The following is a 144,179-nucleotide window of genomic DNA, read 5'->3' on the forward strand; positions in this document are numbered from 1 at the left end:
TCTGTTGAGTCGCACTTCTCAGAAACAGTCATCGGATGTCCACCAAGAAAAGATCCCTCTGCTTCTTACAAAACCACGTCAAATTTACATCGAATGTGAAACAAGTTCTAAGAACTTAATCACGCTCGACGGCTACTTTCTGAATTTCATACCAGTACTAGCGCCAATTTAGGAAAAGAGAAGCAGTGGTAGGAAGTTCGCTTCTGGGGAATCGAAATCATAACTACTGGGTCCTATAACTGTGCTTTCAACCTAGACCATATCACCTCTAAATAATACATAAATGATATAGACGTAACGTCAAAAGTTGCGACCCATGCAAAAAATCTTTGAAGTGATATAAATAAATGTAAAGTTTTTAATGACTATTCATCCTATTTTCTTGAAAAACGTATCAAAATATACAGCAATAAATAGGCTGTAGTAAAGCATTAAAAAAGTTATCGTTTAATTACAGTTATATGAAAAAACAACACCAATTGCGTGAAACAATTGACGAAAAAGTGTACGTAATTTGTAACATTTTTTTAAAACAAACAGTATCTTTAAGGAAATTATTCTTTTTTAAGTGACTGAAATTGCGGGAAATTTTGCATGCTTTGTCATTGAACGTGATAACGTTTGTGAAGTAATTTTGACGGTTGTGAATACGTTAAAAAACAAGATGGATGTGTTTTCCGCGGCCGTTGAGTTATGTAATTTTCACTTAAAATATACAAAATTAAGACATGTTGAGCTATAAAATGCTGAGAAAAAATTATTATCTGATAAAATCTAACTATTTTCAGATTATTTTACTTCGCTGTTTTCACAGTATCTGTATAAGCAACGCTAAAGCTAAAAATTAGCCTTTTCTTTGTTTGTAGTTACAGGAATACAAGTTCTTAAATTGTCACGTTTTCAATTATTAAAACATATAAAAAAATAACCATGTTTTGTAAATTGCGATAACAAAAAAAACTGTTTTCTTTTTTGTATTTTAACAAGTTTGATCAATTTCGCTTACTTTTCTCTGTAAAATGAAAGTCTAATTTTGAAAATGCTTTCAAAGATGATATTTTTATTTACAGATGAATGAGTTCTTAAAATTGTCACACTTTAAAAAAACTAACGTCAAAAGAAAATAACGTCAAGATATGTTTTATTCTGTCTTCTTTTTTGTTCAATAACGGCAAAATACAATGAATATACCTACAATGATAGATAGGTCTGCCTTTTGTTTAAAAAAAAGTGGATTTTCAAAGAGAACCATAAAAATTGATATGTATATTTCAGATTTTTTTACCGCGGTCTTTACTATCCGAAAACAGGATCTCCGTCATACAAGATGATAATGAAAAAAGAAAAAGAAAAAAAAAACGCGCACTAATTCAAGTTTAATAATGCTGTTAAGGAAATTGATTGCAAACACTATTTCTTTACCAGTTTATTTACACGAAACCATTCTTGACATTGTGGAAGAAATCTCACAGTTATAAAGAAACACAAACTTACGAGACAGAAAACTGTTCTTTAACATTCAGATGTTATAAAAGGTATTCTGTACTGTTAAAATGTTTTTATTACATTTAAATGTACGCTTTAATATAAATATGCATTGTTTTTTATAATATAACATAAAACAAAAATATGCCTGAAATGAAATAATAGCATTTAGACGTCCCGTTTTTATCATGTGTAAACTACTGATTTTTCATGATTTTGACGTCGTTTTTACGTTACACTAATGGGTTGCAACCTTTGACGTTACGTCATAGACGTCACGATACAATAATCTTTAATCTCATTAAAATTTTACAGTGTGTTACTTAAAAACACACAATTTTATCAAAGGACTAAATTAAAAAACTCGTTTGATAGGGACGGTAGCGGATAATGCATTGCCAGTTAGCAGGAGTTAAACGTTATTATTAGTTATTTGTGATATAACCTTGTTAAATATATTAAAACATACACATGTACATCTTTTCATGTCGTTTCAGTACACAACTTTAAGAAAGCAGGTTTACAAATATGACTGGGCATCACTTCCTCACAGACACCAAAAAGGGATGTTCAATGACACTGAAGATTCTCAGTTTGAGGATAACGCCTCATGCAATTGAAGGTATGCATGTATTTTTTATCTATTTATTTTGATGACATCAGCATCATCGTAAAAAGCATATTGTTTTAATGCACAGTTACGTATATTGTCAGCGATACATACCGCCACTTGTGTGCAATACCAACTTACATTAATTTCATCCATATGATAAGAACAGGTTATTATGTAATTATGTAATTATTTTATAACATGTAATTTTTCTTTTTTTTTTCTTACCTGGAAAGTCAGCAATGTTCACATATTCCTACCTGTATTCTACTAGTATGCCAAGGTTGTGTGGTTCATATGTATGCCACAAAGCTTGTAGTTGAGGAGTTTATGTATGGTGTTCAGGAATTGAATTTCAGATGGTCATCACATGTAGAAAGTATGTAACTCACTTTTTGTGCCTGGCACAAAATTATTGCAATACATATAGTACACAACTCACTTTGTGCCTGACACAAAACAAGTGGACTGTGCACAAAGCATATAACTCACTTTGTGCCTGGCACAAGGTTATTGCAATACATGTATAGTATGCAACTCACTTTGTGCCTGGCACAAAGCATGTAACTCACTTTGTGCCTGGCACAAAGTTAGTGGACCAGGCAAAAGTATGTAACACACTTTGTGCCTGGCACGAAGTCAGTGGACTGTGTACAAAAGTATGTAACTCACGTTATGCTGGCACAAAGTAAGTTGTGCCTGGCCACAAGTAAGTGGACAATACATATAGTATGCAAGTCACTGTGCAAAGTCAGACTGTGTACAACGTATGTAACTCACTTTGTGCTGCCTGGCACAAACCGAGTTACATCCACTTATCTTGTGCCAGGCACAAACTGAGTTACCTACTTTTTCTCACTTATGGGATTAAAACTAAGCGGAACTTTGTTATTGTGTGTCATTAAAATGTCATGACTTCACTTTGCTTACGGACGTTTAATTTCCCGCGTTTTAGATAGTTTCATATTTTCGTGCTCGTTTTTATTGTTTCTGTTGTGGGTAAGTGAGAAATAGAATCCATCATTGGTGTTCAGTGAAGATTGGAAATCCCAACCCTCGGGCGCACCGCTCAAGTCTTAAATCGGCACAGCCTCGTTTAAGACTCGAGCGGTGCGCCCGAGGGTTGGGATTTTTGATCTTAACCCAAGACAATGATAGATTCTCTATGTACACAGTCAGTTCACTTTGTAGATAATGTAAAAGTATTTTGTGCTTGGTTCAAAGTTTGTAGACTATACTGAGAGTATATATTAAACTCACTTTGTGCCCAGAACAAAGTTAATGGACTATGCTCTAGTAAGTTACTCATTATGTGTCTGACACAAAGATAGCAGATTATGCTAAAGGTAGGGACTTTGTGCTTGAAAAAAATTTTTTTTGGTTTTTCTCAGGGTATATGACTCATTTTTGTTTTTTCCCTACCTAGTGGGGAAATTTAAAATTTTTTTTGGGTTTTTTAAACAATTTTTTCCCAAAATTTTTACATACATATAGTTCACGAAGTTAATACTTTTAAACTACGAGGGGAAAAATTAAACCCGGGAAGAAAAATTGCTTTTTTTGAAATTTTTGGGTTCGTGGAAAAAATTTTTTTAATCCGAGCAGGGCCCCGGGGGTTTGAATTCTGTTTTTTCCCTGGGGAAAAAACCCCTTGTCAAAAAAGCGTGAAACTAAGTCCCCCTTTCACATATTTTACTGCTACCTTTGGGACTTTCATAAACGTTATAAATACTGTCGGGAAAATTTTCCCCAAACCTTTTTGTGCCCCAGGGATCTTTTTTTGAACATGATAGGAAAGGGAAAATGTTTAAACATGCCCTGCCTGTGAAAGACGCTGTTTTCCCAACCCCAGGACACCCATGGTTTAAAAAGCCTCGTTAATGTTTGGTTTTTTCCATTCCACAGGCCCCTCGGGTGGGGAAAGGGGGTTTTACACAGGCAGGCATTTTAAAGATCCTTATTTTTTTGGCCCAAGCCCGGGGGATTACATGCTCAGGGGGGTGACTTAAAGCGGGCAAAAAATATGGATGGATATTATGCTCAGGTTTGCAAAAGATATAAAATGACAGACAAAAGATTGATCACAAAACCCCCAAATTGACCACACAGTATCATTCTTTCTGAAGTCAGCTGTTTTCAACTGCCATCACAAAATGAACAATATTTTGGTAATAGGGTACAGATTTTCAGCTGTTGTTTTTTTTGCACTACGGCAGAATGTTTTCTTTGGAAAGGGAAAAAGGGCAAAAAAACAAAAAAAATTTACCCTAAAAAATGATTTTTTTAAAAACCCCAGATTAAAGGGAATTTGAAGTTTCAAAAGAGTTAACTTTACAAAACTGATTTTTTGTAATTAATTTAAAACAATTTAAGGGGTATTGCCATGCAATACAAATTCCCCACGGGAAGGGCCCCCAAATTTTTTCCTTTACTGCAGTATAAACATAATAACTGATATCTGTCAATGATGTATAAAAAATATTGTACTATATAAACAATATGTCAAAAACAAAAACTTGTTTTTAAAATTTATTTATAAAAAACCCTACAGTTTTTTTTCATTTGAATTTTTTGGTGATTAAAAAATTTTATCTTTTAAAAGGTATTTAAGTAAAAAAAAAAGGGGAAAATTTAATTTTTAAAAAAAAAAAAAAAAAAAAAATTTTTAAATTTTAAAAGCCCCCAAAAAAATTTTTTTAAACCGGGTTTAAGAAAAGGAAAAAATTTCCCCTAAAAATTGGATGAAAACATGTAGCGGGTACCACAGAAAAATTTGGTCTCGATTTTTCTCTACCGCCATAAAAAAAAAGTTCCCAAAAAAAAACTATTTATATTTAACAAAAAAGGGGGACGTAATTTTAAAAAACAAGGGGGCCCTCAAGGTGGGGGGAACATTTGGTCCAAGTTACTTTCAAAATCCCCATGCTTGAAGAAAAAAATTTGTTCTGTACAAAAGTCATTCTTAAATTTTGCCCTTTGACCTCAAAATATCCCGGGCCCTTTAAAACTAGGGCCCCTGGTTCTTGGCTGATTTTTGTTGTCTCCCCCGGGGGAATTTAATTTTTTCCCAAAACTGTATCAAAAACCCTGCTTTGCATGCCCAAAGTTATAGCCCAAAGGACGGGAAAAAAAAATCCTCTTGCCCTTTGATCTAAAAGTGTAAACCCTTGACCTTTAAGCTAGGGTCCTGGGTGTTTGGCGTTTTTCGGGGCTGGCGTTCATCTTTGGGAAACATTTATCCCAAAGAAATTTTTGTAATCCCCTTGTTGGATGACGGGTTTTGGGGTTTGGACGGGGAAAAAAACCCTTATTGACCTTTGACCTCCAATTGGGGGCCCCTTTGGCCCTTTTAGCTAAGGGAGGGGCTTTGCGCGGGGCCCAATGTTGTTTTCACCCTTTGGGGAAACCCTTTGTGAAAAGTAATAAAAAAAAATCCCTTCATGGTTGGCGACTTAGGGACGGGACGGGAAAAAAAAAACTCTGTTGCCCCTTTGCCCCCCCAACGTGACCTTTAAACCTTTGAGCTAGGGGGCCGGATTGCGCATGACACGTCGTCTCATCAGGGGAAACACTTGGGTTAAGTGTTATTAAAATCTTTTAAAAGAATGTCAGATTTTAGGGGACCGGCCCACGAAAACAGCCCCTGTTCATAAACTCTGTTAAAAATTGCTGTTTAAGTATGCCCTTTTGACCTTTGAGCTGGGGGTCTGGGGGAAGTTGTGCTTGACCATCGTCTTTTTAAAGAGTACATTTATGCCAAGTAATTTTAAAATCCCTTCAAAAAATGGGGGGATTTTAGGGAAACCGGACAGGAAAAAAAGCCTTGTTAAACCTTTTGGACCCCCAAATTTTGTGCCCTTGCCCTTTAAAGCTAGGGGCCCAAAGGTTTTGCACATGAACTCTTTCTCCTCTTGGGGAAAACCCTTTTGGGGCCAAGTTTTATTAAAACCCTCTTCATGGATGGGGGGAAGTTATGGACCGGGGACGGGAAAAAAAGCCCTTTTGGGACCTTTTGCCCCCAAATTTGTGCCCCTTGCCCTTTTTGGTGGGGGCCCGGGTTTTGGCATGACACATCACCTTTTTAATTGGGGAACATTTGGGCCAAAGTAATACAAAAAAATTCCCTTCAAGGTTGGAAGAGTTGTGGACCGGACAGGAAAAAAAAAGCCTGTTAAACCTTTGCCCTTTCCAATTGGACCTTGAATTTTGGGGCCCTAGGGGTCAAAAATTTTTTGCGCAGGGACCATCGTTCATCATGGGGAACATTTGTCCCAAAGAAAATTAAAACCCCCTTCGGGATGTTAGAGTTATGGCCCGGGACCAAAAAATTGCGGACGGAGGGAAGAGGGAAAAAAGGGGTTTCCCAATAGTCCCCGAAACGGGTTTTTTCAACCAGTGGGGGGACTAAAAAAGGGTACTTGGCATTGATAAGAAAAGTTTTTTTTTCTGCTAGGGGACATAGTTATAGAAACATCTAAAAATGTATGTTAATTCTTGATTTTGCAGTTTTTTCAGAATTTTTATCTTTAACTTGTATATACACACCCAAAAGTTTTATACAGTTTTTAAAACAATTAAAATTTACTTCTACTGAAAACATGTATATCTGTTTTTTTTTAAAAGGGAAACTAAAATTGCTTGTGCATAAAGGGTATCCTGGAATTAAAATACTTTTTGGGGGGGAAATTAGGAAGGAAAAAGAAGGGCAATGTTTTTAGTTTAGAAATAGCTCCCCCATTTTGTTTACAATTTTACTTTGTGTATTTTTAAAAAAACACTTCTTGATTTTTCCTTTGTAGAAATAATCTTTTGAAAAGATTTAGATGATTTTTTGGTTTTTTTTTGGGGGAAAATATGGAATAAATCTAAATGAGAATTTGGAACATTTCAAATTTTTTCATAAGCTTTAGCCAAGTGAAAAAAATCCGGATATTCTATTTTCGCGAAAAGTGCGACTCCCCAATTTCGGCCTTTTTTTAAGCTAATGTTTGAAATTTAAACACAATGTTCAAGCAGTTGGGGCCAAAGCTATATCATTTACAGTGAGTGTTTATGGATTATATTCACGGGATAGAATACATTATTTTTCAACTTTAAAATTTTACACACTGTTTTGGGATCTTTTGCAAACATCTTTTAAACAGGACAGGGGCTCAAAAACCAAAACGTAACTGGGGCCAAAAAGGAAAAAAACCAGGGCCAAAACAAAATTTTCAAGCTTTTTGATTGGTTAAAAAAAGGAGGTCCAATACGGAGAATCCACTTCGTTAGTTTTTTAAAAATGAGCCATTTTTTTCACTTTTTTGAAAAAAAAATTATCCAACATGTTTCATTTAAAAATAAGTAGGGACAAGCGGATGTTGTTTTTTGGAGACTAAAATTTGTTATTTAAACTTTTTCGTATGGTGTAAAATGCGTTTTTTCTTGCCCAAAAAATTCTGACGGTTGTCAAGGAAAATAATAAAAAAAAAGGAAAACCAAATTAAAAAAAACGATGAGATTTTCTCTTTAACAGACTTTTTTGTAGGTGGGACATTAGTACAATGAAAAATTACCCTATTCAAATGCGGGAAAGGGGATGAAAAAATTTGGGGGAACAAGTTTGGTCAGTTTTTAAAACTGCAAACCCATTTCGGAAAACATGGGACTAAAAATTTGCGTTTGGGTTTTAAATTATTTTTATCAACACATATGTAAATGATTTTGTGTCTCCTTGCTTGCGGGCCAAAAGGGAAATAAATTTTAAAGAAAATTTTTATCACATTTCAAATGATAAAAAAAACTCGCTGAACAAAAAAAAAATGGGAAATTCCCAAAAAAAAAGGGGTTTCATGGATGCCCCTGGATCGTCACCTAAGAATAAAAGTAAAATTGTTTCAAATGTAAAAAGATGATAAAATATTAAAAAGTCATAGGTTGCTTTTCAGGTCTTGAAATTCATTTTTTAAAAAACGATCGGGAAAAAAATTTGTGTATGTATCAAAATTTTTCAAGGCTGTATCTTAAAAAACAAAAGTGGGTCAGTGGGTAAAGGGTCACATTTAAGGGAAAATCATATTACTTGGGATCATCAGGAAATTGTAACTAAACAGTCTTAAAAAATTGGAAATCAGGGGATTTTTTAAGTATAATTTTTTCCCTATATAACCACAAATAACAAGGGGCCCTTTTGGGCGGGGGCCACTTTTTAACCCCAGGGGGCAAAATTTTTAAAAAAATTTTGGGAAAGGGGAAGATACTAGACAATGCCCCATCCCAAAATATCAAAACCCTGGGTCGTAGGGTTTTTTTAACAAGAAGAATTTTAAATTTTTTTTTCCTTTTTACAAGTCTAAAAAAACTTAAGCCCCCCAGACGGGGGGTCTTTTCCCCCCAAGGGGGTAAAATTTTGAAAAATTTTGGTTGGGGGCCATAAGACAATGTACAAAAAAAATTTATAAAAGGGGTTTCTAAGTTTTTTTTGGGGGTTTTTCAGACAAAAAGTTTTTTAAAACTTTTTTTCCTAAAATAATTTCCTATGTAAAACTTGGGACATTGGGGGGGGGCCCCCATTTTTGCCCGGGGGGTTTAATTTTAAATTTTTTTTTGGGTTTAGAGGACCACTAGATGATGCTACAAAACCAAAATATCAAAGCCCTGGGCCCCTGTGTTTTTGGGACAAAAATTTTTTTTTAAAAGTTAGCATTTGGCTAAAAATTTTGGGTTCCAGAAATTTTGAATGTTTCCCCTTTAAAAAGACTTTTTCGGGAAAAGGCTGCACTTACGAGAAAAAAATTTTTGGGCAAATTTGCACTACAATTCATTTTAAAAAAAGTTGCACTTACAAGACATTTCTGCCCTTCCCTTGGACTTGCATAGTTTTTCTCAAAATATCTAAATTTTTCTTGTTCTTTTAAATGCTTAATCCCTTTTTCCAGTCTAGCATGCTGAGACACTTGTCGGGTTCTTGTTAAAGGGGTAGTTGTGAATACTACAAATATCCCCTCACGCACAAAAATACAAATTATTTTCAGATAAAAAAAACTCTACATTCAAAGCAAAAAATTTTCTGTTATTGTAAATTTTTTCGGGGGGGTTTTTAAAGGGAGAAAACGTGTGTTAACAGAGAGATTATCGCGTTCACGTGCTGTTAAAAAAACCTTTTCACATATGCGGGGTTCGGGGCCCCAAAGCAAAAACTTCACGGGGGGGCCCCAAAACAGTAATTCAAAAAAAAAAATGATGCCAACAAAAACAAGGGGGACCCTTGAGGTCCGGGAAATCGTTCCCATTGTTCCCACATAAAATGAGTTTGATGTCGTTTTTTTTTCTTTAAAAATTTAAATTAGTGACCTATTTTTTTGAGGTCATGTGCCCTAGTTCTGAACTTTATCTAGATATCAAGTTTAAAAATTATGACCAATTTCATAAAGGGTTTCCATTGAAAAAAAAATGGCCTCTAGAGAGGTACAATGTTTTTTTTTTATTTGCCCTAATGACCTAGTTTTTAAAGGGCACACCCCCAAATTTTTGTACTTGACCTAGAATCATCAAGGTGAACATTCTCACCAATTTTTGGTAAAGGGTTTCCCCCCCCATTGAAAAATATAGCCCCAAGAGGTCACAAGGTTTTTCTATTTTTTAAAAACGTACTGACCTATTTTTTTGGACCGCGCCTAAACCCGGGTTTTGAACTTGACATAGATATCACAAGACAAAATTCTGACAAATTTTTTTCATGCAGCCCCATGAAAAATTTTGCCTCTACGAGGTCCCCGGGTTTTTTTCTATTATATGACCTTCTGACCAAATTTTTGCCCGGACGTGCCCCAGTTTGGGAACTTGACATAAATATCTTCAAGATGAACATTTTTCCCTTTTTTCCCATCCCCCTGAAAAATGTGACCTCTAGAGGGGTTAAACAAGGATTTTCATTATTTGCCCTACTGCCCTTTGTTTTTGACCGCATTTCACCCATTTCCCCAAACTTGACCTAGATATCACCAGATGAACATTCAGACCAACTTTCATACAGTTTCCCATGAAAAATATGGCCTCTCAAAAGGGCCCCAAAATTTTTTTTTCTATTTTTTTGCCCTACGGACCTATTTTTTGAGGGCCCACGTGCCCCAGTTTAAATTTGGCCTAATACACCCAGTTGAACTTTTCCCCAACAAATTTTTCCCATGAAAAGCCATTAAAAAAGTAGGGCCTCTAAAGAGGTCAAAAGGTTTTTATTTTTTTAGCCCTTACTGACGTATTTTTTTGACCGAAAGCGGGCCCCAGTTTAAAACCCTTTACCTGATTTCATTAAGAAGAAAAATTAAAACCCATTTTGTTATCCAGACCCCATAAAAATTTAGGGTTTTTAGGGGAGTCCCAGGTTTTTCTATTTTTTGACCTACGGGCCTAGTTTCCAAACCGCACTGCCCCATTTCAAACTTGACAAGATATCATAAAGATAAAAATTCTAAACCAAACTATCATGAAGATCCAATGAAAAAATGTGACCCCCTAGAGTGGGCACAAGCAAAAGTTTACGCACGTACGGAAAAGCAGTTTGGGCGGAAGGAGCACGTGATCACAAAATCACCTTTGTCATTTGGACAGGTGAGCTTAAAACAAATCATACATTCCCCCCACAATTTTTTGGAAAATTTTAAAGGGCGTTTAGGGGGAGGGATGCATTTATTTGTATTTTTTCCGCGTTTTATGCTGAAAAAGGCCCCCAAATGGGATGTTCATTTCGTGTTATTACATTGCAGAATCCCCCGGGGTAGTAAAGGGCCCCTCGCTTATGGCTTGGCACCAAAAAAATACCTCGGAAATTTTTCAGACTTATAACAAAGAAAAAACTTTCGTTATCTCTTTTATTATAGCATAAAAACCCGCTGTTATTGTACTTTTTTTTTGGGGGTTTTTTTTAAAAAGGAGAGGAAACGTATGTTAAAAAGAGATTCTCGCGTCCCAAAAAGCGTTTTTAAAACCCCTTTTTTTATTTGGGACTTTCCGTGCAGAGCGTAAACCTTTATGGCCCCAAAAAAATAATTCAAAAAAAATGACGTCAACGTGCCAAAACGACGTAGACTTACCCCGGCATTTCATGGGAAAAATTTAAAAGATGTTGGGAGTATATATTTATTTACCAGATTTTTGTTTTTTAAATTTTTAGAAAAGTGTTAGCTCTGTTCTTTTCGTTTTTGGGAACATCTTCAAATCCCTTTGGGAAATGTTGGTACCATCGCCCCACGGGCCGGGCACCCCAAAACAATCCCCTCCCGGGGTTTGCAGGACGTTATAACACCAAAAAAAAAGCGTTATCCCTACATTGGAAAGTTCCTCCTCATTAAATGAACATTAAATAAAAACTATGCATTTTTAAACTATTTGCATTAGCAGTTTAACAGGGAAAATTAGGGTTACCTTTCAAGGGGTGTTTTGGGCCCTTTAAGGGAACCTTTGGGAAAAACTCAAACCCGCATTTGCTCTTGTGCTAAAAGGGCCCCTCCGGGGGCAAATATCCCTCAAGTAAAACCCGTAAATTTCCTTGGGGGCCCCCAAAAGCCATGTATTTTAAAACCCCTAAAATTTAAATACAGAATGAAAATATGAATGGATTTTGAATACAAAATTTGAGATGCTTTTTTAGAAAAGGGGCATTTTCCCACAACTGCCCCTAGAAAATTGTTTGTTTTTCTAAAGTTTTTTGCTTGGGATTCAATTTTTGATGGGTTTGGAAAGAGTGGGTCCAACAGTAAAATTTAAGGGCCATAAATTCAAAATTGCCGGGGGGATTTGGTATTATCAAAAATTGGATAAGGTCTTTGGACAAACCCTTTTGTTTAAGTTTGGTGGAAGATCGGGGTGAGAAAATTTTTCGACTTAGAGAGGGGGGACAAGAGTAAACAGACAGATTTTTTCGGTAATTCAAGGGCCATAATTTTAAAATTTCCCAGACCGATTTGGCTAGTTATCGAAATTTTTTCCGAGGTCCAGGGCCCCAAAAACATTTTTTTTCAAGTTTGGTGAAAAATCGGAAAGAAAAAAAAGTTTGACCCTTTTAAAATGGGACAAGAGTAAAAGGGCCCTTTTTTTTAATAATTTTAAGGGGCCCTAACTCCCCAAAAAGCCTTGAACCCGGTTTGGCTAGTTTTTCGAACCTGGGGAGGTCTCATAGTCAAAAAACATTTTTGTTTTAAGTTTGGGGGAAGGGTTGGATGAAAAATATTCGAATTTTGAGTGGGAGACAAGAGTAAGAAGAAACCCAATTTTTTTGGGAATTCAAAAAAGCCATAATCCAAGCTGCCTGGCCAAATTTTGGTAGTTATCGAACTTTGGCCCCAGGGCTTAGGGGCAAACACATTTTGTTTTAAGTTTGGGGGAAAATTTGGATAGAAATGTTTTTGGAAAATTAGAATGTGGACAAGCTTTTTTACAGCACACAGACCCACCCCAAACACACCCACCCGGACTTGGGGTAAAGCCCAAAAGGGCTCGCACACCACTGATGGTGGGAAAACATATTATGGTTTGTCGTTCATAAAACGCCATCCCCGAAACAATCCCTTTTCATTTTGAACTCTTCTGCTTTTAAAAATCTTTTTGGGATTTAATGGACTCTCTAGTCCCGCTTTTTCAAATATCCCCTTTTCTGTTAAAATTTTTAAACCCCCTAGCCAAATAGAAAATCCGTGGAATTCTTCCCCAAAACGTTTTTTTTGCCTTTTGTTTTTCCCCTTTTTTGGTACTGAAAAAAGGGTCCATATTCCAGTTGTTTCACCCTTTTTACCATTTCATCCGGGCGGTATTTTTAATACTGACACCACATTTCCTACTTGGGGGCCACCCCTTTCCCAAATATTTTGGTTAGGTTTGTTAAAGCCATATTCCCTCTTTCAACTGAAAAGACATCATTCCCTTTTCTTGGGTCTTTTTCCAATAATTTAGCTGAACCTGGAAAGCAAAAGTGTCCTTAATTTTCTTTTATTCTCAATTTGGGGAAATTTAACCTACCCCAACTCCATGGCGCGGGAATAAAATTATGTTAACACTTAGCCTGCTGACGGGGGAAGTGATTCTGCCTTTGCGACCCAGTGCAACCAAGACAGCCTTTCACATCCCTTTCAGTCTAAACATGTTTTTGCACTGTTCGCCCCTTCAGGGGAGAAACTTTAAGTGAAAACCCCTTCAAAGATAAGTGGGATTGCCCGAAAAGAACGATGGGCCCAGTCCCTTTTAGAAAATTTTTGCAGGGAAAAGGGTTTAAATTTTAAATTAATTTTTCCAATTTAGTTTTACAGCCTTTTCCCTAAAGTGCCAAACTTAGTATGTTTTTTAATGAACCCCCTGGGAAAATCATGATGTGTGTAAAAAAAACTATAAACATAAAAGGTTTTATAAAGACAATTCAGGAAATTTATTACTGACAATATTTTAAAATTAATTGCAAAAAAATTTTTGCATGATTTAAAAGTTTATATTGCCCCAGCTATTAAACATTGCTGTTCAGGGGTTTAATATATTTATGGAAAAGTTTGGGTCTCGGGCTGTTCGTAAGATTTTTTCTCTGGGCAACAAATGTTTTTGGGGAAAAACTTTTTTTAACAAAACATGTGAAGTCCCACTGGTTATTTTGAAAACAAACCCTTAAATTTTTAAAAAAATGAAACATTGGTTTTTTTTAGGAAAACAGTTTGTAAAAAAACACACCTTTTTTTCATGGTTTTTAAACAATAATTTGGTTTCTTTGAACATTATTTAAAAAAAAAGCCAAACACGCAAAGGTATAATAAATTTAGGTTTTTGTCAACAACTATACTTGCACTTTATGTCCCCTTTGCCTTTTTTGGCCTTTATTTTTTACAAAATTCTGAAAACCTATGGAATCAGTGAGGTTTTTCATAATATTATGTGTATGCTTTTCTATTTCTTGGCTTCTACTTCTATGCCATCTGTAACCCAAATTTTCCCGACATCAGGGCCCTGTTTTCCTACAGGAAAAAGTTAAAAAGAAAATGTTCCTTTTTATATTTTTGGGTTTAATTTATTTTAAAATGCATAAAAAAAAATTGGGATTGGGTTTAAAAACCAAGGCTGGGTTTAAAAAATTATTTTCAAAATTGGAAATAGCAACCTTATTCTGTATTGTAAATTTTAAACATTATTCCCTTTTTTCCCGGGACTTAGTAAAAAAAAATTGAAATCCATTAAAAAAGGGCAGTCTGAAAAACTGCTAAAAACTCCTGTCTTTAATGGATTTTGAAAAAAACGAGCTTTTGAGTTTCGCCCCAACCTGACCCTGGCTGATTCTGTTTTTGCATTGGGCTTGTTTTAGTTTAAAAATTACAAAAATTTCATGGGAAAACCTTGGGAAGGGGGTTTAAAGGGCCTACAGAGCTCAAACCTTTTATTTGAGTTATACTTGACCTTTCGTTTTACAGGGCTTAAAAGATTTTTTGATTGTTGATATTTTACCCAGTTGATTTTAAAATTTTCCCTTTAAGCAGTTTTTTGAGCTATAAAGTGGACACAAATGGAAGGCTCAAAACCTTTGACCCTAATTTTTGACCTTAAACCCTTTTGGGTGGCATGGCGACTCATGCATTTGCAAAATCATTTGATGAGGTGATCAATTCACTCCCGGGTTTCCCCAAAATACTTTTGATGGGATTATGAAAAATTTTAGAGCGGACACAAAAATTTCAGACTCAAAAACCCTTTTTCACTGAATTGTGACCCTTTCCCTTTTCTGGGGGCTTTTGCTGGGCTCATTTAAAATTTTGCAAAGTGTCTTGAAGGGGGTGAAACATTTTACCCAAGTTTCTGAAAATCCCCAAGGGGTTTTTGGTTTTACAGTGCTGAAAAAAAATGGAAAGGGTTTAAATCTTTTGGGCCCTTAGTTGTGACCTTTTACCTTTCGCCTGCAAAGGGCTCGGTCCCAAGTTCTGGGTTTCTTTTTGATGAGGGTGATCATTTTTTCAGATTTTAATGGGAAACAGTAATTTTCTTACGTTTTGCCTCAATTTTTAAAAAAATTAAAGATTTTATTATATAAAATTTCACTCATTGAAATGGGGGCATTACTTGTCCCAAATTTAAATTTTGGTCCTAGGGAATTCCCTTATTAGTACATTTTATGGTCAATACTGGTCAAAATTTAATTTCTGTGATTTGGTTTTTTTTTTTAAAAAAAGAGAAGAATTGGTTAGTTTCCGTAGATGAGAAAGTATTCTGGGGAGGTGGGGAGGTTATCGGGTGGGCCCCAAGGCGAACCTTAATTTAAATCCGGAGCCCCAGCCAGATAAACTTTTCCATTTTAAGGCCCCTAACCTATTTTTCTATTTATGTGTCATTACTTCATTTTTCCCATATTTGGGAATTTATTTTACAAAAAAAAAAGTGTGCACAAAACCCTTTTAATTTAATCATATTCGTGATTTATTCACCCTTTTATAATTTTTTTAATCCCCCGACCAGTAATGTGGTTTTTTAAATTAAAAAAAATCGCAATAACTTCTTCGGTTTTTGGGAAAAAAAACTCATTATTTGACCCCTCATTTTCTTTTTGGCATTTCCCAAAACCCCAAAGGTGAGGGTTTTTAATTGGGAAAATTTCTTATGGGCAAAAAATATCGATCAAAGGGGCCCCATGGAAACAAAAATGACCGTATATCAATGGTCCCCGTGTCAAGTGGGCGGTTTTTTTTTAATTAAAAAGATATATGGCACCCTGATATCGGGGCGAAAGTAAATGCAAGTGAAAAGGTTTAAAAAAAGTTAAACCCTGGTTTTTAAACATTGAATGGGACGTGGGATTATTAAACATACAAATAATTAGTGACCAGATTCAAAATTTTTTTATTTTTGCCATGGGGTCCAAATTAAAGGCCCAAACGAAAAATTGCTTTTCAAAACACAAACCCTTTCAGAAAGGTTTAGATGTTTTTTAAAATTTTTTGCCCTTGAATTTTTTATACAAAAAAAATTAATTGATTTTTTTTACTTTTCAGTGAAACGCTTTTAGGGTATAGTTTTTTTGAAATACATGTACTTTTTACAAATTTTTGTTTAGTTTAAAAATTTGCAGTTTTTTTTTCCAAATTTCTGTGTTTTTTTTGTAGAAACATAAAAATCTTTGCAAACTAATCTAAAATTGAATTTTTTTAAAAAGACCATAAAAAATTTTTAAAATTATTTAATCCCAACCCCCTACTTTGACCAAAATTTGGGGGTACTTTAGATTGTTCTTACCAAATACTAATGCATACATTCACCATAATCAAATTCCCAAAAGCTCTAAAACAGTATAATTAAATTTTTCATAAAGTAAACAAAGTATCTTAAAACAGTATTGACTAATTGACAAATATTACCAAACGAACCGTATTGACCCAAATTCAGGGGGGGTATTGACCCGGGGGAGTGTTTCCGGTTAAAGCCGCTGGGTTTAAAAAAAAGGGGGGGTTTTAAAAAGCCCCCCAAAAATTTTCCGGGAAAAGAAATAAAAATTTAAAAAAATACCCTTTTTCTTTGCTTTGCTGTTATTTTATCAAACTAGCATCCCCTTTCCCCCGATTTTTTCATTGGGTTCCCAACTCGGTTTTCATTGTTTTCCCGAAATGTTTTCCTCAATGCAATTTTTAGGGATGAAAATTGCTTGAGCAAAATAACTTTGAAAACTAAAATATAAATTACGTGCCTAAAAAATAGTCCATTTTCGGAAATGGGTATGAATGCAAAACCCAAAGCAAAAAAATAAAGAATTCCCTTATAAATTTAAAAAATGTTTAAGGTAAATTTGGGCCCCTAACAAATAATGTTAAAAAAGAGCTGCTCCATAGGATGACACTGCCCCCGATGGCATTTGAATTTAATGTTTTTGGCCGATGTTAGGGGTTTAGGGCCTTTTACCCATGGAGCGGGTCTTTTCCCGCGACACGTTTGTTTTTACTGTGCCACACATTCATGCGTAGTTTTTTTTAAAAAAACCCTGCAAAGAATGACAAAAAATTTTGGACCGGAACGCCCATTTTAAAGCACTATCATGAAAAAAGACCCAAATGTGACCTTTACCTTTGAGTACGGACTGGGTCTTGGGCGCGACACGTTTGTCCCTTTTTGTGGTTTCCAAATTTTTCCAAGTTATTTGAAAAAACCCCTCCATGGATGGGCAAAGAATGGTAACCGGGGCAAAGCCCCTCAATGCATTCCCTTTTCCCTCTAAGTGTTTTACCTTGACCTTTGAGCTACGGGCCTGGGTCTTGCGCGCGACCCCGTCGTCTTACTGTGGTACAAAATTGATTTCCAAATTATTTGAAAAAACCATCCATGGATGACAAAGTTTTGGGGGCCGGGGCACGCCCTTTAATGCACTATCCTTTAAAGGGCTATGTGTGACCTTTACCCCTTTTAGCTAGGGGCCTGGGGCTTGGGGCGGGGACACGTGTCTTAAATGTGGTAAAACCCTTCATGCCAAGTTAAATTTGAAAATCCATCCATCGATGACAAAGATATGGACCGGACACGAAAATTGCGGACAGACTGACAGACCGACAGACGGACAGACGGTTCAAAAACTATATGCCTCCCTTCGGGGGCATAAAAATGGCATTTGCTTTGTATATTATTAAAACTGGCCATGTTACAAATTTTAAACAACTTTTAACGTGCCTTTTTTTTTGTAAATTTTATATAATATATGGAATTTCCTCAAGTTCAAGTAGAGACAAATTTCAATGTGATGGCCACTATTTTAAACCGCTTGCAGACAATTCATTACAGCATTAATTTTGATAAAAGCAACATTAAACTATTATTAAACAATTATAAAACAAATTAAAACTGTAAATATCATTTTTTTTCTAGGATGCCTCAAGTGAACAGATTTAATGGGACAGAATTTTAACTTCAACACTGAAAAATTAAGGTCTAATCCTGTGAGGCTGTTTTGAATTTTGCTCACTTCATTCTTAAATAACTTTTAATGGAAGTAGGTTTTTAATGTTAGGAAAAGGTAATATGATTGAGATAAACAGAACATTACATTTTAGACTTTCCACATTGAATTCATTAAATTTGTTGAATGAAATTGATAAAATGGTTAGCATTGCCTCACATTTTATCATTGTATTCAACTTACAGACATTGTAAATGGTATATGTAACAAGAGGGCCATGATGGCCCTATATCGCCCACCTGTTATCATTGCACTTGAGGACAAGAAGGTCCTCAAAAAAAAAATCTAAGTCCTGTGAGTCCAAGTTTAGTTAAAATAAAATCATAAATGAAGCTGCTATTGTGCAGACAAGGTCAAAATAGCTAATTCTGGCCCTTTCAGGGGCCATAACTCTGGAACCCATAACGGAATCTGTCCAGTTCAAGAAAGGAACCAAGATCTTATGGTGATACAAGTTGTGTGCCAGTTTGGTAAAAATTAAATCATAAATAAAGCTGCTATTGTGCAGATAAGGTCAAAATAGCTAATTTTGGCCGTTTCAGGGGCCATAACTCTGGAACCCATAATCGGATCTGGCCAGTTCAAGAAAGGAACCGTGATCTTATGGTGATAAAGTTGTGTGCAAGTTTGGTTAAAATAAAATCATAAATGAAACCACTATCGTGTAGACAAGATATTGTTGACGGTCGCACGGACGGACTGACGACAGACGAAGGGTGATCACAAAAGCTCACCTTGTCACTATGTGACAGGTGAGCTAAAAACCTTTCTTAATTGAGGTAATAGGACTCTTTATAATTTAAATTGTACCAATTTTTTCAAAGAAGCTGGTCCACCATTGTCTTTCTTCTGGTTTTGGAAAGAATGGTGCAGCCTTTTCTATATCTCTTTTCAGCACTTCTACATCAATTTTCTCAAATGATTCTTGAAGGCAGTTCGGAGATCCGTCAGGTATTGCCTTCAGTAAGTGTGGCAGATCTCCTATACTTTTATTGTATTCCTAACATAAAAACATAAATATATCTCAATAAATTTAAATTACTGTTAATATATTTGGCTACTGACCACATGCCCCAAATTAAGTTTATCTTTCAAAAGTCAGTTAATCAGTTAACTGGAAATATATATTTTGCATTGTTTCACCAACCTCTCTATAAAATACCTGTTCTAGGTCAATTAAAATAGCTCACTTAGTCAGGTCCTGTAACTTTGACATTCTGGCCAAAATTATGCCCCATTTTGGTCAAAGAAAAATCTGGTTTAAGTTGTCCATGCATGTTACTAACTTGAAAATTTATGCAGATTTTTAACCTAAACTTAACATGTGTCTTAGCGTTCTTAATCTAGGTGATAGCATCAAGTGACATAACTGTTAATATGTATAGTTGCCAAATTATGCTCTTTTATGGTTGAAATTCAGGTTGAAATTTGGTATGCAAGTACATACATTGCTGCCAACCTCCATGAGTCAAGTCCCATAACTTTGGTTCTTATTTTGGACTTATTATGCCTACTTATCCTGGTACAAGTATTGCTTCAAAATTACTATATCAAAAATTAATAAATAATCTCCAAACTGGACAAATATCTTTATACCTAAATTAAGCTCCTCCCATATTAACATACTAGTTTTACATCAGTTTAGTTTTGCATGATTGTTTTACCAAACTCATTATTTAATCTAAACTAAAATAATGTACAATTTACTTTGTCAGTTGTCCAATTTTTCCAGCAAATTTCTGCTTTTCCAGTTTCACCTTTCGTTATTCTGAACACATGTGGTCTGGACTGTCCGCTGATCGGATTCAAATATTCCTGTGGATATACATTAATGTTTACATCATTGATCGTTTATTTTCATTTTAAAAAAATGTGGAAATTGAATGCACCAATCACAAGCTGGCATTGTTCTATTTTCAAAATTTAGACAAATTAATGTAAGAACACAAGTTTGTAATATTTGAAATGTTTTTTAAATGTGTTGTCCTAGTTGAATTTTCCATTTTTTTATTTATATTACTAGTATATGCATTATTCTTTTATTTAGTCAATGATTGGATGTACCTGCAACCATTCTGTGACATTATATACATTGTCGCATTCCACACTTAATGGTTTTGGTGTAGTGCATTTCTCAAAGATGCTCATGAGTTTGTCCAGTGTCATAGCTGGTGTTCGCCTCAATCTCACTGAGAAACTGTAAAACAAACCAGTATGTTAATAACAGTTTAATAAATCTCCTGGTATTGTTTTTTTCTAAATGATTAAAAAGAAATGATTAAAAAGTCGCATATACTTATTTTTGTTGTTTCTCATGTTGAATTATATATTAATATGTAATAGGATGCTTAGTAATGGCTTGCATTTAACAGGCATTATAGATTGTCTTAATTTAAAATTTAAAATTTATTTCGGATAAATTTAACTGTCTACAACCTATGAAATGTAGGACTCCTTAACAGTTATAAACCTATCATATTATAAGACTTAACAAAAACATACCGAGAAAACATCTGATCTATATCCTCATGTGTATGTCCTACCATTAAAAATGACAGTTTAACCTTTTTGAAAATGTCTTTTTCCACCAGCAAACAAAGGAATCCCAATATGTATCTGTAATATAGGAGAAAATAGTTACTACAATTTTAAATTTTTATTAACATCAATTAATGTGTTGTTGACAACATTAGGTTAATCCTGTCTTGGTTTTTGCTTCTGTTAAACAAGAGGGCCATGAAGGCACTATATGGCGCACCTGAGTAAAATTCTTGCTTGAACTAATTTCTTTGCTAAAGCTTTAAAAACAAGAAAATTAGGAGTGAGGGTCAAGGTAACAAGTATGCAAGATTACTTTTGAAATCTGTAAAGACAAAATTACAGGTGATCCAAATACTGTATCGGTAGTTTACAAAACAAGACAGTAGGTCAATACATCACATTGATGGTCACTGAAAGTCTGTTTAAAAGTCGGCATGCAAAACTATACATGTCAACCAAATTTCAAATTTCAAATTCAAAGCAGTATCTTAAACAAGAGGGTCGTGATGACCCTGAATCGCTCAACTGAGTAGTGTCATTGAAATTGGCCTGTTGGTTTAGGTTTAGATATTGTTTAAAGGAAAATGTTGACAGATAAACAACGGACGGATGGACAACGGACGGAGTGATCACAACAGCTCACCCTGAGCCTGCGGCTCATGTGAGCTACAAAGGTAAATACTAATAAAATAGAAACCACATGAGACCTCATCTATCATCCAAGAGTTAACAGTTTCTTATGGAAGTAATATTTTACTGAAAATGTGAAAAAACAAGAGCTGTCTGATGACAGCGCGCTCAAGTATTCGAATAATTGATTGAAGAATGGGGTCAAAATATTTCCACGGATATTCAGACAAAAGAAATAAATAGATTAGACAAACAATGTTCCTGTATTACTTTGATTTCGATAAGTCTTACACTAAATGGCAATATATGAGCCAATTTCAAAGTCCCAAAAGGGCAATAATTCAGTCAAAATAGTTATGTACTCTTGCCCACAGATGGAAATCATAATGATAAACAAGTGTTCAAAGTTTAAAAGCCGTATGTCAAATAGTTTTGACAAAACATGGACTTGTATGAAAACAGAACCAATTTCAAAGTCCAAAAAGGACCATAATTCAGCCAAAATAAATGACATAGTTATGTTCTCTTTCCTACAGATAGAGACTATTATACTAAACAAGTGATAAAAGTTTCAAAGCCATATGTCGAACACTTTACCAAAAATATGAACTGGTACGAAAAACTTAACAAAGATTTCTAAGTCAAAAGGGGCCATAATTCAGCCAAAATCCTTGATGGAGTTATGTACTCTTGCCTATATTACTGGACAAGGTGATGGTAAACTGGTGTTGAAAGTTTCAAAGCTTTATCTCAAAAGACTTTGTCAAAATATGAACTGGTACAAAATATTAACCCAGATTTCTAAGTCAAAACGGGCCATATTTCAGCCAAAATCCTTGATGGAGTTATGTGCTCTTGCCTATAACTGGACATGGTGATGGTAAAGAAGTGTTGAAAGTTTCAAAGCTTTATCTCAAAAGACTGTCAAAATATGAACTGGTACAAAAAACTTAACCATGATTTCTAAGTCAAAAGGGGCCATAATTCAGCCAAAATCCTTGATTGAGTTACCGGGTATGTGCTCTTGCCTATAACTGGCCATGATGATGGTAAACAAGTGTTGAAAGTTTCAAAGCTTTATCTCAAAAGACTTTGTCAAAATGTGGACTGGTACGAAAAACTTAACCCAAAGTGTGACGCCGACGCCGACGCCGTGGTGAGTAGGATAGCTGTACTTATTCTTCGAATAGTCGAGCTAAAAATGAAAATAAAAATTTACCTGTTCTTATTTTCTCTGGCACAGTTATCCATTTGAAGGTATAAGGTATCTGGTAATGAGTCTTTCTGCATGTACAAAGTTGATAGAAGGCAGTGGATCGTCAAGTTGCTCCCATGCGGATACTGATAATAATCGAAAAATCCGTAATTTCCGATTCCGTGCACTATGACACCAACCAAGTGTGTTTTTAGTTTCCAAAGACTGGAGACAAATGAGCTTAGGTATAAATAATGCGGTAATTCAGTTTTCTTTTGATCCATCCCATCCAAAATTATTGACAGGTATTTGTCTGGTTCTGTTCGCCCTTTCATAGAATGTTTATAGTATTTTCTCCTCTCAATGCTGAATTGAAAATAAAAAAAAAATTCTTATTTTAACTTTTAATGCAGTCCTATTGAATGATAAAGACGGACAATAAATTTTATAACAATGTTCATTTCAATTTTAAAGAATGACCAAGTAGCAATGTCATTTACATGATATTCAGTATAGCTGTTGGAATTATTACTAATGTTCAAAACTTTTCTTATAATGTACATAATTCAGACAGTTACACATCTCATAATATTTCATTATCAATTTTTGAATCTGTTGTTGCCAGTTTATCACACAAATGCACTTTTTTTCATTTTTGCAATATACCTACAACTTATTAGTGATGCTTTTGCATTTATATGATATCACATGTAAAAGGTATTAATACATGAGTTGCACCATGAGAAAACCAACATAGTGGCCTTGCGACCAGCATCTGCACAGCTTGGTCAGGATCCATGCTGTTCGCCTACAGTTTCTCTAATTCCAAAAGGGTTTGAAAGTGAACAGCATGGATCCTGACCAGACTACACAGTTACACAGGCCGGTCTGGATCCATGCTGGTCGCAAAGCCACTATATTGGTTTTCTCATGGCACGGCTCAATAATTGTCAAGTCAATATATATAGTACATGTATAGTATTATAAAAGTTAAGTTGTTAATATGTTTTTTCCAAAAACGGGATATAAGTAAAAATCTGACCACCTAGCCCTTACAGAAGAAAAAGGCCTGCTGCGTACTCTTGCTGTGTACATACAGCGTATATGATGCGTACATGATGTGTACTGAAATCAATAGTACGCAGGATATACACCGCACATACACCGATAGTACGTTTGTAGTACACTTTTGACATGCAAATGAGCTCTGCCGCGTACTACTTGCTGCGTACATGCTGTGGACTACATAGTACACAGGATGTACGCTGGAGGAATTTAGTATGCGGGAAATAGTACGCAGCATGTACGCGGCACATACACTTTTCACATGCAAATGAGCCTGCGGTGTACATGCTGTGTACTCCTGCGGCGTACATGCTGTGTACTCCTGGCCCGAGTCCTGCGGCGTACATGCTGTGTACTCCTGCTGCATACATGCTGTGTACTCTTGTGGCGAAACTGCTGTGATAATGTAAATTCCTTACCCACCAACTTTCGTATGCAAATGCTGATCATTTGGACAGAAAAAAACAGAAAAAAAGATAAGTGACATGCATCAATAAGTACTTACCCTTACCAAAATAATGTAGATTGATGTTTATCAAATAAATTAGTATGCTTTCCTCCATCCACTTTTCAATGAAATAAATCAAATTTTGTAGCATGTAATTTGGTAAACATTTGAAGAAAATGGCGTAACTGCATCAAGGGGAAACAACTTTAATGCAACTAAATATAAGTATTATGATTTATTATAGACGATGTGTGGGTAGTATGTATTTATTTTATTTAAAATCCATCTGAGAAAATCTAGACTGGAATTATATAAGCATTTATACACTTTTAACGTCCGTAAAAAGTAGCGCACCAAAAAACTTTGGATTGATTTTTTCCAATGGGGGGAGCGCAAATAGCCAAAAACGTTCTGAAAATACGAGTGGCAAATCCGATGAACAACTTTTTAATTAGTGAGGCCTTAATGAGTTAACATAATGAGCATTAAAGCCTTTATAAAACATGATAGAATGGTGTTTTGCTTAAGAGTATTCAAATAACAGTGAGAGCTATTAATTCTTCTCTGATTCGGGCACTGTTGAGGCATTTTCTTGGTAATTATTTCATGTATTACAAAATGTAATGCAACGAAGTTCAAATAAGGCTTTTCAATTACCAAGTTAGAAAGCTCCAGGATTAATTCAAAATGAAAAAGAATATATTTTTACACTGCATGCAAGGTGCAGCTCAGAAATCACTAAGATGTAAGCTTCACAAATGAACATTGCAAATAGTTCGGCAAATTTTCATTGTTCAGAATCCCGGGTAATCTGAACTATTCTATGCTATTAAGATAAAGTTACACAGAAATCAAGTTCTTGCTTCCAAAAAAAAAAATGTACAAATCCTTCCTGCATGAAGTGTACTTCAGACTTTACCTAAAAAAATTCAAAGTATAAACACCAAAAGAAAATGAACAAGTTCCTCCCGCATATATGAAGTTTACTTCAGACTTTAACTTATAAAAAAAAAAAACTAAGTATAAATCCCAAAGAAATTGTACAAGTCTTTCCTGCGAAATATGAAGTGTACTGCACAAATTTCAAAGTATCTGCGGTGTACATGCAGTGTACTATTTCTTGTACAAGTCCCTCCTGCGTACATGCAGTGTACTCCTTAAATTTTCAGAGTCTGTGCTGCGTACTTGAAGTGTACTAGTGACCTCCTGCGTACATGCTGTGTACTCCTCGAAATAGTACGCGGCATGTACGCGGCATGCGGTGTATGTAAAATGTACTCCTCTGGCGTACTACTGTGTTCGCGGCATATACACAGCAAATACGCAGCATGTACGCCACAGAGGCTTGCTTCTGTAAGGGAGGGGTCATGGTTCCTTGTCACTGTATTTTCTCTTGATGAGCTGGTGTCACTGTAAAAAACTGAGTGTAACTCTGCAACAGGTGACAAGCAAAAAAATTACTTGTGCTTAATTTTTGTTTAAATTGAAATTTTGCAAACTAGTTACATGTACCTCTTCAAAACGAGGCGCAGACTGCCGGTTCAGAACTAAGTGATAATGATAATGCAGCGATAGGATGTTGCTTGACAAAATAATTTACCATTCCTACAGAAAACTCATTGTTATTGAGTTCCTTAAGAGTCAATAAAAAGAAATCTTAAATGTTAATTTTTAATTTGGTCAAAATTGATAGATCTAAATTACATAAGGGCGACACAGTGCTCTGACATTCAAATCACTGCTATTTTTCAAAATAGGTAGTTGATATTCAAAATTTTAATCCCTCTGTTCTTTAGACTAATTTAAATACTAATAAGATTTTACGAGGAAAAGGCCCTGAAATGCGTTCACGGCCTTTTCAGTTGCTATAAAGTGTCTATTAGTAATAGTTATTAGATATTTTGTACAACGCTTTTTTCTTTTTTTTTTTATTATTTTTAACACTTATGCTCAATTTTGTATATACCAGATTTCGCAGTAAATTACTATTGTTCTAGTTATCCACTAATTTTGGAACCAGGTTTCGGGTTTCTGACATTTGATTTTAACTCAGTGACTGGAATTTGAATTAAACTGAAATATCACTTTTCAATAAATGCAAAGATATCGGATTATAACTAGCATGTAGTAGCTTGTCAACCGACATGTCCATTTTATTCACAAGGCCTAACCCTAACCCTAACCCTAACCCTAACCCTAACCCTAACCCTAACCCTAACCCTAACCCTAACCCTAACCCCATTTCCTATACAAAGGCCCTTGTTCACAACAAAACAACAACAACTCAAATTCTACCCCTTTCCCGTACAAAGGCCCTTCAATTATTGGACTTGGACATGTATTAGACATGTATTAGACATACATATACGGGACCGTTTACTCCCTTATGTACGCACATATTTTTCGCAGTGTCAGGGTTGGTAAAAGAGAGTGGGGTGAAAACAGTTTGAGACCCTAACTCTACTTTTCAACAACAGGTCGAATTATATCAAATGTATCATTTCCTGTACAAAGGCCCTTCAGGACTTGGAATTTTTTTACTTACAAAACTAAAAATCATTAGCAGCCCGAACACTACCATGAACCTGACCTTGACCCCGACCACGACCCCGACCACGACCCCGACCCCAACCACGACCCCGACCACGACCCCAACCCCGACCCCAACCCCGACTAACCAAGTTTGTTATCTCCCACGAGTAATTGGGCCTTTGTATAGGACATACCTACCCCAGAGGTTTGCAAGGGCGATAATCAAAGAGAAATAATTTTTGAGGGCTTTTGTATAGGAGGTAATTCTACCCCGACGGCAACTAAGGGGAACAATTTGAAGGGAGACAATTTAATACGAAGGCCTTTGTATAGGAAATAATTCTACCCCATTTCAATCAAGGGGAACAATTCGAAGGGAGACAACTTAGTAGAAAGCCTTTGTATAGGACGGGCCTCCAAGCCGTTATATAGTAACAACGGGTTAGAAAAATCTGGTCATATTTGGCAACTTTTTTGTTTCTACCCCAATCCCAAAAAGGACACCCACCCTTGAAAGAGCACGTCCAAAACTGTCCAGAAATTAAGGACGAGGACATCCCCAAGGTCAAGGTCAACCGCTATGCCTACATGTCACCTGGGGCCTTTGAATAGGAACACCAAGCCACTATATAGGAGCGGGCCTTTGTGTGCAAGCCACTATATGGGACCGCAAGCCACTATATGGGATTTTACGTTAAAGGCCTGGCCTTTGTATAGGAAACTCGAGGGCCTCTATACGGGATAACGCGGACCCTAACCCTAACCCTAACCCTAACCCTAACCCTAACCCTAACCCTAACCCTAACCCTAACCCTAACCCTAACCCTAACCCTAACCCTAACCCTAACCCTAACCCTAACCCTAACCCTAACCCTAACCCTAACCCTAACCCTAACCCTAACCCTAACCCTAACCCTAACCCTAACCCTAACCCTAACCCTAACCCTAACCCTAACCCTAACCTAACCCTAACCCTAACCCTAACCCTAACCCTAACCCTAACCCTAACCCTTAGGCTTAATGTTAAGCCTAAGTTCAAAGGCCTTTGTATAGTAAGTGTTAAGCCTAAGTTAAAGGGCCTTTGTATAGTGAAAACGGCAATGAGGCTATACAAAGGCCCTTGAAGGCCTTCACACAGTATTAGGCCTAAGGGAAAGGCCTTTGTATAGTGGTAAACGGCAATAAGGCTCACAAGGCCTTTACACGTTACTTACAACAAAGGCCTCCTGTACAAAGGCTCTAGTATCACTGTACTTTCCTATACAAAGGCCTACTGTACAAGGGCCTTGCATTTGTTGTAATTAGAAAGGTTTACCAAGGCCTTTGTACAGTACATATATCCTTACCGTGCTAAGGCCTCCACGTTACCGCACTTAGGCGTTTTCAGCCCCCGTTGTTTCCAAGGTTTGACAGCATTTTCTGAGACCCTGACCTCAAGTTATATGTCTGATCTTAACACAAGCGTGCCAGTACGGTTTGGGCTTTGCACCCATGGTTTCGGGTTAGGGTTGCGGTCATTCTCTTTACGGCAGCATCGTCTCAAACATGGTCCTATATTTATGGTTAAAACGACTAAAAAAGGCCAATAACTCACGAACAGTTTGACGCATTTTGCTCAAACTCCCGCCGATTGGTGCCTGGACTGAGGCAGATCGAAAGAGACTGAAACGAACCGGATCGGCTACCCTGGTTGTCGGGCCTCAAAGTTCGAATCTCAAATTACGTCATATATAGAGGCTGTTGAAAGCAAATACCTCTAACCCGGATTTTTTTCCTATATAAGTGCTATGAGGTATAGGGTTAGAGTAAGGGTTGGGGTTAGTTTACTGCGCACAGGCCCGGACATTAACATTTTGCTGTGTAAAGGCTCTGGACAACAGGGCCCATAACTTAGGATGAAGCAAGTTATGGGCCCTTACTGTTACTGTATAAAGGCCTGCTATATAAAGGCCTTTATTATTTATAACTTGGGATGAAACGAGGTATGGGCCCTAACCCTTACTGTATAAAGGCTTGCTATATAAAGGCCTTGATCATTTACATCTGTCTTACTGTGTAAAGGCTCTGGACAACAGGGCCCATAGGATGAAACGAGGTATGGGCCCTAACCCTTACTGTATAAAGGCTTGCTATATAAAGGCCTTGATAGTTTACATCTGTCTTACTGTATAAAAGCTCTGGACAACAGGGCACATAACTTAGGATGAAACGAGTTATAGGCCCTTACTGTATAAAGGCCTACTATATAAAGGCCTTGATCATTTACATCTGTCTTACTGTAAATAAGGCTCCGGTCAACAGGGCCCATAACTTCGGATGAAACGAGTTATGGTTCCTTACTGTATAAAGGCCTGCTATATAAAGGCTGTGGACAACAGGGCCCATTATTTAGGATGAAACGAGTTATGGGCCATGAAAACAGTGTCCAGTATAAAGACTTCTATCATTTACATCTGTCTTACAGTATAAAGGCTCTGGACAAGAGGGCCCATAACTTAGGATGACACGAATAAAACAGTGTCCTGTATAAACACCTTTATCATTTAAATCTGTCTTACTGTATAGACGCTCTGGACAACAGGGCCCATAACTTAGGATGAATCTCATCTGTATAAAATTCCTAAGTAAAAAGCACTTTCAGGGCCTTTGTACGGGAAGCTTGTCCGGAGCCTTTACATAGTTTGTTTCCTTAAGGCCTTTATACAGTAACTTTCAGGGTCATTGCACGGGAGCGTGCCCGGAGCCTTTACATAGTATGTTACAGGCTAATTCCTGTGCAAAGGCCCTGACATCTGTTGCACTTAGCATTTTGTACGGCAGGCTCCAGGCTGTTCCCGTGTAAAGGCCCTGAATTTCGCAAATTACCTGAAGGCCTTTATACGGGAACAACAAGGGACATAACTTTGTATGTACGAGTTTTTCCCCCTTGTTTTCGCACAGGGCCTTTATATAGTAACACCTTCACATTATCCGGGGGCCTTTATATAGTAAAGGGTTAAGTAAACCCGGAGCCTTTATATAATAAGCCATTAAGTACACCATGAGTTGTCCCCCTTATAATACGCTCAGGGCCTTTATCGTAGGGGCAGGGCCTTTAAGATATGCTCCAGGCAAACTGAAGATTTAAACATACCCCGATCACGACCAACTCCACTGATTCGAACCTCTGACCGGTGGCAAGCATTATGCACAACTCGAACATGATCCAAAGTTCAAGGTCACCTCAAGGCCACCGGAGCCACCATATGGTCAAAAGTCAAGGCCTTTGTACAGTCAGGGCCTTCAAGGAAGCCACAATATGGGAATTCAGAGCCACTATATAGGTCGGGGGCCTTTATATGGAGGGCCTTTGGAAATTTTCAGGGCCTTTGCCCGGTAAAGGCCACGGCCTTTATACGGATTATCACTGACCCTAACCCTAACCCTAACCCTAACCCTAACCCTAACCCTAAACCCTAGCAAAAAAAAAAGCTCTTTCTGTTCCACAATGATCAGTATAAATGACGATACGTATATTTTTGACGAGTTTAACAATTGCTCGTCCTTGTTCGTCCATATTTTGGGATGCAAAGATTCTTAATATTGTTGATAAGCGATACATTCTCTCCGACTGACCGGAACTTGGATATGTACATTTTATGTACTTTATATGCAAAATGTGTATTCTATACATGAAATGAGCCCTAGACATATCAGAACGTACAACAGTTTTTTTTCTCTTTGGAATGGTGTATCATGGACAAAAATCCAACGTCATTTGCCTTCAAAATCATCGTTTCAAATATCGAACCGATGCGCGATGTTGCCAACCTGGATCTCACCTGCATATATATTTTATTGATAGAGCTTCAAACACATGTGATTAAAACTATCAAAAACGAATGAAGAATGGAGTCCGTATTTTGTGTCAAATTTTCAGCACCATCTGCCTAGTAGAAATTATTGTCCTCAGTGTGCGTAAAAAATCAGGTATCCCAATTCTACACCATAGCCCAGTACATGTTGTTGTGTGTGCATGTGTGTGTTTGTGTGTGTGCACGCGCACGCTCGAGCGTGTGTGTGTGTGTTAGCGTAACGTTTGTCCCATTTTAAATACAATTCTGATGTTTTGTACATTCAATTTACTAACACAATTTGCACTATTGGAAACGTACCTTTTGTATATAGCTTAAATAGTGAGATGCTTCGATAAAAGGTAATGCAATGCCTAGATCGAACATTTAGTGTTAAAATTGTGTTTTGCTAAAATAATAATATGTTATATTTCAAACACAATTCTTACAATCGTTTTTTTTTTCTGCTACAGAAAAATAATATTTACAATTGTTTAAAATTTAATCAATATTTCGGAAATGGCGTATTTCCGATGAATAGAATAACTGATTTCGCGCCAATGTAATTCTATTTTCGCCACACAGTACCATGTAAATATCTCAGGTTAAAATATTGTTTTGTCAATTACAATTGTAATCGTCAGAAGAAATTATTACAGCCCTACAAGTAGATCCGAAAGATTTGATGGTTCTTTAACTCTAAATAATTTTGAGAGAACTTTTTTTAAATCCATGGGTCTTGATGAAGAATATTTAAACCATGTCTGGTTTGTCTAAATATTTCAGGGTTAAGTAAGGCTAAATGTCTAACGTATGGTATGGTATATTTCTTCACGTTTTAGTTCTTCTGCTTTTTGAATTCCGGCTGTAATCAAAATGTCTGAATATTTCTGGATATGTAGGTATTTTTCAGTTCCTCGAATCTTTTCATAAGTGTTGATTCATCGGATATTATGAGTTTTAGACGTCTCGCTAGTGAGAATGGTATATTGACTTTGGTGTGATTCAGATGGCATGACTGGAACAGTACGTATGTTTTGCTGTCAGTAGGTTTGTAATATATGTCAGTTTCTATATGTTCACCATGTTTAATACCATGCGATCCAAAAATGGCAGACGTTCATTACTGTACTCTATTATACATTTTATATGTTCATTCAGGCTGTTTAATATTTGAACAAGATGCTCTAGCTCTAATTTTGTTTTATTCAAAAGGATGAAACAGTCATCTAAAAATCTTTTATACTCACTTTTGAACATTTTTGTATTCTGTTTGTATATTTTTGTTCTAAATATCCTATTACGAGTGTATGATGTGTGGGTGCGAATCTGGTCCCCATTTCAGTTCCTTTGATTAGTTTGTAATATCTGTCATTGAAGGTAAATATGTATTTTTTCAAAATAAAGGTCACTGATTCTATAATGGATTCTTTTGTAAATCGTCGTAAACAGCTCAAATTGTTGCCTGTGCTCATACACATTTAGATGCGGAAAGACACTTGAGGCGAGCCAATCAATATCCCGGGATGTGAAAAACGTAATATATGTCATTCAGTGCCAGAGATGTCAACAAGAATATATTGGTGAAACTTCAAATCTCCGAAAAAGGGTGTCCTTACACAATCAACACATCCGTGACGCCGCAAAAAGTTTACTTTACATAAGCGAACATATTGACGTTTGTGCGGGACTTAAGTTCCCGAAACATAAAATATTTCCATTTTTTTAAATGTTCACGGACAGTATAGTGAGTAGAAAACAACGAAAAATAATATTTAGCTTGAACCATCACTAAATAGAGACACATAAAAATCATACCTCACAGAGGTGTTTTACAATGACGTCACGTCAATTTTATTCGTTAGTGAATTAGACGTCATTTATTTAACAGTGACGGCCCTTGTTTCTATTGACGATGTCAAAGGACACCATATTGTTTGTAACCCTCCTGATGATAATTTTTGAAACCGGTTGAGGAATAAATCAAATGTACAAGCTCAAAAGGATTTGGCTATTTTCTTAAAACCGTAACCGTAACCCTAACCGTGGTCTTTTTCATGAACTATATATTATATATATATCGGGAAACAGATTGAAGGAGATGCCATTTTGATACCAAAATCATGAATGTTATAACATTCTCCTGAAGATCCATATTAATGTTGAAACCGGTTGAAATGTATATGCAACTGAAAAAAACAAAAACATTTTAAACAGTAAGGAAGTGTAAATGCCGTCAAGTGTGGATGGCAAATAAACATAAACAATCCTAAAGCCAATACAGAACGCGACGAAAGACGTCACCGTGACACCGGGTTTCCTGTAAATTTTGTAAAGTATGATATTCACTGTAACAGGTATTTGGACACTATATGCAAACTTTATTGTTTCAAGTGAATAGGCTCTCGTGTAGTTTCACTTTCTTTTTAGTAGTACAAAGTTTCTTTGCAAGCGGATAAATGGATATATAAACGATAAATTCCGATTCAAGGCGGTGCCTTAATTCATATTATTACATAGTGAAATTGAATAAAGTTACAACTTAAAAACTCTCAATCGTTTTCACTATTAATATGGATCTTCAGGAGAATGTTTATGACGTTGGCGTCAGGAAACGACGTTATAAATAATGACGTCGCTTACGTAAATAATAAATATTGTAAAATTATCGTTTGCATCACTGAAAAAAATGAAACAATGAATAAATTCCGTAATTGTAGATTCTGCAAATATTAATATAAGTAATAATTATTATTTAGCATTCAGAGACGCCTTAATATTAGTTTTATTTAATTTGTCTGTTTCTTCTTCCGAAGGGTATCATTATTTTCTTTCTGGTTATAAAATGGAAATATGTTGAATATCGGTGTACAGTTTTCTTGAACATCTTGCTATATGTCTGCTTACTGGAAGTATTGTCGCGTCTGCTTGTCTTATTATGTTGATGTTGTAGTGTTACTCTGTTTCTTAGATTGATGGTTTCTTCTATATAATCTTCTTTACAATCAAATAACATTTATAATTTCGCAGATCGCGTTTCTAAATGTATATGTATTCCCTTCTAGAAGATAATTGCATAATCCACATTTCCCTCTGCCACATTTCGTAATTCTGTATTCTTGTTTTTGGTCGTCAAATTTTGCGCGTGTTAATAATTACCTATGATTACCTGGTTGTCTTTTACTCTTGATTAAATTGCGTTTTTCACATGAGGTGTTGCACATTTCATTACCTCTCATGAACAGACTCAATCAAACCAAGTCTGCTATTATTCTTCTTGGTTGCTTTCTTTGCTTCCAAAGGATCTTGTTTTTTATTAACTATCACAACAGCAATCTATAAGTGCCGTGTGGCGGCTGTAAAAAGTCTTCCCGTACTTGGATTCAGTGTTGTTATATTTTCTAGTCCTTTGGGATCATGGAGTCCATTCAACATATGTATAATAGAGTTCCGCTTAAGCCGGTGCTAGTGGGCGTGAGAGGTGTTGCACATTTCATTACCTCTCATGAACAGACTCAATCTAACCGAGTCTGCTATTATTCTTTTTGGTTGCATTTTTTGCTTCCAAAGGATCTTTTTACAGATATTATTTTATCAATAATTTCTCTCATAATATATGTAATAAATACAACTTAAAAAACTCATGTTCAAAAAACATAATCAGTGACTCTTATGTAAATGTCACTCACACTATGTTTTATCGGGGCATTGATTTGTTGGTTTCATGGTGAAATAATGTTTTGATATGGGAAATATGCAGCAGTAATGAAACTATAGTTCATTGATTACAAATAGCTATTCCTTGTTAGAATCCTTTCAGAATTTAGTAATATAAAAATGATGTAATTATCGTTGATGAAAGCTTCAACGTTCCGTTTAGTATTATTTGTGCTTTCAGCATGAGATTATTTTGTAAATGTGTTAAAGTTTTAGCAGGATTATACTTGATACTTGCAATGGTAAGTGATATTTTTATTGTCTGGAGTGTTAAATGTAAGTGTCATAACTTGATGAAGTTAACAGGTTGTTGCAAATTATGTTTCAGTCAGAATGTGTAGGTATTAGTAGTGATGGGCCGACAATCGGCGACAATCGGATAATCGTCGGCGTGGCATTCATGATCGCGATCGCCGACTTCATTTTTCCTGACCGATTAATTACTTGCCCACCCTAAATGGATAGTTTAGTTATTTCTGACCTTTTTCTTTCTGGTATTTACGGTTCTTTGGGGTAATTATGCCAGGGGAAACTACCCTTATGGATAAAATGGCTACCTCCAACATCTCGAAAGAACTCGCGGTCATCTACTGATGGACAAACTCTGGACATTAGTTTGCCAGTATGCATAGCATGCCGTAAGACTTATGCAAGCAAAAGTATTTTCAATTTTTGATTTTGTGGGATTGAAAACATACCAGTCGTTATCTAAGATTTAATAAATCGTGAGTACTTGTTTTTGCTCGGGAGCGACACCTTATATACTAGTCACTTTATGCACCAGGTCTTTTACGTACCACATTCTTTTTGCTCCAAATAATTTTAACTTTAAACACAATATCACTGGATTAATACCATCTGTCTGCATCCTGGTGGAATTTAGACGAGTACCTGATTTGAAGTTTACTATCTTCACAAATATTTTACTTTAACACTGTTAACTTACTCGTGTTAATGATGGGATACAATAGAAATAGGGTATTTAATCTATGTGTGGTTCATTTGTTAAGTAATGATATAAAACATACACTGTGAAGTGAACTTACAGATATGCAGCTAAAATAACCGATTATCCGATTATATCCGATTAATCGAATCGATTGCCTTGTCCGATTATGCCAATTAATCGGTTGGTAAATCTAACCGATTTGCCCATCACTAGGTATTAGCAGTACAGATTATGGTCTTTCAAGCAAAAAAGCTTTTATCAAAAATACATGTTTACTTTCTACATTGATAAAAAATGATTAAACTACAATTCGTAGAGACATTTGCTGCATAGCACTTTTAAAATCATATATACTTGAAAACCGTAGGGAAAAAGTATCTGCAAAGTGTTTGCCACGAAGACAAAATTTAGTCTATTAAAAAATAAAACTGGGGAATCTATTTGAAAAGAATACTACCTGAAAATGTACGAATGCATGAATAAAAAGTATTTTATAATAAACTTTCAAAGCATTTTTAAATAAAAATCAAATAAATATGGATCTCGCACTTGTTGAAAGAAAGGCAGTAGCGATACAGAGAATTAATAGTAATCTTATAAGAATTGTGTGGAAATACTTTACAGCAAAAAAGAATTTTTTTTATAATTTTGTAGAACATTTAGAGTAAATGCTAAATAATAATAATAAAAAACAAACAAATACAAAACATCTAGTGTAAAATGGCACCAACTAAAGCTAGTAGATTTAGATAGTGAATTATTTAAACGCGCATTTTACGAACAAGAACTGCTAAGAAAAATGTATATGTTTAAAATAGAAAAAAAAACGAGACTATAAGGAAAATCAGGCCTTAGTAAATTGAGAAGGTCACATAGACAAATTTAATAGCTTAGTTTCGTTAAGTACCCTTGAACACACTTTAACTATTTGTAAAGATATAAAAAAGATAATAGAGAGTTTGAGATTTCAACCTTCGCCTTCCCCTTCAACGTCTCTCATATATATTAGGGGTAAAACGTCACCGATATGTGTGTATTTTATTTATATCAGACGTTGCTACTAAAGTTTGCCATGTAATTTCAAGTAAGCCTAAGACTTCGCTTTATTACTATGTGAAATAAAAAGCTTAGTTTCAGTATTTCTGCTTATTATGTTATTCGATTATCCATATGTATAATTGGACTAAATTTGATGCGAAACGATGTCAATAAGTATAAGAATATTGAAGTTTTGTTTGGCTAATGATTTTAACTAAATACATTAAACTGAACCTGGAAGTATGAAGTTATCAACTGATTTTGAGAAACTTTGAGATTTTGTTCAAACTTTGACTTCTACGGCATATTTGTGTCCTCAGGCGGTATTGATTATACCAGATGGGCCTTTTTGTCGTAAGAAGTGAAGTTTTGAACGTCCGAAGATGTGATATCACGAAAGTCAAAACTTCAGTCTTTGTACATCTACTCTGTCCACATACTCGGCATCAAAGACTGAAATCTGGATGGAGGCTCATGGCATGACAGTCATTTTACTTGAAAAATGAATGATAACGCGCGATTATCATTTGGTGGAACATTTTATTTTAGCTTCCAAATAGAATCAATCCGTTTCTGCCGGACACTTAATAAGACAATTGCGTTTTAATTATAAACATAAAATGTTACTAGTAAGACGTATTTTTTTTTTGAAGTATCAGACAATTTTAATTCTATGATATCATGATGCGAGAGGTTTCCTGTTAGCCGTATGGGATAGCTCCATTCTTTACATGCACGGACCCAGAGCATGGCAGAGGAGCATTGTTTGTCAACCCCCGCTTTGATTCTTACATTTTACAAAGAAAATCGGTCTTGAAACTCGGTGTGACTAGCCCCCCCCCCCCCCCCCACACCCCTGAATGGGTGACCCCCCTCTTTAAAGTTGGTGTCCCTCTAACCAAAATTCCTTGATCTGCACATGCTATGAAATAGTATATTCAAACAAACACGTGTATATGCCCACATGTTATTTTGTGCGACAATTTTCGTCTCCACCTAACAGTTCTTGACTGTTTCGCTAGACACATGGTGACTTGGCACGATTATATTGTGCTGTCTGATAGTTTGACATTATACAGAGTCAAAGTGAGTGTCATGATGCCAAATCGTATGATATCACGAGAGTATCTTACATTTGTTTCAAATCGCTTGTTAAATGTATTCATAAATTGTGTATATTGGCTCATGTTATCAACATATCTTTTAAAAGGTTAGATTTTCAACAGGAACAGTCTACAAGTAAAACGCGTCTTTTAAGGAATTCGATGTACAAAGTACCAATTCAAAGTAAAAGAAAAACTTTAAGAAAACCTATAAAATACTAGTCAACAGCCTTTTGTGTTTGCTTTATCTCATATATTTAACTTAACTTCAAAGTATATCGAGAAATGCATTTGTTGTAGTTGATGTCTCATGTTTTTGTTTAAAAAAATATTAACTGTAATATCTTTCAAGAAGACCATCAACAATAGAATATGTTGATATGATTATCATTTTTATTTCCTCTCATGTATGATTTACAATCGTGCATTTTATACTGACATCATTTTATTATATAAAATTTTTTTTTTTTTTTTTTTTTTCTTTTGTAATCGCACTAATATCCATGCGATGATCACTGCGAAAAAAGAGTTAATATACGGGAGTGTACGGGATCCCGTATATTACCCGTATACGGGAAGAAATACGGGAAAACTAAAATACGGGCGTGTACGGGGCTTGCATATTTAAAAGTCCGTATACTAATAAAATACGGACTTCCGTATACTATGGAATACGGAATTCTTAGTATACGATACCCCGTATATTATTGAAATACGGGAAATTCTAAAAAGGGTTATTCTGATCGTATACAACACCGTATATGTCGGGTGTACGGGAATACATAAATCCGTATATTACGAAAATACGGGACGTATATTTCCCGTATATGTTTCATATACAACCCCGTATATTTCCCGTATATTCTGGATATACGGGATATGTATAGTTTGTATATTTCGAAAATACAGGGATTAAATTTCCCATATATTCTTCGTATACAACTCCGTATATTTCCCGTATATGCTGGAAATACGGGATTTAAATAATTTGTATATTTCGAAAATACGGGACGTATATGTCCCGTATATGCTTCGTATACAACTCCGTATTATTCCCGTATATGCCAGAAATACGGGTTCTAAATAATTTGTATATTTTGAAAATACGGGACTTATATTTCCCGTATATTCTTTGTATACAACTCCGTATATTTCCCGTATATTCTGGATATACGGGATATGTATAGTTTGTATATTTCGAAAATACAGGGATTAAATTTCCCGTATATTCTTCGTATACAACTCCGTATATTTTCTGTATATGCCGGAAATACGAGATTTAAATAATTTGTATATTTCGAAAATACGGGACGTATATGTCCCGTATATGCTTGGTATACAACTCCGTATATTTCCCGTATATGCCGGAAATACGGGATTTAAATAATTTATATATATAAAAAATACGGGATGCAATCAATATGTGTAGTGAAAATTATATTCTCCGGCCATTTCAAAGGTCAAACGTTTTGCATGTTTTGCACGTATAAAAATCAACGACATTGATTAATTCATCCTTCCTTCCATGTTTCGAACTTTCTACAATGTACAATATATATTCCTTCGTGTTTTCATAATTTCTACATTCAGTGTATACAGACAAAGAATCCAGTCCCGATATTCACTAAAGTTTTCATTCATAATCTATATTAGACTGAAAACGTTTGTCACGGGGTACCGAAGAATTATTTGAGGTCTTTGATTTTATATTCGCGATGGTCCGCGAATGTTTATTTTTCAATTTTGGACGCACAAGAACAAAAATGAATTATTCCATGCCTTGATTCATCCTTTCTTCTTGTATCTTGCATGTTTTTCTTCTTCTTCTTTTTCAATACAAGCAATTAGGATTGATTAAGCTATCAATTTCTTTCCTTGTCGATACTAATGAAAAATCATTATGAATGATAAGCCATGCAATCAGTATATTTAGTGAAAATTATATTCTCCGGCAATTTCAAAGGCCAAACGTTTTGCATGTACACGTTAAAAAACATAATTTGGCTAAAACAGGTATAAAATCAAAGACATGAATAAATCCATCATTTCTTCTTGCGCGTTTCCGAATTACTTTTACATTCAATCTAAATATCCGATTGAGAAAAAAATTCATTCATCCTTATTTATTTGTAGTGATAAACACATTCGTGTATCATCGCCGTTGTAAAAATCAAATGCATGCATTAATTACTCTTTCTGCTGCACATTTCCAACGCTCGTGATACAGTGCAAATAATTACTAGTATAGAAAAAATACAGTAATAATATAAGACGTGTGTTGATACTTTACTTATGAAATTGATTCTAAAATTTAAAAAATAACAACAAGATATAATAAATCAACTACCTCAAAGGAGTTTGTTCTAAGAGAATAGGACAGTTTGAGCGAATTATTATTATTATACCAGATTTATATAGCGCCCTTTTCATGATAAACACGTTCAAAGGCGCTTTACAGCAACTGCAGCCACACAGGGCGCGAAATCATCCTCTACTAGTACAGACACAGAGCGATCTGACCAGAGGGACAGAGTGAGATAAAGCCCCCACAGAGAGATCAGAAATCAGATACAGGCTTGTCCGGCTAACTTAGCCTAGCTCGTTGCGAATAGACAGCCTGGTTCTTTAACGTGCCCAGTGTATAGCACTGATACACGCAAGGATTGCCTGGGTTCCTGACCAGTACACCTCTAGCTGGGTGGGAAACACTGAAAAGCGTTCCTGAAAATTCCTGAGTAGCTGCCGGGGATCGAACCCCCGACCTCAGGATTGGAAGGCCAGTGTGCAAACCACTGAGCTATCCGTCCACCATCGATTTTTAAGCGTGATCGCGAAAATATTCTAGTGCCATGACTTCCTACTCGCATTTTTTATTCTTACTCGAATTTCGCAAGATCCTGGTCTTCTACCGTCCGGGTAGGTCGTTTTTGTGATTAAGTTGGATTTAATGTAACATCGATACAATTATTGATCCTATAACGACTTGCCAGCTTTTTTGGTGAAGGAATACAACAGGTGCCCTCCGTGCAATATTTTATCACGAGCTGGCATCTGGGTAGCCCCACCGACCTTCTGTAAGCCAGCTTGATGGCTTCCTCACATGGAGAATTCAACACCCCGAATGAGGCTCGGACCCATATCGGTGAGGGGCAAGTTGTTTGAAGTCAGCGATCTAAACCACTCGGCCACTGAGGCCCCATTCGGCTAGGTCGGACCTAGTGTCCGTGTAGATAACATGGCATTTTGATTATTAAGAAAGCACATAATTAACCGTAGTCATTCAGTTTAGTTCAATTCAGAGAGCTATAAAATGTATTTTATACTTCTTTGTTTAATTTTAGCTGTTACTTATGAACTATTAAGTGAAATATGTGTTCGTATTTTAAAAATAATTCCGCGGATGCTTCTATGTATACTACGGTTGCATAGCGGGGACATAGGAAACATTTTATTTATCACGTGCACGCGTGTTAGTTACCACGTGCGAACGTGTTAGCTAACACAAGCGAACGTGATAGCAAACAAGTGCGAACATGTCCCCTCTATGCTACCGTAGTATACACTGTTCCAAGTTATTTCTCGTGGTTGTAGTTTCCGTTCATGAATATTTCGTATATTTCCGTAAATTGATTTTCAGTGTTCGATCACAAATAGCAATATAAATATTACATATATAACTCTTAATTGATATACTTTTGCATGTGCAGGTAACTGAGTGGACAAGCGGTGTTGCTGCCGATATCAGGGTCGTGGGTTCGAATCCTACCTCTGACCATACCTTTTCCCCCAAATTTTATATGCAAACTTACCAATACCACTTATTTGATCAAACGTATCGTGATATTTATGGTCTATTTACTAAAAGTTATCACATTTACTCGTTGTAACAAAGTAGAATAATTTGTTTAAAGTATTTTAGATAAAAAGGCATGTTACCCGTCATAAGCGTACTAGAATATAAATACTACAAGAGAAAACAATAATTTTGTTTAAAAAAGTATGATACATAAATTTATGTAAAAATAAAACAGGTATCGTTAACATTACATTTTTAAAAAATGATACCCGTGGTAACGTGCCTGGAAATCAAACCCACCGTGACATTGGTTAGCTGTAAAATATGGTTATTTTCAGGATACAAATATTAGGTAAATTAACGAAAACGCCCGAAAATATTTGCAAAGATTAATGAGTGCTAGGTCAATACTTACGGACATTAAGAAAATAAACACAATCGTCTAACATAGACTTCATCAAAATGCTATATAAGTTTGCACTCATTCATCCATCTCTTCGTAAATAAATTGTACATATAGGTTCTGCGGCACAGTTTTACTGCAACATTAATTGATACTAATTTTATGCATATTAATTAAATTTATGAGATAATCGGCATGGCCTAATTTAACCAATCAGCGCGCATTCATCTAGCCCGAGGCAATAACATCTGGTTGAAGTGACCGCACGCACTAATCTGTATATTGCAAAAATGTCTTGACATTAGCGTTATTCTGCAGAGGAAGACGAAGGCTCGGGTAAGTACTTATTTGATTTAATTTTTGATTAACTGAATTAGACAGGGTTTTTTCTCAATATGAATTCTTTTTGTAACAAGGCAGATCATGAAATACTTAAATTCATGACGTTGTTTATTTCATATCATATTTGTTGACTTCCTGATGAAGACTTAATAAATAGTCGAAAGGTTGTATGAAAATGGAGTTAGCCTTGTAATTCTCCTGTTCTCTGTTGTTGTTTTTTTTTAATTAATCGGGAACACGAGTTGCTGCGATTTAAAGGAAAATATTTAATGTACAATTATGTAGATTAAACAATACACTTCAAACGAAATACTCTTTTTATTGCTAGCGTCAGTAAAAATTGTCTATTTATTATATAATTATAATATGAAAAAGGAAATTCAGAATACACGTTAAGTAGTTTCATTCATTCGTGAAATCTTTCATTCATTCAGTCATTCAAGCACAATTAATTCAACAGTTATTTCATTCATTCTTTCATTCATTAGTAGACAAAAATTCCAGTCACCAAAAGCTAATGTTGCAAGTGTTTGAAATAAAAGAAAATATCGTGCAAAAATATTTCATGAATACCATTGTGGTTAAACGAGAAAAAAATTGTAAAGAAAAAAATATATTTCGCAGAAGCAAAGTAGCCACGGCTAACTTCTTTACGAATGAATTACGCGGCACGTACATTCATTCATTCGATCAAAACTGGAATCTCATGAAAGCGTTCATGAAGTTAGTATTTACGATCTTTTATCTTTAGAAAATGGGTAATCTAACTGACAAAATAATGCTTTTCTAGACTAAAATGTAAGCGGTTGTGATGTGTATTATTGTTTCATAGTATCATATCAAAAAAAGGTTGGTTATATTAAAATTTCAGAATTTTTGAAAGTTTTATTCTCTTTCAATATGGAAAAAATACACACCTACTCTAGATCTTTTGTTTGCCTAGGGTTTATATATTTTGAAACAACTGTAAGAACATTAAAAATCTCGCGGGAAGGTCAATCTGTGCATGTAAACGTGTTTTTACTCTAACCAGACCTGTTCACGTGCACAGATAGACCTGCGCACGTACATATTCAATCATCCTGAAAACAAAAAAGTCATTTGTTAGAAAAAAAATCGAGTATGTCTGTAATTTCGATCTTAAAACATATGAAATATTTAGAAATCGTTAGATATTATACATCTAACACATAAGTTTACTTTCTTGTAAATATATGAAACATGATATTAAACATATGAGCCGCGCCTTGAGAAAACCAACATAGCGGCTTTGCGACCTGCATGGATCCGGATGCGCAGGCTGGTCAGGATCCATGTTGTTCGCTAACAGTTTCTCTAATTGCAATAAGGTTCGAAGGCGAACAACAAAGATCCTGGATGCGCGGGCTGGTCTGGATCCAGGCTGGCCGCAAACGCACTATGTTGGTTTTCCCATGGCCCCGCTCATATTAATATATATATGTACACAATATAAGTAATTGCGTAGCTAAGTCTTTTATTTCAAATATACACCACCTACCGATTTTCAACGGACTATTTCGAAATTTTCATAATTTACATATGTATTTCCGAAAGATTGGTATATTTTCAGTTTTCTGTTATTACCTATTTTGCAGCCATGACCACAAACGTCTTTTTTTTTTGAGCAGAGCGCAAAATGACGTACTTTAAAAGTTTTCTAAGTAGCGTTTTTATATACAACAAAAATACAGCAAAAAGTCTTTTATTTTCTAGTTTGTGTTAAAATTTTCTCTCCAATGATATAAAATTTGTCAAGTGAAATAACTGTAAAAATCATAAAAACTAAATTCCCGAGAAAAAAAGAAGATACAAAGACAGAATAAGGTGATACATAAATACAACGTAAAAACCATAAAAATACCTATAAGTGTATTAACATATTTTATGACCCACCTTGAAACAACACTGGTCGGGTAATGCTTATCCCTAGGCAATGTTGTAATACATAATGAAATTTAAAGTGTGATTAAATATTTGGCACAGTTAGATTATTTTATGTTAAATGTATCTGTGTGCAATCTTGGGGGAAAAAAATGATAACGCAATTTTCAAACTAAAAAATTAAAAGAATACCAAATACAGGCATTAAAGGCAAAGTTCGACAATTTTTATTTAACTCTCTGGAAATTAATGCTATATTTCTTAATTACTGACAGACTATATGTTACAGAAAATGAGAATTAATTGTTTTAACTACTTTTTATGATGAAAATTGAAAAGCGTTTGTAAATTTAACGCGCATTGAACATCAAACCCTCCTCAGCGTTAATGATAACGACAGCGGAAAACTTCTTTATTGCCGCGACAGTCCGGGTTCGATTCCTGACGCTGCCATCTTTTATTTTCTCTTGATATGGTCTTTTTAAATAGTTGAGAAACAAAAATTCCTATTCTGTTGTTCGTAATATGACCAAACTTCAATTTGAAAGATAGCCTTTATGATCTGATAGTATCGAATACTAGTATTCGGTAACACTTATACGAAATAATGTAAATTATATTGATACTCTGATATCTTTTAATATTTCATTTAGGTTAATCTATAAGATTTGGATACATGTGTCAAACAATTATACATTTTTTGTACTTGTTTTCTATTTCATACTTGAATATGAGGAGATAAGACGTTTTTGGTGAATCATTTTACTTGTCTAAAATAAATCTTAGTGAGAATATTATACTGAGCGCAAGACTGGAAATTCTTGAAAACTCTCCAGATCATTTAATCAAAAAAAAAAAAAAAAAAACAAATATCGCACAGAATTTGCTCATTTACAAAGTTTTAAGAAATGTTTGAAGTAAAATGAATCGCGTAATGGCGGACAGGTTATAGAACACTAATATAGCATAATAACGACGAACAGATTATGTGACTATTTTTTGCTACAATAAATGGGTACGAATGTTTCTGTTTAAGCTAGCTTTCGTTTAAATAGTGGATGTATTTTTTACATTTTAGTAGAAATAGAATGGAAAAGTGTTATTTAGATCACATCACTGCACTTAATATGCTTTTGAAGTAAACAATTGTTGCAGATAAAATCTCTCTTAAAAATATCTTCCCTACTTTTGTCGTGACTTTGTCAGTTTGAAGACAATTCTTCAAAATGAGGCGGCTGCGTGTGTCGGCACTATGAACACCATGCATTATGTATAAAATATAATGTTGGGGATAGATTTTAACGTAATATAACTATTAAACGCAAATGAAACACTTTAAATAAATTGACTGTATATCTAGTTTCTTTGCGCGAAATGAGCACTTAAATGATGTCATCCCTGCCCACACGTCATTTCATTTTTCAAATTTTTCACATCATTTATAGCGTTAAAAGATATCATTCTCTATATCTGTTAACTACAAGAGTCAATTTATATAACCTTTAATGCGTGCAAATTCTATTTCAGGTTGACACAAGAGATTTTTCAATTAACTCCAACTGGACGACGATTTGTTTTCATGATAGAGAATACGCTTATGTGAGAAGTTTGGTCAATAGATGCTGACAGACAGCCCGGATGAGCCATCGTACTCAGCGACATTCGTACCTCAACAGATAAAAGCTTACATTTATTGAGATCATGAAACTGAATATTTCCATGGGGTGCATCATTAGTAACCTGCTTACATATTGAATTCCAACACAGAATGCATCATGCATCTTTTCAAAGCGCTAAATTTGAATACATCTTCAGACATTAGAAAGGATGTACTGCTCTTTTAGCAGACGGCAAATCGAAAAAGCCTGTAGTGGGAATCAACATTCACTGGAATAACGAAAAAATTATAAACAGTAATAAAGAAGTGTTACTATACTGATTTGTTGCGTAAACGGTGCGGCACATATTTAAATGTGCGAATTGTTAGTTTTTTTCAATTAGAAACGAACATCTAAAATGCATAATGTTATTGATTGCTATAAGATTCTTTCACTGGTTGTAGGTGCAGATGGGAATTTCCGGCTTCGAGGGTAACTGTTTAGCCGAGAGCCGGATATTCCCATCTGCACCTATAACCAGTGACAGAATCTTTTTCTTGCATACCGACATCAAGAAATAATAATAATAATAAAATCAATCGAATGGCTTCTTTATAGAACTATTTCTTATAGCAGCGTAATTAAACAAAGCGCGGGAAAGCAACGTCCGTAAACAGGAAAGATGTCATGACGTTTCATAGACAAATAACAATGTTTAGTTCCGATTTTGTTTTATCAGTTGCAGCGTAACGTTATGAATTTTTGATAAAATAACGTCCTTTGAATCGAGAAATATATTATCAGGAACCAAGAGGAACTGTCAAGGTATTGGATTTTTATTTCGTTTTTGAAAGAAAATAAAACTACATGAATCATCTCCATATATGTAGTTCGTATACGTCATTTAAAGCACGAGAGTCATCTTCCGGGGTACACCCCGGGGTGTAAGATGGATTTTTCCAGCACCGGTAAAAATACCGGAAATCCCCGTCTGGTATGCAAGAATTACATTTTCTGCTTATTTCATTTGGACAAAAAATAAGAATAACGCATAATCGTACGAGAAAAAAACAACTGTTTTTTTTTTTTTTAAGTATTTATGTTATATATAATGTTAATTTAATCTGACTTGTCTCCATTGATGATAATGTTTTTCTCATACCCTGTCTTTGTCTTGATTTTTCCTAACATACCGTATTCTGCTAAAGGTTTGTTTAACCTTCATTCTATGTCATCTTTCAGTGTGTGCCCCATATACCAGATTAGTTCTAATAAAATAAAAATACGGGATAGTGCATATACGGGAAAAATCTGGCCAACGTATATTTTAACAATACTGTTCCGTGTATTTCCCGTATACGAAAAGCAATTCAGTCTGTATGTGACACAAATACGGGATCTGTATCCTACGTATATCTTGCATATACGGGAAAAAACCCCGGCCCGTATATCAACAAAATACAGTTCCGTATATCCCCGTATATCAGATGCAAATAAATTCCGTATATGCCACATGTACGGGATCCGTATATTACGTATACCTTGCATATACGGGACAAGTCCGTAGCCCGTATATCAAAAAATACAGTTCCGTATATGCCCCGTATATGTCAAAAGTACGGGATCTGTATACTTAGTATATCATGCGTATACGGAAAAAAATCCGATGCCCGTATATTTGAAAAACCAGGTCCGTATATGTCCCGTATATTAGATGCAGTTGCAGTCCGTATATGTCAAAAATACGGGCTCCGTATACTACGTATATCCGGAATATACAGGCTCGTATACGTGTTCCGTATATTCTAAAATACGACAAGTATACGGGATAAATTTCAAAGACCCTTCTAATACATGGAAATAAAATCTATGTTAAAGCAGAACACTAATAAACACCATTTCTAATTGATTTTTTTTTTGTTGAAAACTCGTATATTTAATATATACGGGAAATATACATGTATGTATATTCGGCGTATACGGGATGACAAATATACGGACTTCCCGTATACTAGATGTTCCGAATACGGGATTGTATACTAGGTCCGTATATTTGTAATATACACCCCGTATACTCCCGTATTTTCGAAATATACGGGACCGTACACTCCCGTATATTGACCCTTTTTTCGCAGTGTGATTATGTTAATTGAAATATTTTTATTTAATTTTCATTTCTAAAACCTCTTGTAAAAGTCCTGCACTTTCGGACAACTGATATCAAAATGCACGAGAAAAACGATCATAATTACAGATTAATTGAATGGGCGGATTAAAAGAAGTAAGGTTCATTCTAAAGTTTGAAATCTCAAGGAATTTTAATCGAACTTCAACTTCATACGTCAACTTCGCAAAAGACGTTGAAGGGGAAGGCGAAGGTTGAAATCTCAAACTCTCTATCATCATCAAAAGTGATTAACAGCAACTAAATAGAAACGACTGGTCAACTAATTACACACTTAACTATACTTGCAGCTAATTACCGAAAAATAATATATACAATTGAAGAGTAAATACTGCATATAATTCACATTTAGGTCCTTTGTCTGCTTCAACTTTTGTCCCTGCTTCCCTGTATTTGTTGCATTTGATCCATCAGTAATCACTATTGTTCTTAAGTGGAAGCTGGAGATATGGAAACCATTTAAAAATTACATCATCACAAAATAAAACAACCAGAACTCAAGCACATAATGGACGTGTAAAACAAGAAGTAAAATTCTTGACGAAATGTTACACTACTTTTAGAAATTCAGAAAAAAACAACTTTTCAATACCTCTTGAAATGCATATGAAATAATTTAAATTGAACGGATATCTTGAGAGTCAAAGTGAATCCTTAGAGTAAAAAAAAGAAAAAACAAAAACATTTCAAAACAGGTTAAATGCGTTTTAAGAAATATTATATTTTTTAAGGGCAGTGTGAATGTTATTAACTAATGTTTGTTTGTTTTGGGTTTAACGCCGTTTTTCAACAGTATTTCTGTCATGCGGGAAGTTAACCTAACCAGGGTTCCTGGATTCTGTACCAGTACAAACTGTTTTCCGCAACTAAATACAAACTTTCCCACATGAATCGGAGGTGGAGGACTAATGATTTCAGACACAATGTCGTTTATTAAATAGTTACAGAAAACATGCACCCCGCCCGAGGATCGAACACACGCCCCTACGATCCGTAGACCAATGTTCTACCTACTGAGCTAAGCAGGCGGGCTAATATTAACTAATGAATATGAATGAATGAAGAAACATATTGAACGAAAATAACTGAAGACAAGTTTAATAAAGAACTAACATTTTACATACGAGGTTTAATTAAAACAGGCAAAAATCTTATCCGTTTTGTGGTGAAAGGTGTACGAAAAATGGCGAAAATTAAGAGAGCATTGTCATATGAAATAGAGAAAAGTGGAAACTTCACAGGTCGCTCAACACGACAAAAACGAAAATGTTGCAGGCTCGGTTTGATTGAGCCTGTTCGTGGACGGTAGTCGAAATGCATGCTACCGTCCACGCCCTCTAGCCCCGGGTTGAGCAGAACTCAACATTTACACATGCTAAAAGTACAAAAGGCAATTTAGAGACATCCGCAGATGTATTCAAACGGCGGTGAGCATGGAACCTTCAATGATACACGTGTTGAGGCGTGTAATTCCACGAAGAGCGGCGTTTGGTCTCCAGATAAAATAATGGGTTTACCCCAAACGAGAAAACAATGGGCAGAACTAAACAAACTGAAATTTAGGAAGGGGATCTGAGGTTATGGAGCCTGCGTATCACAGGAACTGTCAAAAGACAAAATTAAAAAGCAGGCACCATATCCAAGGGGTGATTATACAATACCCAAGGCTATGAAAGCGGGAGTATTGGAACCACACAGGCCAAAATGGTCATGTTGAGAAACTAAACAGTACCAATAACACGACATAAAAGTCGTGCTGAACGATCTGAGAAGATCGAAATATAACAGCCCTGATTGAATGTACGGGGAGACTTTTTACGGCCGCCACACGGCACAAACAACGCTGCTGTGATAATAAAATAGAGAAAAGTGGAAACTTCACAGGTCGCTCAACACGACAAAAACGAAAATGTTGCAGGCTCGGTTTGATTGAGCCTGTTCATGGACGGTAGTGGAAATGCATGCTACCGTCCACGCCCTCTAGCCCCGGGTTGAGCAGAACTCAACATTTACACATGCTAAAAGTACAAAAGACATTTTAGAGACATCCGCAGATGTATTCAAACGGCGGTGAGCATGGAACCTTCAATGATACACGTGTTGAGGCGTGTAATTCCACGAAGAGCGGCGTTTGGTCCCCAGATAAAATAATGGGTTTACCCCTAGGGTTAGGGTTAGGGTTAGGGTTAGGACACGAACATTAAGAGGAAGGGCTCATTAAAAATAAAAGATGAATTTCAGAATATGAAATAAAATTCCGCCGTAAATATGAAGCCAACCAATTTGACCGTTAGTATGAACATGCTAAAACACTAGGAATATGTAAATAGAAAAACAATGACAGAATATAAAATCTATATCGAAAAACGATATCTGAATTTTAGGTAATGTTTTCTCTTTCTTTTTGTTATTGAAAATTTAAGAAAACTACGAATACTATGAATTTGGACCTTGCATTTACTTTACTAGTCCTAGGCTGGTTTCGGATGTAATATTGGAATAAGTGTAGACTTAATATCGGATATTGACATGTATCTGTTTCATTGAAAGAAAACAATTGAGAGAAAATAATTGTTATATACATGTAGTTAACCGTCACAGCAAAGCAAACAAATCAATATACAAAAGTCTATAATCCTAAATTAAAACGTAAATACCTTATGTACGGGAATAACCGGTATGGATTGGCCTTAAATCGGCCTTCGTCTTCTGGAAACTTTAAATAGAGCATCGAAAAGCAATATCGTCGTTTTTTGAAAACATATTAGACAAACTGTATAGATAAATGTAATTTTGAATATTCAATCCAGCTTCAATGATCATCATGGAGCTCATTAAAAGTATTTTTCCAGATAAATGGCTTTCAAAGTACTGCAAAATTATAAAAAAAAAATAGTTTGAAGTAGAAAAATTCAACGTTCGCAAAATTTAAACTTTAATGGAAGAAACAAAACAAAGTCATGCTTTTCATCACGGAAATCTTCAACTTTATCAGAAAGTAAGCTTGACAGTGAAACAATTTATTTATTATTTTGATTGGTTAAACGTCGCACCGACACAATTATAGGCCATATGGCTACTTTTCAGCCTTTTTGGTAGAGGGAGACCCAAGGTGCCCCTCAGTGCATTATTTCATCACGAGCGGGCACCTAGGTAGAACCACCGAGCTTCCATTAGCCAACTGGATGGATTCCTCACATGACGAATTCATCGCTCCGAATGAGGCTCGAACCAACATCGATGAGGGGCAAGTGATTTGATGTTAGCAACCTTAACCACTCGGCCACGGATGTCCCGAGCTTGAACAACAACAACAACAAAAAAGAAAAAAAAAAAAGAACAAAAAAAAAAAACAAAAACAACACTGATATTAAACTAACACCTGACAAAAAGGTTTTACTGAAGCCTGTAATCAAACTTATTTGTTTCCAGTACAATGATTTATTTGTGTTTTCTTCGTATTGATAAATTTAAAAAAATGTTTCTATGTCAGAATGTTTTCTGGATTGATCAAAATAAGGGTAGATTTCTTGGAAGCATAGAGCACTAAAACACAGCTTCAGAGCCACGCATTTGTAAAGTAGGCCCGCAACAAAAATAATCTGTAATGAAAAATAATACAAACGGGTTGCTTTAAAAATCCAAGAAGTACATTTGAATTTTATGCAAAATATAAATAGAGTAGGAGGAAGGGGTAAGGGGTAGAAAGGGGTCGGGTGGGGAAAGTAGAACAAGGATGGATATATAAAGGAAATGCTACATTCCTTAGTCACAGTTACACAACAACGTAAACCACAAGCTTAGAGCATGCTAACCTCGCACTCATGGAGTCTTACACTTTATTTGTCGTCGCACCCTCAAATAGGAAAGCGTATTGATTAAATGTAGAGGGGTCAATCACTAAACATGTACTGTGCTTCCTCTTCTTTTGATAAACACATTTTTAACACATTTTACAAATACCTGGTTAAAATAAGGACTATGTTTAATTTTCCGAATACATTCCCCTAGTATTCCGGGTGTGTAAGTCCAAGTTCAAAAGTAATTTTAGGTTAAGGTTAGGGTTAAAAACCTGGCATTTTTTATTATTGACACTGATAGTGTTCGTTATGAATAAGCATAAAAGATGCATATAATGACTTATAAGATGACATAGATTTATTTGATAACACTGATTCAAGTCATTTTATTTCGAAAGTGTTCAAAAGGTGATCGGCAAATTCAAAGATAGGGCTGCAGACATTCCCACTGTTGATTTTTTTTTGGATTCAGAAGTAAAGTATAGTCAAATGTATTAGCAAATGAAGTAACTGTAAGAAACTGTCAAGATATAAAAAAAAATCAGTGGTGAAGGAAAACAATTACAAAAGAAAAAATAAAACAGAATATAAAAGCCAAAGTAGCAATAACTTTAAGGTTATTCGTTCAGAAAAGTACGATATTTTTAATGATGTTGTTAATAAAACGTCTAAGTCAAGTATGATAGTAGAAGATGTGTAGTGTGGTACGGGATGTTCGGTCCAAATGCGATGCTGTCGAAATGAGATTTTTTTATAGGAATTTTAGCTCATTTGACAAACTGGCATGTTCTGAGTAACAATTGACAATTCGAAAGTACAATCAGCTGTTGTCTTGGAAACATTATCACTTTTCCGACACCATGTTTTACTCTAGCTGTACTATAATAAAGACAGAATGTCTCAATGAAGAATCCTTGTAAGAATAATAACAAGAGGAAAAACATGATGAAATTTAAAAAAATATTATGCTATAATCTACTTCTGTCTCCTTCTGTCCTTCTTTTTTTTCAATTTAGTACCTATTTTTCCAGATCTATGATTTTCAAAGTACAGAAAAACTATTAAAAGCAGGCTGGCTTATAGCGGGTCTTTTGTTATTTCCAGGAGCCTGCTCATAATGAAATAATGCACGGAGGTGCATCTGGGACCTTTCTCCACCATCAAAGCTGGAAAGTTGCTATATGGCCTTTAATTGTATCTGTGCGACTTTTAAACACAACAAGATAAATAAATAAAATAAAACCGTGAAAAGAGTTTATTGCGCCTGCGCAGCGGGACAGAAAACGATAACCATGAAAAAATCTGTATCTTTTCATTCAATAACAAAGTTTTTATAAACCGTAAAGTTCCGCAAATACATTTATAAACGCATAAGAATATATTATTTAAGTTTTAATTTGCAATTTACTTTGATGTATATGCTTATAATCAAGGGAGAGCAGGTTTTATTTAAATGATCTGCTGTACACATACTTTAAAGATATTTTGCTTTGCCTTTAGCGTAAAGTGTCCTATCATAAATGATCAGTGGTGTGTAAGTTGAATTTGCGGTGTTTAACGGGATCAAAAATAAATAATTGTGTAATGTATTCAAGTCATACTGACGCAAATTAGTTAATTAATCTGCATTGGAAGAACATTTGGATTTATACAGTAGTTTGCCGTCTGTCAAGGACATTCAAACTGTTACAATGATAAACTTGTTCACGTGTCCAATTAAGGCACCATTGTAAAAGGCTCGCGAATGCAAGATTGAATTCAATTTAGTATTAAGCCAATTATGTTTTTATAATGCATATAATTAATATCAAACTACATGTATAATAATTCGATTTTTAGAATCTTTGTTCAAAGGATTCAAGAACACACTTCTGTAGCATTTGTGTCACCGTGCTTTGAATTAACATACTATTTTCCTGAAATGTAAATTCGTATTTTTGAATAGAAGAAATAAAACTTTTCGCACTACACTGTACATGAAGTCGTATAAAATTCAACAGATTATGCGACCGCTGCCGGCGCCGCCATCTCACAAACCCCCACACACCTCCTACCCTTGTACCACCTGTTTAACTATAAATTCCCACTCCCAGTTCCCTTGGCGTTTTCTGCTAATTTGTCAATGTTTTTCTAATGATTTTAAATTCAGTATGATTACAAATGTCTTCAAAAAACTTATTATTTTACATCTTTGATGATATTTTCTAGATCTACTTTTCGTTATAATTAAATGCGGGGTGGAGCAGTCAAACTATTAAGAGTTTTAACTACCGCCTATTTGTGAAGGATCTCGAAATTCAAAGCTATTGCATTGCATTGCATTGCAAATTAAAAGAACAGAAAATCATGAAAAAAAAAAAAAAATGATCACATATAAAGGATTCCACAGACGGTAGGTTTTAGTTGTACAACACCAATAATCTCAAAGATGTACAATTTTCACATTCAGACAGTATTCCACTCAAATATCAATCACGGAGTTTACCTCCAAAGAAATTCGCTCTTAGATTTCACGCAGGAGACAGAACAGGGCTTACCATGTGCTAATGTAGGAACTAACCCAGGAAGACCCAAGGTCATACAAGAATTTTATTAAAATGGATAAACATGCTTTAGTTGATCTGTTAGAACTGGTGACACCATTTATCTAATCTATTAAGTTTTCAATGTCATCCTTTTTTCCATCGTGCATTGGAAGCCATTCTCTTTCAGATTTATGTTTATATTTGGACAATTATTTCTGGAATTTAATTCACTCGCCTCATTATCAGCTGATAATTTACCAATTTGTTGCTTGTCAACGTGGGTGGTACGTAAGGCAAAACTTACGAAATAGAACATGTTGTAACTTGTAAGTCAAGACTTAAGATTTACGAAATCAAGGAATTGCATTGTACACATGATACTATTTGGCTGTACATCTTACATTTAATTGGTGTTGTGCAACTAAATCCTACCGTCTGTTGCGGTCTTAAAGAAATTACGAATGAAAAGATATATGTAGTACACTAAAGAAAACACACAAAAAAGTGAAAAACAGCAATAAAGATATTCACATAAAAGAACATAGCCTTCCTTCACGTTTTGTTGAATTTCGAATAGGCGTCATTTAGATACAGTTGAATATCGTTACCTCGATATCGGTTAGCTCGATACTCCGGTTAGCACGATGTGTTTTAGTCGGTCCCGATTTTTCCCTATATATTTCAACGTAATTATTTATCATTACCTCGATATGATTAGCTCGATATTTTGTTTAGCTCGATGAGATTTTCAGTCCCGTCAACTTACCTGTACTGTTTTTACACCTGGTTTCATCGATATCACAGCTTGTCAAAAATATCCATGTTATATGTAAGGTGTGAAAATCAACCTATTGTTGTCTGGCGATGTATTAATCATAATCAAGTTAGTTTGTGTGTTTGTTATTCAATTTTTAAATCCAATATAAATGTCAGGAAGTTTGCATTTAATTCCCAATAATTAGTCTTATAAAACAGCGTGCAAGCGGGCAAGCTGTTTTCCAATATACATGTAACAACTAATTTGGATGAAATATTTTTTCTGTCTGACGGAGTAAAAATCTGCTATTTAGGGTTGAGTGATAATATGCGTATTTAACTGGCAAATTTTCGTTATCGAAGCACAGTCAAAATGGCTACTCATCTAGGAACTTTACCGCTACATGCAGACTTATTTAGGGAAGGAATAAAAATGCGAATGTCTACACGTATTTTTTGAAAAATTAAAAAGTTGTATGTATGTATGTACTTTTTAAATAGGGTGTTTTATTTGTCAATAAAATTACAATCGTATTTACGTTTTATATTATTTCTTTCCCCTTTCAAACCCTTTGAAAATGCATTGGATATTATGACAATATAGACGACACAAGTACAAAGTAGTCCCAGATAGTCGATATCGTTACGTCGAACTTCGGATACGTCGATGTAATTTTTACAGTCCCTTGAATATCGAGGTAACGGTATTCGACTGTATATTACACTGGTTGACACGTGTCCTATATCCGGCCCAAAGAAGTGCTGTACGTTATGCGGTTTTTGTGATCTATGTATAAACAGAATTAAGAGAGCCGTCTTATCTTTCATACCGGTGTCGGTGTTGTTAAGCAAGTTATACATGCTCTATAGCTTTTATATATTAAATTAAAACATTGTCATGACGTCACTCTTTTGTACTCGCTGTACTGTATTTTTAATATTGGACTGCTTTCAATGGGACTTAGTACAGTATTTTCCACGTGGAGGCCAATACTATTTTAATATTGGACTGTGTATTTAATATTGGTCTGCAAGAGGAAAACGATTTATTTACAGAATCAATATCCTCGAGTAGTCAAATATTTATCATTAGTGATTACCGAGAGAGGCTGACATGATGGGTATTTAACAAGCCATATATCATCGCTTAAGCCTATGTGTTCAATACCATGCAGTAACTAGATTAAAAAACTGAACCTGCAGTAATCCTGACAACAATTCAGAAACACCTTTGATAGATACTATTTTTGTAATATTATATAAATTAAGTTAAAACATAAATACATAATTTTCATCTTATAAAATACAATTATATTTTCATCTACAACACAATACTTTCATTTTGTTTATTTGTAGTGCACCGTATCTATGCATGTGCTCCTTGTTATCTCCCTTTAGGCCAAATTAGTCCACTGCAATATGTATGACATCATCATAGCTAATTATGACACCATATTTCAAAGGAAATGTTATCACTAGAGTATAGGATGACACTAATTGGCTGCTTATTTGAACAACAAGCTGCATTTAGAACAGTTACGCAGTAAAATGTTCATTCAAAATAACCGAATAAATGATTGTGAAACTGTTCTATTATGAAAAGGAAAAATATAATTTAATGAAAATATGTAACAAAATAAGTCTTATGCTTTTTATTTGTATGAAAATTTAGATAATAATAAAATAATGATCTTATTCACAAAGAACATTTTCCTTGGAATAAATTATCTTTTGCTGACTTGGAAACTATTCTATGTGCAGGCATTGACTTGGAACAGTTTCGCGGGAAATTAACTTGCTTTCCCAGAAAGAACAAAATGACACATTTTGAATAAAATAGAAATATATACAGTTATGAGTCTAATAATTTTCCAGTATATGTATTGGGACAAGTAGTACATATTTATGTAAAAAGGTGATTTTGTGAAAAACTGTCACTTTGAACAGTTTCGTGTTGAGCCCATGATATGTTGTCTGAAAAATTGATTAAGTTTGGTCATAACATGTATCCAAGTTAAATTAATAAAATATCGTTCATATATTCTCATATAAACATCGACCTAGTAGATAGAGTAGCTTGAGAGGCTATAACATGTCGTACATGGAAAATATTAAGTGTGTTACATTTTCACCCTTCAGGGTATTATCTATGGATGTGAAGGTTGATTTTATTACTTTTCTTCAGGGCTCAGGGGTGAAAGAAAGTAAACCATAACAAACATATTGATTACCATTTTTGACCCTTAACTGACGGACTGACGTTATAATTTTGCATTCCTTACAATAATGTGTTTTCCTTAGGGTAGAATTAGCTATTACAAACTAATTTGTACATTTGCAGTCTTAGTTGTAAAATGCATTTTAGGAAATGAATCAATTATTTTGAATAATTTATTGTTAGGATGACCCCTCAAAATACAAGATTTTCTAAATCTTACTAATATTTTTAATTCTCTATTCTAATAAATATTGTAATGTAATAGAAAATGTATTAATGTTAAATCATTATTATTCAAGGGAGACTAATTTTCGTGGATTTCGTGGCGGAGTAAATTCACGAAATTTAATCCCAACGAAAAAGTAAACATAACATTCATTGTATGTTCCACGAATTCATATTCTCACGAAATAGTCGTTTTGACCAAAACCACAAAATTTCACGATAATGCTATTGTACTATGAAAGTGAAAGTTGATCAGACTACGTCTATTTTAATTGAACGTACTGCACCATTAAACAGAAATTTGCACATTTAATATCGTTATTTAGCCATTTGCGTCATTTTCTGACATTTCGCGTTCCCGGAAAGAGATACATGGGAAGTTACGATAACTCACTTCAATCTACAATGTGGTATATGTCTCTATTTGTCTCAATATTTTTCTCACGGCGGCCAATATCTCCATAAATCGCCATGTACCGCATATCTTGTTTAAATAAATTAAAACATCAAAGTAGGTATATATTGTTTACGTTTGTTGTAATCTTCAGTAAGAGTATACTCTCTTGCAAACCATTAACGTTACGCTGTATTTTTACATAAGATGTTTCACAGGGTACACTTCTTGTCATAACTGTTTCTATAGATGATTCTGTGATATGTACTATACTGAAGGTAGAAAGTGCCATAATCGTTTCTTTGATCGAAGCCGATGCGCATAAATATTATTCAATAAATGGGAGAACCGATCCATATTTATACTGTCATCATAATTGCGTGATGCAAGAAGAACGTTTGCATGCATATCCGACAAAATATCAACAGAACTTTCTTTCATGTAATTGCAACGCAAGTCTGATAAGTTAAACATAATTTCCTTTTACGGGAAGTATTATCGAAAGACCTTATTCCCAAACCTGACATAACATTTACCTCATAACCATCTTGGGTTAATGACTTTCTACTATCAAACTAATAGTAAACTCATCATTGTCTTTTTTTACTTTCATCATAAACGTTAATATCTAAATATATAACTGTATTTGCACCAGAAGAATCTACATATCTTTTAATAATTTACCGCTTTATACAAGTTATTACAATCATAGACAGTTTTACCATTTTAGTCATGACAACTTAATTATTAAAGCAATCTGATCTGCTAGCATAACCATTCCGTTAGCAAGCGTATTGACCTTTAAAATGACAAATAATCTAGCGTAAATATAAACCTCTTTCATTTATTGTAATGTTTGTTCATATCTTTCTCAATTTTATTTTATCTAAACATGTATGTATAGTTATATTGCAAAATATCTTATTTATTATATCTTTTTTTATTTTTGATTGTTGCGGTTGATCTCAGTCAATACCAACTAACTAACAATATTTTTTTTTATAAATATCATCATCAGTATCTTCATAATTTAATATAATATCATAATTATGACGGTTTGACTTCTATGGCAAACTACCCACTACCAGGCATTTATTTTTCATTAAAATTTAACATGTTCATTAATACATTTTACAATCAATTCATCGGAGTGTTTGTTAGGTGTAATAGTTTTGTTTTTATCTGCAGCAAATTTTCGAAGTTCTGTTTCAAATTGTTGTTCCAGTTTCAGTAACAGTAACATGCTTTTTTTTTAAAGTAGTCTTTCTATCTGCAACAAAATTTCGAAGTACTGTTTCAAATTTTTGTTCAAGTTTCAAGTGCTTGTTTTCATGCAGTCCCCATTGCATTTTTGTAAATCTTTTTAATAAATTTCTATTATTTTTAAAATAGAAAAAGTGGAAACTTCACAGGTCTGAAGTCTAGCTGCTTCAGAACTGAAAAATATGTTTCTGTTCCATTGAAAACATCATTTACCGAAAACGGTCACGTTCTCTTTATATATATAATGTCTTTTTATCATAAAGAAAAAAAAAACAATTAAAGAATAAAACTATTGGGACGTATTAGGTAGGAATACTTTACAAGAAACACGATATGAATTAAAAAAGTAGGTGTGGAATAATCAATTTCGATGTCTCTATTTTACCTGAAATCCATTAAGTGTGTTATGTTGATTACATAAATATTGATCCATTAGCAATATCTCCTTCCAAGGCGTTAATGAAACATATAATCAATCGGGCAACAGGAATATATTACTACAACATACAATATCAAGACAGAACAAGTGTTTTTTAAAGTGACTATTTTTTTTTGTTGTTGTTGTTGTTTCTTCTACAAATGTTACCAGAAGGTAACTACAATGTATAATTTATTGTTCAAAGTGTTAAATGTCAATAAGTGAAGGCACACTGAACATACTGTCACTTCCTATTTCAAATTCGAAAACATAGTTTTCCGAAGAAACACATGTTCTCAATCTCATTAAATATTAGCTTTATGTTTCATTTCTTTTTGTTTTTCTTTTATAAATTGTAATTTATCAAAACTTTATTCATTGTTTCTATTTTCTTATGAGCTACATCGTAAATACTGCCAAAAAGACAACATAAACACGATTAAACAAAAGCTTTACTCCGTCAGATTGGTCGATATTTTGGTAATGCTAGTTTTCCAGTAAACTTACATTTTGAGATCCAGGTCTATTTGTATCGTTTTCCAATAACGCTGTGTTTATTGTCTGCGCACAGAAACCAATATCTTAATTTCTCAAACAGATTGTTAACATTAAGTTTAAACTAATTACGATTTCAAAAGTGGCCAGGAACCTTCATACTACTGGTGACAAATCTATTGGTATATTGCTTATAACTTTTGTTTGAAATATTGTTTCTGCATTTCAGGCATTACAGCTCAGGTTTTTTCAAAAAGAAGAAACGGCAAGGCTCAAAAAAGAAAAGTCACAAAGAAGTAAATTTTTCGTTAAAGTTCCGGAACAAGGTACTTTTTTGTACTCTGCCTTTGTTGACAACGAATCCTGTGCAGATAACGAAAAGGACTCTCATCTCCTTAAAAGCAGGAAATTGACAATTATAGCATGGCAAAATGAAACTTCTGTTAACCAAACATTTTGTTGCTGTATATCGACATTAAATAAAAGAACAATACAAATGAAAGTTATAAAGTTTGATCAAAGCCCTCCTTCTCAACTTATTGCAATGCGCTTAGAGTGTATTTTAAGTGAAGATAGCGACAGTATTATAGGCGCGTCACTAACTACTCAAAGCATTCCTTGCTCTGAAAACAACAAGCATTATATTAAACCTACCATTCGTAATTCATGTCTACTTAGAGATAAAATTGCAGTGTGTAACAGATTAATGTATGGTACCGTTAATCCCAAATTAATCATAGAATGGTTTGAAGTTCATCGTTTCCTTGGAGTGGATCATTTCATTATGCACCCAGAACGGGGATTGAATTTACAGGCGCGGAATGTTTTAAAATATTATGCGAAGAAAGGATTAATGGAAGTAATAGATTTTGAATTTCCCCTGAAAGGTGAGTTATTCAAAGACTATAAAATATGCATTGGCAAAGAGTTGTATTTCACAATAGTAAATGCATTAACTAGGAGATATTGTATTTATGTGTTACGAAAACACATATTCTATATCTACTTGGTTTCAGCATTCAGCAGTTTTGTTCTTATTTTTATTACAGTGATAAAGACAATCCTGGAAAAAATAGTAAAGCATTTTGCACGATCAAACTGTACATTATTTCTTTAAAAATAAAAGCGTAATTGCAACAAACTTCATAAAAACCTTATACAACAAGCACAAGCACTATATATGTCCCTTTAAAAGGTTGGGACCGGAGAAACTATATATTTTCCCTCTGAATATATACAGAGGAGAAAAGCTTCTCTGGTCACAATCAGTTAAATAAAAATATCACTACTGATTTGTGAGACAATATAACAGAGATTTGTACTTTGCCGTAATTGGTCTGGCATATTGTGGTTGTTATTTGTTCGTATAAACACTTTATTCCTGTTACAATTTATTTAATGTACACAATGGGTCCGTCTTATCAAAATACTGACGAGAATAGTTTTCTCGTATCTTTCTCGTAACTCTTCCATCGTAAAAATGAAAGGAGTTTTATGAAAATTATTGTAGCTACGATATAGTAAGTGTCCTTTAACTTCTAGTTAATTTATGATAGTGTCAGGGATTTCGTACGTAAGTATTTACGATATAGTAAGTAACATTTGCGGCACCCATATGAGCAACCACGACGAAGCTTTTTTTCCAAACATCCGGCGGATCTTTCTGCAGAATAATTTAATTTTCCTTGTACACATTGCATCACAGTGAATGAAATGTCGATTTTTGTCTACATCATTAAACAACAGCACGCACTAGTCAGTGCGACAAAAAGCAGAAGCTATTGCAATAAAAATATTGAGTTCAAATCTTTGTCATTGCTGATTCCTGTGTTGACAGATCATTATAATTGAAGTGATATGCTGGTAAAGCTTCAATTCAATGAATTATTGTAAAAATATTTAGTTCTTTTGTTAGTATTATGGCATTACCTTCTCTCGTACCCTAATAACTTGGAATCAGTGTGTGCTTTTTCATCTATACTATTTCAATCATCGAATCATTAAATGTCCTATCAGAAATACTGATCATATTACTCTTGAATAAATCATCGGTCCAAAGATAATGACTGGTCTACATCCAACAGAGGTTTACAGGAATATTTCGTAGTTTGTTCGCTTTTTTACAGATAATATTCCGTTTTCTTTATAAAAACAAACACACATTATTCCAGAATGGAATTGCATTATAAGAAATGTTGATGAATAAAAATGAATCGTCGGCAAATCTACTAGCACTGCTTCTAGTTCAATAAATTGCATAATTTGTCTCACTCTCATTTCTACTCACTGGAATACAGTTATAAAATACAGCTTAGCATCTGGTAAAAATTGAAGTCTTTGGCTGAAAATATAAATCTAGTTACTTCCTTATTCTATTCATGAACGAGAAAACACCATACGGAACCAATGCAGGCTCTAAAGCATCCCGTTCCTGGAAAGCTGAAATGCATGCTAGGCGTTCAGTTAACAGGACAGATAGATACTTCAATAGGTAAAATATGTTACATTGTAGTTCAGTATTTGTTTAAAACATTCAGGAATATCATAAGTATTATGAGTCAACTTATACCTAAGTTAGCCATACATATATAAAGAAACTGGTCAACTTGGTCAATATTGCACTTTGTTAGTTGGTAAAATCTCACTTTTCTACTTGATTATTTTTTTGCTTGACCTTTTCACTAGTGTTAGACAATTAATATCAATATTTATTCAGTTCACTATAAAAATAATCTTCATGATTTACATATTGATTTTATGTTTGATTGGTAAACTCATACCTGCCCTAAAACTATGTAACACTCAGAGTGATTTTAAACCAAACTCGAGCCAATTTGACTAACTCATACATAATAATAAATCCTAAAATGTTTCCTGTCACTTACCCGTCTCTTCTGCAGTTCCGCAGGGGTCCATGGTTGGGCCTCTGCTCTAATTTGGATACATATGGGAACTTCCACAGGGCCTCTGCTCTAATATGGATATATATGAAAACCCTCCGTGTATTATTTAATCACGATTGAGCACCTGGGAAGAACCATCGACCTTCCGTAAGCCAGCAAATTGTTTTTTTTTTTTTTCATTCTTTTATGATACATTGTTTTTATTTTGATAGAGGCAACTTGGAATTATGTATTTCAACTTTATTATCCAATACAGAACTTTCTTTTTCCAAATCAGATCTTAATTTTAATTGTTTTAATTGTTTCTTGAAATGTTTGTTAGTCGGCATTTCTTTCTAAATATTTCATATTTCAGATATAGAACTTATTCAGTAACATTACAAAGTTATCTCTTTCTTCTTTAATGTGCATTTGCTTTGCTAGAGTTTAAAAACGTCTGCAAGAAAGTCAGCTTAAGCGTACCATTTTCGTTATTTAATATTAGAGTTGTTTTCCTTTCTATTTTTTTTCTCGTTTGTATCCCATATAAAACAACAAAAACGATTTCTTAATTATCGTTTATTTTGTTCGTAGTTGGATTATGTTCAGCTGTAAATGCATATACTAGATTTGGTAAAGACATTAATTCACCAATACTCTATTTCTCGTTTTTTGAGAATGTCAATTTGCAGGTGCTGTCATATTTTGTTGTAATATTTCAGTCTTTTCAGTTTGAATTTATATTTATATTAATATCATTAATATCATTACAAAATCAATAACTTCGAACAAATGACGAACATTCTTGGCCTATGCCTCAACCATTTATGAATCCAGTTTGTTTTGGGTTTTTTTCATCGCTAATTTTCGGCAATACGATTTTTTTTTAAAATCTTGTTTGATATGGTTTGGGACGATATTTTGTAGTTAAAGTCTTATCGGACGCCAAATACTCAAAATGTACCCACAACTTGTCTGAAGTCAGAGCACCAAGAGCCTAACTATTAAGTATGGTGGCCGGTTGCGGTCATTTTAAACCTGCGAGAAATTTTATCGTTTGTGCATAAAATGTCGCGGGCAACTTACAAATCCGCGAGATTTTCTGTCGAGATCGTACAAATTGTCGAGAGGAACGTATAAACCGCGATATTTTATAATAGTTGTTGGAAACAGCAAGGAACATTTTGACACCGGTGGCCGGTAGCGTCCATGGTTTGACTCTACATTTTATCCCTCGTTTGTCTATAAAAAGTCGAGGAACAGAAAAGAATCCGCGACATTTTTTTTTGCAATTGTAGAAATTCTACAAAAAGTCGAGAGTAAAAATTAAAAGCCGCGACTTTTTGTTCCTCAACAACGGTCTCATAAAATGTCGCGGCGAGTAATAGCGATTTTTATAGCCGCGACATTTTATGCAGACGGAGTGATTTGAATACACCTGTCCTTTTACATTAAAAATTGATATGACGTCGGCTGTAGCAGTAGCAAAAACGTGAAATAGGCAGTAGCAGCAGTAGCAGTGACAGCAGCAGTAGCAGTAGCAGCAGTAGCAGCAGCAGCAGCAGCAGCAGAAGCAGGAGTAGATGCAGTAGCAGTAGCAGTAGTAGCGGCAGTAGCAGTAGCAGCAGTAGCAGAAATAACAGGAGCAGTAGCAGTAGCAGTAGCAGCAGTAGCAATAGTAGAAGAAACAGCAGTAGGATAAGCAGTAGTAGCAGTAGCAGTAGTAGCAGAAGCAGCAGTAGGATTAGCAGTAGTAGCAGCAGCTGCAGCAGTAGCAGTAACAACAGTAGCAGTTAAAGCAGTAGTAGTAAATGCAGAAGTAGAAGTAGCTGTATTATCAGTAGCAGCAGTAGCAATAGCAGAAAAGCAGTAGCAGGGTAGCAATAGCAGCAGTAGCAGAAGTAGTAGCAGCAGTAGTAGCGGAAGCAGGAGTAGCAGCAGCAGTAGCCGTAGTATCAGTGTAACAGTAGCAGTACCGGCAGTATCAGAAGCAGCAGTAGCAGTAGTAGCAGTGTAGCAGTAGTAGTAGCAGCAGTATCAGAAGCAGCAGTAGCAGTAGCAGCAGTGTAGCAGTAGTAGTATCAGCAGTATCAGAAGCAGCAGTAGCAGTAGTAGTAGAAGTAGCAGCAGTAGCAGTAGCAAATACATGAAATCGGCAGTAGCAATAGCAGCAGTAGCTGTAGTAATAAAACGTGTGCTATTGCTTCTGCTACTACTGCTATTACCATTACTGCTACCGCTGCTGCTACTGCTGCTGATACTGCTGCTACTGCAACTGCTACTACTGCTACTGCTGCTACTTTACTGTTGCTTCTGCTACTGATACTACTGTCACTGCTGCTACAGCGACTGCTGTTACTGCCGATTTCAAGTTTTTGTTACTGCTACTGCTACTACTGCCAATTTCACGTTTTTTGCTACTTTTATTGCTACTGCTACTGCCAATTTCACGTTTTTGCTACTGCTCTTGCTGCTACTGCCGATTACACTTTTTTTCTTCTGCTTCTGCTGCTACTCTTACTGCAAGTTTCACATTTTCTACCTTTGATACTGCTATTGCTACTGCTCACTGCTATGTTTACTTCCTATACATCTTTTAAAACCCGTTTTAGTTCCGGGTGAATCACGCTGTGCATTTGCATTTTCATAAAAAGTCGCTGGTAGGAAATCCGAGACATTTTTTTAAAGAAGACACGGTTTTTTATGAGACGTTTCTTGGCATAAAAACTCGAGGTTTAAACTCGACTTTTTATAAGGTACGCATCAAACAAAAATCGCGGATTAAAATGGCCGCAATCGGCTACCTAAATTAAGAATATGTTTGCGTGCTTATTCTACTATGTAGACAGAATCCACGACATTTTACGACATGAGTGTGACAGAAAAATTCGAGAATGTTTCTTGGCCGCGAAATTTTATACAATTTCGACATAAAATCTCGCGGATCTGGAAGTTGCCCGCGACATTTTATAGACTGACGGTAAAATTTCTCGCGGCTTTAAAATGGACGCTACCGGCCACCATAATTAAGGGCACGACTAAGAAAGCCGCAAGACAAAATTCAAGTCCCTCCGACCGTTTTATGTAGGATACAGGAGAAAAGCATAATGGAGTCTTACACTTTATTATTCATCGCACCATCAAATTGGAAAGTGTATCGATTAACTATAGAGGGATCAATCACTAAACATGCACTGTGCTTTACGATTTTTGAATCGTATCCTATTTTGATTAACTTTTTAACCCATTTTACAAATATTTGATTAAAATAAGGACTATGTTTAATTTATCGAATTTTATAAACTACATCTCCATAGTATTCCAAGTATGTAAGTCCAAGTGTTAAAAGTGTTTTAGGTTAGTATTGCATTTTTCTAAGAGTTCCGACGATCTATAGTAAAATTTACTGAAAGCTTTCCGTAACGTTATATAACGGTAACCCTGTTGTAATAATTTCTTGGTGATACGAAGATTTCATTAAAACCCACTGTCTTTCAGCAAGCTCTTGCAAAACGAATAGGTTGTGAAATATAGACACCGTATGATGTTGCTCGAGGAACATTCCAATCAAGGTTGGGAAAGCTGACAGTTTCAAATTAAAAACGTCCCTTTAATCCTATAATTTCGTTTCCAGATTATTATTTAGAATTGTTAAATCTACATCCAAAGATGACGCTCCAAATGTGAAGTATTAACCTTGTTAAGCTGTAGAAGTATTTTCTTTTCAATTGTTTATTACAGTTACCGCTTCGTTTAATATTTCTTGCTGACCGGTTATCAAATTATTTCCAGTTTTTAGTGTTAATATTCTCTTTTGTAGCGTGTCCTTTCTCAAACTTTGCAACGTATTTGGTAAAATTATGGATTTAGTTCCTACATTTGTTTTCATACAAGTTACTTAGCCCTTCTGTTATGTTAAGTATTGAGTCAACATTTTCATATAGAACAAAAAATCAAAAAATTGTTTCAATATTTTTTCCAGCAGTTACCTTTCTGTCTCAACATTCGTAAAAATCTTGGTTCGGAAATGTCAAGGTTGTTGTAACACTGTTTTTCAATTGTGTTTGTATAAAACACTAGTACTAACAGTTGTACGTTAATACATGTATTTCAGACACATTAACGAGATTAAAGAAAGCAGAAACAATATCAACAAAATCTGAGCGTAGAAGAGAGAGTCAACCTTTGTGGAACGCCGAACAAATTGCACTGTATGATTGCAGAGAGCGACATAAATACTATGAATTTGCGATCGATATTGACCTTGATGAAATTTTAGTGACAGAGGCAGTAGACATTAATGCTCTTAAAACACACTTGGTAAGTTGCATTTTAAATGTTAGACACAGCGTTTGTTTGGCGCACTCAAAAGTAAAGAAACATTTCAGATATTTGTTCTGTTATTTATACGTTTTACACTAGATATCTGAGCATTTATTTTATGAAAGAAACGAGGTCAAAGATGCTTTATAGTCTGCTGTTACGTTGCTTAGTTTCGTTCAATATGCTTCTAAAGGATAGTATTACATTATGAGTCTTTAAATGCCGCGTGGTGGTTTTTAAAGTCTTAGACTAAGTCATATTTTCTGATTTATTGAAACTATGGATACCGTTCGTCTCGACTTTAAAGCGACTAACCCACACATTGTAAATTGTAATTTTTTTAAATATCACCGAAAGTCAAAATGACACCACTATTTTATATATGTGCATGATACTAAATGGTTAATAAGTTTCTAGTTTCAACTTTTACCGGAACATTCGAGTTTTTGCAGTATTTCTCACGCATTATTATAAACCGTTACAACGCTTTATTTTGTAAACATCGGCTTTATTGTACCCCCCGACAACAAAGTTGTAAGGGGGGGGGGGGTATACTGGTTTCAGGTTGTCTGTCTGTCTGTCTGTCCGTCTGTCTGTCTGTCCGTAGACGCAATCTTGTGCGCACCATCTCTCCTTATCCCCTTGACAGAATTTAATGAAACTTCACACAAGTGATCAGTACCAACAGTAGTTGTGCATGGGGCATGTTAGGTTTTTTTAGAAAAGAAAATTGCAGAGTTATGGGACTTTGTTTTGTTTGTTACTATACTATATACATAGACACAATCTTGTGCTCACCATCTCTCCTCATCCCCTTGACACAATTTAATGAAACTTCACACAAGTGATCAGTAACAACAGTTGTTGTGCATGGGGCATGTAAGGTTCTTTCAGAAATTTTTTTTGCAGAGCTATGGGACTTTGTTTTTTTTTTGTTACTATACTATATACATAGACACAATCTTGTGCTCACCATCTCTCCTCATCCCCTTGACACAATTTAATGAAACTTCACACAAGTGGTCAGTAACAACAGTAGTTGTGCATGGGGCATGTTAGGTTCTTTCAGCGACAAAAAATGCAGAGTTATGGGACTTTGTTTCTTGTTAACATACTATGTACATACAGTCTGCATATGCAATCTTGTGCGTGCCTAATCTACCAAACCCTTGCACACAATTTAATGAAACTTCACACAAGTGATCAGTACCAACCCTAGTTGTGCATGGTGCATGTTACATTCTTTTAGATAAATATTCTGCATAGTTATGGGACTTTGTTTTTTGTTACTATACTGTATACATACAGTCTATATACATACAGTCCACATAATTATGCAATCTTGTGTGCGTCAAATTGCAATGTACTGTGTCAGTGCATGCGGGGGGTACATTCATCACCTTTAGTGATAGCTCTAGTTTTGTAAGTATTGATGTAAATATAGAATGAGACACGAAAATATTGTATGACACTTTAATCATGTGGGCAGTAAACGAGCCGCGCCATGAGAAAACCAATATATTCGCTTTGCGACCAGCTTCGATCCAGACCAACCTGTGCATCTGCGCAGTCTGGTCAGGATCCATGCTGTTCGCTTATGGTTTCTCTAAATGCAATAGGCTTTGAAAGCGAACAGCATGGATCCTGACCAAACTGTGCGGATGCGCAGGCTGGTCTGAATCCGTGATGGTCGCAAAGCCACTATGTTGGTTTTCTCATGGCGCGGCTCATACACTTTGCACGCGTTTATTTTGCTTCTAATTATAGAGCAGATAAGTATTTATAGGTATCGCACACTATTGTGTCGTTTTTGATTTAAAAATAAAACAACAAAACAATAAGTAGCACTCTCGTTTAATGAGAAGATATACGCTGGATTTCAATAGATGGCTTGACGGTGCTGTAGATTGAGTGGATGAATACATATCCATTTTAGAGCGTAAGCTTTGACGATTCAAACCTTGTATTCGGTCGACATTTTGTTGCATTACGTACTTTGTGCTGTGATAAATTGTGTTTCCCTGGTTTCGAATTCATTCTTTTGTTTCCTACTTTCGTATAAAATCGGTAGTTTCTTTAACTAAGTCGATACTGAAATCGTGACCGGGCAATGCTTTTATTAAATGGAAATGTAAGCTTGTAAATTTATCAAAACTAACCCGTATAGGTTAAAATAGCACAGGAAAACTTGAAAAACATAAGACCATATCAAAGGCGGGGTGTTTATGTATAACAGACTTACGTGTCAATAGTCATATATGTATAAGTTAGTGAACAAGTTAGAACTAGATTAACTAACTCGTTTTGTTTTGTTGATTCGTGTTGAAGAAAAAAATAAATACATTTTTAAAAACAATATTTTAACAGGTCTGGAAATTGAACTCCCAACGAAATATTATGCTACGAATACCGTAACCGCCCGATCAACAAGAAATCACTGACTGCATCGTATTGTTTGCAAGTATTGGCCTGGCACTCATTAACCTTCGCCAATGATTTCGGGGATTTTCGTTAGTTTACGCAAAATTTATATCCTTAAAATATCTGTACATGTGTTTCTGGAATAACCTATATAAAAAAACAGACACGATGACGTGATGAAAAGGTGTCTGACTTCCATGCTACGAGTTCAAAAACATCTCAGACCACTTTCTTTAAAAGTTTTACTGTAATTCTATGTTATCGATATTTCTTTAAAATTATTTTTTACAATATTTACAAAACAAATTTCACAAATTCTATCTGTTATTCGTATTATTGATTTTCTTGAAACCTTGTTGACAAGTGCTTTTTCTTTTTTACCTGAGAAACTTTTACATTTGTCTTATCCATTTTGTACCACAACGGTTAACTAGACTACACGTGTATATCTTTCAAGAAATTGACCATAAAGTTTAATAGTTTAATCAGGTAAGTGTGGCATTTTCTCTACTTGTAAACTTTGCAGATAATTTTTTTTAAAAAAGGTCAGATGCAGTCTACTCGAACAATCAACAGCGAGACTGGCAGGTTAACGATTTGTCCACGCAGCTACTTGCACATGCGATATATAATAAATTATAGAGTAGTTTATCATGCAACTACTAAACTACTATGCAAACTGCAAGGTGTCTGATATCACTTGCCTGATATTTTGTTTTGATATCAGGTCATTGACCTGATATCAAAATTAAGCACCTCCCATATTGATGGACTAATTTTTACATCAGTTTCCTTCCACATCGAATTTTACTACAGAATCCAGTTTCGATGTTGCATGCCTTTTTTCAAAAAAAAGAACAAAAAATTATGTAATCTCAACTCGACTCCTTAAAGATGGTTGTCTCCACATTTATCACACAGACAATATTACTAAGTGATGTCACTGCGGAACGTTCATCGTGACATCACAATGTTTACATGCCATTAGATCAATTTTTGGAAAGGTTTACAATGCACTTGACAATTTACTTGTTCTTGATTTATGCCTATATAGGAAGTATTTTCAGATGGGGCACACATTATGAAAATCAACTAAAACTGACTCGCTGTCAAAAAATTGCAAAGAGAATTACCATAATTGGTCAAATTATTGGGGATTGGGGGGCGCCCCCCCCCCCCTGCCCCCCCCCCCCCCCCACCACACACACACACTGTTCCTACGGCTCTGTTTATTAATTAGTAGCTAATTGTTTTGTTATTATTTCTTGGACCAGTGTAAATTTAGTGATTAAACTCAAAGATTGAAGTATCTCTGACTGAGTCTGAAACTGGAAGTGAAATTTTAAGGGCTTTGGACATGTAGTTGTCTGAGTCAAATGTTTAATAAAGTGGAAAAAGCATGTTTTGATTTACTCAAGAGGATGATTTGTAGGCAAATAAGAGTTAATTTCATTGATATTATATTTTTATAAGAATATCAAAGTCAATAAACACTGTCGGAGTTGAAATCAGTATGGCTGCCGTATTGTTCCGTTCCCTCACCCCTTCCAGCCCATATCAACCTCGACCTGATAACATTGATATCAAAAGACAATAGCCTGTTTAATATTTTCTATTTTTATGTTATATCTATATCGCTACATCGCTATTAAGCAATAATTTACGCAACAATATGGAATACTCATAAATGCAAGGTCTATACTAAGGACTATAGTGTGCTGACTTCATTTTATATTATTGTTTGATTTAATTACATTTTTAAAACGCCATTACACTACGCGATATCTATACTTGCACGCTCTAGTGATTATCATGTTCTCAATGTCACCTGATGTTTGCAGGTGCTCGCTGCTGAAGGTCGGGAATTCCGTTTTATTATAAACCGGAAAACCCTTATCAGTTATGGTAGACGAATGTTTTTATTTTTGATTTATTAGGAAAACATCAATTTTGGACAGATTTCGATGAAAAATACATTGTTAGAACATTAAATATGCCACAAAAAGGTCAATATAGGTAGAAATTTGATTTTATAAATTCTCACACCACGGTGTGCGGGTTAGTCGCTTTAAAACATGTTTATTCTCCAGTCAGTATCAAGGGGCGAGATGGGAGTCGTCTGTTTTACTACTCCTCATGAATGGACTATACAATACCGAGCTTGTTGTTAAATAACTAATGTTTTATTTTTATATATTTTATTAACTATCACAATAGCAGTACTAATTTTAGTGCCGTTTAGTGGCTAAAAATGTCTCCAATACTTGGATTTAGTATTGTTATATTTTCTACTATTATTAGATCATGGAGAACATTCATTTAGAATACTACTTTAGCAGGTGGTAAGAAGCTAGAGGGGTGTTGCACATTTTTATTACGCCTCATGAGCAGACTCTGTCAAACCAAGTCTGCTATAACTCTGCCTAGCTGCGTTCTATGTTTCAAAAGTATCTAATCACAGATTTGCTTCTACCAATACAGCCAATTTCATCTTCTTCTAGTACATGCACAAAGCGATCTTAACAGACGGACATTCCGAGACAAAGACCCAATAACAGAGAGAGAGAGAGAGAGAGAGAGAGAGAGAGAGAAAGAGAAAGAGAGGGAGAATGTATAATTCAGGTATTATGGATCAGTCTAACCAGAAACCTGGTTCTTTAACGTGTTTGGTGTATTATCATGATCAGTAAGCCAATAGATAAAATACCTAATGCAATGTTAAAATAAGTAAGGTTATATTTTGGAAACACATATCTATGAAATGTAAGTACATGTGTTCTGCATAACAATCAAATAATTGTGATTTCATTATTCTCTAAAATAGGATCCGTAAACACTGTCTTCAAAACGTATGTTGTTGTGTGAAAAGATGTCAAATGTAGTATCAGTACACATTTATGACATACTAATTTATGTGAAATTATGTACGACCTTTCATTATATATGTACAATACCCGTTTTGAATGTAGGCAGATTTTCGTAAAGTTTTGATATTCTTACGTGTATTTATAAATATTATGTCATTGCTCATAGGGTATACAAACAAAATTGCTCAATTCTGCGAAGTTTATAGATTCTCAGAAGGGATAGGGCAAATTGGCATAAGCTATCAAGTTATGAGATCTACTTATGTAGGCTTACGCCAGACATGACTTTGTGTTTTCTTAACTATTCCATAGTCATTCTACGTGATATTCAAACATTAATAGCTGATTTCTATTCCCGAAAATATTTCAACTGGTCGTATAATGATACAGATTTGGTCATAAACACATGAAAGTAATAAAGCAATTATGGTATGTAATAAGGGACAAGTCTCTTTAAACTGAGTGAAATGTGTATAGCGTGAATTCTCTGATATTTTTAAAAGGCCATAATGTGGACTGCCTTGCATAAGAAATTAAGGTCAGGTTTATGCAAGTATGCTGGTAATGTTAACGTTAACATTATTTCATGACAATTTTTATCTCTGTCAGTTCCATCTGTAGGCCTTTTTTATTTTTATTTTATGTCGTCTGTTTGTTAACAACGAATTACTCGAAAGTAACAAGCAGATAAACTATCTTAAAGGCAACATCTCTCAGTGGTACTACATTTTTAAACTTTCTATGTTACTACATAGATTCGATATTATATTAATACACTGTTAAATATTTACTTATAAAGACTGAAATATTCCGAAGGAGCAAAGTTGCAGTATTATCCTTTTATGTAAATCTGCATTTTACATCTGAAAACCCGAGGCACGAAACACATCCGTTGCTAATAAAGAGATACCAAGATGCAACGCAACCAGTCGATAACAGAGTAAAAAATATGTTTATGCCATCAAGGGTGGATGCTGGTAATGGGTCGTCACATAAACTTTATCCCCTGGATGGGTTTTCAAGGTAAATAAAAATATATCATTAAAGATATTTTCATAGAAAAGCATAGATACTGACCTACATATATCTACAAAAAAGGTAGACTACGACATTTCGCAAGACATTTATAGACTCTCTTTTGTCACATTAATTGAGATTATATGTATTCAGATATTTATATGTTTTTATCTAGTCTAGAAACTAAAGCGGTGGCCAATAAAATAAATAAAACTACACATTATTTATTTTCTTTGGAATTCTCATTCAGTGCAATCTATACGTTCGGTGAAGCCTATGTTGGAGCTAGGTGACTTGATGCAAGTTTTTATATTGTATTAATATCTGCGTTCCTTGTTTCCAAAGAATCATTGTGTAGAACGGTTTGACTAGAGGAACAAATAGAATAAAATGTTGTACACTCAGGCAGTTCCGACTATCTTCACTTCGCTCAAATACACAGCTTGATGTTGCAAGCGTCTGTTGTTTTGAACGAAAAATGCGTATTCCACTTTCATTGAAGAAAACAAGTACTAACCAGTTAGTTATGCGAGAAAAATTCGACAGCACCTCATAACTTTCAAGATACAGGACAAGGATTCTAGTTACGGACCTCTGGATGAACAATCAAGCGTGCAGCCACTGTGCTTTTTAAAATAGGTGTCTAGATGATATACGTTTAAATATACACAGAGTACATTAAAATACATACTAAAAAGCTACATCAGATTTCATATAAAATTTTCAACATTTTATCATAGTTATTTTTTCATAATGCTTAATTCATTTAGATATTTTTATCTAGAAACGTAGGTGTGAAAAATAATTTTACGAATTCACAGAAATATTTAATATCAATAATGCAACAATTAATAATTTCAAATGAGAAAATTATCTCTTATCTGCAGTAAATGTTGCAAGTAGATTCCAGTCTTTAACAATTTGCTTGAAGGCTGGAATATCAGAAGTTTTGATATGTTTTCTAAAAGCGGACCTACTCTACATTATAAGGTTTTTAGTATAAAGCATTCTTTTATTCACGTTTTCTTTGATTCTAATGCGTTATGTTTGCCATTGGTTTTATTATAGACTATTCTGACGATTTTGTTGCAAACTAGTTTATAGTATGCCTAGTGTTTTCAAAATTGAAACTTGCGCAGGAATTCTCTGAAGATGGACGACTACCATAGTAAACGTTATATACTAGGTGCCACAAGAAAGACTTGCCCGGTAGTCAACCTTGAGATGCCTTAGTAATTCATCGGTGTAGAATAACAACAATGGTATCAAAATGAAGCCAGGGCTTTGTACATTTGTTTACAAACACTAAATAAAAATATTCTCATTTACATACTTATGAAATTTCATGAAAACCTAAAACGTGGGCAGATAATTCGTTAAAAATGATATTTACAAATAATATAAAGATCAAATTTTCACTATTTGTATTTATAAATGGACAAAAATAAGCAATTTTACATTTGAAACATTACATTATATAAGTATATATCTGTTTGTAGCATTATTTATTGTTTGCGAGAGTAAATACTGTCAAAAGTGGGTGTGGTATATTAATTACTAAAAAGAAAACAAAAAACAAATACTCAGAAAAAAATGATATTTACATATAACACATATAAACCATATTTTGAGATAGATGTTTTTTGATTTTGGAATAAGGTTTTTCACAAATATTAATTATGAGCTTTTCAGCTCATTTGCATACTCATGACTATTAATTAAAATTTATCAAATATGTATTTAAAACGTTCATTAAGCATAGATATATCTGTTCTTAATCATTGATAAGAATCTTATTACATGTAGTTTTATAAATCTCCACGTACAGCTTGTAAATATTTAATGCATTAAGAATATAACTAGTATTTAACACTTATTCAAATACTGCACAACGTAGTTCACCAAGTTCAATCTTGCTCATAGTCTTTTCTCTATACACAATACCAGAGGACATTGTTTTAAAAATGTCAGAACTTTATTGTCCTCGTTGCCATGTACATTTCAACAGTTGGTATATAGATAGCCTCAAATACACATTCAAACATGCAAACCTGGTTTCATCGGTAGCATTTAAACATTTTACTGCCACATATCGTCTTGCAATCCAAATAAGTATATAATATGTTACTTTGGGTATTACAGGAATACAGTCATACATGTCACCCGTAGTATCTTTTGTATGCATGCAAACTTAGATTATTTTACGCTATCGATGTAAAGTTGGGGAGCGTAATCAGTATATGCCCAAACTGGCATATATGTATAGCTATGATGGTCTGCCTGTATACAAAGGATACACATGTGGTCAGTCTGTATAACCCTGATACCAAAAAATGGCCAGCATCCTTACTAAGGTACCGATTGTTGCCTTTTTGTATGCCATGGACACTTGTAGTGTATCTGTATTTATCGCTAACCTGACCTGCATGTATATCCATGATACCCAGAGTGACCCTTATATCTTGGTTACATTGGCGGTCTTTCTGTATACCAAGGATATCCGTATTGGCATACATATATAGCCCAGATAGCCTGTATATATACAATGATTACCACGTGAGGCCTGTTTGCTCACATATGATACCCATAGTTTTCTGTATATATAACTAGGAAGACATATATACCTAGTATAGCCAGAGTAGTCTTTATGTATAGCTAGTTTACAAATAGCGGTACCTAGGATCCAATAGTGGCCTGTATTTATAGCTAAGAAGACCTGACAGTATACCAAGGATACCCAGATAGACCCAGCCTCTATACCTATGGTACATCCGTAGCATGTATTTATACCAAGAATATTCATAGTGGTGACATTAAGTAAACGTTCAAGATGGCCTGTTTGTATACCCTGGATACCCAAGGTAGCCTACCTACGATGCACTCAGGTGACCTATCTATATACCAAGAATACTTAACGCATTTACCGGCCACGATGGTCTGCCTGTAAACCCAGGGATTTTTTTACCCAGAAAGGCTCATATGTAAAACCGGAATATCCATAATGGCCAGTATATATGGCCACGATGACATATTTGTATATCCAGGCTAAACAAAGTAGAATGGCTCCATACCTCGGATACATAGGTAACCTGTCTGTATACCAATGTCATCCAAAATGACCTGAATGTATAGCCATGATGGTATGTCTATACCCATGATGTCCAGAATGGTGTATATGTAAATCGAAGATACCCTTAGTAGCCTATATATACAACTGTATAGCCAGGATGACACGCCTGTATACCCAGAATATCCAGAGTTGCAAGGAACCCCGGTTGGCCCTTCTGTATATCAAAAATACCAAGAATTGCACGTCTGTATATTCAGTACACCAGTATTTGCCAGTATGTATACATGTGTAGCCAATATGACCTGTCTGTAAGCACAGAATATCCAGATAGGCCTTTCAGTATACCATGATACCTATAGTAACCTGTATGCATAGCCAAGGTAACCTTAGTGGGCTGTATGTATAGCCATGGTGCTATACATGTATGCAAAGAACACGCAGAATGGATGATTGTATGACTAAGATATCCATAGGGGACTGTTGCCTACATGAAGAGCTAGGTTTTCTCTTGATTTCTGTATGCATAGTAAGAAGGGCCAGTCTGTATACACAAGATTCCCAGAGTGGCATGTCTGTATACCCTCGATACCGATGGTGGCATCAATATTCAGCCCGGATGACGTGTCTGTTAACAACTGATTAAACAAATATGGCCTGACTATATATCACTAACACACAGTTTCCCTTTTGTATTCTAAAGATACCTATAGTGGCCTGTATGAAAAGCCAAGTTTGCCTGCCGATAAACGGAAGATATCCATAGTTGCCTTCTCTATACCTCTAGATACATTGGGTGCAAAGTCGTTATACTAAGCATACTATTGATACTCATTTAGGCTGTCCTGTCTGTAAACCAAAAATATGATTTAGATGATATATTATTTAATTATCCGACAAAATACTGCAAAACCTTACATAAAACCTTTTGTACATTCTCCAGTATATTAGAAAAACTTCTCTTCGGTCATCGTGAAAAGTGGCTGCTTTATTGGTTAACTGGGATGATGTCAACCTGGTTTGAAATAGTAATGTTTTTTTTTTTTTTCAATCACAATACTATACTAAATTACATAAAACAACTATATAAACGCTATAATGTATGCAAAAAAGCCTTAACATATTGACTTTTGGCAGCCATTTTAAAAAATAAGCGCCACATTGGATATCTAAGGTTGCCTACATGGCGTATGGTCTTGTTATCAATTGAATTTATAAATCTTAATACTGCAATAAATTACATTAAAACAGATGTAAACGCTCATATATATGCATACTTTTCAACACATTTACCTTTGGTGCTCATCTTGGTTGCCATTTTGAAAAAGCCATGTAGGCTGTGTGACATATGTTAACATTTTGAAATAGCCGGCAGATATGTACAAAATAAATGTTTTGCTTTTGTGAAAACAAAAACACATTTTTGCTATAGATGATTATTGATGAGATAATCTGTGGTTGTGCGAGTGTAAATGAACAGAGTATATATACAGTACACATACGCTTTGAATACTTTTATCGTGTAACTCTTTGGCTTAAAGTATAGGTAAAGGTAGGGGTACATTTTATTTACCGTTTTGTGAAACAATGAACATAAGCTCTGTACAGCTTTAGAGCGATCCTATCTTAAGAACAGTTAACACCAATTATTCCTTACTCCTAGCACATTCCTGGTACCTATTTAGAGTCGTGTCGACTGAGGTAATTGTGATAAAGGGTCTTGTCCAAGGACAGACCGCAATTGTAGTAGGCAGGAATTTAGTCCGGGCGGCTGCATTTCCATAGGAAAGAACCTTAGCCCTCTCGACCAATACGTTTTATAAAAATGTAAAAAAGAAAAACTTAATGATGTTTAATGTATTTTTTTTGCATATATCAAAGTATTATCGATATATGTGCACGGATAAATTAAAGGGAGACACAGCAATGGAACATCCGCATCGAACTCCAATCACACAGTTTTTATTCATAGTCCACTTAAATCAGATTTAATCCAAGATATTCAAGTGCTCAAAAGAAAGTAAAATATTTAACTCTTTTATTATACTTTCAGCTTCGGAGCTCAATTGAATTTTTGAATTTTATTAAAGACATAATCTTTTAAAATGTATAAATAAATGTGATCTTGTTATTGTTGCGACGCATCGAAATTGTTGGATTATGAGTCTTTATATTACTGACGCAAAGCTGCGGACTAATTTAACCAAGGGCACAAACCTTAATATCTGAACTCCTTCTAAAGTTGCTACATTATACATAACTGAACAATATATTGTTATTAGCATATTATTAATTATACAATCATAAAAAAATTAAATAATTTTTGCACATGATTAATGTTTTGACTGGTGTTTTTATTAAGTGTTAAAATCTGTGTCAACTGCTCATCTGATGTCTGTACCAAAGCACTTCATCGGTACATGCAGTCAAGGAGTCATTTACACCTTACAGACCCTTCACAAGTGAAATTTTAAAAATGTTTAATCAAGCTCTACTTTATTTAACTGAAAACTGCAAAGTCCATATATGTTTATCTCTTCACAGAACAATGACAAAATCCAGAATAGTTAATGTACTCTATGCACATCACTTTTTAGATATATCATGATCTCTATACACGAGTATTCGAATAGTTAATATTTTACATCACATTTGATAAATTATTACGTGAAAGTTCAAAGGTTCAAGTTAGTATCTATGATTCTTCATTTTTGTTCGTTTTCTCCTTTGAAAATGTTAAGATACCCTCACAGCTGAAGACTCTGGTTTCAAATCTGTGGTTTTATAAGCAGTAAATTTGGAATGCTTTGAAGGATAATTGATTGTGGAGATGAAATCCAACGCTAAAAACGTCGCTATTTGCTTTCAATCGGAGTTGATGCTTTAGTCTAAAGGAAAACTCTTTACAAATTATAATTGTTCTTTTTGATTTTGGTCCAACTTTCTGCATTCTAGTTCCAGGCAATATCAGTTTTATCTGAAGCTTGCGTGGTTCAGTCAAGGTTCTGAAAACTGAAGATGTTACGGAGTTAAGTTGACAACAATCTCACTTAAAGCCTTCATTGGTCATGCTTGAATGTTTTATAACATATGGTTGTCAATAGAAATTATGTGTAAGTAGTATGTTCTCTGCCAGGGCAGATTTTCGTTTCATCCTTCTTGGTGGAGGAATAAGCATTCTGTTATTCATCGAAGGCTTTGACGTTCAGATTTTATGATGTGTATTTGTGTCGGTATAAATATCGGTCATTTTACTGGATTGGATTTGAGTATTTGTAGTTGTTTTCAGTTTTTCTTCTATGCAGATTTTGGTTAGATTAATTCTGCACATTGATTCTTTTAGAGCAAACCCATAATTTAATGGAATCTTATACTGTGAATCACTGCCTCTTTTGGTCTTTCTGTAACTTTAATTATCGTACTTGTTACATGTGTAAATGTTGAGAACTGTTCAACACGAGATTAGATTATTTCAAGTAAGAGGCAACATCCCACATTAGTAAAACTGTGAGAAAAGAGATTAACACGACAATCGCAACGAAAGACATATGTATGTTTCATAAAAAAGTAGATAACGATTCAATAAAATCAGCAACTGAAATCAATGATCTTTTTAATGCCGAAGTGACATAATAATGATGCGGTATTGGTCGACGAAAGTTTGATTATTCGCTTCTCCGACCTAACTAAGCAGCATTCTGTCTAGTAATCAGAATTGTGTACAGTTGCGAAGGAAGGTGAACATGTACTGGAGTGTTAACTTTACATATCAAAAGACAACACTGTGCCAAAAAGATGAAGGCTTCCTTATACATCATAACATCACATAGATCATGTTGCACGATTTGAAATATATTTATCAACGCTGTTCCGAGGCAGTTTACTCATTGAACAACCTAAAAGCATGACCACTTTCCCAACACGCATATATCGATCATCAAATGTATAGTTGCACCACAGATTGAATATCACAGCTGATAAACTCAAAATATATCAAGATCGAAATTCTGATTGCATTCGATCATTATGTATAAAAAGTCATAAAATTCGACTTAGAAATAGTCATTTGCCTCAAGAAATAAAATAACGGGAAAAAATCTATCGTTATCTTACTATATACAAGTTTCTTGATTTCTTTTATAGACTTCTGCAGTTACTTGAAACCAATTTCAAAACTGTCAGCAAAGCGCTTCTTTATCAAACCTGTCAGCATATCCTGAGATCCCAGTTCTTGCAACTTTACCTATACTGCACAGACACTACACGTTTTAATCATCAAAGGCAAATACTCATTCATATATGAAAATGATGTTTTTATGTTTCGCAAGAGCACGTGGTGGTACCGCAGTGTCAAACCGATCATAGGTTTGAATCATGTTGTGTGTACATACACTTTTACTTTATCTATATTTTAAATGGAGAACTCACTATTATGTAAAACTTACGTCGTTCATGTAGTGTAGACTGGAGCAGTATGGCTCAAGTTAACATCTATTTGATTCAAGAGCGGATCACGTAGTGATGTACCCGGAACGCACTCCTCTTAATCGTTTAGTCATATATCTTTATATCTAACATTGACACTCCATTCATTCAATAGAGTTTTCGGCTCGTGTCTTCCTAGCTTATGTTCTGGCAATCGGAAACCGGATGCCTTGAAAGTCCTTTATGTGTTTTTCTAGGCGTTTTGTAGTCAATTAGTTGGTTAATCATGTATTTTCCTATTACAAAACTGTATTATACTTTAGATTATAAGTTGTCTGCCTACATCTAATCAATCAGCAGATTGCTGCTCTTGAATTTACTTCCGTTATTAAAAATTATAATGATGTCGCTGTGTCGAAACAATGTTCGACAGATATATGCTTTAAAGATAATATAAAAATACAGTGTTACAAAACAAAATTTGGTGCATAGAAAACCACCTTTTAGTATACTTTAGGCAAATGCCATGAACATGATTATAAAACAATGTCATTAAAGATTATTATGAATTACTTGCATTAATTAAACAATATGTTAAACTTCTACTTGTATAACAGTCTTGGTAATGCTGAAATCTAATCAGAATAATATTGCAAACAATGCATGTAATTTGCACACATTCTTATAATAAGAGCATAGATTACTGCTTATGCATTTTCGTCAAATTCCTTTCCTTCTATGTACTTATTTAAAACAAATTTTGCTAAAAAATATTTCCTTATTGTATGCTATATTTCTTGTAAATGCACTGTAAACTAACTGGGTGCGGTACAAATTAAACAGTTAAAATAAATTGAATATATATATTTTTCCCAAGAAAGTGCTAATATAGATATTTGAAATGACCCATTGGCTTGTTTAATGACAAAATATCCGATATTATAAGCAATTTTACTGATTTTTTCAGACATTATTCAGCAGTATTATTTTCGTAATCGGTCGCCATATTGATGACGTCATTTCCGGATCCTGTCGCGGTCTCCAGAAGAGATACATACATATTGATTTTTGTCTTAGACCAAGGAATAATTTGGTATATGTGGCTATATTTCTCAGCTACTTTGAGCGGGATTACAAATGGCAGTGAACTAATCAAAAGACCATTGATTTCGGTTGTTATAAATTTTATTGCATCCTTATCAACCATTTTATTAAACATACATATGTCTGTCGCAAAAAATAGGTTAAGAAATGTTTTAGCCCGGCTCTGAAGTACAGCTATAATTTTATATTCAAAATCATTGCGATTGTCGTGTTAATAATTTATTCTCACTGTATTACTATTGTGGGAATTTGCCTCTTACTTGAAATAATCTAATCTTGTGCTGAACAGTTCTCAACATTTACAAATGTAACAAGTACAAGTACGAAAATTGAAATCACACAAAGACCAAAGGAGACAATTATTCAGTGTTAAAGATTCCATTAAATTATGGGTTTGTTCTAAAAAATAAATCAATGTGCAGAATTACTAACCAGAATCTGGATTTTCACTGGATATTCACTGCTCTAATGCAGTGGACCGTCGCGAGGCCCCTCCTAGCCATGTTGATTAAACTCACAATATGCAGCAGTGAATACCAAACTTGTACACGGATGTAGGTAAGCGTTTTGTTTTTCGCATTTAAAGACAAAGTTTCTGACACCAAATTTGCCCTTAGGATAAAATATAGTCATGAATTATTGATGGTCTAATGATATTAATTCTGTGCTATTCATAGTTGGTTATCAGTGCTGGATTAATGACACAAATAATGTCATCAGTGCTGAGTTGATGTTCTTGTACATCTGATCTGGCGGAGAAGGGAATGACTGGGCCAGGAGTTACGTTGTTTCAATGGCGAGACTTTGGTCAATTAGTAAGAGACGATTTAGGAACAAACATTTATATACATGTACGTTATTTAATGATCAGTTTACTTGCATAACAACCTCAGCTGCGAAACCGGTCTTACACCTAAAGGATGGCATAAAAATGTTGGGGTATTTTATGGTTTTGCTATATTGGTATTCATTGATTAAAATAATACTGAAACATAAACATGGACGAGATTAAAGGCATACACAGAAATTGTCCTGTTTCATTGTACTACTTGTGCACATAAAGTTTTCATTAAAGATCTATTTAAGTTTAAACTTAAAATGCATCAATTTCAGTTGCGTTAAGAATGTGTCATATTAAGTCATTTTCTTTTGTATAGTTTCTGCATTTGGACATGTTTATGTTCTTAGAGGTAAAGCTATTTTTACACGCTTGGAGAGCTTATTATTGTATATATTATTACTTATACTGATGCGTTTTAATACGCTGCATTTTCTGTATACTAAATCAATAAATTGTGTATTACAGGGAATATCTTGATCCAAGCATAGCAGCAATACATCATTTCCGTGAATGCAAGAAAGATACACCATTTGAGCTGTTTGCTTATGTAAATGGAACTGTTGAACAGATAAAGATAACATGCAAGTCATTTAGGAGGAACAATTCTACAGCTATTAAACAGCTGTCGAGTCAAGATATGATAATAAAAAATATTTCAAATGTTGTTAGCACCCTAATGCTGTCTAATATTGAAACAGATCAACTTGCATAATATACGTAAACTGTTGAAAAAACTGTATGCTACTCTGTTATACGTCATTGAGAGTTTCAAATATTGAACTGTCTACAGACAATAAAGCATACAAAGTGTAAAAAGAAGATTGTAAAAATATGACTCTTTTTGAAAATCATGTCCACCTTATAATACATTTTGTGACAATATTAACGTGAAATAGCTGTTCCTTCTGATTTGACTAAACTTTTAAAAGATTATTGTGTGCCATAATTTCAAGAAAACATATATTTGTAATACAAATTGCTTCACTTTTTAATTATGCTTAATCTTTCAAGTTTAAAGCATAGTATGAAATGACGCTAAATCTGCCAGTGGAAATTGGTATATGATACATATACAAGTATATTATTTGTGCAGTATAATAGTTGTTGTGTCGTATAATTTATGTGAGTTATGTATCATTTTAAAGCGACTAACCCACACATTGTGATTTGTAATTTTAAAATAATTTATTTCCGAAGGGAAAAATGCCGCCACTGTTTCATTTATTTACATGAAACATAATGGTTGACCAGTTTATAGTTTGCAAAATTACGGGAACACTTAATATTTTACAGTTTATTAATGAACTTTTATAAACCGTTACCACGCTTTATTTTCTAAACATTGATAAATCTAGAACGAGACGCGACAGTATTTTTAGACGCTATCATCACATGGGCAGCAAACTAAAGGCTCGCATGTGGTTTGATGGTTAAATTTACATTCTCGACTACCGTTTAGGGAAGTCAGCATGCTTTGCCTTATTTAGGTAAAAACCACTATCGTACTGAAACTGAATACATGTAATTCGATTAATCGCCTATTTAAATACAATGATATATTCAATGGCGTTGTACATAATAATAATAATAGTTATTAGACAATATCAATGATGACAGTAATAATAATAATAATAATAATAATAATAATAATAATAATAAATAATAATAACAGCCTTATTGTAACAAACAGTCATGACCGCATCCCTCCCCTTGAGGTCATTTTACCCCTATTGCGAATACCAGTGCTTAAAGCATCTGGTACCCCCGGACGAGCTGCATATAGAGGTTCAAATTCCCCGGTTAATGGTGGCATCATATACTTTTAATAAAGAAATACTACACACTACCCTACCCATAGAGTCTTACCAACATGTAGGTTTATTAAACAAACCTTTGAAATATAAACGTTGAAATGTAAACCTTTTACAAAAAAATAAGAACTATCACCTGCCACGAAATCCCTGAAATACAGTGCCGTAACTTTTATTTTTGAATGTGTCAAGTGATTTACTTTTACGTAGTTCTAACGGCAGTTCATTCCAAAGTTTTGGACCAATAGTACATAAACTTCTATCATTGAATGTTTTGCACTTGTTGTATGGAACAACATAACGACATTCAGAATTTTCAGACGATCTCAAACCTTGTCTACTAGGAATATACTCTGTTAAATACAGAGGTGCTCTGCCAGTGTGACAGCTATACACGAAAGAACGTGAAATTAATTCTTGCTTTCACCGGCAACCAATGTAATTGATACAATGCTTGTTTAGAACTGTCAAATTTCATCCTGTTAAGTACAAGTTTTGCGCACATGTTTTGAATACGTTGCATCTTACGCACCTTACAGTTAGCTACACCATACAGTATGATATTGCAATAACCCAGATGTGAAATAACTAGAGACAAAACTAAATTTTCAGTGGTTGTTTTGTTTTGTTAAGTATCTACGACTGTTCTTAATCCGTAGGTACTTCAACATGGCTGTAAGACATTTGCGAATTCCATGATCTTTAAAGTTCAAGGTTTCGTCAAGAAATGCACCGAGATATCTAACTGTGCTTTCGACATCATCGCCAGCAATGTTAATAAAATTGTAAAACATTTGTTCAATGGAGGTATGTTACCAAACATAATAGAATCAGTTTTTGGAGTGTTCATTTTCAGTTTCTTTCTATTCATCCGGTCATTGATTATAACTGAGCACCTTTCAACGTCTCTACGGAAACAGATGTAGGACGAACGCTTTTATTTGCTATATGATCATCAGCAAAACAGTAAACTGATATGTATTTGGATGACATCAAAACGAGTTCCATTATAGTCTTATAGGTGAGATACAGCCAGGGACCAAGGCAACTTTTTCTCCCTACCACTTAGAAGATCATTGACCAACCGAAGTAGCGCAGATTCACAGGAATGGTATTTCTTATATGCAGACTAGTTCTTCGGCAAAAGACTGTTTTGATTTACATTTATTTAATCTGTAAAGAACAGCTTCCTCAATAAGTTTTAATAGAAAAGATAAATTACTCACAGGACGATAATTTGAAAGCTCAAGTTCAAGACATGCTTTTTCTAGCAGAGGTTTAACAACTGCTTGTTTGTATTTCACAGGGAAAACACCTTGTTGTAATGAGAGATTCCCCAATTTAGTGATACTAGAGAGAAGTTCATCTACATGTGGTTTCGGAATACATGTTGGTAAAATACCTAACTCTGAAGACGTAGTATTCAATTCATTGATGAGATTTTTCACTTCATCTTGAGTCAATTCAGTAAATTGGTTTAAATTTTGTATGTCCTTTACCTGAGGTTCAAAGTTATTGTATTCATTTTGGGATTAACGTATTTTTGAGATTTTTGCCACAAAAAAGTCAGCAAAATTGTCGGCCAATGAATTATTAGATTCCCGTTGAGGCAGTGGGTTTTCACAATACTGAATAACACTATCTAAACCACGGACCGTTCTATTATTAAAAGTACACAAATATCGCTAACCTTAAAACCAACTATAGATAGCGCACAATATTATGTCGTTTAGAAGTTCAAAAAAAACAAACAAAAAAACAAAAAAACAAAAACAAACATACAATCAAGTCAATACACTAATTGACGATTTAGTCAGTGATTCTTCGTTGGCCGAACGGTAACGGTATTCGTATTATATCTTTTCGTCGGATGTTCTATCCCAATTTCATGTCCCCCGCCGTTTTGAAGAAAGAAAGGGGTATATAGAAATGGGCTGCGTCTTTCCGTCCGTGAGTACGTCCGTACTTCCGTCCTTTCTTCCGTCCATCACAATTCTTGTCCGTTCCATAACTCTGCCATCCATGAAGGGATTTTAGAATAACTTGTAATAAATGTTTCCCATATCATGACGACGTGTCATTTGCAAGACTTAGACCCCTATTCCCAAGGTAAGGTCACACTTGGAGGTCAAATGTTAACAGTGTGTTTTGTGTCCGGTCCGTTACTCTGCCATCCATGAAGGGATTTTAAAATAACTTGTAATACATGTTTCCCATATCATGACGACGTGTCATTTGCAAGACTTAGACCCCTATTCCCAAGGTAAGGTCACACTTGGAGGTCAAATGTTAACAGTGTGTTTTGTGTCCGGTCCGTTACTCTGCCATCCATGAAGGGATTTTAAAATAACTTGTAATAAATGTTTCCCATATCATGACGACGTGTCATTTGCAAGACTTAGACCCCTATTCCCAAGGTAAGGTCACACTTAGAGGTCAAATGTTAACAGTGTGTTTTGTGTTCGGTCCGTTACTCTGCCATCTACGAAGGGATTTAAAAAAAACTTTTCTTTTTACGAAAACTTTTCAGTTATTGCTAGAAGATGAGAATAATATTGTAAAAAGTCATGTTGATCACTTCATAAATGTTGATGTCGCACTTCTTTAAGACAATCAGATGAAGCTCCCTACTCTCTAAACTACACAAAACTCCATATAAATCTCGATTCCTTGCTAATTCAAACTTATGCACAGCAACAAATATTTCCCTACTTTCGACTGCTTATCTTACTGCAATAAAAGACCACGTCAAGAAGTATTCCTCCAAGGTTTATGAAAACTCGGGTGTTAATCTGTTTTAGTTAATCAAGAACACTGGAGATGTTATCAAACAGCTAATAAACAAACAATTCAATTGTTCGACTATAGTATTTATGACATTTTCCTATTCTTTTTACTGATTTACTACATAATCCAATTATAGAAAAAATAGAAGCCTTAATTCAGAAAACATTTGCAAGAGAAAACCTCAGTTATCTGGCATTCTTTTCTACCAGTAAATTTAAAAGATACATTTTATGGAGTTGTAATCAGGTTTGTGAAGCTCTTAGGTTTCTATTAGATAGTATGTTTATCAAATTTGGCAATAGAACGCTACAGACAAGTAACTGGTATCCCGATGGGAACTAACCGCACCCCACTCATTGCTGATTTATTCATATACTGTTATGAACAAGATTTCAAGCTTAGTTTGTCCACTGAGACACAATTTGAAATTCTTGAAGCTTTTAATAGAACATCAAGTTTCTTGATAATATTTTAAACATGGATAACCTATATTTTAAGAAATGGTGAAACGCATTTACCAAAAGTGTTACAGCATGACAAGGATAATACTTCAGATTTAGAAGCGTCATTTTTGGACTTGAATATAACAATTGAGAATAATAATCTAGAAACGAAATTATATGATAAAAGAGACGATTTTAATTTTGAAATTGTCAACTTCCCCGACCTTGATGGAGATGTCTCTTGAGCAACATAATACGGTGTCTATTTCACAACATATCCGTTTTGGAAGAGCTTGCTCAAAGTTAGGGAATTTCAATTATAAAAATTTTCATATCACCAAATTATTATTACAACAGGGTTACCGTTATAATAAACTACGGAAAGCTTTCAGTAACCTTACTATAGATTGTTCGAACTGTTTAAGAAATATGATACTAATCTTAAAGGCACTCGCTACAGTTTTTCTGGACGGGTCGATGTTTACCCCAACACCGTGCCAATTTGGTTTGTTTCTAATCGATGTAGCTCACTGCAGAGCTGGTGCGGTCTTCTGCGCATGCCCGGAAGTGATTATCTAATGTCGCGTACGGCACAAATTCGCAAATTATTGTATGTTCGCATGCATGTAATGTACAAAATGTATAATATACTGACTAAAGGTTAGGGTAAATATCACCATGGTTACAAAATATATACATTTAAAGTACTTTTAGTTCAAATTGCTTCAATCCGACATATACTGGAGTCTGTTATTTATACCAGCGCCCAAACTCTGCATTGAGTCACCATCAAAATGCTTCAGAAACACTTTAAAAGCCGCTTATTAAGAAATCTGCCGTTTGATAATTTTATATATATATTTTAAATACATTTGCTCAAACACTGAAAGAGTATTTCGTACCAACCTGCGTTGTATAAATGCCCGCCACACCCCACCTCGTTGTAATTTGATTTAAGCGAAATCTAATATGGTGACCTATCAATTTTCTTTTTGTTTTAGATTAGGAAGACATAACCAAAGGTATGTGCAGAGTTTGATTAAATTCTATTATGTGAAACTCGATAAAATAGCAGAAGTACCAACTTAAAACTGACAAAAATATGCAAAAATAGCCCTTGGGTCTGCTGAACAAGTATTCCTTCCTTTCCAAAATCATGTTCTTTTGATTTCTCTGAGCATGTTTCAAATAGATATATGGTTTTCCGTTATAAAAATGCTAAGATAATCAAATTTATGCTGATTATTGTACTTTACTGAAATATATTTTAGGATAACAGAAATTTTGAAAAATGTTTAAAATAGCACCATATCTAGGGGCAAATTAAATTGAAACAAAGGTGGTGACATAGTATTTTTATTTCATTTTTCAATACATCATAATATGATCTTTTAATACAAAACATTTTATCAAAATCTATTATTGAGAAAAAAATTACGAAACTGTAGCGAGCGTCCTTAAAACACTTTTAAAACTTGGTCTCACACACCCTTAATTTTATAGAGTTGCTGTTTATTAAATTCGAAAATTTAATAATACACATGTAGTCCTCATTTTAATCAAATATTTGTAAAATTTGTTAAAATAAATATCAAAACAGGAAAATTGTGAAGCACAGTGCTTGTTTTGTGATTGACCCCTCTACAGTTAATCGCATTGATTCCCTATGTGATGGTGCGATGGCTAACAAAGTGTAAGACCCCTTGATGTTTCTCCTAAATCCTACATAGAACGGACGGAGGAAGTTGAATCTTACCTTGCAGCATTCTTAGTCGTGTCTTTAAAAGTTAGTCTCTTGGTGCTCTGACTTCAGACAAGTTGTTGAGTACATTTGTGTAATTATACCTTACATTTACCATAATGTAATGTTTTACTTAATATGATCTGGTACTTTATCGCTAATGTTAGAACCTTTCTCGGCGGAGAATGATTTTATTTACATCTTGTTTTCTAACTTGTTGAAAATAGGGTAATTGTGAGGTTGGCATTCCTTAAACGTGTTTAAACCCACAGTTTCATTTGTTTTGTTTTTTGTTTGTTTTGGGTTTAACGCCGTTCAACAGTATTTCAGTCATGTAACGGCGAGTAGTTAACCTAACCAGTGTTCCTGGATTCTGTAGCAGTACAAACCTGTTCTCCGCAAGTAACTGTCAACTTCCCCACATGAATCAGAGGTCGAGGACTAATGCTATCAGACCCAATATCGTTTATCAAATAGTCACGGAGAACATATGCCCCGCCCGAGGATCGAACTCACGACCCCGCGATCCGTAGACCAACGCTCTACATGCTGAGCTAAGCGGGCTTGCTAATTTCGTTTGTATAGGTTACTACTCGGGAGACGGTGCTCATAATTTCAACTTGTTTTCTGTCTGTCTTGTACTTTGCGTGTGCGTGGCTGTGTGCGAGTGTTTGTCTTTTGTTCATGAGTGACTGCGCTGCTGTGGTTTACGTTGTAGGGTAACTGTGATTAAGCAAAGTGGCATTTTCTATTGAATATTCATACTTGTTCCCCGTTTCCACTACAGTACTCTTCGAATTTCTACTCCCTACTCCTTGCGTCCTCTTTTTCTATATTTTGTATAAAATTAGTATGTTCTTGTTGGATTGTTGAAGCATTCCGTCTATAATTTTTTCCGTTAGATTTCTTTTGTCGTGGGCCTACTTTGTTAATACTTGGCTCTGAGGCTGTGTTTGTGGTGCTTTGTGTTTCCGAGAAATCTACCCTTACCTATTATTGTTTGTTTTTCGATTTTGTTTTTCAGTTATTCCCTATTGACTCCTTATTTGGGTTTAAGCATAGTATTGAATAGAATATAGAGTATAGAATGTTTTTATTCCTTTAGAGAGAATTGACATCTTATTTTTTTTCAATAGGCTATTCTTTACAAAAACTACATATCAAACAAGTATTCCATTTTGTTTTAGCTAAAACATCCAATAAAAGTGTTCACATGCATATTTCATCCCACTTTGGGGACACACCGGATTGGAATCCAAATAATGCTAAATAAGGCAATTCTGCACAGATGAAATATCATTTACTCAAACTAGAACACCCTGGATTGAAAAGAACTACATACATTATTCATTGACTGCTCTGTAAACGATAGAGCTGACACATTGGTCTAGTAAAATTGTCTGATTACGAAACCAGGGCTCAATTAGGATAAGTCTTAACTCGGACCAGTCGAGCACCTGCACGAAGGGATACAAGTCTAAACGTAACGAGTTGTTTAACTTCGCGCAGATGCTCGACTAGCGTGCAAACGACTACCGCGAAGGAAATTATTGCTATCGTAGAGCGACCAAGGGTACGCCCCACCCTTTTTTTGTTTAAATTTGTTCCTCGGATTTTCACCGATCTATCTCAGAAATGGCACCGTGCCTCTAAAAACCGCGGAAATCCGCCAATCCGCAGACAGTTTTCATTCCTGAATTTTAGGAGTAATGTGTGTGTTTGCTTTACACCTGACACACTATAGAACACGGTATGTTTCTTCTGTGTCTTGCGCTATCCTCCAATTAAATTTACTATAAGTCTTTTGGAGGAGCTGCTCATATGATTAAGCAGTTGAGACTATAAAAAAGCTTAAAATCACACAAACATACAAAAATTATGTTGACAAGCTTTAAATAGCATGGAGCTCCTACTACGTAGTCATGGGTCTGAATCTCAAACAGAGGTGACTGAGTACATGCACTTTTCACCAGTTCAGATAAATGGTCATGGCAAAAATCCGTCGTAAGTTCTACTGCCGTACGATTGAAAGTCTGAATACTTTACCTTAAAATGGTAGTTGATTCTAGTTCATTGCCTTACTGGATAAACACTTTTCAACTATAGAACAATTCAAGTGCATGTGTTTAGTTTTGCATATTCAGAGATCCAAGTTCGGGCTACCATGACTTAAAATATTTTAATTAACTGATCATTAAATTAACATATTATGCATTTGTGAAAATGATCTCTTTTGGCTAGAGCATATAGAACTATCTCAGTTTGAAAGTGGTCGTTGGTTCGAATCTTGCTCCGGGTACAAACACTTTCACCATTTAATGTTCCTTTAATAATTTCATACTCATTTGGAGAACCAATGCAAAGTGATTCAAGAAGTTATCACATTATGTTGAAGCTTATGTTGTCACTATAATGTGAACTGTAGTATTATGACCAAAACTATCATCTGTATGATCCAAGGGTACATCAAAAGGGGGTGCTGGACACCAGGCGAGCATATATTTTTACAGACTGAAGATGTCAATTATTCAAAAATGTATTTTTCATCTCACTTTGCACGCACAAAAATATCATTAGTACTCATCACTACTGAAGAGTAGTGCACGGATGACAGTGGGATTTTAAACCCATAATTTAAAGCTAACTGCTTTTTTATTTACAAATCCGGAATATTAAGGCACAATATTTAAATAATATACATCAGGTTGCCCTATTTTTTGGTATGCTAACTTTTTTGTCCATATGGGCATGTTCCTGGAATATGCTAGAAATTCAATGCCCCTGCTAAATGAAAATGCTAGATCATGTCCTGTTCTCTGCAAAGGACATAGCTTGGCAAAAATCAATAAGTAGGCTATTATGGTCTAGGGTAGTGCGGGGGCCTGTTTCATCTGAACATTTTCTTTAAACGCAGCTACATTCTGGGGTTATTTTGGAACAAAATTGTATAGAATTAGGAAAACAATTCTTATACATGACATTGTGCTTTTTAAATGGATTAATTGCAAATATCTAAAATAGCAATACATATAAAATAACAATATTTTTTTGTACTTTGGGTGTATATAAATATAGAGAATGGCAAGATGAAGCTTGACAGCCAGTTATTATCTGGCCGATTGATTATGGACATACGAGTTTGTAAATAAATTCTGTTGTTGTTATTCTTTACAATTCAAATTAAATAAGAACTCTTTTTATCATCGACAGGTTTTAAAGACATAATTCTGTATAATCTGATATATGTTTAATTAATTAAATCGCGAGTATACATAGAAATAACATATAACATAATATATATTAAAAAACAGAGACAAATATCAAACAGGGAATGCCACGCACAAAAAACGCAGCCTCCCCAAAACGAAACCCACAGCACGCAGACGTGCACACCACCCGCACACACACACATACACGCGCACACACACAAAGCCAATACACCAGAAACACACACATACACATAGACGCGCACATACAAAGCCAACACATTAGGACAAAACGAACAAACAAAGGAACACAGTGGGGCACCGCCTTGGAACGGTCAGTGGCAAAAACTGGGGAGCTTAAACCGGTTTACGGTGCGCACCCAACCTCACTATTACCACGCACCATGTTCCAAAGACACGGGACAGTGTAAGTAAAAGTAATCCCCTACAGGTGAATCTCTAACACACGTAATGGAAACAAAAAGGCATGGCATGTAAAACACAAAAATGTTTGTGTATAAATATATAAAAAGCAAACCTTTAGAACCAAAAACGTATGTACTCAATGCCTTTTCAGAAGACAGAGCAACAAGAGAAACACCCTTAAGGGCCCGACGAAACAGGCCAGAAGACAGATATCAAAACAGTTCAGTCCTGGTAGGATTTAAAAACTGCTTATCATAGAGTCCTCCCCCTCTTCCGTCAGACACAATCAAAGAGGAAAGCGTAGTGTCCAACTGTAAACGGGTTGAACACTAAACATGCGGTATGTCTCAAAACAGTTGGGTCGTAACCTCTTTTAATAAAACGTTTTATAATTTTACCAAATACATTTGGAAAATTACCATGACCCAAGATCTTACGAAGTTTGTAAACCACATCCCCATAAAAAACTGGTTTAGAAATACCTTCTCGCAGAAGTGTCTTTAAATTACTATTGAATTTTAAAACTAAATCAGAATTACGATAGTAAAATTTAGCAAAATATTTACGCAATTTGTAATAACGGTAGCCTTGCTAAAGAAGTTTACTTGTAATATATTGATTACGTACATTGAAATGCTTGACATGACTACACGCTCTGGCAAACCGAATTAATTGAGAAATATATACCCCGTAGGATGTAGCCTGAGGTACATCCAAATCCAAATGGGGAAAATTTACAATACTAAAATTAAAATCATCCCTGTCATAAATTTTGGTATGTATAATATTGTCACAAATAGAAAGATGGTAATCTAAAAATGAAGCATCAGTATCCGAATTGTTAGTTTTAATTAACTGAAGCTCCCTAGGATAAATAGTACCCACCAATTGACCAAAAAACGGATTATCCATATTAAGAATATCATCCAGATAGCGTGATGTATTATTAAATGCAGTTATAATATCTGCCTGCATAGATACATAGATATAATTTACCATAAAAAGGATTGGTAGAGGTAAGTTCTACATCTAAAATGTTTCGTTATAGATAATGCATCAGATAAAGATCCAAACTCATCTTAAAAGTTTATAATTCGAGCCTATTTTCAGTCTTATGACATCCACTATATCGGCTGTACTTGCGTAGAACAGGTTTGTACTGGAACATAATCCAGGAACACTGGTTAGGTTAAAGGTCACCTGTTACATAAGTGAAAAACTGTTGAAAAAATACTTTAAAAACAAATAAACTATCTCGGCTGAGACAAGATCAGGTAGGGATTTTCAGGCTTGCAATAATCAGACTTAATGGTATGATGACAAGTGGCCAATAGAGGAGATGTAGTGTTACGGGGTTCGGTAGGTCTATGTTACAGTGAAACTGAAAAAGACACAGGTTATCATGAAGGTAATACATCTATAAAAACTGAATGACAATGTTGCTGAAATTGATGTGGGCTGACTCACTGATGATGCACATTTCGCTCGTAGTAAAGTTATTGGTTGGAATGTATGTCAATTTCTTGTGTGATTGCATACAAATAAGAAGTAAATTTAGTTAACGAAATCTCCTTACCCATCACAGACAACAGATACAAGCTTTATTACGACAATTTTGTTAAAATGTTGTTATATAAGACGCAGACTTCTAATATCTGTTACAATCTGGAATTTAAATAATGCTATGCCTATTTCTAAATATTCTGATATACATAATCAATTACGCTGAGAGTAGAAGAAGATAAATGAAAATGCAGATATTGTTTACAATATTGTCACATCATGGGACAGTCTACAGTTTGCAAGTCTAAAATGCTGGGAATTAATCTTTGTTACGCGTGTCAAAATTATCATCAAATATATCGCAAAAAAAAAAGATTTTTTAAACCCAAATGTTTGTTATCGTTTGATATTACAATGTGACGAAACAAGGATAACATTATCCAACTTATGTGGTCACAAAGTTTGGCAACGTTTCTGTTATATACATGCAGGTATTGTTACATATGTATTCAAATGTAAATTTTGATAAACTTTAAATGGCCGCGTGAGGGGGATTGTGAAAGAAAATTCTAGACTTCTTTTAAAGCATAGTTACTACTGTTATATTTACAACTTCTTATCTTATCTCATTTCATCTCATCTCATCTCACCTCACCTCAACTCACCTCACCTCACTTCACCTCATCTCATCTCATCTCATCTTATATTATCTTATTTTATCTTATAGGGGAGGTAAAACTCGCTTGTAAAAATAATAGGGGGCAGAGGGGTAGGGCAAAGTTTACATCTACCTTTATTTCAAGGTTTGCTTACAGTAACAATGTGATTGTCAGTAAATGTATATATGTCAAACAACTTCAGCAATAAAGCAATAAGAAATTCATCAAAAAGAATGTAGGTCAAGCTTGATATTCAAGGTCAAATGCCAAATTTAACCTTGAAATCACAAATATGGTATATTTAAAATCAATTTTTATTCTTCAAAAATAGTTTCTTATCATATGTCAGTCATATATATATTTTTTTATGTGTATATATCAGCCAAAGTCAACAATGCAAACCTTATCGCAAAAAGGCAAGGTCAATCATGATAACTTGAGGTCAAAATTCATTTTCATCCGGAAAAATGAAAAAAAAAACCTTTATTTTTTTCAGGCATAAGTCAGCAGTGCAGATGTAACTACTAAACTGCCAAGGGTAAAGCTATTATCAAAGGTCAAAGGACGATATATGATAAGCAATGAAAAATGGCTCCCTAAATTATTAGAATATGAAAATTCCATAATTAAAACTTTAACTGTCTAGCACAAAAAAAGATCATAATCGTTAAAACTATGACTTTAAAAAACTTCAAAACCAAGTTATTTGAACGACTACTCAGACCTTAAAAATTCGACTTTCACCGTTTTCACACGCGATTTACACACTACATGCTTGATTTTGATTGTGAGCCGGACCTGGTGTCAAGCTGGAGTGTTGCTGGAAAACAAAGGTTACTAAAATACTTAATTTTAGACAAACAAATCCGCTTGACACCCAGTCCGGTTCATATTGATTGTTTTTTCCCACTTTTTTCGCAAGTTTAAGCCCCACTTTTCTTTCAAGGAAACGCACTCATCTGTAAGCAACCGAACATCAAACAAATACCCGGTAGTTTTGTTCTATTCATGAAACTGATAACTAAAAGTTATTTTTAAATGTTTAGAGCCGAGTTTAATGCATATGGACATTTTGATGATCAGTTGCATGTTTTACATCAGAATCAACTGTAATTTGGAATTATATTAAAGTTGATTTTTTAAGAGGCATTTTTAAAGAAAGAATAAAGTGTAATTATAGTTGTTTAAAAAGTTAATTGTTGTTGTTAGCTTGTTCACGTAAATGTTATAGAGATAAGAAAGATAACTCATGCGCAACGCAACTAGTACATGTAGGTAGTTCATTTATGTAAAAAGTATGACGTAGTTTGTATGAGCCTCTGTGAGGCAATCGGTACGCACGGTATGCCTGGTGTCAGTGGTATGCGAGATCGATTCCCGACAAATCCCGTAAACTTATTTTTTTGTCAATAACGACAGAACATACTATTTTGATCATGAACAACTTTGATGGTGATTTTAAAATAATATTTTTAATTGTAAGTTGCAAGTTCAAAACTTTAAAGCCATTTAACCGCTCTATCTCTATAATTAGTCAAGTTAGTCTTTTACTGTATATCTGTGATTAAGTTATAAGCATGTGTTCTTGTGCTTTATTTTGACGTATGAATAAAAGTAAGTCAACAACTCAGACTTTACTCATCAATTTTAAAATGCTCCGTTTCATCGAATAAGCGTAGAGTGCAGAGTCAATTAACGTCACTGACATGTCATTTACGGTGTGTAATATTTCATTATATAAACACAAATTTAAATACATATAAAATCATTTTAAAACACAATAGGCTATATATTTGTGTTTAAAGAATATCTAAAATATCGCAAGACGCGTAATCTTATTATAAATCAGAACTTTTATTTTTATAATAATGTATTGTTTTGTCGATTGTGATTTGTTTTGTTTTGCGTTTTAACGCCGTTTTTCAACAGTATTGCAGTTATGTAAAAGCGGGCAGTTAACCTGTTCCTGGATTCCGTACCACTTAAAACCTGTTCCCTGCAAGTAATTGTCATCTTCCCAACATGATCTGGAGATGGAGGACGAATGGTTGTAGTCACAAAATCCCTTATAAAATCAGCACAGAGAACACAAGTCTCGCCCGGGGATGACGAAATGACGATCCCGCGATCCGTAAACCTGCGGTCTTCTTATTGTGCTTGTGAAGCAAGCTCTACAACTTAACTTACCAATATTTACTTAACCCAATCCTTCCCACACTCGAAACAGACACGGATTAGCTAGGCCCTCTGTTCTACATTTTTGAAATGAATAGTAATTAGTCTTAAAATAAGGCACATGTTCATCGATGATAAAAAGTTCGTAGGTGTTGTGTTTTCTCTTTCTTTTTTTCTAGAGTAACAGTAATGATTTCTAAATATTCGGGGAATGTATATACATGTATTTGAGGTGTCACAAGGAGATATGGATGTTTTGTGAAACTAAAACGTGCGCACGTATTTGTTACTGCGTGCGCACGTAATATCTAATACGCGCCCACCTTATGAGAATAAGTTATGTATTAGTATAAAAATACCTGTGCACGTATTGGTATAGAAAGAACCTCTGCACACGTAACACTGGGCATGTTGGAAAGCTTTCTATCGCGATCACTTATTAGCTATTACGTGCGCACATGCGAAGATGTTTCTTACACTAACACGTGCGTACTGAGCAATTTATCCGTTCTTTATCGTTGCAGCCGTTTCGTCTCGAATCTATGTAGAAAGCTAACTTCCGCTTTCGATTCGAGGAAAGGAAAAGCAATAGTCCAGAGGAAAGCCAGGTCATCTGTTTCATTCTGCTGTCAAAAATAACCATTTTTGTCGAAACAAACACAATTTGCCACCATTTTGTGTTTGATATTTTTATAAGCGTGACGTCACAATGGCGTCTCTCTATCCAGTTAGCGTGTTTTGCATTTATACTTGAAATGGGTTAGAAATGAAAAATAACAGAAAAAAAATTACGTCCGGAAAGAAATCTTTAGTATTGTCACTTACGAAACTTTCATTAAGTCCAGAAGGCGCAGCAAGTCCAAGTTGCGCAGTACTTTAGGAAAGGAGCAAATCCAGAAAGTCCAACGGGCCCATAGAGCGCAGCAAGTCACAGCTGTGCAGGAAGCCCAGTAAGAAGAGCAAGTCCTGTAAACGCAGCAAATCAAGGTTGCACAGCAATACCAGTAAGAAGTCCGGTAAGTGCATCAAGTCCAGGTTGCGCACGAGTCCAATAAGAAGAGCAAGTCCAGTAAACACAGCAAGTACAGGTTGCACAGAAAGAGGAGTAAATCCAGTAAGCGCAACAAGTCTAAGTTGCGCAGCAGGTCAAATAAGAAGAGCAAGTGCAGTAAGCTCAGCAAGTCTAGATTGCAAAGCAAGTCCAGTAAGAGGAGTAAGTTCCGTAGGCGCAACAAGTCTAGGTTGCGCCGCAAGTCCCCAGCAAGTCTAAGTTGTTGTGTAACAAGTTCAGTAAGAGGAGCAAGTCAAAGTTGCCCAGCAATTCTAGTACGTGCAACAAGTCCAAGTTGCGCAGTAATTCCAAGTTGTGCAGCAAGTCCAGTAAGAGGAGCAAGTGCAGTAATCGCAACAAGTCCAAGTAGTGCAGCACGTCCAAGTTACGCAGCAAGTCCAACAAGAGCAGCAAGTCCAAGTTGCGCAGCAAGTCCAAGTTGCACAACGTATTTAGAGAGTGTCGCAAGTCCAGGTAAATCTAGTAAGCGCAGCAAGTATTATAAGTGCAGCAAGTTGAAGTACCATAGTAAATCCAGGAACCACAGTTATTACAGTAGTAAATTGCTTGGAAGATACCTGATATATTGTCACCTTTGATAGTAAACCCAAAAACTTGACAAGTTGGTGGCTCGTCCGGGATTTTCTTTAATTTGTTCTACAGCTATCAATAAAAAGTAAGATGTATTACGATGAATAGTTTAGACTTGGAGACAGACTTGGGTTGTCCGGTTGAGACTTAGGTACTTTTCCTCCAACACAAGAAAGAAGAATGTATAGCAAGTAAGAGCTCAACGTCGTGATGAAGACAGAAGACAAATAGAAATGAACTTTGAAATACAGATGAAGGAGAGAGAGGCAGAGGCCGAGCGTTTGAGATCCAACACATTAGACAGTACTGACACAAGTTAAATGTTAAGTTCTAAGATTCATAAGTTTTACAAAGAGCATGATAACATAGACGGTTATCTGTAAAAGGTTTGAGAGATATGCCAAAAGTCAAAACAGGAAAGAGGATAGTTTGGACATAGGTCACAGTAACTTTTAACTGAAATGGGACTAGAGGTTTATACCAGAATGCTACTAAAAGAGGCTTGTTTTCCTGTAATGCACTCAAGAAAGCGATTCTAAGAAGGTATCAATTGACTGAAGAGAGATTCAGATCTAAATTTCGGCGAAGTAAACCGGAACCAGGAGAGTCAGTCTGCAAATTCGTGGCAAGATTGAAGAGTTACTTTAATCGCTGGTCTGAATTGGCTGGAATAGAAAAGACGTACGAATCCCTTTGTGATCTAATGATAACAGAGCAGTTGATCAAAGTTTGCTAAAAGAGAGAGTACCAAAGTCGATGGATGATATGACGCGTCTTGCCGAGCAATACATAGAGGCACTTAAGGAAATGCCTTTCATCAGTGTCTAAGAACTTCGTACCACAAAGGAAGCACAACGTCGGTAGTAACGATCCGTTCAGTAGAAAGACAGATGCAAAGAGTCGGTTGTGAAAGGTTTGCTTTATTTGTAATAAAGCAGGTCTTTTAACGCGAGACTGTAGACAAGGCAGCAAGATTCCAGTACCGAATAATTGCTTTATTTGCTATAAAGCCGGACATATAGACAGATTGTAAACAGATGAGATCAGTTCCGGCAAAGAGTGAATATAAGTTAGCAGCGGTGTGCTTTCAAACGGAAGAAGAAAACAGCCATTGAAAAACAACACAGAAGACGGTAAATTGAAGTTAGCAAGTGGGGAAACAGTACCAATTTTTGCAAGAGTTTGTATCATTAACATTTTAGAAGAGGAGAGGAACTTAGAGGTAAAGAAAGGATCTGAAGGAACCAAAAACGTGAAAGTATTGCGGGACACTGGATGCGAATTAGCCGCTGTTACAAGAGAATTAGTAAATAAAGAACAGTTTTAGGCAACGAAATATCATGATCATCATTGACAGGGATGCCAAAATTGTATCTATGGCAAAGATCTGGGTTTACATACCATATTACTCTGGATAACTTGAAGCAATGGTACCAAAATCATTGATTTATGATTCAGTTCTGGTGTACTCGACGAACCTGATCCTGTATGGATAAAGATGAACGTAGATAAATCAATAGTTGCTGTAATGACGAGAGTAGAAAAGCAGAGTAACCATTGAAAGCACTGAATGTTCCAAAACCTTCTTGTGATACAGAAGTTGATGTGGAGACGTTGCAGACATCACAGAAAGAAGATAAAACTTTGTATAATTGTGGGATTTAGCAACGAAAGAATGTATGTTCGAAACCAAGGGAGGTGCTAAATGCAAATATTCCAATAGAAGTAGTGTTGTATAGGATATATATTCAGACGAAAGGCCCCTGTGATTATGAAACAAAACTGACTGCCGTTCCATCAAACATGCGGAGTTGGAACTTGTTCACGAATCCATTGCTGGAGGACACTTATCAACCAAGAAAACAAAAGACAGGATATAGTCCAGTTTCTACTGGCCGGGGATTACAAGTGAAGTTAGACGAACCCTTCCACAGAGTAGCCAAAGATTTAAAAGAACCAATCGCACCAGTATCTGACTGCGGGAACAAATATATATATCTGATATATATGTATATATATTAACAGTTTTTGATTATGCTACACGGTATCCAGAAGCAGTGTCGTTACCACGAATTGATACAGAAAGGGTAGCACAGGCACTTCTTGACATAATTTCCAGCGTAAGTCTCCCAAGTGAAGTTTTAAGTGACAGAGGCAGCCAGTTTACATCCGATCTTATGAAAGAAGTAAGTCGTCTTGTATCAGTAAAGCAACTCTTCACTTCCCAATACAACCCGTGCAACGAATCATATGAGCGTATGAATGGGGTCCTGAAAAGCATGTTGAAAAAGATGTGCCAGGAAAGACCTAAAGATTGGCATCGATACCTTCATTCTTATCTTTTGAATAAAGAATATCAACCCGAATGTGTACCATGTCAAACACCGCCAACTATTAAACATGTTTTAATCGACTGTGTGGACTTTGCTACACAACGAAGTACATATGATGACGTTCAATCTTTGAAAGAGTTATTTGAAAAAGTTGAGTCGGAAATATTTTATTGTTTTTAAAGCAGACAGGAATTTATCAAACAATCTAACATTTCATATTTTTATTTACATCTTTTGCTATATTATTATTTTTGCAGCAGATATTTTAACACATACATATATACATTGTTACATAACTGATTTTAGATATGCTTTACATTTTTACATGGATGATTTTAGATATGCTTTACAATATGCATAGTGTGCTTTATATTTTTACATGGATGTTTTTAGGTATGTTTTACTTTTTTAAGAAATGTTTCTGCTTTACTGTTAGCGTTTGCAATATGACTTCTCGGCGATATATGACCATTTTGTGTGGATTCGCCGAAAAACCCAACTCACTCACTCACTTCAGCACAGGATTCTCTCCGTTTAAACTTTTGTATGGAAGAACAATGCGTGGACCAATGCAAGTACTAAAAGAAATATGGACAGTGAAAGAAAATCCTGAGAAGCATAACACATATCGATATGTACTCAACTTAAAACAACGGAAGAAACGTGCAAGATAGCAAGAGAATGTCTGAATAGAGCTCAGAAGACAAACAAACAAACGTTATTACGACAAGAAAGCTCGTTACGATTGTTACAAATTGGCGACAAGTTTCTGCTTCTACTTCCGACAGATAAGAACAATAGGATGTTACAATGAAAAGGACCTTATGAAGTTGTTGAGGTTGTAGTAGATTACAGAATAAAAGTTGTTGACAGTAAAAGAACGTCCCGTATAGTTTGATTAAGGATGACTACCCGTAATAGACAACTTGATAATGTAAGCTTTGAAAATATCAAACGATAGAAATAAGCTGCATATTGACAAGTTATATAGTGACAGAAGTTCTCAAAAATTTTCTTTAGATTACCTCCCCTGATAATTTTGGTTTTTCATGAGTTATCTCCCCTGAAAACTAGAAAGAAAATAATTTTCTCATTTTCCCTACGGGGAATTTTAGATTTCTTTTTGATATTTGTATCAGAATCATATAATGCAGCTTTCTACCGCATAATTTTCTCGAAACTTAAGCTCAGATTCTCATAATCAAAGAAATTATATATTTCCCATAGGCATCAATGTTAACTTCAATACCGATTATCTCCCCGAAAAATGATAAAATTCGAAAAATCTCTCGATGAAACGTTTCTAATTTTGAATGTCTTTGAAGTGACCAAATTTCATTTAAATATTACCATCCAGTTACAAGATATGAAATATGGCTATTACACCATTTTATCCTTAAGAAGTACGAAGAACACCCGGAAACGACTGCAGAAAATGTGGTAATAATAGAGGATGACGATGAGATTCAAGATGGAGAAATTGGTGATGACAGTCTCCTTGAATTTCTTATATACACAAGTTGTGAAACTTTTGGTGAAGTCAAGGTTTGTGAAAGACTCACTCGGAAACAGAGAAAACAAGTCTTAGACCTTCTCTAAGAATTCCGTGATCTGTTTTCTGAAGAAACCAGGAACAACGTCACTCATACAGCATCATGTTGAATTAATTGATCGGAAAGCAGTTCGGGTGAAGCAGTACCCAATACCCTACGCCAAACGTCAAGATGTCGAAGATGAGATACAAAAGATCTGTAAAGCTGATTTTAAGAACCTCTGTTTCTGAATACAATGCTATTGTAATTGAGAAGAAGAAAGATTCTGTGCCGATTTTAGACGTGTGAATATTACAACAAATTTGATACCGAACCTACTGACGTGGCGTGAACGACAACTTGTCTAAACTTAAAGATGATCAGTTCTTTACAAAGATTTACTTTTGTAAAGGTTACTGTCGGAGTATCAGAACATTCTCTACTGACAGAGGAAGTTACCAGTTTAAAAAAAATGCCATTTGAAATGATCAAATCTGGTGCCACTTTCAACCGTATGATGAGAAAGCTGCTAGCAGGATGCAACCATGTTGACAACTATGTCGATGATATGATAGGACATACAACTACTTGGAAGATTATCTTGTAATGTTACGCGACCTCTTTTAAAGAATAAAGGAAGCATGTCTCACAGTAAAACCATTAAAATGTTTGATTGGTTTTAACAATGTCAGAATTACAGGACATATGGTTGGGAATGGAATAGTTCAAATGGAAGAGGAGAAAATGTGTCGCATTAGACAGGCCGCGGTTCCAAGAACTAAAAGACAAGTGAGAGTCCTCTTAGGATTAGCGGGATACCACAGAAAGTTCATACCATCATTTGCCGTTATTGCCACTAACTGTCCATATTGAGAAGAGACAGCCGAATTGTGTTAAATATGAAGCCACATAAGACAGTGCCTTTAACATCTTGAAGGATCAACTCACAAGAGCGTTAATTCTTTGACTTGCAGATTGTTCTAGACAGTTCATTTTACAGTGTGTTGCTTTAAGTACTGGTATCAGAGCAGCAGTACAAAGAAGGGTTCGACTGCAAAAAGCTGCTTAATCGTGTAAGTAAAAACTCTGTTGGCGAAAGGGAATGCCTCGCCATAATATTCGGAATAAAGAAATTCAAGAAGTATCTTTATGGGAAGGAATCCATCATACACAAGGACCACAACTCATTTTCCTATATCCAAACATCCGCATCAGAATATTAGTCAGACGGGCGTTGTTTTTACAGTCGTAATATATTCCGGATTGAGGCAATTAAAGGATCAGAATAATTTTTTCATATTATTTGAGCAGACAAGATCAAGAATGTGAAGACAGCCAAAGAAACACTTCCAAATCAACAGAAGACATGCGAGCGGAATAGATTTTATGATATTGGCGATAATAGGGAATACGGAATACTTCTTTCGAAATGGGCTGTTGTCAAAAATAACCAATTCATTTGTCGAAACAAACACAATTTTCCGCCATTTGTTTTTTTTCTATTTGTTATTTTTATTTGCGTCACGTAACAATGGCGTCTCTCTACCCGGTTCGCGCGTTTTGTATTTATACTTAAAATGGAATTGAAATAAAAAAAACAAAACACATAACATAGGGCCTGAAAGAAACCTCTAGTATCGTCACTTACGAAATTCAAGAGTTTAAGCAAGTCCAGCAGGCGTAGCAAGTCTAAGCTGCGCAGTATTTTAGGAAACACATCAAATCCAGCAAGTCCTACAAGTCAAGGTTTCGCAGCAAGTCTAGGTTGTGCATTAAGCCCAGTAAGAAGAGTAAGTCCTGTAAACGCAGCAAAGCCAGGTTGCAAAGCAAGTCCAGTAAGAAGAGCAAGTCCAGGTTGCGCAGAGAGTCTAGTAAGAAGAGCAAGTCTAGTAAGCGCAGCAAGTACAGATTGCGCAACAAGTCCAAGTTGAGAAGCAAGTCCAGTAAGCGCAGCGAGTCCAAGTTGCGCAGCAATTCCAAGTTGTGCAACATGTCAAGTGAGAGGGGCAAGTCCAAGTTGCGCAGCAAGTCCAGTAAATGCAGCAAGTCAAAGTTGCGCAGAAAGTCCAAGTAGCGCAGCAAGTCTAGCAAGAGCAGCAAGTCGAAGCTGCGTATCAAGTCCAGCTTGCACAATATATAAATAGAGAGTGTAGCAATTCCAAGTAAGTCTAGTGAGCGCAGAAAGTCGAATATAGTTTTTTCATAATCAATTTATGCTTTGTAATTCTTTGTTTATACCGTTCTAATGAATTATAATCATGACAGAAATAATCAAATATCTTCTTGTACGCATAAAAATGTTACTAGTTTGGTATATAACAGGTCGTCTTATATAAATATATATGTCGTGTATACTGGGGATTGTGTAACACCATGTGCCGCTTTAGTGAAAACTCGATAATTTCCTTTTGCTGATAAACAATAACCGCCGATATAATAATAATGAAAAAGGTCAAACAAGTGACAGTGCTTTAATATTTATATTTATTTAAAACTGTAAACTGATTTTACTATAAACGCGCAACAACTGCAACTAATATATAGCATAATCAAGTAAAATCAAGTAATATTCTTTCATTTATAACCCAAAATCTTTTGCAGGAAATCGGAAGCATTTACGTTACATATCTAAAGGCATTTCTGCGGGGAAACTGCATGTGTCTTTCATGTCACTCCTACCGTAATGATCTAACATACGCCTATGTATATTATGTGCTTCTCATATCCATATTATAGTTTCGTGTGAAAGGTAACGTTTTTGATTTCATCCAAGAAATTAAGTTGAATGAACTACATAGATATGTTCACGTCAGTTATCATACCGATCTAATTGGGTTCCGGCGACGCTTCTGCGGGTACTTGTTTTAGTTCAGTGGTAATTGATTTAATAATATTCAACTCGAAATTTATCTATTCAAGTAAAATGACCATCGTTGTTTCTTCCGCTTACTTGACGAACATAATTCATAAATTTAGATAAAATATCATCGAAAGTAAGAGAAATAGAAACTTGTAAGACAAAGTCCTGCCTTCTGATGTTTCTTATTATTTATCCAACGAAGATTTGTTTTGTACGAATGTTATACAACAAGAAGTACATTCCGTATATGAAACAAAACACACTTAATATGTAAGAAGATATAAAAGCAAAGGCGTTTTTAAAAGTCATTTCATCAAGTGTGTGCAGTAACTCGCTTAATTACTATCAATCCAAAAAACGCAATTTTGTCTCTATGTTGCTATAGTAACGCATATGAAACGAAGGTTTCGGCTTTTAGTTTTAGAATTTTTCTAGATACGAATTCAAACAAAATAGGACATACTAGTTAGCGAATCAGCCTAATAAAGTTTGTAGATTTAAAAAAAAAAAAGAAAAAAAAAACAAAAAAAAAGAAAGAAAAAAAAAACACATCTTATTTCTTAAAGTAGTTTTTAGTCATCTTTACATGAAAGAGTTATCTCCCTTGTTCATGCACAATCATTCTGTCTCAGAAGACAAAATAAAAAAAAATATTTCAAGAAGTTGAATCACTTTGTATTGTGACGAAATACGATTTTCAAGGTTACGCAATGCAAACTAAAATATATTGCAAAATAGTTTTCTTACCCCTATTCTAAATGATCGAATATCTTTTCAGCGTAATTCTACGATAGACGTAATGATCACTTAATTGTTGTTCATTACCGACGTCTGGTTACTATATCTTTTCTTATTTAAACATTATAGTTAATTACTAAAGAAATGGTGTTATTTCACATGCATTTTTAGTGGGGGCATTTTTTGGTTCTTATCATATCCAGTCCTTTGTGTCAACATCGCATGAATAGTTTCCTGTTGCAATATAACAGATATTTTTTATCATTATTAGTAATTGCTGGTGATTGATTGTAATGTATATATGTCCCACAATGTCAGTAAAAGAGATCGTCTAAAATGAGTCAAGGTCGAATGTGATATTATTGTTCAAAGGTCATTTACAAGTAAAAGAATGAATTAATAGTTTTTTAACTTTTCTCTTTGTTAATAATATCTTGTCGATATTAGTCAATAATAACAATTCATTTTAATGTATAATTGTTAGACGATTTGGTATGCAGATCCGATCTCAAAACATTCAAGGTCAAACATATGATATCAATGGTCAAAAGTACAAAAATGTGTAAAATGTTGAAATAGTATCACCTTTGTGTAATAATTTTATTGTTTAAAAGTATTTGTTTGATCATTTTAATATTAGCAACTGATCGTTGTTTATCTTGCTGTATTTGTTTGGTCATTTTAGTATTAGTAACTGATCGTTGTTTATCTATATATATAATACGATATCATAGAAAATATTATAAAAAAAACAAGGAAGTTATTTTCGAAAATAAGTCAAGGTAAAACCTGGTATTAAAGGTTTTGGTTCATTTTTTTTTGTAAAAATTAATATATAGCATACTTACTCATGTATTTGTTCAAAAATAGCGTTTTCTTCTTTATTTTTGAAACAACATACACATAACGTGTACAACAAACTTTTACATGTCAAATACATGGATTAGAAAAGAAGCTGGTAGCTTATATAAATTCCTTTTCCAAGAAGATCCCATTGACTCGCAGTTTAGAGCGTGGGTATAAGCTTAACTCGGAATTCAATACATCATCTGTCCCAGAGACTGACACAGCTGAAGGGTCTTCATCAAACACAGTAAGTGAAATTGTGCGAAAAATGGAAAAATAGGATGTATTTATTATGGACTTCTTACGACTACACCACGGAAGAATATTTTTACCGAGTTACTGCTATATAACTTTTAAATATTCTGAATAGGCTTCAAAAGGAATGCTAGTTGTAAAGGAACGAAAATCAATAGCTGCTGAAAACAAAATACTGCCTAGTTACTTGAAATATCAGCTCTTGCGGATTATTGCAAACACATCACAATAAAGATATTCGACAGTTCCTTGAAATGGTGAGCTTTTATTTATAGTTAGCAATTTATTTCAATAGATACATGTCAAGCAATGTCAGAAACATTAGTCAAGGTCAAACCTAAAGGTCAAAGGTCATTTTCAGTAAGCAATGCATATCCAATTCCAAGAAAAGTGATTGTGTCACAAGATGGTCGAACCGGGGACAGAAACTACAGGGTCACTCATTACAATATTTACAAGTTTATTTACAGAAAATAATGATGTTTTACACTGAATGGAAAAAAAACTAAATAGAAAAAATACAAACAAAATTGAGCTTAAAATCCAAATTTCTAAAAGATGTTCATTTCTATTAATTACAGTTGACTGTCCTTGCGACGTTTTAACAGATGTTTATTTTTACTTAAAACTTCAAGTAGCACTAAGAACTAATCTCTGGTGAAATTATGACTCCTTTTTGGCTTCCCATGTCCGGTGTTTGTAGGTGTCTGCATCCCTGAGTTGTCTCAGTTGACTATAAAAATAAGCGTCTTGGCGGTTTAGGCACAACCATGGGACGAAGCATCTCTGCGCTTGGAAATCACATCCAGGCCAGTAAAGTAAACCTCGGGTATAGGACATCCGGGTCGTGACATCACAAGGTAAGAATTTGTCTGGTGGAAGAAGCTAAGATATATAACATATGGTAAGCAAATAAGGGCATAAATCTGCTCCTTTCGGTACACCATACCTCCGTAGGCTCCCATAAATAATACGTGCTACTTAAACAAAAATACGTGCTACTAAGTTCATACGTCACATGAATACAATACGTCACTTATAACTTCCATTATTTCTCAAATTGATTACTTACTAGTCTAAAGTTAAAGTATGAAAAATATATGAAAAGATTGTGATGAAAAAATATAGATAAGATGATGATAAACTGCAGCTATTATCTACAACTACAAATTAACAAAATGCAATGCAAATTATATGTAACACAATAGCTGGTATGAATGCAATATCAACTAACATACAACAAAACGGCAATTGATATGCAATATACTAGCACACAGTAATTTTAAATTGCTTTTAAATATTAAATACACGGAACTATACTTGTCAACACATACATTTATACATTACAATGCAATGCAGAACCGGCGTTCAATAATTTACAACGAAAAAAATTACATACCCTGAAGTCCCGAAAATAAGCCGCGGCTTATTTTAAATTTTCGTAAGGATTTGATGGCTTATTATCGAGACCGGCTTATTTTTGAGTCCGGCGAACTGTTGAGTACACATATTCAGTAACAGTTTTTAAAACAGGCGTATTTTCGAGTACAGAAATACTGAAAATATGGACGTCGGTAAATACTTATACTATTGACATGCCAGTCTTGTTACAATTTGTTACAATTTCTTAAAGAAAATAATCTGATGCTAACAGATAATTACCCGTTAAAAAGTTTTGTCATGCCTAACAAACAAACACACCTATAATTTAATTGGCCAACGGGTATGAATAACTTACACAATACGTGATAAACACTGCATTTTGTAATAAAGACCGGTTATGTTAATTAGTAGAAATGACGTGACAAGAAACGTTTGATGCTTTTAAAGTTTTAACTTGTCCTGGGTTTTAAAAATCAGCAAAACTTGCTTTCATTGTTTTTATTCCAAAGTTTGTTTTATATGCTATTACATGTGGAAATCTTTCTGCTATGTACACGTTGCTAACTTTTGCTATCTTATATGAAGTCATAACAAAGACATTGATACTATTACTAATACAAAATCTGAACGGCTTATTTTTGAGAGCGGCTTATTTATGAGCTCTTTTTGCCTGTAGTGAAATTGTGGCTTATTTTTGAGACCGGCTTATTTTCAAAACCGGCTTATTTTCGGGATTTTAGGGTATACGTTTTATGACAGAAAGTAGTTGCTAATTTTTACGTTACACAATTTCAAATAAAAATTTTACAACTTACACAAATAAAGCATTTTACATACCTCGTTCGAAATAAATAATTTATAATGCCAGAAAAGTATCAAATACAAGGCTGACATACCGAAACTAGCTAATCTGTTGCCAAAAGTAAAAGTTTTACAAAGTTATGTAGAATAAACAAAAAATTTCTAAATAAAAATCGTAATTCAAAGATTATACAAAAATATAACAAATAAATTTCTTACCTCGATCGAGCAAAATTTTATTTCTACCAAGTATATAACAGTGACATAATGTTGTCTCAAGACTGTAATGACGTGTTCGCTAAGGATATCTAGTCCAGTCTATTTGTATGGTAATGTCCCGCCAAATATTGGATTTTCACGGGATTCACGTCATAGCCATGAACACATGCTATATTGGCGCGTATGTAAAAGTGAACAATTGCCCGTTACAGTGGTTTTGGAGATAAAAACATAAACTACTGAAGTTTAAAAAAATATCAACTTCCTAATTACTGAACAGAATTTAGTAAAATTTACATGGAAATTTAAGTTATAAAATACAGAAAAAAAACATGACAGGTATTTTGTGCATAAAGTCTGCCACTTACGTCATTACCTCAAAAATTTACAAAAAAAGATACCTGCATGTAAACTACAGATACGTTGGGGCCCGTATGTCAGTTTGTAACAGATTGATAAAGCTTCTATCAGAGTTAAAAGGTCAAATCTGTGTGAAAGGTCGCAAAGTAGCATTTTTTTTTGTGATATATTATTATTATTATTATTATTATTATACCAGATTTATATAGCGCCCTTTTCATTGATCAATTTCACGTTCAAAGGCGCTTTACATAGTTCAAATGCAGCCACACAGGGCGCATAATTCATCCTCTACTAGTACAGACACGGAGCGATCTGACCAGAGGGACAGAGTGAGACAAAGCCCCAACGACAGAGAGATCAGAAATCAGATACAGGCTTGTCCGGCTAACTTAGCCTAGCTCGTTGCGAATAGACAGCCTGGTTCTTTAACGTGCCCAGTGTATAGCACTGATACACGCAAGGATTGCCTGGGTTCCTGACCAGTACATCTCTAGTTGGGTGGGAAACACTGAAAAGCGAGTAGCTGCCGGGTATCGAACCCCCGACCTCAGGATTGGAAGGCCAGTGTGCAAACCACTGAGCTATCCGTCCACCTATATATATTTTATGGTTTAAAGGTATTTTTGTCAATATTAGTAACATATATTTTTTCCTTCAAGTTTCATATATATGAGTCACTGTAAAAGATGAAGATATAACTTTAGATCAGCCTTGATGTAAAAGTTTAAATTCATTTTCGGGGAAAAATTCTAACGATAGCAGTTATTTCATTTTTTGTTCAAAAATGTATGGTCTTTTTCACTAATTGATAGTAGTTTATATTATGATGGAGAAAGCACGTTTTGACCTAATCTGACTCCTAGCCTTTGACGACGTGAGCTGACCGCTGCTGACAACAGCTGCTTCTAAAGTGAGAAACCAAATAACACAGGAAATGTATATAGATAAAAAATAGACAATGTATGGTATTTCGCACAACACATTGTTTATAACAAAATGACAAACAGCCATATCTGTTTCATTCATTTATTTATTTATTTTCGCATTCCTTTACTAGCTAGCCTTTCAATCAATATCGTTGTGAAGCGACGGGTGTAAACAAATATCTGTCTGTTTATTGTTAACACTGGAATATCCGCGGCGTGTTTACACTAGAGCATTCGTTGCTGTTATAAAAAGTGTGTAAATAAACAAATAACTTTGTTCCGGCTAAATTATACGACTAAAAGAAGTAAAATTTAAACGACTTAAATGTAGTTCTATTTTCTTTCTTTTAATTAACTTAAAAGTATATTATGTTTCTTACCTATTACACGCAGCTTTAGTAAATTAATATTGGTGTAAACAACCTTATTATACATTTCTTCTAGAAAATGATAGATGATTTTTTAAAAATATTAACTTATTCTTCCAGGAATAGTGAAGACATTTCAAATACAATTTATAGATACTATCAAAGTTTGAAAAGGGAACTTCCTCATGATAATGATGTGCACAAGATAAATTTGCTTACCCAGGACCTTCTACAACAGAATGAATCTAAAACAACGAAGACACACACATCAGTGCAAACCAAATATAATATATTTAAATAAAGTATGTTCAACAATCATATTCAGAACAGAGAAGAATAACTGACAAATGAACATATAACGGAAAGCTAAGAGCGGATACACGTGTTGAATCTTTGAAAACGCTCGATATATAAATTGACTCTGACAAACGAAATATAATTTAAAATTCTGCTAACAAAGGACGTAATATGTGAAATAGGAAATGATTGCTTTTTTATTTCTTTATTTTTTTTTTTTATTTTTTTTTACACTGTTAATTATACATTGTTATACCATCTTGTAACGTTTTTATGAGAAAAATAAACAATTACTACCGAAAAATACACTTGTTTTATCTTGATATTGTATGTTGGTATACTTTATTCCTGGAATATATTTGATAATTTATTTCGGAGGAGGAAGCTCGAAAGGGTCAACATATATACTATTGACATAACACACTAAAGGATTATTCCGCACTCATTATTTGACTTAAGTGCTTTTGGTAAATTATTTATACTAAAAACACACCCTTTTTATTGTCAATTGTATTACCCATTGTTCAATTTCAAAGTAAGAAATTGCTTTCTTTTGAAAAAATATTGTTTGTGACTTAGTACTTTGAATATTATTTTTTACTGGTACAAAAAGAATTCGTCTTTGCTGAGAATCAATCTGTATACTCCGACCCTGACCCTTACAATGGCGGCTTTCATCCCCCGGGGACTGTTGTCCTCAGCTTAACAGGGATGTTATCAAGCTTAACAGGGATGTTATCAAGGGTATTCCGAGACTGATTAGAAGATTTACCAATCCTCCATTTTACTTTTGTTTTTGTGTCAGTTTTACATTTGCTGTTTTATTACAGGAGTTTATCAATTGTTTTTGCTGACTAGGTGTTAGATATGGTACTACAAGTTTTATTTCTTGTCATTTGCTATGGGTACAATTCTGTTTCCCAGCAGTTTGTTGACTACATTGTTGGTGAGGCCACTTAAGGATAACATGGTGTAATAGGCCTCAATTTCACCAAAAGCGTACATACAAACTGATAATGTAAGCTTTAAAAATGTCAAACGATAGAAATAAGGTGCATATTGACAAGTTATATAGTGACAAAAGTTATCAAAAATTTCCTTTAGATTACCTCCCCTGATAAGTTTAGTTTTTCATGAGTTATCTCCCCTGAAAACTAGAAAGAAATGATTTTCTCCCTTTCCCTACGGGAAATTTTAGATTTCTTTTGGATGTTTGTATCAGAATACTATAATGCAGCTTTCTATCGCAAAATTTTCTCGAAACTCAAGTTCAGATTCTCATAATCAAAGAAATTATATATTTCCCATAAGCATCAATGTTAACTTCAATACTGATTATCTCCCCAAAAAATGATAAAATTTGAAAAATCGCTTGGTGAAAAGTTTTTAATTTTGAATGTCTTTAAAGTGACCAAATTTCATTTAAATATTACCATCCAGTTACAAGATATGAAATATGGCTATTACACCATGTTATCCTTCAAGCCTCAACACCCAAGGGAGGTAAAATTTTTGGAACAACCCTTGCAATAAATAAGAATGGTTTTTCCAGTAAAGCAGCAAGCTTCCTCCATTTTGACCTTGACTAGCCATTTGCCACGCAATTGTTCATATTTCAATCTAAAAGTATATGGGGTTTTATTATTATAAGTATTTGCTAAGGTTTCTTTTTGTACATCTGTTAAATTTACTTTATATTAAAAATAATTTGATGTCATTATATATTTTTATATATTTTATTTAAACAATAACATGTTTATTTCCAACAGTATTTATTTCAATTTTTTCTTCATAAAATACAATTGCGTAAACACGGATATTAGCTGCTGGCAGAACATTTAATTTAGCTGTTCATGTTATATTCTTAGGATCTTCTACAATTCCTTCCTTTTTAAGTTGATGTTTAAACAAACAAATCTAAACAATTTTTAAATTTTATATATAAGAAATCCAGTAGTTTTATTAGTTTGCTTATAAAAATGATTAATAACGTCATCATAAATTCTTGATATACTTGTATATTCCGTTTAAGGATAAAAAAAACACCGCTACCAACTTCAAAAGATAATAGGCAAGGGTAGATTTCTCGGAAGCACAGAGCACCAAAAGCACAGCCCCAGAGCCACGCATTTACATAGTAGGCCCACAACAGAAAGAAGCTGTAATGGAAAAATATTTCAGACGGGTTGCTTCAAACATCCAACAAGTACATATTCATTTATGCTAAATATTGATGGAGGGGAAGGAAATGGTACGGGGCGAAATGTGGTCGGGGGAAGGGGGGGGGGGGGGGGGGGAGGATCTGACGCCGACGACCAAAATATAACGTTTGTTTAACGTCATATTCACGAAGTCTAGTAGACGTTAGATTTAGATGTCTATACGACGTTGGATTCTGTACGGATTGGAAGAGAGTAGAATCCTGTTCTTCATTAAACAACTAGTTGGTATTGAATTATTATTGTAGTGTTAAATTAATTACTTGTTCTCGCGAACTCCTGAAAATGCGCGTAAAACTAATAATTAATATTTCGTTTGAATATCAAAAATTATATCAGAATTTTGTAAAAATCATATTAAAGACAATTTTCAAAATTATAATACTAACAATAATAATAATAATAATAATAATAATAAATAATAATAATAATAATAATAATAAAATGTGTACAGGAAATCAATATAAATTGAACATATAAATTAGACTCGTAGAATTTATAACCCAGGGTCTATTTTCTCTACACATGTCTATTAATCACGCATTCCCTAGATAACCATGCGTTGGATTACACTTTATTCCTGTAATTCGATACATTTGAGAGGGTTAAATAGATGAAGTTAACAAACAATTGGCACAAAGGGATCTGCAACATGAGTAAACTATTACTTTAATTATTGCTGATACTTTTTTTCTTTTTTTTTGTTAAAAAATTACGAAACGGAAACAAATCATTTTATTTTTAGAACTACCTTTTACCAAAGTTTGTGGAAATTTTGCGAGGTCAGGGAAGATATCTGAATCTTGGATTTATTATATATTTGTTTTGCATGAAGTAATTATGATTCTAGCTCCAATTTTTTATTTCGATTTTGTGGACGTGCAAATTTCGTATTTCAGGTGGATGTTTAAGTTGTGTTATAGAAGCATTTATAAATGACTAAACTGTATCTTATGGACTTATTTATCTTGCCACAGTAGGAAATAAAGATAAGAAAATCATAAAATTGTGTTGGTAATATGCCGGTTTAAAAGAAAAATTCCAAAGTTTAAACAGCAGAAATTCAATGCCTAATATATTTAAATTTAGGGTAGATTGGAGTCGTCAACAAGTTGGGTTATGAATGGATTGTGGTTGGGTTTAGGTTGCATCATGGTTGGATACTTCTTGGATTCTCAACGTTGAATCAACGTCCTATTATGACGTTTAAAAAGCTTTCAAATTCAACTATAATCTGACGTTGATCGAACATCTGGGTCCAACGTTGGTACAACGTCAATACAACATCATTTGTTTGCTGGGTTGTAAATAAATAAACACATGTTCATGTTTTGTTACATAGGCTATTATTCTAAAAGTTATATTATGTTGTTGCGTATGTGTCAATTGTGCAATCATTTCTCGGAGGTATGTCCATCTTGCTTTCGTATATCTTTCAGAAATGAAATTAATTCCATAATCATCAAAATTAAACGCGGAACCCACAAAATTAATTTTGTTACAAAACCCTAGCCAAACTGGCAGCTTTAACTCTGTAAATTAATACATCATCATATGATAATTGGAGTGTTATTTGAATTTGACTTGAAGATAACATATTCTGTTCCAAACCATGAAAAAATGAATTATTATATGACGGAATTTAAGCATTTGTTTTAATACCACCTTTGATTAATCACTTCCTGGCAGCAAAACCTTTATCAAATCCGACTTGGTCATCTCTACTTTCAGCACTAGCGGTATCAGGCTTGTGCAATATTATAATTATATTTATAGTAATTATAATCAAATAACAGATGTGAAATAATTGACAGTAATTTGAAATTTAGACAAAAGTCAATTAAGACAATTGTAACCAATCAATTACTGACTTAAATTTGACCAAATATTGTCAATAAAATCTAATTATTCTTAATTATTCTGCCTCATCTATAAGTCCTCTGGTGAAAGTTCACACTGTAAAGTAGTCATAGTTTACACCTATTGTGCTGTGAATAGCAAGGTGTCAATACCTTCTGTATTCTTTTATCAATTACAGTTAAAAAAAAAATCTGGAAAGTGCATTTAAGGTGCATTTCAAGTCTGTAATAACTTTAAGTTTGGTGGCTGCACAAAAGCTGTCATTTGCATTATTTATCTTTAGAAAATATTGTATTGATAGGATAATTTAATAGCAATTCGTTCCTATTGAAAATAAAAGCAGAGAATCAAGCTTTTGTCCAGTACTGTTTACCAATATGAAATAATGTTATTTAACTGAAAAGTGTATACAGTAGAGTCACTTCATATAGTACAGAGGCCAACTTGTAGGAAATACAATAGTAGTCAGATGTGTCGGTTGAGGTGCAGTTTTCCCGATAATTGGTCGATAATTACCGTAGATTATAATTGGCTGATATTGACATTAAATTTTTATCCAAAATAGCTGATTACTGGTGTCAATGGGTGTGAATCGGTAAAAGCACAATGGCCATTGTTAAGGCCTTCAGTCACTTATAGATCAATATTGACCAATACGTTATGTTTCATTAAAAAGGTATAATTTAGTAAGTAACATTATTATTATTATACCAGATCTATAAAGCGCCCTTTTCATGATAAACACATTCAAAGGCGCTTTACATATAGCAAACGCAGTCGCACAGAACGCGAAATTCAGCTTCTACTAGTACAGACACAGAACGATCTGACCAGAGGGACAGAGTGAGATAAAGTCCACAGAACAGAAGAGAGAATTTTTTAGATACAGATTTGCTAACTTAACATAGCCCTTTAGACAGTCTGGTTCTTTAACGTGTTCAGTGTATGGTACCGATACATGTGACACCGTCTTTCCTGGGAAGAACCAGTACAGGCCTCTAAGTTAGGTGGGAGAAACTCAAGAGCATCTTTGAAGTGTCAGTGCCTGGTCCGGGAGTTCAGTTGATTGATGCGATTATAACGTGAATGAAACCTTACTTAAAAAACATGCGACTGATCAATGAAGAATTGAGACCAAGAAAACGGACTTTTTATGATCAGAAAGAACTTTTCAATATACTGACGATATATGCAATAGGCATAGAATAAAGCTTTGTTTCGGTCTGTCGGTTATATTCTGCCGTCTCCAAGACTTAAATACCTTAAACATTCGCCGCAAAAAGCTGTTAACTTAACAAAGCTACCATCTGTTGCATCTTTGTCTTCTAATTTAAATTAGAATTCGCAAGACACAACCACAGAAAGATCACCGAGAGATTTTACATGGAATGAGTTTTGTATAAATATTAGTGACAAGGAAATACGTTCTTTTTTACAAACTCAAGATACATATACATTGAACAGACCAGTGATGCATTCATTTAAAAAGGAATCGTGTGAAAACGCGTGGTACATTGGACGTTCTAGAAATAGATTTGTGTGAAATGTCCAAACTAGAAAAATACAATGACTGAGTGAAGTCCTTACTAGCAGTTAATGATGATTTTAAACGTGTCGCCTACGTTAGGGCTTTAAAGGGCAAGCAGTCTGGAACAGTTCTTGCTGCGCTGTCAGATTTATTAAATGAGTCTGGAAAAGTAATAGTCATAGCGTGTGATTCAGGAACCGAATTCAAAAATCATAAAATGTTCAAGTTTCTAAAAGACAAAAATATTAAACAGACGATTGCAGCATCTCCTGTAAAAGCTGCATACTATTAAAATTTTTGTGCCTTCGTGCCTGTCTGTCCCCTTTATTTCAGCTGTATACAATATAGCTTTTTTCATAGCAGATTGATGAGCCGGTAGTTAAAAGCGAAGGCCTCATTTTATTATTAAAAATCCTATAAATATAGGAAATAACAATCCTATGCTATAAAAATCCTCTTCCGGGACTTATATATTTGTAAGAAAAATATTGAGAAGGTTAAAGATGTGTCTGTGAAAAGTTTATTTATGCTCATTATAACCACAATGGCGAGTGGTACAATGTAGTTTATGATCTGCATAAGTCATATTAATATTACTGTAATGAAGTTTCAAATTTATTATGCAAGTGGTGTCAGGCAAAAAGCTAATAGAAGGAAAACTTTGAAACCCGACGTGAGCAATAATGTGCTCAGATGAGATACAATCTTTTTATCATTTTATGAAAGAGCAAGAGCTTACTTTAGGTGTCTCGTGCCCATCTTTTATAATTAGGCTTAATAGAAACACGGGCAGATTTACATATGTGGCAAAATTCATGACAGGTTTCAATGGCAAATGCATGTTTTAACCTCTCAAGTATACGGATGCTGCATCCACTTTGGATTTTGACGGTATTTTCGGTAACCAGTGGTTTTCAGAGTTCTGGCCTACTGACTCTCGAACACTTCATATCAATGTTTAGGAACTCTTCCCGATCGTAATCACATCTGTGTTATGGGGCCATAAAATGGCCAACCACAAAATTATCCTGTATTCTGATAGTACTGTTTGTGTCCATGTCTTGAATAACTTTCCGAGGGATCTACTTTTCAAATTTTATTTACTTCACATCAGCGGGTGTTCAGTGCTGTGTGGCGGTCGTAAAATGTCGCCTCGACTTCATCTCAGTGTTCTTCTATTTTCTGGTGCTTCGGGGTCATTGATTTCAACTCATTTAGATTTTAAGATTAAACACTGCTCAAGCCAGTGTTAGGGGGCCAGGCAGTGTTGCATTTTCCATTACAGTAACTGCTCATGAACAGACTCTATCAAACCGAGTGTGCAATTTTCACTATTTGCCTTGTTCTCGGTGCTTCCGAGGGATCTACTTTTCAGATTTTATTGGCATCAAAGGATCCAGTAATGATGATATTTGTGAGCCGCTTAGTGCTGAATGCATTAACGAATAACATTCTGTTCAGGTGTTAACATATACATGTACTAGTAGAGGGAAAATTGAATTCCGCTGCTGATCGTTTGTCTCACTTCAAATTTCAGTAGGCATTCTCAACACCCTTGACCAAAATGATGTAACAATGTTAGTAATGCTTGACCTATCAGCTGTTTTCGATACATCAACCACAAGACGCTATTGCACCGCCTCCACGACCACTTTAAAGTATCGCAGGGAAACCACTCGAATGGATAACTTCATATCTAATCGACCGCTACCAAACTGTGACCATAGAGAGTGAATTGTAAAAACCAGTGAAGATGACATACATTCTCCCACAGGGGTCCGTTCTCGGACCAACATTTTTCACAATGTATACAAAACCAGTTGGTGCAATATGCAAGAAACATGGACTTAATCACCATTTTTATTCCGACGATGGGCAGCTTTATTTATCTTTCAAACCAACAAATCCGGTCTCTCAGAAGGATGTGTTACGCTGTGTTGAAAACTGTCTCGTAGAAATTGTATATTAGATGAACAGCAACATGATGAAAATCAATGCCGATAAAACTGAAGTCATTGTATTTACCTATCAAAGAAACGAAAAACATATTGAATCGGTTTTTGTGAAAATTGGAGAAGAGAACATTAAACCATCTAAATGTGTAAGGAATCTTGGTGCTTTTCTAGACTCCAAATTGAGCATAGAAAACCATATTAACCCAGTTTGTAGATCAGGATACGGACAGCTACGTCAAATAGGCCACATCAGGAAATATCGCTGATAAATTCACTCGTCACTTCACGCTTTGGTTATTCTAATGCGCTATTGTATGGTGTTCCGAAGGCCTTCCTGAATAGACTTGCAAATCTTTAGAACACTGCAGCTCGAATCATAACAAGAATATCGCGTTATGATCACATTACACCGGTATTAAAAGAACTGCATTGGATACCAGTTACTCACAGAGTAGACTTTAATATTCTAGTTCACACAAACAAAGCATAATATGACAAATCACCGATCTATGTTAAAGACTTGCTAGAAAGAAAGAAATTTGAGATCCAAGAACAACTCAAAACAACCAGTTGTTCCAAAAAGCAAAACTGTGAAATACGGTGATCGTAGTTTTTCATCAGCTGCACCGAGGTTATGGAATGCTCTTCCGGCTACCATTAGGGACGCTTAAAGCTTAGATACTTTCAAAAGATCATTAAAAACACACTTTTTCTTCAAGATCTATTGAAACTAACTTTGCATTGGAAAACAAGCTGTTATATGACTTTGCAATGGGAATTATTTGCTTTTTTTATTGTTCTTTAAAATATATAGTATAATTTAAATGTAGAGTGAAACCTGATTTGGGCTAAATACCTTTTGTTGTTGATATATTTTTGTGTTGTATTATGTCTCCATATCATTCTGTGATATGAAGTTTGTACAGCGCTTTTGAAAGTTTATTTTATAGATGTAAAGAGCGCTTTAAAAATCTGGTAAATAATAATAACTCCAGAGCACTCCCCAGTTGTCTCCATCCAAAACAGTGATACAAGCACACCTGGTAAAACTTTAACTATTGACTCAAAAAAAATATCATAGGACAGGCGATTAGTATTAGGACTTAACGGTCTTATTTTCATTATTGGAAACAGTATGTGAACTATTGCCAGAAACAGAACTTACCGACTCAGTTTCCACTCACTGCTACAAGACTGATTAATTACTTGGCACAGTTATTAGTATCAGGATATGTTGTGTCCACCGTTGCGGCACAGGCCTCGGCTTTTGCTTATATTCACAAATTATCCGGTTAGAAAGAATTTAGTGATTCATTCTTGGTTAAACAGTTTTTAAAAGACGCAGCCTCCATGTCAGCCACTTCACCAGATTCTCGTCTGCCATTTACTTATGATTTATTACTACAAATTGTAAATTCCCTACAATATACAATTCATTTACACTCAATGCGTATACCTTTTCGTATAATGTGTACTGTAGCGTTTGTTTTTTTTTTTGTTTTGTTTTTTTGGCGAGTGGGTGAAATTTCAGTGAAAATTCCAAACATATATTCCAGCACAGTCATACAAAGACAAGATGGGCATTTGATAGAGCGTGAGGGTAGATAACAAGTGGTTGAACTCACACTTTGAAAGTTTACATATAGCTGTTCTCTAGTAAAGTTTTTACTTCCGGCAAATCAGTTGAATTCTAATGTATGTCCAGCCCATGCGTTACACATGTATTTACAAGAGAGAGGCGATCACATTCTTGCAGAATTGGTGCTGCAACATTTGCAGCACTACAGGGGCTTTCAGGTGATGAAATAAAGAATATGGGTGGTATCAAATGCGTTACAACATTACATTTGCATGCCCAAGTTAAACTGTCACATTGTATAAAAACTGATTAATTGCGGTAAAACAGTGAATGGACTGGATTGCGGCAGTATTATTATTATTATTATACCAGATTTATATAACGCCCGTTTCATGATAAACACATTCAAAGGCGCTTTACATATAGCAAACGCAGCCACACAGGGCGCGAAATTCATCCTCTACAGAGCGATCTGACCAGAGGGACAGAGTTAGATAAAGACCCCAGAACAGATAGAGAGAACTTTTTTTTAGATTAAAAGAAGTAAGGTTCATTCTAAAGTTTGAAATCTCAAGGAATTTTAATCGAACTTCAACTTCATACGTTAACTTCGCAAGAGACGTTAAAGGGGAAGGCGAAGGTTGAAATCTCAAACTCTCTATTGACGTGGTAACGACGAAATTAAAACCTAGTAGGACGTAGTACAAGCGTGGTGCGGACGGCAATGTTGTTTTCATTGCATTGTCACTGGGTTGTCATTGCGTTCTTGCTACGTCAATGGAGTTCTCACTACGACCTCTTCACGTTTGTGTGCTATGACCATAGTATGTCCGTGCCACGTTGTAGAATCCCGCATTAGGTTATCAATACGTTCTTTCGGTGCTTAACATATCTATGTCACGTTCAAAGCAGGTTCTCACCGTGCCTAATTCAGATTCAGCGAATTGATTATGAATACTGGATCCAATTCCCCATATTTCTTCATATTCGACCAGCAATGGGTATCATTAGGAATTTCCAATAATCACGGACTTAGCAGCACTGGAAGCTTGTGGTGGACTTCTGGACCTTCGTATACCCTCCACGCTGCCTTTGTTTTTTTTCCACCACGGCCTCGCTATAAGATTGCTCTGATTTTTTCATATTGTATTTGATTGTTGTTGAGTGTAGATGCGAACACAATAAATCTAGCAGAAGAAATGAAAAATGTGGCGCGTGGCATAGTATTTATAAATAGCCGACGAACGCAGTGAGAACGTGATAAGCGCATGGTAAGCGCATGGTAAGCGAGAGGTGCTGTCTGACTGGTCGTTCTTAAAAAGTTGATTGAACCCAATAGACCTTTTGCGCGCGTGAAGATGCGCGTGGTAAGAAAATTAGTGGGACCATGTTAGAAACAGCAGAACCTGACAGGGATGTTGTAAGGGTGCACTTGAGAACTGAACTGCACATTTTTCGAGTTTGACCCTCGTCTCCGCCGCGTTGATCGATATTTTCAGGACGCAGTGCGGTCTTCATTGTCTTCATCTGAGAGTAATGGGGGTATTTGTGACTGTACATTATATGCTAATGACATTAACCTATTACCTATTGTCATGGCACAATGTGCTATAATTTTATAAAAACAGAATATTACAATGTCACAAACTAACATACGGGCCTCAATGTATCTGATGTTTAAATGCAGTTATTGCATCATCGTTTGGTAAATTTTTGAGTTTTGAGGTAAATGGCAGATTTTACACATAAAATACCACTCATGTATTTCTGTATTTTATAAATTATATTTCCATGTAAATTTCATCAAATTCGGTTCAGTAATAAAGAAGTTTATATTTTAAAAAACTTCAGTAATTGATGTTCTAATCCCTAAAACCACTATAACGGGCCTTAGGGAGGTGTTTCGTAACTTTGTAAAGGAAGAGCAGGCTAGGAAACGTGAGGAAATACATAGTAGATTAGAAGAGAAGAATGAATGATTAGAAGCAGAGAAATTAAGAGTAGAAGCTGAGAAGGAAGGATAAGAGTCAGAAGCTACGTTACAAAGGGAAAAGATATGAACGACATAGTAGCTTAGAAGCTGAGAAGCAAAAGTTAGAACGTAAGTGAGAACTAGATAAGTTAGAAATTGAAATGCAGAAGTTATTGTTAGCTTGGGAGTTAGAAAACCAGAAAGAGGACGCAGAATGTAAGAAGTTCAAGAGAGACTTAGAAACGTTGAGTAAGGAAAAGGCAAAGGTTAAGATGTCTCCCTTTGATGAGAAAATTGATTCCATGGATGTGTACTATAATGTGTACGAAATATACGTTGTTGCGCAGGATTGGGACAAAGAGATATTGAAATATCTCTTAACTTACCGTTCCTTCTGAAAGGTACGGCGAGAGAGGTCTTTGATAGGCTTCCGTTAGAAGATCATAAGGGCAATGATAACCTCAAGGCCGCTTTGTAACGTCAGTTCGAACACACTGACGATGGCTATAAGAAAAAGTTTAGAACTGAAAGACTCTGTGATAGTGAGACATTTGTGATGTTTTAGCTAGAATAAGTAGGTACTTAGACGGTTGACTTAGGTTGAGTAAGGTAGAGAAAACTTTCGAAGGGGTTTTAGATTTTAATCTAAGAGATCAATTCGTATATGTATATAACAGAGAACTGTATCAGACTTTGAGTAGTAAGAGGTTGGTAAAAGCTAGGAAGGTAGCAGAAGATGCAGATTTGTTTGCAAAGATCCGTGGAGGTATTTCGTGAATCGAACCAATAAGGACCAAGGAAATTAACCATTATGAAATGTCTCAGAGACAATTTCTTAGTAATCGAAATGCAGGCATTGCTAAGAAATGTGACAGTAATGGCATGAATGGAGGTAGAGGTTATCAACCCTTTGGTGTACTGAAGTGTACTAACTGTGGTCGTATAGGGCATAGTTCGTACTACTGTAGAAGTGGAAAGTCCGGTAATAGTGCTAATGCAGCTGCAGAGGTAGAGGTAAAGCAGGAGCGGGAGGCCGTGACCGAACTAGGAGTAGAGATGGAGGAAGAAATAGAGATAGAGATAAGAGTTAGTCTAATAGGTCGGAGAGTGGAAATAGTATTTTAGAACTCAGTGACGTTGAGGAGTTAGGTATGCTTAGAATTCATGTCCTACAAAAGTCGGTACTTGTAATGGTAGGGATATAATCGCTATGCGAGATACAGGTTGTACATGTGTGATAGGGAAACGGGACTTAGTAGAAACGAGGAGGTTTTTTAAGAAAACCCGTAGAGGTAAGTACATAGATGGGAGTGAACACAGGCTAGATGTAGTGACAGGTTGGATGAACCGGGGACAATAAATACCAGAACAACTTAACATCCATTATAATATTTATAAGTTTATTTACAGAAACTGATTATTAACAATGAATGAAGGAAAGGAAAGAATCGTATTATTAGAAAGAACGAACAGAAGAAAAAATAATCTGAGCTCAGTATCTATTTCTAGAAGATGTACAGTTCTAAAATTTAAAGTTGATTTTTATCTTGACGTATCACAGGTGTTTCCTTTTACTTCGAACATAAAGTAGCACTAACTAAGAACTAATCTTGAAATAATGTCTCGCTAAACCGTGAAAACGTTGACTCCTTTTTGGCTCCCTATGTTGGTAGGTGTTTGTATCCCTGAGCTGCCTCAGTTGACTACAAAAATCCTCGTCTTAGCGGTTAAGGCACAACCATGTGACGAAAGCCCTGCGCTGAGAAAATCACATCCAGGCGAGTAACGACAAATTAACCTCGGGTAAAATACTTCCGGGTCGTCACATCGTGACATCATCACCAAATAAAAAGTCGTCTTGAGGAAGAAGCTAAAATATATAACATATGGTAAGCACCATAGCAAAACAAATAAGGGCATAAAACTACTCCTTTGGGTACACCATACCTCCGTAGGCTCCCATAAATAATACGTGCTACTGATACAAAATATATATTCTACTAAACTCATACGTCATGTGATTACAATACGTCACTTATTACTTCCACTATTTCTCAAATTTATTACTTACAAGTTTAAAGTTAAAGTATTGAAAAAGAAATGAAAGATTATGATGAAAAATCATAAATAAGGAAGTGATAAACTGCAGCTATTCTTTACAATCACAAATTAACACAATGCAATGCAAATTAAAGGTTATACAATAGCTAATATGAATGTAATATCAACTACCATACAACAACACCGACATTGTATAGATATGCTATAGACTGGCAATGATATCAAAGTAAAATTACATATTAAATACACGGTACTATACTTGCCAACATCTATATTTATGTATTACAATGCAGTGCAGTACCGGCGTTCCATAGTTTACAATGAAAGGATTGAGATACGACTTATGACAAAGATAATTTTCAAATAATCATGTTACCCAATTTTCAATAAGAAAGGTACAAATTTTACTAACGAAATATTTCAGATTCCTCCTTCGAAATAAATAATTAGCCTGACATACTGAAACTAGGTAACCTCTTACCAAAAAGTAAACTTTTTACAAAATTCTGTACAATGAACAAAATTTACTAAATAAAAATCGTAATTCAAAAATTGTACCAAAAATTCTAATAAATAAATTTCTTACCTCGATCGGGCAAAATTTCTACCAAGAAAAATCAAAGTGACATAATTTCGTCTCAAGACTGTCAAAAATGTTGTGCACTAAAGAGATGTAGTCCAGTCTATTTGTAGGGTTAAGTCTATATAAGTATAAAAACATAAATTACTGAAGTTTGAAAAATATCAACTTTCTTATTACTGAAACGAAATCTTATAATATTTACATGGAAATATAAGTTATGAAATAGAGAAACCCATTAGAGGTATTCTATGCTTAAAATCTGACATTTTACTCAATAACTAAAACAATTACAAAAAGATGATGCAATACCTGCAATTAAACTACAGATACATTGAGGTTGTGACAGATGTAGCTCGAGTAAATATTGACTGTCCGTATTTCAAGGGTACAGTTCAGGAGTTGGTTGTATATATATGGTCCTACCAATGATGTTGTAATTGGTTATATAGATGGAGCTGTAGAACCTCTGTTCAGTAGCTTTGCGTCAGCAGTAAAAAGTAGGGTGCAGGCCAAAGTTAAGAAGCTAGTTAAGCTTAAGTTCCGTCTCAGATTCTAGATATCACCATAGAGAAATTTCTGGGAAAGGAACAGAAAGATGGCACTTTAGATTTGTGTAGGAAGAACGCTGAGGAAGGTACGAGTAAGCAGTGTAGAGGTAAGGGTTTAGTGAAGTTTGAGATCAGGAATAAGATTTTGTATAAGTAGGCAGTTGGCTGTACCTAAATGTCTTAGAGAAACTGCTGAAAGTCGCACATGATTCGTTACTGTCAAGTCATTTAGGAGTAAGAAAGCCTAGTGATAGGGTATTAGGTGAATTTTACTTGCTAGGAGTATTTGCAGAGGTTAGGAGATATTGTCAGTCATGTAGTATATGTCAACGTATTATAGCTAAGGGTAGAGTAAGCAAAGTTCCTTTAGGTAAGATGCATTTGATTGATACTCCGTTTAAGAGAGTTGTTGTCGACATTGTTGGCCCGATCGAACCTATGACTGATAGGAATAACAGATGTATTTTGACTATGGTAGATTATGCTACTAGATATCCGGAAGCAAATGCACTACCTAGTATTGAAACAGAGAGAGAAGCAGAGGCATTGGTAGATATGTATAGAAGATTAAGAGTTTCAGAGGAAATGCTTACCAATTGTGGATCGCAGTTTACGTCAGACTTTATGGCAGAAGTTAGTAGATTATTGTCATTAAAGCAGTTAATTACAACATCGTATCACCGTATCTGTAACGGTTCAGTAGAGAAATTTAACGGTAGTTTGAAGCAAATGTTGAAGTGTATGTGTAGTGAGAGACCTAGAGATAGGGATAGGTATTTGAAGGCTATGTTGTTTGCTTACTGTGAAGTTCCGCAAAGAAGTTTGTGAGTTACTTTTACGCATGATACTGATATGGTTTCAGAAGTTAGAATGTTTATGGCATATGATAGGAGATTTCAAGACCCTTGAACCAGTTCCAAATGAGGTACACGTAATACAAAATGCCGAGAGACCGAACACCAAGAAGGCAGTACGTTCATTCTTAGGTGTAGTCGAATTTTACAGGAGGTTTATCCCAAATGTTTCCGCCGTAGAGTTGGGTAAAAGTCAAGAAAAGGTTTTCCAGACTTCGAAGACAAGCTTAATGTGTCCGCCTATTTTGAAGTTGCCAGATTTAGATAAGACTTTTATATTGAGGGTAGATGCTTCAGATGTAGGTTTGGGCTTTGCATTAGTGCAGGAACGTGACTAAGAGAAATTACCTGCAGCGTATGCTAGAAGGGAATTGCTACCTAGAGGCCAAAATTATTTCAGTAATTTATGTTTTTATCCCCAAAACCACTATAACGGGTCCTGTCCAATTCTCATTCGCGCCAAAGTGGTTTGATCTCAGGGTTATGGTTAGTCGTGATTCCCGTGAAAATCCAAATAGTGAGAATTCATGGCTATGTCATAGGTTCCCGTGAAAATTCAATATTTGGCGGGACATAAGCATACAAATTGACTGGACAAGATCTTTAGTGCAAACAACATAACAGTATTGAGACGACATTATGTCACTCTTCTATTCTTGGTAGAAATAAAATTTTGCTCGATCTAGGTAGGAAATTTATTTGTTAGATTTTTGTATGATTTTTGAATTACGATTTTATTTAGTAAAGGTTTTGTTCTTTCTACAGAGTTTTGTAAACTGTTTACTTTTCGGCAACATATAAGCTAGTTCGGAATGTTAGGCTTATATACATGTATTAAGTTTTTCTGACGTTTGTAAATCTTTCATTTCGAAAGAGGAATCTATAATGTTTCGTTTGTATAAGTTGTAAAATTTACATTGGAATTGTGTAACGTGAAAATAAGCAACTAATTTTTGTCATCAAACGTATTTGTCAATATTTTCGTTGTAAATTATGAAAAACCGGTACTGCATTGCATTTTAATGTATAAATGTATGTGTTGACAGGTATAGTATCGTGTATTTAGTATGTAATTGCACTTTAAATTTATATTGCATATCTATAAAATGTCCGTTTTATTGTATGGTAGTCGATAATTCGTCCATGGCAACGATTGTATTACGTTTGATTTGCATTGTTTTTTGTTAAATTGTGGTTGTAAATAATAGCTGCAGTTAATCATCATCTTATGTATAAATTTCCATTATAATCTTTTCATATCTTTATCATACTTTAACATTAGACTAGTAAGTAATTAATCTGAGAAATAATGAAAAATAATAAGTGACGAATTGTAATCACGTGACGTATGAACTCAGTAGCACGTATATTTTGTATAATTAGCACGTATTATTTATTGGAGCATGCAGAGGTATGGTGTATCCAAAGGAGCAGTTTTATACCTTTATTTATATATGCTATGGTGCTTACCATATGTTATATATTTTAGCTTCTTCCACCAGACGTATTTTTTCCTCGTGATTTCAAGACCCGGAAGTCCTATACCCGTGGTTTGCTTTGTGAAAGACTGTTTTAAAAGGCTAATTGAACATTGATAATATATTTGAAATTCGACTGAACATTTATAAGTAACTGTGCAATGCTCTTCGTAGAAAAAAAATGTTAGAACTGTCATAATCGTGTTATGTTTTAAAGACAAACTTCAGGCCAAGTACTACGTTACATTATTCCTCTATTTAGTTTTCTTTCATTCATTGAAAATAAACATTTTTATTTTTTCTGTAGATAAACTTGTAAATATTGTAATGAGTGTTAAATTGTTCCTGTAGTCTCTGTCCCCGGTTCGACCATCCAGTCAAATAGAGGAATATGCAAATGTATTTGATTAGGCTGATCAAACGGCAATGACTTTTTCCCAAATAAATGATGATTGTCTGACAGGCCGGGATGTTCACGTGTTCTATTACACTAACATAGTTAATAAATCATATAGTTCTTTTCAAAACATGGACTGTTGGAAATCTGAAGTAATTTCCAAGTTAAAAAGGGCCATAGCTCAGCCAAAATACTGTGTTATGTGGCTTGTCTAAAGGTAGAGACTGTTATAATAAACAAACAAACAAAGACAAATATCAAACAGGGAATGTCACGTACCAAATACACAGCCTCTCCCGAACAAAACCCACTGCACACAGACGTGCACACACCACACACACTCGCACACAAAGCCAACACACAAGGACAAAACGAACAAACAAAGGAACACAGTGGGGCACCGCCTTGGAACAGTCAGTGGCAAAAACACCACTGGAGAGCTGAAACCGGTTGATGGTGCTAACCCAAACTAAATCTTATCACCACCATGTTCGAAAGACACGGGACAGTGTAAATAAAAGTAATCTCCCCCAGGTTAAACTCTAACACACGTAATGGAAACAGAAAGGCATGCCATGTAGAACTAAAAATGCTCGTGTATAAGTATTTTAAAAGCAACCCTTAAGAACCAAAAACACAGACAGATGAACAAGAGAAACACCCTTAAGGGCCCGACGTAAAAAGGCCAGAAGACAGATATCAAAACAATTCAGTCCGGGTAGGATTTAAAAACTGCTTGAATAGAGTCCGCCGCCTCTTCCGTCAGACACAATCAAAGAAGAAAGCGTTGTGTCCAACTGCAAACGGGTTGAACACTAAACATGCGGTATGTCTCAAAACAACTGGGTCGTAACCTCTTTTACTAAAACGTTTTATAATTTTACCAAATGCAGTTGGAAAATTACCATGACCCGAGATCTTACGAAGTCTGTAAACCACATCCCCATAAAACGGCTTTAGAAATACCTTCTCGCAGAAGTGTCTTTACTTTACTATTGAATTTTAAAATCAGACCAGAATTACGATAGTAAAATTTAGCAAAATACTTACGCGATTTGTAATAAAGGTAGCCTTGCGGAAGAAGTTTATTTGTATTATATTGATTACGTTCATTCAAATACTTGACATAAATACACGGTCTGGCAAACCGAATTAATTGAAAATTATATACCCCATAAGATATAGTCTGAGGTACATTCCCGTCCAAATGGGGAACATTTACAATACTAAATTTAAAATAATCCCTCTTGTCATAAATTTTGGTATGTATAATATTGTTATAAATTGAGATAAATAAATCTAAAATCAGTATCCAAATAATTCGAATATTCGAACATCAAAGCGACATCTCAAATAATTTTTACAAAACATTGACGTTTCTGACATCTGAACCAATATCCCAGTCAAAATAGGGCAATAATTCAGACAATATAATTGACAGAGTTATGTACTCTTTTTATTTATTTCCTTCATAAAGAAGTCTTCCACGTTCGAGGGCCGAACTCAAAATCTCTGGTTAGCAATGTCAATACAATAATCGCTACGGTACAGTGCTATCTGATTCGTCAAAGCTGTATATATATCTTTAGCATGTCAGGTGTAAAACACCTATACACGAGGTTCTTATCCCAATGTTAGAATATTTTAGTTGCAGACCCCTGGTTTTGTTGTCAAACTGAACTGAAGACTCCCTTTTTTACTTCTATTTATACAACATAAAACCACGCCCTTGGCTATACCAAAGCTAGTTCCACATATTTTGTAATGCAGCTAGCTACGACAGGACACTAGTTATACGGTGTAACTGGATAACAGTAAATAATCAATACGCTCTAACCATGCGAATACATGACACAAGGCTTTGTCATTATGAATCTTAGAACACTGAAGGGAGACAAAAAATATTTTGCTGTTTTAGGAGCTTCAATTGTACTAGTATTTACTGTAAAAATGGTGCATAATGCAAGACTGGATTTGACAAGCAAAGTTAAAGTATTCCGTTTATCAGATAGCAGCACCGGTTTGCAAAATCTTAACACCATTGGACGCGTTATTTTAGAGCAAAGAAAAAATATATCAAAATTGCTTAATACTAAACAACAGAAAATTGGACAACAAGAATGTCAGGTAAGAAACATACAGATACATACGGACATATGTTCTCTTGATTATGCAGTTCGTTAGATAATAACAGTGGAAATGCGCAAACCCGATGTTCAAATATTTTTTTCCGTGTGGATATGTTAACTTAAGTATATTCCGCAAATGGAAATTCGAAATTCATGTGAAAAATTAGAATCCTCGAATCAGCCTGGGAAATGCAATGACACAAAAAAAAAATAATAAAAAAATAAACGTTGAAACGATATATTTGTATGTAAATTTTTGCGTATAAATGCTACGCAGGACCCTATTTCCACAGTGCATTGAAAACAAATGAATAAAAAGTTTAGGTGCAGGATTTTTTTTTTTTGTAATATATTTTTATTTCCAATAAATACAGCACATTTACAACAAATTGATAAACAAGTACTTTCTTAATTAATCTTCAATATTCATTTTATTTTTATAGTATATGTCTATATTATTGGAAAAATGTAATAATAAAAGGACGAGGGTAAAAAAAGTAAATCAAAGGAGAAAAAGGAAAAGAATGAAAAAAATAAAGAAAATGAAGATTTGGATGCTCTCTATTAAATTTATATACTGTTATTGATGGAAAAATGCATTTTTTTAGCTCGTACAAAATGTTATTAAGACAGCTCATATTATTTCTCCAATACTATAAAAAACTGACCATTTTTGCCTGTGTTGTTCTATTTTGTTATGTATTGTGGCTATTTCCTATTCTATTTTAATTCTTAGTTTCAAATATAAAATAAAATTGTCAAAGACAGGTAAGAGTTTTTTATTTTTCACCTGAAAAATATAGGATTTCATTAAAAAGATCAGAAAGTTTATTACATTTCTATTTTGTCCGCTTACTAAATGACCAAAACTGATTATTTCTAGATTAAAGTATGCAGAGATGTTTAAGGTACTTATGAAATCAGTTAATCTATTCCACATATGTTGAGCATATTGGCATTCCCAAAATAAATGCTCTTGACTTTCTACATACATGGTACAAAAATCGCATAGACTTGAATTGCTTAATTTTACCTTTAATAGATACTTATTAGTGGAAATAAGACGGTGAATATATTTGTATTGAAAACTTCTCAGTTTTGAGTCTATGGTTGATTTGAATACTTGTCGGTATATATTGTTTCATTTTATTTCTTCTTTATCTAAAACATCTTCCCATTTGGCTTCGTTTTTTAATTTTTGTTTTCCTTTTTTCTTCATTTGCATTTCATTCAAAAACTTATTTGGTGCTTTTGTTTTAGACAGTGTTGTAAGTAAAGATTCATTTCTATCATATACTATGTTACTCTCTTTCACCTTTACCTTTTTGTTTTGTGGGATACATTTAACTAGCTGATGATACTTTAAATAATCTATATTTTCCAAATCATAAATATACTTGAAATTTTGGAAGGAATAGAAACTCTTTGACCTATAGTCAAAGAAGTGTTGTATATACTTTATGCCTTTTTCATACCACTCTTTATAGACAAATGTTTTTTTCTTAATTTATTTTTATATCTGAGTTGTTCCATATGATTTGATGACTTACTTCTGTTTCATTTTCATTATCTTTTATGGATTTCCATGCTAATAATATGTCTTTTAAGAAAGTATTTTCTTTGCATATCATTCCAATGTCATTTTTGTTGAGATTACATTCAAATAATAAAGATCCTCCCATTTTACATATTATGTTTTCATAAAACAATTTCCATGCTCCTTTTTTGTTTTCATCATTTATTCGTTTTACCCAACATGCTTTTAATGCATTCAGAAAATACTTGAAATCCGTCATTTTTAAACCTCCTTCATCATAATTGAGTGTTAATATATCTCTCTTGATTTTTTTTTGGTTTATCATTCCATATAAATTGAAACATTGCTTTTATTTTTTCATTAATTTTGCTATATGAGGGTGTGGTAGCACTGTAAGCGGGTATATTAATTTCGGTAAAGCAAAAGTCTTTATAACTGTTACTTTGCCAATGAGTGTTATTTTCTATGTTGCCATTGTTTAAGACAGTTTTTAAAACTATTTTTCTTAGGTTCCAGATTATTATCAAGGTTTTGTTCAAAGGCATTCGAAAAGATCATTCCTAGCGTTTTTGCTGATTCCGATGTCCCAATAAAAGTATTTGTTTAATGTTTAATTTTAATATTTATGTTTTTTAATAATCCAACTTTTTAAACAGTAGATTTATCAGTATTTAATTTTAAACCCGATACATTTCCAAAATCTGTTATAACATCAGTTAATCGTTCAAAGGAATTTTCTGTTCCACTATTAACGAAGGTTGTTTCGTCTGCAAAGAGTGACTGTACAATCTCTTACCCATTTATTTCTATACCTTTTATTAACTTTGTCTTTCACAATATAATTGCTTAATATATCCATATAAATTATGAATAGCAGAGGTGACAGTGGACATCCTTGTCTTACGCCTCTTTCGATTTGAAGTCTTGGACATGTAGCCGTTATTAATCACTATACTTGAAACATCATCATAAAAAAGTTTCACCTATTTTATGAAGCTTTCACCAAAGTTCAAGTGTTTCAGACTTTTAAACATAAAGTTATGATCTAGACTGTCAAAGGCCTTTTCAAAGTCAGCAAATAGGAGAAGTCCTGGTAAATTCTTTTTGTTCAATTATTCAATCATTTCAAATATTAATCTGACATTTCCTATATATCTTCCTTTGATAAAACCTGTTTTTGTACTTTCTATTATTGTTTGAATAACCTTTTTTTAATCTGACTGAAATTGCTTTTGTTGCAATTTTGTAATCCACATTTAGCAAACTTATTGGTCGCCAGTTTGATAAGTTTAATAAATCTTTTCCTGTTTTTTTTGGTGATAGTGAGATTATTCCTTGTTTCTGCAATACTGTTAAATTTCCCGTTTGGTCAGAGTAGTTTATTGAACTGATGTAATATTTTTAAGTTCATTCCAGAAAGTTTTGTAGAATTCGCTCGTAATGCCATCTGATCCTGGACTTCTTTGATTTTTCATTTCACTTAATGCATTGTAACATTCTTCCTCTGTCAGGATACCTTCACACACTGTTTTATCATTGTCACTTAATTTATTAATCGTTGGTTTGAAGAAGTCTGAGCTATCATAGAAATTATACTTCTTCTTATATAAGAGTTTATAAATATTGTCTTCCTCTTCTAATATCCTTTTTGAGTCTGTTATTTCATTTCCTTCTATTTTTAGCTTAAAAATTGTTTTTCTCTCTGCATTTTTCTTTTCCAGATTTGCAAAATATTTACTGTTTTTTTTCGTTTCCTTTAATATTGATAGCTTTACTCTTAATATTGCTTCGTTTATTTTTTTATCATATATATTTTCCAGTTCTTGTTTTTTTCTTTTAATTTCTGTGGATATTTCATCGCTATCTGATCTGCCATTATGCAATTTAGATTCTAGTGTATCTATTTCTTTGACTAAAACTGTCTCATTTTCTTTATCTTTAAGTTTTTGATAGGTTGCATATTTTATTGTCTGATTTCTTATTTCCCCTTTTATAAGTTCCCATAATGTATTTGGATTAGCATCTTTATTATTTTCAGTCAAGCGACATATATTTTCTTTTCTTTTCTTTTGATATTCACTATCAAGGGGTAGACTATTATTTATTTTAAAATATTCTGGTACTCTTTTATTTTCTAAGAAATTTATATTGATCTTGACCAATGAATGATCTCATTTATAACCCGGTTTGATATAGCAGTTATGCATAAGGTTAACGAGGTTATCAGAGATGAGAAAGTAGTCTTCTACTAAATATACGTAGTTTTGTATTTGAGTGCCATTTGAATTGTGTTTTATGTGGATTAAAAAATCTCCAACTATCAATCAGATTACATACATCAATTAATTCATTTATGGTTTTTCTGCATTTTTTCTGTGTTTCAAGTTGTCCATTCTTTTTATCTTTATTAATATCAATAACTGTGTTGAAGTGTCCTCCGATTAGTAAATTGATGTCATCCATTTTTAGAATTTTGGACTCAATTTTTTCAAAAAGTTTTGGGTTATCTTCGTTTGGACCGTATAAATCAATAATGACTATTTCTGTTTCATTTACAACAGTGTTAACAAATATCACTCGTCCAATAATTATTTCCTCATGACATAGTATCTTACCATTAATTGTACTATTAAAAAGAATTGCCACTCTCTCACTGTTACTACTATTTCCACTAAAAATAGCTTCTCCACCCCATTCCTGTTTCCATGTATCAGTTTTGAAGGGTGTTGAATGTGTTTTTTGCAGGAGACAAATAGTATACTTTTTACACTTCAACCATTGAAAGATTTGCTGTCTTTTTTTGTAGTTTCCTAACCATTTTACATTAAAGGAGCATATACTAACAGCCTTCATGAGAAATTAATTAAATTATAACAGTCATTTGATTCTATCGAGATCGTCACATATTGCATTAAAGATATCATTTTATGACAAAAAAGATGAGGAGGAAATATGTATATCGGCTGCCAATCCTTCCTTATTGATTTTGTTGTGTTCAATAAAACTTAATAAGCTAATAGTAACAACATTGTACTACTAATTTGGTATAATATAATGTTATCAACTTTTATACAATAGATTTGCATGAAGTGGTTTAAAACATTTACTAATCTTTAAATCACGAGACTCAAGTCGAAGGCTTACAATTTGAAAACCTTACTTAACTGGTAACCTTCTATTTAATACTGAATCATAACTCCTCAGCTACCTATATGTGACATAAATGTTTTAAGATACATTCTATTATTAATATATTTAAACATACTAACTAAACGTCGTCCTATAATGGTAGATTTAGTTGCTATTTGGTATCTTATTATTAATACTGGTTCTTAACTAATATGATACCTATCTTTAAACATAGGTATACAAAAGGTAGTGTGTTGTCAAATATAAACACAACTAAATAACCCCTTTATAGTTATAATTGGTATACTTAGTTAATACTCTTTACTTTTTTCTTGATACTGATTCATAACCAAGGGATACATCCGCCAAAAATAGTCTATTATTAGTTTCAAAAACATTGCATTGTATAATAGTACTAGATTATATTGTAGCTTTCTAAAAAAATGGATCTTAGTTTAAAATACATCTACAAAAGACAGTCTACTAATTTGTTTCAAAGACTAAGTTATGTACTACATTTTTTGTATTATGAAATCATATTACAGCTTTCTAAAAATGGAATATTTGCAAAGATGGCAAAAAACGAGAACAAGTATATTTCTTTACAGATATCCTTCATATACCATTTTTTAAGATATACTCTTATAACAAATCAGAAAAAAGTCAATATACTTTCAAAATAAAATATGAGCATAAATTGTATTGTCAAAGTAAAAGTCGAGCATCAGATATGCTCCATTACTCAGATTATATACTAATATATATTCATTGTCTAATATCTTACATATACCATTTTTAAATATTCCTTATAATAAAAAAAGTGTTCATGTACTGCCAAAATGAATTTTGAGCCTCCAATATGTTACATTACTTGAATTGTTTTACCAAATATATTCATTGTCGAATATCTTACATATACCTCTTTCAGAATGTATACCATGCATATTCCTTTACAAATATCTAACATATACCATTTTTAAAAATATATTCCTTATAACAGGTCAAAAAAAGGATTTTGTTACAAAATATGTATTTTGAAATGAAAGAAATACCAAAAATAATGCATGCGGGCGTTACTTTTTCAAGAAATTGTCGTTAAGCATTCTAATGCGCAATACACGTGCACAGTTTCTCTAAAATATTTCGCCACCGTGTTTATTTCAGAGAATTTAATATATTCTACCTCAGATATCCTTACCGTAAAAATCTATTTCGCCTTATTCACTGCATGTTGTATACATGAGGTTGGAGACTTCACCTGGATTGAGAGGCATTCTCTTGATCTAAACACTGTCTCTCGTTCGAAGGACAAAATGAGTTTCAATCGAAAGACTCAAATTAGCTTAAGCAATGAAAATCACTGAAAGAGCATTTCAAAAACTCATTTTAGAATGCGCAAATTCAAAAATAGAAAATTAAATAAATTTTTGAAGATCAAAATTATTTGGGAATTTTGTTTAATGATTATAGTTCTTAAGCAAACTTTTATGGAAACTTGTTTCTTGTAAAACATATTGGAAATTAAAAGTTTAAATGAATAAATAAAAGCTGAATAATGCATCTATAATTAAATGAATGTTTTAATAAAGATTCCATGGTTTTTTATCAATTAAACTAAATCCAGTGTATCGATCGAAGAATATTTCGTCTTTCAAACGAGAGTCAGTGTTTAGGTCTAAAGAATGTCTCTCAATCCAGGTGAAGTCTCCGACCCGTACATTTATACGTACCGCACAATATTATGGCATTTTTATTTTTAGCAGGATGTATATAAACAATCAGTGACACTCTCGTTTAAAACAAAAGATGTACGATATAAGATCGATAGCTGGCTTGATGGCATAGTAAGTTAAGCGGACGGTCAAGTGATCATTTTGTAGCGATAGATATGACGGTTCGAATCTTGCATCCGTTCAATACTTTTTTTTTGATTTGGCATTACATACTTTGCGAAAGTTGTTTTTACTGGTTTCTAATTCATTGCTTTGTTTCTTATTTTCGTATAAAATCGGCAGTATCTTTGAAAAAATCTATATTGAACTTACGCCTGGGCAATATTATCTTAAGTGAAGTGTAAGATTGTAAAATTTACAAAACTAAATCGCTGAGCTTTAAAAATATCACAGGAAAGTTTCAGAAAGCATGATATCATATTAAAGAAAAACGAGATTAAATACAGTTTAATATTTTACGTGTCTGGGAAATAAACTGCCGACGAAAAATACAACACGAATACCTTAACCACCAACGAGGATCACTGATTGCGTCATAAAAGTAATATATTGACTTGATTTTATGTTACTGTTTTTTTTCTGCATTTCAAAACGCCATAACACTGTCCGATCCCCTTTTTAAAATTTGTAAGCATCCGCTGGCAAAATATTAATGAAAAGATCGGAAGTTTTTTAAAACAAAAATTCAATTTCCATCATTTTCCAAAACCCGAAATATTACACATTATACAAAAATCCCAAAATAAACCATTTTAGAACTATTCCGGGAACAATACGTTTCAGCCGAACAACGCATTTCAATGTGACACATATGCAGAACAGTTACGTGCCGCTCTCTTGATATATTTGATCAATAGACACATATAATATATCAATTTGTATCATAACTTATCTAATGTGAACCGGCCCCATGTTTACAAAACATTTTTAGTCCCAGCTGAGTTTGATAATGAAACTTAACTTTTTTGGTAATTTATATCTAAATTGCAGGTTTGAAATCACATTTTGAGTAAATATTTAATTTTAAGTGACTGTTTAGTCTAAATGGTTAATATCAGTTGAAATTTAATCTTGAAGTTTTATTAATATTGATATTAAAATCTTAGACTCAAACACAGCTAAGATAAAAAAAGAGAAGTGAACACGAGGCCAGGTAATGGAACTATTCAATATATATAATCTATATTATTTAGAAATACATCCAACGGTAAAGCTGCAGATGATAATTGAACGTATATATTATTTAGATATCATTTCAATTTAGAGAAAAATGTAATTGAATGCCTGCAGCTTTACCGTTGGATGTATTTCTAAATAATATAGATCATGTGGTGCGACTTAATACTTCGACAACTTCTGCGGCTGATTCTAATGTTAAACAATTTAAAAAAAATCATTATTTTTGTTGAACTGTGACTTAAATGCAGCATATCATTCGTTATAATTCGCAAGATGCTCTCTTTGCGAATATTAGCAAAACTAATGTGAACTATAATCCAGTCTATTCTATACATAGAAATAAGTGGGTGGATTTTTGACTAGTAGCTGTAAATGGTACACTATATTAACAGAAATACCTGTTCTTGCATACCGGACTTGCATTTATGTTGATTTTACCCGTACTGACAAACCCCATTTGGCAACCCTTATGCCAGATGACACTTGTGCTGTGAATGACAACAAACGATTCATGCATTGTTCATATATTGTGTAATATGAAATGCTTTAAGAATTAGAAATATTGATAGTTGCACTTTCTTTCTAATAGTATATTTTTTTATTCCAAAAAAGGATTATATTATCACACACATGCACACGCACACGCACACACACACACACACACACACACACACATATACACACACTACAAATCATGAAATTAAACTGAAACTTTGTTGTTGTGCAACTTTGAAACGTCCTGACGTCATTTCTCTATATGAACGTTATTTTCCCGCACCTTCTCTAAATACGATACTACAAGAACGAGCGCTACACAGCTTGTGCCTACATTAGTAAAATTTTTAAAAGGTATTTGTGACATGAATAAACGTCATTACCTCCACCACGAAAAGTAACATAAATAAATGAATAAAAATGGATTTCAACGTGGTATACCTCGAATCCATGCTAACTGTTTCAAAAGACAGCATGGAAGATTTGGATGACAAATAAATAAGGATAAGCAAAGCGGGTTTATCATCAATAGAATATCAGATAGAATTTTACCACAGTTTGTTGTTTCTAATGTCATATTTTGATTTGTTATTCTTTGCTAATTCCAAGTATATTATTCCTGTCTTTTAATGCTATACTATCTTGCTGTAATTGTGTTTTGTCCTGAACGAGTCCATATATTGTTACAATGTGTTGTCGTTAATTTTACAGGGAAATACATTGGAAGTTTTGGTGATGGACCGGGAAAATATAAACAACTTTTCATTGAGTCTGGTGAAGTCAAAGGTTATGATGCATATGACGGATCGCCATTCTGCGACGTCACAAGCGATGGGGGCGTTAAGTTTCTTGATTTGACTCTACCACAATATGGATTACCTTTATATGACTGGGCTCTGAGTTTCGAAGTAGCAGAACACATTCCAAGGCGTTTTGAAAGTGTATATATTGACAACGTTGTTCGCCACGCAAGGGAATGTGTTGTTTTAAGCTGGGCAAAAGTCGGACAGGGTGGTTATTCACATATTAATAACAGGCCGTTTGAATACGTCAGAGATTTAATGGATTCATTGGGATTCATCCATGACTATAAAATATCATTAATATTAAAATCGAATGCAAGCTTAGGATTTTTTAAAAAAATCTGAATGTATATCGAAGAAAAAAATCATTTCAAAAGGCGTTTTAGAATTATACATATAAACGTATACTAATTACATCTTCTACTTGCACATTGCATCATAGGATATTAAAAAGGGCAATGAAAAGGGTGCCATGTTATAAAAAAATAATATTGAAAGTAAAATGTTGTTTGAATTACATGTTAACGTATATCTGAGTTAAATATGTAACGGAGTGAGGATATTCAACTATATAATTTAATATAAGGATAAAATGTAATTGTGAAGTGAAATTAAATACTTAGAGGCCCTAAATAGAGAGTTCATCATCAGACGACATGTACATGATGACCTGACGCATCCCCTATGTTAAAATATACGTAACATTCGTATTTACAAGATTTTAATCTGCATAATATCCAGTGAATATAAAAACTAAGACACATTTTATTGTTTTTGAATTTTCATATATTATTCATAAGGTTCCAAAGTGAGTTACACTCAAACTGAGTATTTTTTAACGGACATGCTGTATATTAATGTATAATTCATATCATTAGATACACTCACGCAGTCTGATAATCTAACTTTAACTGTATTAAAACTTATTGTGTAAACTAATTTTATTTTCAATATTACTGCAGAACACACCCCTTTGAGGTAGGGTATTTTTAAAAACCGAGCTTTTGCAAAACGCACGTAAAAATGTGAGAAATTATGAAAAATATTCTGGAAATTTAAAAGGAAGATTAGAGCCGTATTTTAAACATACATATCATTTATGCATTTCATTTTCCTTATTTTCTTTTTAATTGTTATACAGTAAAGGGCTAAAAATCGGTTTAATGAACTTTTGTGAAAAATATAGCCCACATGCCCAAATATGGTATAACAAAATTATCTTTACAAAAAAAAAAATCGCAACATCTATTTGGCAAATATTCATTTTTTCAACAATTTGTGTACACTTTTGATGGAATTGTGCACATAAAAAAAAGTCCTCTTTTCAAATTCCAGTGCATCAATGGTTCGAAGAACAGGGAGCTATTTATTATTCTGGTGTTGGGTCCCCCTTTGTTGCATCCAAACCTTGTTTAAAAGTTTTGCAGTAAAGTCATGTTTGAGCGCGGAGGAAGTCCTTGTCGCGAAAATTGCTAGACAACCGTTTGTTCAAGTCAGTAGCTTGGTTTTTTAAAAATTCTTATTCAAAACGAAGATGGACGAAAGGAAATAGGAAGTGTTTTAAATAGTCCCCAAAAAATGGATTTATATCAATTGTAGAGTTAATTACAATTTACTCACAAAGGCTCTAGTACCAGTCCAGATTGTGTACGTCAACTTCTGTTCTTTGAAAGGCAGACAATGAAGTGAAATTATTTCTGTGGCATTCGTTTCGTTAAAATCTCTCTTCGGAATAACTGTTCCCTGGAATGTGATTTTAAATTTGGCTAGTTTGGACTGTTAAAATAGTTTTGGGATCATAATTTTTTATGTCATTTCACTAGTGTGTATTTTGACATGTAAATAGTGTATCAGATATGTAAAGGGGGTTATATCACCTTGGTTCATTTGGTTTTCTCATAACAAAGCATGTGATGAAAAAATTGTTCCATAACCTTGTTTTGTGCTGGTTTACTAAAAGATAATAGGTTAGGGTAGATTTCTCGGAAGCAAAGAGCACCAGAAAAAAAAGACAGCCTCATAGCCACGCATTTGCAAATTAGGCCCCAAACAAATAGAAGCTGTAATGGAAAAATGTTAAAGACGGGTTGCTTCAAACATCTATTAAGTATATATTAATTTATGCCAAATATAGATAGAGGAGGAGAAAGTGGTAAGGGTTTAAATGAGGGGGTGGGGGAGGGCGGATGTAGGGGTACTAAAACTTAAAAGATTGCATTTCAACGATTGACCCTCAAAACTGAAAGCACTGAAAAAAGAAATTTACCCCAAATTCAATTTCAAAAAGCATTTAGAAAAAGACAAAAAAGTTTTTTATCAAACTAACTGAGATGAAAAAAGTTTTTTGAACTGGGGTTGGCAAAAAGATAAGTAAATAGAATGGAATCTTAAATGGTCTATTTATCAAGTATATCAGGGGGGGAGCGGCCGTAATTTTTTGCATAGAATACAAAGACCACAACTACAAAAGACAGTATTCCCCCATCTTTGTTGCGACCCCTGAAAAAATAGACATACAGGGCCCAAAGGTAAGAAATCGTCTTAGAATTAATAAGTCGCTTAAGGTGTGGCATTAAGTTTAACGATAATGTTCATAAAATTTTTTTGGGGTATTTGACCCGGAGGAATCTTTTTGTCGTCGCAATTGCTAGACAACCCCTTAAAATGTCAGTACTTGTGTTATTGAAATTTTTATTCAAAAGAAGCGGGACGTAAGCTAAGTAGAAGCTGTTTTAAATACTCTCCAAAATGGCTTTATATAAATTGTAGAGTTAATTTAAAATTTACTCAAAAAGGGCCTATACCACCAGTTTGTGTCGTCAACTTCTGTTCTTTGAAAGGCAGAAAAGAAGTGAAATTAAATTTCGGGCATTCTTTTCGTTAAAATCTCTTTTCGGAATAACGTTCGGGAATGTGATCTTTAAATAGTTTAGTTGGCTGTTAAATAGATTTTTTTTATCAAATTTTTTAGTCCCTTCACTAGTGTTATTTGACATGCTAAGTAGTGATCAAAAATTTAAAGGGGGTCTATACTCCCCTCGGTTCTTTGGGTTTTCTCATACAAAAAGCAGGGGTGTAAACATGTTTCCAAAACCTTGTTATTGCTGCTGGTTTACTAAAAGATAATAGGTTAGGGTAGATTTCTCGGAAGCAAAGAGCACCAGAAAAAAAAGACAGCCTCATAGCCACGCATTTGAAAATTACCCCAAAACCCAAATGAACTGAAATGGAAAAATTTTAAAGACGGTTCTTAAAACATCTATAAAGTATATTTAATTTACCCAAATAAAGTTGGGGAGAGAATGGAAGGGTTTAAAAAGAGGGGGTGGGGAGGGCGGATGTAGGGGTACTAAAACTTAAAAGATTGCATTTCAACTCAGATTGACCATCAAGACTGAAAAGTCACTTGAAAAATGATAAATTTACCCAAAATTTCATTTAAAAATCTTTTTAAAAAAAGAAAAAAAATTTTTCATTATAACTAACTGAACTGAAAATGTTTTGTGAAACATGGGGCTGGGTCAAACAGATAAGTAATGATAAAAGATATCTATATAGTGTCTATTAAAAAGTAATCAAAGAGGGGCACTATTTTGTTCTCATTGAATTTTCAAAGACCCCACACTCAAACACAGATTCCCCACTTTGTTGCACCGATGAAACAAAGACAACAGCCAAGGTAAGAAACGTCTTAGAATTAATAAGTCTGCTTTACACGGTGTGTGCATTAAGTTAACGAAAAGGATTCAAAAATATGTGTATTTTTTGGGATTTGGTGTATAATAGATGAAACAGGCAGTAAAGTTTTTACAAAATGCGAAAAATTTGACTGACACACTCATTTATTTTATTTTAATTAAATTTACAAATTTGTTGACCCTTTCTAGTAATATCGTTAAAGGGTTTAAAATTTAAAATTTACAAATCGAGTATGTAGGAAAATTTAAAAAAATGACATATGCAATCACAAAACGAAATGAACAATTTGATTAAAACGCCTTTTTTAAAAGATTTTTTCTGGCGTTTACATAATAATAAAAATAATAGTTATTACAACAATTCATAAAAGAACAATGAAAAATTACAGCCTTTTTGTAAACAACAGCCAACCACACCCCCCCCCCCCGAGGGGCGTTTTTTCCCCCATTGCCAAAACCATGCTTTAAAAAACCCGGTACCCCAGACGGGGGGCAATAGTTTTTTCAAAATTTCCCGGGAAAGGGCCTCATTACTGTTTTAAAAAAAATACCACACTTTTTTAAGTGAAACCCAAATCTTGCGAAAAACCCACAGAACGTCAAAACCCTTAAAACCTGACATGGAAAAAAAAGATGGATTGTCATTTTGTTAATTTCATGATGAATTTTACATTAAGAGACCCTTTTTTCACGACGAATGACTTGCTGTATTTTCGAAAAATTTACTCGCCCCCGTCCGAAACGGATTAAAACCCCGTTAAATGATTTTCAACCAATAGTC

General features: G+C 34.4%; 3 protein-coding genes across 3 annotated transcripts; 2 read left to right on the top strand and 1 right to left on the bottom strand.

Moving 5' to 3' along the window:
- Positions 1–18,165: 18,165 nt before the first annotated feature.
- On the bottom strand, positions 18,166–22,745 carry LOC128550076 (uncharacterized). Its single transcript, XM_053528171.1, has 5 exons — positions 22,420–22,745; positions 20,532–20,645; positions 20,094–20,226; positions 19,737–19,844; positions 18,166–19,029 (listed from the first exon to the last, which is right to left on the bottom strand). The coding sequence occupies exons 1-5, from the start codon at positions 22,728–22,730 to the stop codon at positions 18,829–18,831; spliced, it is 867 nt and encodes a 288-aa protein (XP_053384146.1). The 5' UTR covers positions 22,731–22,745; the 3' UTR covers positions 18,166–18,828.
- Positions 22,746–34,051: 11,306 nt separating this feature from the next.
- On the top strand, positions 34,052–83,818 carry LOC123563025 (uncharacterized). The gene is made up of 5 exons (XM_045355584.2): positions 34,052–34,232; positions 59,630–60,287; positions 66,397–66,602; positions 72,693–72,916; positions 82,813–83,818. The coding sequence occupies exons 1-5, from the start codon at positions 34,173–34,175 to the stop codon at positions 83,057–83,059; spliced, it is 1,395 nt and encodes a 464-aa protein (XP_045211519.2). The 5' UTR covers positions 34,052–34,172; the 3' UTR covers positions 83,060–83,818.
- Positions 83,819–130,563: 46,745 nt separating this feature from the next.
- LOC123562514 (uncharacterized) lies at positions 130,564–140,640 on the top strand. Its single transcript, XM_045355148.2, has 2 exons — positions 130,564–130,822; positions 139,609–140,640. Exons 1-2 carry the CDS (start codon positions 130,816–130,818, stop codon positions 140,043–140,045), a joined length of 444 nt encoding a protein of 147 aa, XP_045211083.2. The 5' UTR covers positions 130,564–130,815; the 3' UTR covers positions 140,046–140,640.
- Positions 140,641–144,179: the final 3,539 nt, after the last annotated feature.

This window comes from Mercenaria mercenaria, chromosome 2 (genome assembly GCF_021730395.1).
Source record: "Mercenaria mercenaria strain notata chromosome 2, MADL_Memer_1, whole genome shotgun sequence".
In the NCBI taxonomy this organism is placed as follows: domain Eukaryota; kingdom Metazoa; phylum Mollusca; class Bivalvia; order Venerida; family Veneridae; genus Mercenaria; species Mercenaria mercenaria.

Bases quoted from the DNA above. Each gene is read 5' to 3' on its own strand.
- LOC128550076 (XM_053528171.1), bottom strand. From the start codon at position 22,730: ATGAAAGGGCGAACAGAACCAGACAAATACCTGTCAATAATTTTGGAT. The intron at 19,845-20,093 runs GTACATCCAATC...GTATATCCACAG, and splicing joins ATGTCACAGAATGGTTGCAG to GAATATTTGAATCCGATCAG. The intron at 19,030-19,736 runs GTAAATTGTACA...TTTTTATGTTAG, and splicing joins AAAATTGGACAACTGACAAA to GAATACAATAAAAGTATAGG.
- LOC123563025 (XM_045355584.2), top strand. From the start codon at position 34,173: ATGAGATTATTTTGTAAATGTGTTAAAGTTTTAGCAGGATTATACTTG. The intron at 66,603-72,692 runs GTAAGTTGCATT...TTACTTATAAAG, and splicing joins ATGCTCTTAAAACACACTTG to ACTGAAATATTCCGAAGGAG. The intron at 72,917-82,812 runs GTAAATAAAAAT...TGTGTATTACAG, and splicing joins CCCCTGGATGGGTTTTCAAG to GGAATATCTTGATCCAAGCA.